Below are 144179 nucleotides of genomic sequence, written 5' to 3' on the forward strand. Positions count from 1 at the left end.
TGACTTGGAAGCACATTAAAGTTTGAGAAGAACTATACTTGTCTGTGCACTGTCATTATCATTGCTTTTTGTGAAACAAAATTCATATTTCATTTTCCTTTAAACTTTTAAAATTATTCACATTACTATTACATTGCTTTTTAGCTAAATTACTGAAATATATACTGTTAATATTGCTGTTTTCTTATAGAATATTCGTTTATTTTTTAAATGACCCTCTTTTGGAAACTAACCATTTTTTGGATTGAGAGAGCAAAATACTAAAAGAATGGACTTTAAAGATAGTCTAGGAATAGCACAGACCCCCAAATAAAAGATTTACTAAAAGGCAAAATTGACATGACCTAGTAAAATTGGATATAGGGGCAAGTAGAAAAGGAATTACTAAGAATAACTCCGGGATATCTGGATTGGAAAGAGGCTGGAACCCATTATTCATCAATGGGACAAGTATGGTTTAGAGAGAGAAAAAAATATGAATTTGATATTGGACATGCTGATGCCTATGGATTTGCCAGCTGGAGATATCTAAAAGACAGCTGGATTCACTGGTTAGGCTCAGGAGAGAAGTTTGGGTTGATAACACCATAACCATAAAATGAAATGATGAATATAATACTTATGCAAGGTTCAGAGAAGACTCTTCCAACATCTGCAGGAAGGCTAGACTGTTCATCTGATCTCTACCCAATCCTAGCCTTTTAACAACATGAGCATGCCAATGTTCACATCTATAATGTCCATGCAATCCTGATGTGTTTTAGTAAGATCTAATGAATCCACCATAAAACCATATTATCTTTACTCCCCAGTGAAAAGGGCCCTCTAGGTCCTGTCTTATCAAGCCCACCTGGGGCAATTTCAGGAAGTCTGCACAGAGTCGACTGGATCCAGGTAGAACAATATAGATCCTTGATGTTATTCTAAGTTTGGCTGAAGATAGGCCTTGTTCCCCAAATCCTCCAGTCTAAAATCAGAGGTAACCATAGTCAATTCACTGACATGTGAAAGATGGTATATTTCTCCTCATAACGTGTGCATCATGGTTTTCTATGAGACGTTTCCTGACAACTTCATTATTCTAAAATAAATATTGACTTTAGACTAAAGTAGAAGTTAGCCCCAAAGGATATAAAGTCTGGAAAGCTGCAAGTGTAAAAAGAAGAAAATATATTAGGTAATGTCTCCCACAAGTATGAAATCATTAAAAAAAATCTTTCAAAGAGAATTAATTTTTTTGCCTTTATTTATATTTTTGGTCTTAAAATCTGGCAGTCCAGCGAGTGAAGATATTCTTAAAATGTAATACATTAGTAAATTCAGATGACCTGTGAGAAACTGTCCATTGTGTATGAGTTTTTGAAAATTTCTTTGAAAAGTTACGTAGTGTACAGTATCAATTTCAGAGCTCCAGTTTATTGGGATAATTTTTCTTTTATAGACAGCACTACCTCTAGATACCACAACTGCTGCAGGTGTGAAAGGAAAACTGCATTCATGCCCATTTCATAATGTTCCTCTAATTAAAGGGATATTTAAATTCTAAAAATAGAGAACCTTATTTAGGCAGGAAGCAAACAGTGCCTCTCTGGTAGTGGCTTGTATTTTAGCTGAGTTTGGTTCTGTGGGGGCCTGACTCCTTTATTCCACTTGTGGGATACTTTCTCTTAGTCAGGGAAGAGGTACTTCAGAGTAAGCATGATTTCAATGTTAAAACAAGGAACTTTTATTTTCACCCTGTCTAGCCTCTAATACACAATACCCTCATCAAAATAAGAAAAAATTAATAAAAAAAGAAGTTGGTCAGTTACCATATGTCTTTTGCATAAATTTAAGAAAAATACTGAGTTTAGTCATTTTGCTAGGTAGCTTTTCAAATAAGTAAATTTCCATTTGCTTTGGTACCCAGAATCAGTAAACATTTGTGGGAAGCACAAATAGGACCCCGATGCTGGGGGGTGGGTGGCAAACATTCACTAGTTGGGAAGAACTCCATCGTAGTAACATCAGCAGCTCCTTCTCATTGCTGCTTTGATAGAGAAGAAAAGTTTTCCGAGATCTCACATGCCTAATATTTCTTTGAGCTTCCTTCTCTGTGACAGGTGCAGCAAAATATGGTTTCAAAAATCAAGTAGGTAAGAATAAATGGTCTTTGCCCATCAGCTTGTTATTTCAAAGATGTTATTTTTTGAGCTATGCAATATTCCAGTTACTTCACATACATCAGGCAGGCTTTATTCTAGATCTTTCACATCTATTATCTAATTTGATCTTCATACTGTTCCTAAGCTAGTGGAGTATCAGCTATGGAGATACCTATTATGATTTCTTTATTCCCACCCTCCTCATCATCACATTCCAGGAAAGGACAGATTCTCCTCTGACAAGAACCTGATGCACCAGGGCACGGTCGACTAGAGCAGAGGTAGACATTTGATACCAGGTAAATATGCCAATTAAATTCATATTTATAGGAATTTATAATTGGATACAGATGAAATATTAGAAGCAATGAATGAAGCCATGCTGGATCTATTGCAAGCCTTTAGAGAGACTGAAGAATGATGCAGGGACAAAGCTCAACTTGGCTCTAAGAAAGACTGACTGACTCAGAATCCCCATTCTATTTCAATTCCTGAATTTACTTGCTTCTGAGGGCTTACAACATTTCCTGTCCTTGGGGGTTCAAAAGAGTATCTTTAAAATTATTCTTCCTTTCTTCTTAAATTACCTTGAGTGAAGGAATGTGAGTAGATTTTATGAACTGAGTAAAGCATGCAAACAACCATCATCTCTGAGAAAAGACCACTCTCCTAATTTTATTGATGAATAAATAGCATTTAAGTAAATTTCCTAAAATAAGATGGAACTGAAATGTATATGACTCCAAAGTCTGTGCTTTTCACCACGAGCTAAGTCTAGATCTAAAAATGAAGATTCAAAACAATTGCTCATTAGACATAGACAAGCAGAGAGCATCCACGTTTCCATTCACATCATTAAGTCGAGGGAAGTGAGACTTCCTGCTCCGTGGCTGAGCTGGCCGTCTTTCAAGGACTCCAATTCTAATTACTTTTGCAGAACACCACATCTGTCTGCAGTCCGTTAGACCCATCTCCTCCCAAGTAAAATTTTCATTTTTTTTTCTTTTGGTCAATTTTCTATGCACAATTTATCATCACTAGACCATCCTTAATGTTTATCTTGTGGACTGTTTCCCAGAAGAAGCTGACATATATGTTTCTCTTCCTAACTAGCCATAAACCCACAGTTACTCATAATTTCTCAACAGCTCAGCTTTAGGGTTTAGCTATCAGCCTTTCTTTATGGAGAGAGCAAGCTCACTTAAGTGATCCTGTTACCATTTCTGAGCTCTCTTGGCTCTTAGCCTGGGATGTGGGACCTCACCACCCTATCACCCTGTGTAACTGCTTGGCTCACACATATCTGGATTTGAGCCACTCTTTGATTCAATGATTCTGTTTATGGCTTAGGGTAAGATGTTTTTATTGTAGTTCAAGCAAAACCCTATTGCTTGCTATAAATCCATCAATTTTGATTACTTCAGATTTGTTACACTCCTGACATTATGACCTCAAATCCTAATATCAAGGATTTGTGAAAATCATCTAGATGTCTTCCACTTTAACAAACACCATCCCTGGTTTTCTATATTCTTTTGTGTTCTGTTTGTATACTTTGTAACAAACTTTTACTCAGAGCAGATGCTACTTTGTATTTCACTTTCTTCCACCTAACCTGTTGGGAGGCACTTTTCCCTACTGCAACTTCTTTTCAATATAATTTGAGTGGCTGTATCCACCATATTAGATGTTAAACTTGTTAGTGTTTCTAGTTACTTCTTTAAACAAAAATGCTTTCACCTCAGAGCTGCCAAGGCTTTCAGGTGACAAGCTTATACTCACCCCCTCTTACCATGAATGTTCACAAGCTTTGGTTCCCTGTAAACAAGAACCACATTGGCAGCAGGAAAGCTGATCCCAGAATATTACCAATTTTTATTTTGCCTGGTAGGGGATCAATATGCACCCATCTCTTTCTTGGAAGTAATCTGACAGAAGATTTTGAGAGCTGGGAATCACCCAAGGGTGACATTTTCTATACTGGTAGTCATATGGGTCAGTAGGGGACGTGCAGTCTAACTTGAAATTAGTGTTTTCTCTGGTCAAAGTTATACATGTCTATACTCTCACATTGTCTTCCCAAATGTCTTATGGAAAAAAAAATCTTGTGTTTAGTTTCTCCTTTTTGACCACAGGTAAGATTCAGAGGGACTTAGGGTCTTTCTGGCACTATTAGGGAATACCTTTCTGTTCTTCTCATTTGGGTCATCAGGCTTATAGAAGATTTATGTGCCTCTTTTGACAGCGATTTAGGTCCAGAGAAATGTAAATCTGGGTAAAAAAAACCTACAACATATTCTTAAAACACCTATGCATATATTTTTTGACACAAATTAATTCATTTCCTTATCAAATACAAATACATTTTCTTATGAAAGTCAAATACAGATACATGGAACCACACAGTTTAAAAAAAAATTAAAAAGAGGTAAGAAAAAAGGGGTAAGTTAGGCTCCCTAATATGCTCAAAATTACTTTTTTTTCAATTTTTTAACCCGCTTGAATCAAAGTGTGAAATATGATATATCAAGAACTATGTAATGTTTTGAACAACCAACAATAAAAAAAAAGATGTTGATGAACCTTTATTTATATATGGTGCTGAGAATTAAACCCAATGCCTCACACATTCTAAGCAAGTGCTCTACCACTGAGCCACAACCCAGCCCCTATTCACTCTTATTTTAAGCGAAAACCCAGTGTTTAAAAAGCTATGCAATTTGCTACTTGTTATTCAGTTTCTAAAAGCAACAATGTATTCAGTTCACCTGGTATGAATATTTCTTGATTCTCAAAAAAATCTGTTTCTGATGAGCGTGATCCTTCTGGGCCATACTCCATTCAGCTCTGAGCCTCTCCCTTCCTGAAAGGTCTCCATTCCATCTTCCTGAAGCAGCCTGAAGAAGCCTCTTCACCTGCCTTTCCTCATGGCCACAGTGAATTGTTTCTTGGCTTTGCAGCTAATATCAAGTGAAAAATGGCCACAATGATGTCAGTCTCACCTGTTTCTATGCTGCTTCCGAGCTCAAGACTAAGTGAATGACTCAGCCAGAATTAATAACTTTACCATGAAAAGATCAGACTATTTAGAACCATAACCAGCATAGATTTAATGCAGTCAACATATTTATCCAACAGACACAAATTAAATATGGACATGCTCAACCTGTGTGCTAGGCAAAGAAGATTTTATGAAGGAGAGAACACTGTTTGCAAAGTTGAGAGTCAAAGATACTAGTGACTCCTCCAAATCTAAACTCACTGGGATTCCTTGGATCTCATTCTCCTCAACCACTCAAGCATTTGATGTGGCTGTCCTATTATCCCTCCATTCCAGCCTGGAATTCCCTGATACCCACAATTCCAAGTTGGTGGTGTTCTCTTTTTTTTCTTACTGTATACTCCCTTCACAGTATCTGCTTCCCCCAAATGCCTCAGAAGTCTTTGCAACACCTACAGTTGTCTCCTACGTGTGACTTCTTGACTGTACTCAGAAGTTGCAAGTAATAGAAACCTAACATGAACTAGAATAAATTTTAAAGGATCCCAGGCAAGAATGAAGCTGAGCCTTAGGAACCCCTGAGATCAAGGACTCAGAACATCTAGAATTCTTAAGTTTTTTTTTTCTTCCCTTGTGTGTCTATTTTATTTTCCTCCATGCAGACCATCTTTAGTTTATATCTATTTTGTTCTAGGAAGCAGGAAGACTGGGCTGAAATGTCTTGGTCTGAATTCCAGATTTCTAAGAGAGGATATCGGTTGGCTCAGCTTAGGCTTAGGTCTTGAATAAATCCATTTTGCCTGGTGGAATAGTCAAGGGAAGGAGGCAGAGTCTTACCTTGGACCAATCAACTACAACTAAGTGATCACAAGACAATGCTATCTGTCATGGTTTTAGAAATTAAATGTCCCCCCAAAGTTCTTGTGTTAAAGCAGGAGGTAGAAATGATCTGTTGTGAGAGCCGTGACCTAATCATTCCATCCTAGTTTGAATGGACTCACTGGGAGATAACTGTAGCTCAGTGGGGCATGGCTAAGGAGATGGGTCCCTGGGACTATGTCCTGGAAGGGTGCATCTTTCCTGTGGCCTCTTTCTCTCTCCCTCTCTGCTTCCTGGCTGCCATGAGCAAAGTAGCACTCCTCTACCATGCCCTTCCATCATGATGTTCTGTCCTACGTTGTGACCACAGCAATAGAGCTAACCATCTATGGACTGAGACCTCAGGATCATGGGCCAAAATGAATTTTTCTTCCTTTAAGTTGTTCTTGTTGGGTATCTTGGTCACAGTGTTGAAAAACTAACTGATAAAGCGTCTCTAACCATCATCTCCAGACTTAACCTCTCATCTGAGCACATAAAGAATCTGCTGGATATGGTCACATGCTGCCACATCAAATTTAACAAGAGAGAAAATGATATTATCATTCCTAACACAAATAAGACATCTGTACCATTTGTGAACTCCTCCACCCTTATTATTTGTGAATAAACATTGCTATCATTCTCTCATCCTTGGCCAAAAATTGAACCATCCCATTTCATCTCTTTCTCTTTCTTTGGTATATAGCTGTCAATTTGTAATAGTTAATATTTAGTGAATATTTACTGTATGCCATTAAATGATATGAATGTTATCTCATTTGATTTTCAAAACAAACCGCTGAGGGAGATACTATTGGTAAAGCCACTTTACAAAGGAAACTAAGCTCAAAAAATTAAGTCATTTACCCCAGCTCACACAAATGCTAAGTAGTGACACTAGAATGCAAATGGAAGTCTGTTCAACTTCAGATCCAAAGCTTTAGCAATCATACCATGCTATCTCATTGCTTCTTGATTATTTACCTAATAGTCTTGATATCTCAGTCAATACAAATCCTTCCCCCATAACCATGTACACCCACTCAAACAGCCCAGGCACTGTCATTCCCTGACAGCCACTGAGAGTTCTGATACTTCAATGATAATCTGCAGTCAAGTGTGAGAAACCCAAATTTTTTCATGAGTTCCAGTGCTATGTTCCTTGATGGTGTTCTACTACAATCTCTAATAGTTTGTTCACTAGTTTAACTGCTTTTAAAATAATTTATTAGCTTCTTCTGTTTTCCAAGTCATTCATTCCTCTGTATCGTCTATATTTTTCACAACTCACCAGATACTTACAAAAATCTCAAAACATAAAATACTTCAAATGAATACAACTACTTATTGAATGCTTATGCTTGGTGTGACTACTTTTCATTGGCCAAGATTTTAGATACACTGAGACTATTCCTAGGAAAAACTTTCCCATAATATGCCTCAATTTTGACTCTAGTGAACACAATTCCTTTGCCAGGGAACATTCGCCCTTGGAATGTTGATCTCCCTTCAGTCACAATCTTCTATTGGCCCTTGTTGAATTTCTACTGGTTATGTTTACAGTGATAGTAGGGGGACTTTAAAATGGCAATCAATGATCCTTGGCTCCTCTATTCACTCCTTTGTAGAATCTCTTTCTTCAAATGTAGTCTGAACCTAGCAACTTGCTTCTACCCAATAGAATACAGCAAAGGTGATATGACATCACGTTCATAATTAGGATTATGATGAAGGATTGTGAAGTCTCTTGCTGGGAGACTATTTTGTTCTTGTCTTGTACACTTTGATGAAGCATGGTGACCTATTGGAGACACCTGTGTGGCAAGGAAATTAGCAAGAAACAAAATCCTCCTAACCACCATGTAAGAGTGGAAACAAATCATCTCCAGTCAAGTCTTGAGACAATCCAAAAGTGTAGAACTCAGCTCTGCCTGGATTTCTGATCACAGAAATTGTGGATAATATGTATTATATTGTGACAAAATTTTGCGATAATCTGCTATTCAGAAATAGTTTAATAAAGTAACAGAATTTTTAAATTTATTTTTTATTAGTTCTGATCAGTTATACATGACAGCAGAAAGCCTTTCAGTTCATTGTACTTTTTATTACTCTGGCTGTACACAATGTGGAGAGATAACACATGTGCAGTCATACATGTACCTAGGGTAATGGGGCTCATATCATTCCACCATCTTTCCTACTCCCATCCTCCAACCCCTCCCTCCCTCCCCTTGGCCCAATCAAAATTCTTCCATTGTCTCCACCTCCCCTCCCCCATTACGGATCAGCATCCACTTATCAGAGAAAACATTCAGCCTTTAGTTTTTTGGGATTGGCTTACTTTGCTGATCTTGATATTCTCCAACTCCATCCATTTACCTGAAAATGTCATAATTTTATTCTCTTTTAATGCTGAATAATATTCCATTCATCTGTTGGAGGGCATTTAGGTTGGTTCCACAGTTTAGCTATTGTGAATTGTGCAGCTATGAACATTGAAGTGGCTGCTTCACTGTAGATGCTATTTTTAAGTCCTTTGGGTATAGAACGAGGAGAGGGATAGCTGTGTCAAATGGTAGTTCCATTCCAAGTTTTCAAAGGAATCTCCATACTGCTTTCCAGATTGGCTGCACCAATTTGCAGTCCCACCAGCAATGTATGAATGTGCCTTTTCCCCCACATCTTCACCAACACTTATTGTTATTTGTATTTTTGATAACAGCCATTCTGACTGGAATGAGTTAAAATCTTAGAGTTGTTTGATTTGCATTTCTCTAATTACTAGAGATATTGAATTTTTTCCATATATTTATTGATTGATTGTGTATCTTCTTCTGAGAAGTGTCTGTTACACTCCTTAGTCCATTTATTGATTGGATTGTTTGAGGCATCACAATACCAGACCTTAAACTATACTACAAAGCCATAGTAACAAAAACATCATGGTATTGGCACTAAAATAGACATGTAGACCAATGGTACAGAATAGAAGACACAGAGACAAACCCACATAAATATTAGACAAAAGCACCAAAAACATACATTGGAGATAAGCTAGCCTTTTCAACAAATGGTTCTGGGAAAACTGGAAATCCATATGCAGAAAAATGAAATTAAACCTCTCTCTCCATGTACAAAACTCAACTCAAGGACCTATGAATTAGTGGATCAAGGACCTATGAATTAGTCCAGAGGAAAAAGTAGGCCCCAATCTTCATCACACTGGATCAGGCCTTGACTTCCTTAACAAGATCCTAAAGTGCAAGAAATAAAATTAAGAATCAATAAATGGGATGGATTCAAACTAAAAAGCTTCTTCTCAGCAGAAACAATCAATGTGGTAAAGAGGGAGCCTACATTTTGGGAGAAATTTTTTGCTACATGCATGTCAGATAGAACACTAATTTCCAGGATATATAAAGTAACAAATTTTAAAAAATCACACAAATATAATCATGTATTTGACTGTTTGGGGGCAAATTATTTTAACAATGGTTTACCTCTTATATGAATCAGTCAATAAGCTATTCTTGTTCATCCTGAGTGTTAGGAAGAGGAGACAAATGCAAACCTGAGGCTATTCTTCCTCAAACACTCCAATGTTTGAGCATAAGCAGCAAGTACACTCCCAACATAATTATGGAACAGTTCAGTTTAAAGGGTCATTTCATCATCATTAACTCATATGAGATTTTCAATGTAACTTCTTGCCAAGGTCACACAACTGACATTCTTAAGACCACTAATTTCTTAATGTATTTTTTTTCTCACCTAAATGCCACAATCTAAAATTTTAAATTCAAAACTTAAAAATACAGCATATTTCTTTAGAGGATTAATGAGAACAGAGTAAGGGGAAATTCTCTTTATGAGCTGAAATGACTGCAGAATTAATCTCAAAGAGAATGCAAATAAGACTGTCAAATAGGGCTGCGGCTGTAGCTCAGTGGCAGAGCACTTGCCTAACATGTGTGAGGCACTGACTTCTATCCTCAGCACCACATAAAAATAAACAAGTAAAATAAAGGCATAATTTCCATCTGTAACTACAAAAAAATTTAAAAGGACTGTCAAATAACCTGTTATCTGTTGTATCAAAGATATTAAAATTATTGACTCCTTCTTACAATGCCGTGACAACTTTGGTTTTAATAACAATGTTCTCTTTGGTGACAAAGAACAAAGGGTCACTCACTACCTGATGATGATGGTAAGTATTATATTCCTATTTTCAAAGAACATAGGAAGATAATTGGATGCATGTTCTTGGGGACAGAATTTTTACACTAATCTTATCATCAAATATTTCTGTTCTATATAAGCAATAGTAAACTTTCTGTTTGTGAAGAAAATAAAGATTCATTGTGATCTCTTTTTTTTCCCCAAGAAGCAGCACTTTAAGCCACACATAAGGGTATACCACAGAAACTGTCAAGTACCAAACTGTTTGGGAGTGAAGTTATCTTTTTTAGGGGAGGGAAAAGAGCGAGAAAACAAATTCCATATGCATATTAAAAGTACTCTCTATCTCCAAGGAGTAAGCAATACTCTAACTTGAAATTACATTTTAAAATTACTTATTTTTTTGTATGAGCATATGTGAAGTATATAGTCAAATTTACTTAATATAGTTAATCAGTAAATAATTCTTTGTCATGGTCACTGCAAGGACCCAACCCAATACCAAATCTCAATACTCCTCCCATAGTATGTTCCTTGTAATGCATTGCAGGAAGCTTTCGTGGAATGGACAAATGGTTAGAGAGAATGAATCTGTGCAACAGAGGATCTGATCAACGTCAATTGCTGGTCCTACATCATCTGTTTTCTCTGGAATTCTGTCTTTCATTCAATGCACAATTAGAAAAGAGCATTAAGAAGTGGAAAAATCACGCCAGGCAGGGTGGCTCATGCCTGTAATCCCAGGGGCTCAGAAGGCTGAGGCAGGAGGATCGTGAGTTCAAAGCCAGCAGCTTCAGCAATTTAGCCAGGCCCTAAGCAACTTAGAGAAAATCTGTCTCTAAATACAATATAAAACAAGGCTGGGGATCTGTCTTAGTGGTTGAGCACCTCTGAGTTCAACCCCACCAAAAAAGTGGCAAATCTAATTTGTTGTAATTTTTGTTTTATAGCATGGGGAAATATACACACAAATACTAGTATAAAGACAATATTTTTATTTACTTCTTTATTGGCAGTACAGGGGATTGAACCCATAATAACTCAACTACTGAGCTACATGTCACCTCCTAACTTTATTTTTTGACATGTCCTGCTAACTTGCCCAGGCTGGCCTCAAACTTATAATCCTCCTGCCTCAGTCTCCTCAGTAACAGGGATTTTAAGTGTGCACCACCATGCCAGGCAAGGATAGTACTTTTAATAGAATGGTTGGTTTATGTTTTTTCATTTGCTAAAAGTACTAACACACCACTAACTTTCAATACTGAAGAACTAAGATTGACATAACTTTCATTTTCTAATTTCAGTATTAAGACAAAGACAAAAAAGATTTGCAGTCATTTCTTCCCAGTTCCTAACATAGGCTCTGGGGAGCTACAGCTGTAAGCATTCCAAAGATGAGCCAAGAACCTACTCTCAGACTCCTACATAAAAATTCAACATAATTTTGCCCCCCCTCCGTTCCTGTGAGTTAATTGCAAGTAATAACTTTTAATTTAAACTGTTAAGCTATATATAATATTCCTGAACTTATATTTGATCTTAATTTATAGTCACATTTGCAAGAAATATTTCCAGGTTGGACAGTGGTAATCAAATTGAAATTTGAGAGCCTACCAAGAAGTTCTTATTACAAAAATAAATTTCCTTATGAAGAATACTATCTTGTACTAACATCAATATTTTAAATAGCTGTCAGTTGGAAATTCACAACAAAAAGTAGTAAAAGATTTATATCTTCATTCTCTTGGCCAGAAAAACATAATTATTCACATTTATTTTTTGAAATGGGATATCATTATGTTGTCCAGGCTGGTCTCCTGGGCTAAAGCAATCCTCCTGCCTCAGGCTCTTGAATAACTGGGACTAAGGTACATTCTACCATGCCTAGCTGTCCTACGATCATTATTACATGCATAAACCACGAAGGGCAATGGTTACTTTCTAATTTAAGGGAGACAAATCACAAGGAAAGTGAGACCAAAGAAAGAAAGAACAACTTGGTATGGTTTGTGTGCCCTATAATCCCAGCTACTTGGGAGATTGAGGCAGGAGGATCACAATGTCCAAGCCAGCAATTTAGCAAGACCCTGTCTCAAAAATAAAATAAAGATCTGGAGGTTTAGCTTCATGGTAGAGCACCCCTGGATTCAATCCTCAGGACCAAAACCCCAAAACAAAAGTAAAAACAAAACAAGTTTGGGTTTAGAAGATCTAGTTTCATGACAATCTTCATCACTGTGTGGCTTTAAGCAATGTGTTAGCCTTTCATTGCTCAGACAAAAACAACTGAAAGGACAAAAGAACTACTTTAGTTTATAGTTTCAGAGGTTCCATGTTGGGCATCTCCATTGTTTTGGACCTGAAATGAGGCAAAAAGTCATGGGGAGAGGGTATGGTGGAAGAAAGCTCCTCTCATGGCAGCCCCTTCCAGAGCTTCCTGTGTTACTTCTTCCAAAGAGCCCCCACCTCCTAACAGTGTCAACAGCTGGGGACGAAGCCTTCAACACTCGACATTCCTGATCCAATACATACTATTCTGCCCGTGGTCCCCAAAGGCTCATGTTCATCTCACGGTGCAAAACATACTCACTCCATCTCCAAGAGTCCCTGAAGTCTTTTTTATTTTTTAATTTTTTTTTTTTTTTAGTTGTAGATGGACACAATACCTTCATTTTATTTATTTAGTTTTATGTGGTGCTGAGGATGAAACCCAGTGCCTAGGCAAGGTGCTAGGCAAGCACCCTACTACTGAGCTACAATTGCACCCCCCCCCCCGTAGTCTTAATAGTTCCAATACTGCTTGGAAGATCAAGTTCAAAGTCTCCTCTGAAATTCAAGGCAAACTCTTAGCTGTGAGCCTCTGTAAAAATCATTTTTAAAAAGCAAGTTACATATGTCCAACATACAATGGTAGGACAGTCATGGTGCAAACATTCCTATTTCAAAACGGAGGAAAGGGGCGTAGAAGAGGGATGGGACCAAAGCATCCCCAGGATGAACCCAGCAGGGCAAACATTAAATCCTATAGCTCTGTAGCTGGCATCTGGGGCACATGGTAACAAGATGTGAGCTCAAAAAGGCTTGGGAAGCCCTGCACCTATGTCTTTGCTGGTTGCAGCTCATGGGGCCTCTCTCTTGGGCTGGCTTTTCTCATTGCCTGCAGCTTTCCTCAGCAGATATACTATGTGTCTAGCATTTCTTTTTCTTTTCTTTTCTTTCTTTTTTTTTTTTTTTGTAGTACACAGTCAAATCTTTAATTCTACTGTGTTTGCTTGGAAATAACATTCTCTAATTGTGAATGTAAAATACATCATCATAATAATTGTTCAAGATTATTAATTGTGTCGTTCAAATAGTTTATCTTACTAATTTTCTGTCTCCTTGGTTTACTAATTACAATGAGTATGGATTTGTCAATATTCTCTTCTAGTTATGGGTAAGCTTTTGCTACCTGAATTTTAAGGTGGTCTTGTTAGGTGTAGGGAAGGTAGGCTATTCCTCCTATCATATGTAGAGACTATTTTTCTCCCTAGTAGGGCTTTTATTCTTTTTAAAAAATTTGTTCTAATTAGTTATACATGACTTTAGAATGCATTTTAACATATCATACATAAATGGAATGTAACTTCTCATTTTTTCTGCTTGTACATGATATAGAATTACACCAGTCATGTAATAATATATTCACATAGGGTAATAATGTCTGATTAATTCCACTATCCTTCCCACCCATATATCCCCTTCTCTCCCTCCACTCCCCTTCTGTCTAATCCAAAGTACCTCTATTCTTCCTTGGTACAACCCACCCTCAATTTATTGTGCATCAGCATCCAAATATTGGAGAAAACATTTGGCCTTTGGTTCTTTGGGACTGGCTTATTTTGCTTAGCATGATATTCTCCAGCTCCATCCATTTATCAGCAAATGCCATAATTTCTTTCTTCTTTAAGACTCAGTAATATTCTATTGTGTATATATACCACATTTTCTTTACCCATTCATCTGTTCCTGGCATTTCTAACTCCTTAGGGTCCCCAACTGCAGCTTTGGCTTCACTCTCACAGGTTTACACATTATCTTCTCAGGGACTGACCACAGGGCACCTGACCCTGTAACACACTACCTGGCCTCTCAGGCTTTCCTTTTAAATCTGGGTGAAAGCCTCTGTGACACCATAACTCCAGCATTCTGCATTTCTGCAAAATCAGCCCCATGTGGACAACGTATAGGTCTGCTGACAGTATGATCAGTAGCCAGACGTGCTTGGTCTATGGCTCCTCTGAGTGCCTGCATGGTTGAACATGAATCCTGGGGAAACAACTTCATAGGCAGCCTTGGGGAAACAGAGCTCCCTAGCAGTAAACCTGGCTAAAAGTCACCAGCAATACCCATACCACTCTCTAAATGCTGTGCGGCCTTAAAATTTCCTCCACTGTTATTAATTAGTCCATCATGTTTAAACCATCCTCACATAAAGTCCCAAGACTTGGACAAAATACACACAAGTTCTTTGCTAGAATGTAACACATGTGGACTAGTCCAGTTCTCAATGGAGTCCTCGTTGCCATCTGAAATGTCATGAGCAGTCTTTATTGTCCACAGCCCCATCAGCATTGTAGGACTCTCACAAGAATTGCTCGGTAAGTTCTGCTTACAGCACTCTAAGGCTTCTGCAGCCCGCATCTCCAAATTTTTCCAAATTCCTCCCACATACCAGTTCCAACTTCTGAACTACATGGTTGGGTATAGTCACAGTAATGACCCATTTCTTGGAACCAATTTTCTGTGTTAGCTTTTCATTGCTGAGGCAAGCAACAGGAGGAAAACAACTTTCAGGAGAAGAGATGTATTCTGGCTCAAGGTTTCACAGGTTCCAGTCCCTGGCACGCCGGCTCCATTGTTGTGGGCCTGTTGTGAGGCAGAAAGTCATTCAGAAGAAAGCTGTTCACCTTGTGGCAGCTGGGGAGCAGAGAGACAGGAAGGAGGAGGAGACAAGGTATCCTCTTCCAGGGCCTGCCCCCAGGGACCTACTTCCTCCCACTCAGTTCTACCTCCTATAGTCTCCAACACCTCCCAATAGGCCACCAGCTAAGGGCCAAGCCTTCAACACATGAGCCTTTAGGGGACATCCTAGATCCAAACCATAGCAGGCAATGACCTTTGTGAGTCTACATTCTGCCTCTTATAAGCAGAAATCTTCAGTCTTAAAAATTCTATATTGCAAATCCTCTTTAGATTTGGAAAAGCAACCTATGGTCTACAGTTAATTGCAGTCGCTGAATTACATAAAATCCATTTAAAGTGGTTAAGTATACTCTAGACATAATATTAAGACTAATGCTACTGACATTTATAGGACCTTGTTTTGAGGGGTCAGAGAGTAGAAGCTGGGGTGCGGATTAGTAAAAATTAAATTCTGGTTTGAAAGTCTACCAAGAGTTTCGCAATCTTCTTGAGTAAATTAGAATTTTTAAATTGTTGTAAGAAAAAACATAACTAAAGAAAGATATCAAGAGGAATGATAAATTTAATATTGTGGGAAGAAAAGGAAGTGCTAATGTTTCTGTAAGAAAAATATTCTGTGAAATGGTTTAGTTTAAATGCAACAGATGCTCTTTTAAATGATTTTTTTTCATAAGAGTTTATCAATTGAACTACTTATATTAGATCCACATGGATTATGGTTTTTCCCCCTTACTACTTATTATTCTTATTTGACTACTTTCTTTGATTATTTAGATCTTCTCTCATGTGCTTCTCATCATCTTTCTGATCTGAAAATCAAAATATGTGACTTCTACTTTCAAGTTCAGGAGGTCATGTTTCAAACATGGAGGTTATTACCAATAATTATATTAAAAACCATGTGAGAGGCCGTTCTGGAACAAGAATCTTGACCTTTGAGCCCTGAGTCTATTTTTATTGTCAAGTATTTCATATATTTATTTTTGTCTCATATTCCCTAAGAAAGCAGCAAGAAAACATGTGATGATCAGCATCCATAAGTCAAGCTTCAGTCCCCGGGGCATTAAAAGAATCTCATATGAGAACTCTCAGAACGCCTTGAATGCTGCTACTGCTAAGATCCCTTCCAGAGAATCTTACTTTCTGGATATTATTTATTCACTTGGAGGAAAAAAAAAAAAACAGAATGGATAACACTAATCATTGTTTCAAAAAACACAATAGAAACACATTGTATTTCCAGGCTGCATTAAAAAAAGGCATATGGAATGCATAAAGAATGAGGTACTGACTTTTGTTTTGATATTAGGCAGATGTTTATTATCTTCATTTGGAGTTTCCATAGCCAAAAAAGAAGAAAGGATTTTAACAAAAATTTCAATGATGAGTGGGATTTTAGGAGGCAGGAATAATGCAACTTGGGGAAAAAAATTTAATGCTTAATTTTAATATATAAGATTGATTAATTTTCTAAATGTAGTGATCTGGTCTATATACATTAAAAACAAACCAAAAAGAAAAAAAATGATTTAAATTAAAGCAACTGGTATTCAGAGTAGACATCTTTCATCTTTTGGAGACTCTTAACATGAATAGATTCTTACCTTATCTCTCTGGGATAGAACAAGAGAAACCTCGTTGAATGCTTTCAGCTTCAGTGACAGGAGAAGTATGGGATGCCCAAGCTTCAGATTCCCAAGAATTCACTTGACCGCCAAACTTAATAAGTAAAATGGAAAGAATATCTGTCTTCCTCACAGGATATGTGAATTGTTGATGTGTAAAACAATAATGCAAAAATATTAATAATAAAATCTCTCCATAAATTTATAATTCAGTAAAGACCCTATGAACAATTCCCATGTAAGCCAAAATACCTGAATACTATGGAAGAATAAACAGCGAAATTCGCCTCTCCCAGGGAAGTAAATGTTAATTTGTTTGAAGGGATTGGGAAGGTTTCACAGAAAAGGCAGCATTTGAGCTGAGATTTCAGGATAAGAACTAGCTCCAGCTGCCTCATGGCCAAGTGGAAAGGGCATTAGGAAGTGTTGGCGCCAAAAGCCAGAAGCACCCAGTCTGCCTGAGTTGCTGTTGGCTAGACAGGAAGTGACAGTGAGTGGACTTGCTGATTTCACAGTGGGCTTATCAGTTTTTGTCTATCTGTGGATAGAAATTTCAAATGGGAAAAACTTCTGCCTTAGGATGGTAATCCCTAATCTTGCAACTTGGAAAAAAATTTTAATGCCTAATTTTAACATACAAGAACTACCAAGTTCTAGTTCAAGACCAAGGATCTGCCATCCACTGTTAGTTGCTTTCACTGGTTAAGACTATTTGACATTCTTTCATGATTTCTTTCACAACCACATGATCTCTTTTATCCTGTTTTAGTTTAGTGTATTATTGAAAGTTATAAAATGTCACTTTCTTTTCATTTTGAGCTTATAACAGAGAACGAAAAGCAACAAAATAATAGGGACAGCTCTGTAACTGATCCTGCCTCAAACAATAAAAATTAGTTTGTTTCATCTTGGCTCCCCCAGTTATCTCACCATAAATATTTTCAGGGCCTGAGTTTAGATATCTGGGTTGAAAGTGGCTAATCTCATTAGACATGGATCCAGTATTCATCACATAAAACTAATAAGGATATTAGAAATTGATTAAAAACTAAGATCCAGTAAATAAGTAGACAAAATACACAATTCATAAAGACAATGTGACTAGTAAGTATATAGGTAAAAATTAAATATATTAGGAATAATTAAACAAATTATCCTATTCTAGGAAATATAGGAAGAAATTAGAAATCCAATATATTGTTAGTGGCAATATAACTTGGAATAATCCTTACAAAATTTATTTGCTTATAAAACTTTTTTCTATGATTGTAGGTGATTATACTAAGAAGATTCTCTAAGAAGGAAATAGTCTTTACAAGTTTATTGGGTTACTGTAGAAACTTTGTAAATGATTTTCTAGTTTTCATCCTAGTGCCACAAGCCCAGCACAAAAAATTTTCACAGTGATCCACTTCTCTGCTCAAGATTCCTAATAGCTTCTCATTTTCCAGGGTAAAAAAGGTCAAGTCCTCAGGAGGACTACAGGCCCATGGGGGCTGCTCTGCCCCACTCCTTCCACTCCATCCACAAAGGCCTCTTGGCTGTTCCTTGAACAAGCTAGATACACTCCTACCCTAGGAACTTTGTTCTTAGTATTTCTACCTCTGGGCTCATCCCCAAGGCCCACTGAGACTCACTCCTGTTTCCCTTCAGCCCTTTGCTCACCTTTCATCTTTCCAATGAGGGCTGCCTTGACCTACTCCATTTAAAAAATTGATTCTCAGGCTGGGGTTGTGGCTCAGTGGTAGAGCACTTGCCTAGCATGTGTGAGGCTATAGGTTTATATTTATTCATATAAATAAATGAATAAATAAATTAAAGGTCCATCCATGTCTAAAAATCTTTTTTAAAAAATTCTCTTCCCCTACCCTGAAACCAGCTTGATTCTTAATCCCTCTGTATCCTAGTCTTCTTCTTTTACATATTATATAAATTTACTATGTTTATGTTCTGTCTTTTTCACACAATGCAAGTTCCACAAAAGCAGAGACTTTCTGTTTCAGGATACAGATGCATCCTGGAAACTTGGAATACTTCTGGCACATTCATAGAGGCAGTCAATAAATAATGGTTGAATAAATTTTAACGAGGAAGCATGTATAAAAACAGAGGGCTGGCTAACTGAAGTCAATGCAGTGGGATTCAATCTTTTGCGACCAGCTATTTTACAAGGGGGGAGAGCCTTATGTACTGGGCATTTTGAACATCAAAGAGGAAGCTGTGGCATCCTCCCTCTCAGGGTGAACCAGGATCCTTTGAGAGTTCTGGCATTCAGGAATGACTGACAGATGCACAAGAGAGCTCAATAAATATTTTGGACTGATACAAAGAACAGCTTATGTCTGGCAACACTGGGCTCCTAGCTTCTTTCACTGAAGGAATAACCTGAAAAGTAGAGTTTGGTCTCAACTGTCTTCTGAACAGAGCAGATGTCAGGTCAGTCACAGAAACCCTGATCTGTGGCTAGTTCCCACATATTTTACAAAGCTCTTCTATCTTCTGTGCCCATCATTGTTCCCTCCAGAACTTGCAGGATAGCTCCACCTTTTCACTGTCACAAGGCTTCCCAGGCTTCCCTCTCTTTGGGGGTTAGGAAGCCCAAGTGTGTGGCAGATGGGGAGTCCAATTACTATGGGCTTAATTAACAGTGTTATCCAGTAGTTTTCTTAGAAATACTTATTCTTTTTTTTTTGAGAGAAAATTTTTTAATATTTATTTTTTAGTTTTCGGTGGACACATCTTTATTTGTATGTGGTGCTGAGGGTCGAATCCAGCGCCCCTCACATGCCAGGCAAGCATGCTACCACTTGAGCCACATCCCCAGATCAGAAATACTTATTCTTACTATGTATAGTAAATTTTTTGTTATACCCAAAACACATATAATGTTGAATACTAAGCTTAATATAATTTTTATTTCCCCCTTTTTTTTTTCTAACAGGAGGTAATAATAACAGTCTATGTATGTGTCCATATGACAGGCAGACATCTGATTTTCCTTATCTCTTCTTAGAGGAAGATAATCAAAATAGAACATTAACATTGAAAAACTTGCAATGTGAGCTATCCTATGAATCTAACTCCAAGGGCTTAGAACTCTAATTCATAACTCATGGGGGTAGGAAAGTGTCTTTGTGACCTACCTCAGAAATTCTCATTTCGTAGCTGTTTAGAGAACACTACAAATCTGTACTTTGAGTATTCTAGGTGGTTCTGATGAAGAATTTCACAGGGCCCACTGGCAACCCTCAAATACACCTCAGACAGAATGTAGAAAGAAGGATGAAAATGAGAGACTAACCAAAACTTAAAGATGTAATGTACTACATGATAATAATAAGGTAGTAACAAATGAGCAGCAACAGATTCTTGGGAATTAGTCATCAAATGTTATTAATGAGTATATAAAATACTAAAAGTGCACACAGTCATTGATGGAGGAATGGATTTTATGAAATTCAATGTGCTCCCTTAAAGAATGATAGAGCGATACTAAATATATCTTGTGTGATTCTATCTATGTGAAAAAAAAACAAAAGCTCATACATTTATTAGATATTTGAAATAATAGCAAGTTCAAGAAAAATCAATCTTGAATAGTTCAGTCCTTTGGCTTTTCACAGACATGGGAACTGGCTGTGGGTGTTACCTGGATGGTGGAACCCATCCAGGGGTCAGTTTTGGTTTTGCAGTCTCTCTTAGGGAGTTCTAGCAATGACTGGCTCTATTATTTCCCAGTGGTTTTCCTTTTTAAGTATTTAATATAAAGCCCATTCAATTTATTGTTCCAAGGGATTCTGCTGGCAAAGATTAGCTAGTCTGAAAAACATTCTGAAACAATCATAAAAGACCCATTCATGAAATGTAAATTGTCACTATTATAATAATGATGACTGGGGGTTCAGCTTAGTGGTAGACTACTTGCCTACCACGTATGAGGCCCTGGGTTAGATCTCCAGCAGTGGGGGGGGGAAACTATATAGTAATGTGGAAAGATGTTTGCAATCATTGAATTCAAAATTCTATATTTATTAAGATTATAATTATGAAAACCCACAAACTTTGAAGTCAATTGTTAATAACTGGGGTACTGCAGAGGGATGGACTCATCTTTTCAGCAAGGCTGATGAACTAGGTAGCATTTTATTATTCACTGCTTGGAAAAGAGGAGGCAAAGATCGAATATGAAGTATGAGTTGCCTCATGTAAGGCCCATAAGACATGATTTCTCTCTTCCACTCTTGGGAGACCAATAAGCCACATGCATAAATCCATCAATCTATCCCTTGATAATTCAGCTCATTTTTTATTACAATGGTAGATGTCCTCTATTTACATAAGTTTTATTTGCACAATTTAAAGTCAGTATGTTAATAAAAAAACTATATATATATATACACACACACACACTCCCATTATAATCTTTCTTGTCCCTCAAAGAGGTTCATGTAATTTCAAAGAAAACATTGCTATTTACTCTTGGGATAGTCATTAAACTCTCGCAGCCTATATCCTCATCTGTACATCAGGTATGAGATGCAGTATACACAGCAGGTTGGAAAAACGGTGAGATTCAGAGCCAGGGAGTCAAGAAGTTCTAATTACATTTCTGAAATTTAGTCATTGTGTGACGTTGGACAAATTATAAAACTTCTCAGAGCCCCAACTTTGAAATGGGCAACATCTACCTTAGAGGATATATGCACATGTGGTATTTAAAATAGTACCTTTTGCACAATAGGTACTCTGCATTAAATGGAAAGTATCATCATAACAGTGCTTTGTGAACCATAAAAATATATTAGTAAATGCAGTATTGATAGTGATAATAGAAAAAGGGACAAGAGTCATGAACAAAATTGGCAAGGGAAGAGCAGAAGTGCTGGGAATATAACGTGTTTACAGAGGGGTGAGTAGCATGGCACAGTTAGAAGATGGGTTTCTGGGGAAAATAATCCGATTTTTATTTTCAAGAATATACGATAACACTGAAAGCATTATAAGAAAAACATAATAAGATGTATGTTTTATGTGGTACATATACACAATGGAATATTACTCAGCATTAAAAGAGACTAAAATGATGGTATTGCAGGTAAATGGATGGAGGTGGAGAATATATCATGCTTAGTGGCAATACCAAAAAATCAAAGGTCAAACATTCTCTTTGACAAATGGATGCTGATCCATGATTGGGGAGCAGGCATGGGAAGAATGGAGGAACTCTGAATTGGGCAAAGGGGAGGGAGAGGAAGAGGTATGGGTCAAAAAGAATGGTGAAAAGGAAAGATGGTGGAATGAGAAGGACATCATTACCCTAGGTACATGTACAATTGCACAAATGGTGCGACTCATGTAAATGGAAAAATGAAAAGTTGTACTCCATTTGTGTATAACGAATTGAAATGCATTCTGCTATCATGTATAACTAATTAGAACAACAACAACAACAAAAAGATGTATGTTTCAGGAAAATCACTGTGTAGTATGTGGAGAATGGAATGGAGGGAATCAAGTTGGAGGCAGGACAACCACTTGGTGAAGATACAAGAGAGCATGAAATTGAACTAGAGCAATTGGGAAAGAGGTGGAAAGGCTGGATCTGAGAGACACAGAGAAGAGATAGGAGGCTGTTACAAGAGTGCAGTGAAATAAAGGGAAAACTCCAGCAGAGTAAGGGTATAAAGGAATAAGAATGGCAAAGAAAGAAACTAATGTGTTTTCATGAGTAAAGAGGGATTCAACAGGATTTCAAGAAGGGAACTAGGAGAATGGTAATTCCATTGTTCGAGACAAGAGAAGATGAGTTAAGTTTTAGACAAGAAGGGTCAAAGGCATTTAGAGCTGTCCAATAGACAAAGCCCAGGAGACAGATCTGGGCTTCCTATGCAGAGTTGGAAGTCATCACTGTAGAGATGAGAACTGAAAGAATGGGAAAGAATAAGAATCAAAAAAAGATCATGATCTCCATAATCATAAATTATAGAAAAGCCTAAAAATGTGACATATTTACACAATCACTAATAAGAGAGGACAGAAGTTGCCTAAACAAAAGCTTTACTAGCAATGAACTTGAAAAGAGTAATACAGTATGAATAGGATCAGTAAAAATTTTATTGACTTATTAAATTTGTGATTTTCACCTTTACCATATAGACAAAAATGCTAATAAAATAATTGTGTTCCTTCATGAATAAAAATTAAAACTGGCCAAAACGCAATGTTTATAAATGTTTGCTATTAAACCAAATCTTTTCCCTTTGTATCAATAAATATGCAAAAAGAGACAAATTCAAAAATTTCAGTGTTTATTTACATATTACGTTATTGAAAACAATTGAAGATTCAACAGAAAGTCAGCAAATGTTCATAGGCCTGCCTGTCTCCAGCACTAAGGGAAAATGAGTCTCGGAGTCCCGTAGAAGTTGAAATCTTGATGGCAGAACTTCAAACGTTGAAATCACTTGCCAAGGAAGTGCCATACTTGGTCTGTGTTTAACATGGGGGGAGAAGGGTGTAAGGAAGAGGTGAAGAGGAGTGGGGGTGGGAAGGGAGGAAGGAAAGCATAAGACATTTAATTCAGACCTTTAGGAGACATTTAAGCAGATGAAAAGAGTCACATTTGTAGTATGTTATGTTTCTCTAATTAAAGCCACTTCCCCCTCTGAACTCTTGTCCTCTGTTCTCTTTCATTTAACTCACGCCTCATATAAAACTACATTAAAAATTCGAGAGCCTTACCAACTTATTTCCTACCCCTTTGAGAGTCATTTTCATTTCTAATGAACAAAATAGAAGTTAGTATCCTAGTTACAACAAGAAGGGTCTAGGAAAACCTTTTACTGTAAAATTCCAATTTTACAGTTCCACCCAATTCCCCAAATGAGATAGTATTGCAAGAAACAATCTGTTAATTTAGCATATAAGGAACACATCTTGCCTTCCCATGCAATCATATCTAGGATTTTACTCCTTTCTAAACATCTTGCAACTCAACACATAGTAAATAGTTCTCATTTTCCCCTCCAAATTTGTAAAGTGAAAGGGACTCTTGTATTTTATATTAAAAGGCCAAAAGCCTTGCAATATTTTGAAAGATTAAATCATTATGTGCACATGCTCCCATGTTGAATTTTTACCATAGAATATCCTTACTTGTTTCTCAAAACAGTTTCAAGTAAAGGTAATAAAAAAAATATGGTATTTATTTTCAATCCTATTATAAGTTTTAAGAGCTTTAGTTAAAATGAGTTATATATTAAAATGATGAGAGATAATAAAGGAATCTTCCAGAATCAGATACCTGGAGTGTCTTATTATAAGAACTAGCTGGAATCTCATTACTTTAACAAAAACAAAACAAAGCAAAAACAGCCACTGCACAATCAAACCATTTTCTATCCTAAAAGTAATGTTTTTCTCATTTTCAGAAATTAGAAAATGATATTTTATTTAAAAACTCAAATGTTCTTTGGAAAATAGTTTTCTTAGTTTATATAATTTTTTAATTAATTTAACTTAATTTTTTGGTTTCTTCTACTGTAAACAAATAAATTCATATATGTTACTCAAGAAACAAAATATACTATACCGTCTATATTACTTTCTTTATTTGACGAAGATGTTAAGACCTGAAAGATAAGAACACAGTCTGTTATAATGAATATTTATGTGTGGAAGACGAATCCAGAACTAAAATATTTTCATGAAATTGTAGAACAAAATTGACATATACAACTGTTTCCTAACCTAAAAAAATTCCCCTCTTTTTTTTTTTTTTGTATTTTATTATCATTGCTCATTATCTCCGACAAACAAACCAGAGATGTAGAGGCAAATATAAAAAGCATGCTGGAAGATATTTTCTATCAATAACCTATGAGAACTATTAAGGGTCTTGTAACTGAAAATATGAAGAGATTTTCTTTCAAAATATCAAACACACATTCAAATATAGGTGCATGTACATAATACAGCTATAATATAATGTGTGTAAATATACATTTTGCTATCTTCTAGAGTTTTTAAATCACCTTTTCTGTTTATTTTGATGGCTGAGCCCAGAGTCTTATAACAGAGATTATGTAATCTGTGGTAGACAAGTTTGAAAAAAGGTTTTTCTAAGAAACAAGATTTTTACCCCCTAATTATGAACAACATTGTTTTGTTTTCATTTTTAACATTCTATTGGGAAGGCAGCACAAAGCTTCTGTATTTAGTTTAATGAATCAATAGAGTGAACATCTATGTAATCTCTGCCCAAGTCAAAAAATTTAATAATTGCAAATAATAATCTACTTCTAATCCTCCAAATTTCTCTACTCTCAACATGAAGGGTCTTGGCAGAGGTAAAAATGGAAGACTATATACCATACATATAAATATTTTCAAGTTACAATAATGAAATGAAATGATGAATAAAATATAAAATATGTCCTATACAACTATTCTGATAAATATCTTTGTTCTAACCTCTCTTTTAGCATTCTGGGGACCTCAGAGGCATGTGCTGGAATGTGGTGGATAAAGAAAGAGGCACATGGCCCTGGTCCTGCCCTACTTCTCTTCCTATACCACACTCTTTTCTGCATTGTTAAGTCCTCACCCAAACATGAGCAAAAACAACAGCCACACATCTATATGCACTTCCTGCCTCCAATGACCACCCAATTCTGGCCCCAGTAGAAGCAAGAGTGGGCACCGTCAGGAGTATGGATCTAGGGAGTTGTGCAACCTGATTTCCATGAGGCCCTGGAAAAAGGCTCCTGGTGAATCTCTAACTTTGACCCTTTGGTCTTCTTGCTCCGAGGAAAGGGATGTGACTGAATTAGTGCCAAAGCAGGACTCTAAAAAAGAAGGAACCAAGGCAGGGCTCTTGTTGCTTATTTGATGGGCAGTACTGAATAGAAACGATTCAGCAAAAAGAAAAATATGAATTTTCAGCAATATTAAAAATGTTCTCTGGAATAGTTAATTTTATGGGTCAACCTGGACTGAGTTATTGGATAATAGCAACATTTAAATCAGTGAACTTTGGGTAAAGTAGATTACCTTCCATAAAGTTGGTGGGCCTCATCCAATCACCTGAAGCCTGAGTAGAACAAAAACACTAACCTCCCCATCAAGAGGGAATTCTCTAGAAGGCTGTTTTAGAACTTCATCTGCACAAATGGTTCCTCTGGGTTCCCAGGCTGCTGGCATTCATGCTAGAACTGCACCATTTACTCTCCTGAGTCCAGCCTACCAGCCCACCTACAGAATTTGAACTTGCCAAGCTTCCATAAACATACAAACTAATTCCTTGCAATAAATCTTGTTATAAATACAGTCATGAATTGTTTAACAATGGGCATACATGCTGAAAAACACTTTAGTAGGTGATTTCAATTGTGTGAACGTACCAAAATTAAATAGTTTCTGTATTAACCTTAGCTTGCTGTAACATTTTCACTTTATAAACTTGATTTTTTGACTTAAAAAAAAAATTGATGTGTGCATGAACTAGGGATTGAAACAAGGGCCTTGTGCATGCTATGCACATATTCTACCACTTAGCTTCATCCCCAACCCTATTTAAAATATTGACTCTTCTGTACAAATTTTTTTTCTTTATATCTTTGTTCTATAAGCTTTCTTATATTTTTAACTTTTCCTTTTAAAACGTCTTCATTAAACACTAAGACTACAAGTGTGCACATTAGCCTAGGCCCCAGGGTCAGGATCAATACCACTGTGTTCATCTCCACACCTTGACCCACTGCAAGGTCTTCGGAGCAATATCTCCTATAACACTGTCACTTTCTAATAGAACTACACCTTCTTCTGGAATCCCTCCAGAAGGACCAGCCTGAGATTCCTCTTGGGGCAGTGCTACTCTTCAGATATATGTTCATTATGGTTTGCTTATCTTTTTACACCATAGATTCACCTGTGAACAGTAATGCTCCATGAACAATTCTATTAATGAAAACTTTTCAGTGTTGGGGCCATGTTTTCAAACTTTGTAAGGAGAGCTTGTTGAGTTCAGTAAAATTTTCTGCTAAACCCTTCACTGTGAATTTACTTGGCGGTCTTCTTTTACTTCTTCTGTAGTTTCCTTTTCTCTTGCCTATTCCACTTCCAACAATTCATCATCATTTATTTAGTGTCATTGTCTCCTTTGTGATGCTGATACTGGGTAATGTATAAAGAAAAGAGGTTTATTTGGCTTATAATTCTGGTGACTGGAAAATCCAATCAGTATAGTTCTGGTATCTGGTAAGGGCACTTGGCTCTGTCACAACATGGCAGAAAAGCAGGTACAGGTGGAGAAAGGTTACATGGCAAGAGAGGAAGCAAGTGACTGAGAAGGGACCAGGTTTGGACTTTTCTAAATCCACCTTGTGAGACTAGCATTATTCCTTTCGTGAGGGTAGTCATGACCCAACCATCTCCCACTAGACCTATCCCTTTCGATACTATTATACTGGGGAATTACGCCTTAACATGAGTTTGGCAAAGACAAACCACACGCAAATCACCACACTCAGGTACCACCTCTAAGAGGTCCTGTCATCTTCACCCCCACACAGGTTAAAGCTGTTTGACATCTCCTAGGTGACATCACCAATACTAAGCAACATTTTGGTGCAGTTATCTTATAACAATCCAGAATTGCATCAGGTCTTCTTCAACTACGGCAGCAGCCTGAGCTAAGGTTTTTCACAGGCAGAAGAGGTTAAAAGCTGATCTATTACTTCTTGATCCTTTGGTTGGATCCAGGAGGTGGAGTTTTAAGACAGAAACACTGCTGTGACATTGGATGATGGCAAGAGAAGATTATGTACCATAAGCAATATCTTAAAAAGCTTTTTATTTTCTTGAAAATAACAGTGCTTCTCCATTTTATTAACCCAGCAATTCAGGGGGCATCTTGGAAGAGGGCCATCTATGACTTCTCACTGCCTGTGTGCTTGTGGTATGCTTGGAGGCCCTGAGGTTCTTACTCTGCCATATCACAAAGGGTCTCAATTTGTAGCTGGCAAAACTGCCCCAAGCAAGACTGTTATCCTGTTCTTCAAATCCTTGAAAACTGGCACTGGCTTGGCCTCTTCATGGATGAAGTCCTTTCAGATATACTATTCCTGAGGGTTACATCCATCCTGAATGTCTGCTCTGGCATAGAATTTTCCTCCACAGTCAGCTTCTCTAGAGTTTCCAAAAGTTCAGCTGTTGAACATCTGCTCCCACAGATTCATTACTCACTTCCACATTATGTAATGAATAAAAATTCTTAAATCATTTAGCTCTCCCGAGCTGGCAGTAAATTCAACATTGTAGTCAGGTCCAGTCCTTTCTCTCACAATTGCAAACAAACTTTTGCTTTGCCTGTGATCATCATGGAGCTGAGAGGGATATGCCTGTCTGATCTTTAATCTATCAACTTTCTCCATGTCTGATGTAGGCCCTTCTCAAATTTTCATTAGTGTTGGTATCTTCAATGAAGCAGATCCTTTAACAGCTTTCGTCATTTTGTTCTTGTCCTTCAGGATTGTAGCTATGGTGGAATGGGACATGCCTGGCTGGCAAATGATAACTACTGATTTTCCACCTTAGTAATCCTTAATCACTTTTAATTTCATTTTCAGGTCAATCACTTGATGTGGTGCTGTACTGGCAATTCTCATAGACTTTATACAATTAGGAACTATGATGAACAAAACAAGAGATCAAATCAAGCATATGATAACTGATATAATCAAGAGACTCAGTTAACTTAAGATGTGTGAGGCTGCTTCTCATGTACAATGGCACAATATTTTACAGTAGCTATTTTTTTAATAAACAGGAGTAAACACTAAAAGTAATGATAAAAAGTATAGTACAGCAAATACACAAATCAAGATAATTGTCATTTATTATCATTATCAAGACTTATGCATGGTACATAACTGTACTTTTAAATGACTGAGAATAGCAGTTTATACCAGTATCACCAGCTACATGGCATGAGGCAATAGGAATGTTTCAGCTCTATCATAAGCTTATGGGACCACAGTCATATGTGGTCCATTTAGACAAACAGTGGCGTAACTGTATAAATATCTATCTGTTCTATTCCCTTGAAGAACTCCAATACATTCCTATAAATCATAAATGGTTTACAGTTAATTTTCTTTCTACTCTTTATTTTAGGATAAGGCTTTGAAAATTTTTTCTTATATTAAAGAATAACATAATCATAAGTAAGACACTTATATAATTTAAGCATTTAAAAAATTTAAAAATGATATCTTTAAATGTTTCCAAGTACTTAATAGAAGAAGAAAAATTCTATCTGCCTTTCTTGTAGAGAAAAAATAATTAACCATTATTGGTTTTGAGGATGGCAGACCATGAATCTGAGTGTGATAGTAACACTGGAACATAAAAACTCCACTCACTGAGACTAGGCATGGGGATTTGATTGCTCCTGCTTTCTAAACAGACTGTATAGTAACCAACTTATTCTTTGAAACTGTTGTGCTCTATTTAAGTTGTATGGGATACTTATTATGCAAAGTTTGTTGGAAAATTATCTGGTTAAATTTCCTTTTGAAAATTAACAGCTGCTTCTTTCTGGAGCTGCCAAATATATCATAAAAAGAAAATGGATGGTGTAAAAAAATAGAATAATTGAGCAACTTCTCATTAACCTAAAAAGCATTACAGAAAAGAAACTGCAAGCTACTCTAAGACATTTATCACTACATATTATTTAAAAAATAATTTTGAAAATGTTTTCATTTATTCATTCTTAAAATATGTGTATTTGTATTTTTGGTACAAATTAAACCCAGAGGTGCTTAACCACTGAGCCACATCCCCAGGCCTTTTTTATATTTTATTTAGAGACAGGGTCTCAATGGGTTGCTTAGGGTTGTGCTAAATTACTGAGGCTGGCTTTGAACTCACAATCCTCCTGCCTCAGCCTCCAGAGCCGCTGGGATTACAAGCATGCACCACTGTGCCTGGCTTAAAATATATTTCTTGATTGGCAGAATATGTTTAGAATATACAAAGCTTTATTTAAAAGAAAACAAACAATGGTGCATGATGGCTTACCCAGCTACTGGGGAGGCTGAGACAGAAGGATCCCAAGGTTCAGGCCAGCTTTGGCAACTTATCCAGACCCTGCTTTGAAATAAAATAAAAGGACTAGGGAGTAGTGAGGCTTTTGTCTCACATGTGCTAGGCACTGTGTTCAATTGCCTGTACTGGGGAAAAAGAAAGAAAGAAAACAATAGAAAAAAAAAAAAAACAACATCATGGCATCAAGGGTAGGTTCAATAGTCAGCTGTTGAGAACATGTGTGTGTGAGATTTGGATTGGAGGTAATTTTTTAAAAACATCTTTTTCATATTGAAAGTGAATGATATTTAAATTTGAAAATAACAATACTAAGAATAGGTTCATGTAAAACATCAGCTACTTCACTCTTCACCTATAGTCAAGGATTTCCTGGTTCTTAAACATAATGAAAAACATAACACTATGAATTTTCTACAGTTTATTTACCTGGTCTCTTATTGTTCGCAATTTTTCCACATCTGATTACATAAGCACATGTAATAATGTCTCTATGAGAGATATACCTACCCAGAAAGGCAACTTCTAAACAGTGAGTTATAAGCACCTTCAATTTCACTAGAAATTATTAATGTTCTTCCAAGTAGTTATACCACATACACCCCTATAAAGCATATCCACCCAGTAAGAGAGGTGTCCTTTCCCATATGCTTGAAAACATCTGGTATCATCAGACATCTAAACTTTCAGCAATCAGATAATTACAACACTGTATTATGTCTTATTTTTTAAAAATATTTTTTTAGTTGTTGATGGACCTTTTTAAAATTAATTTACTTATATGTAGTATTGAGAACCAGAACCCAGTGCCTCACACATGCTAGGCAACTGCTCTGCCATTGAGCCACAACCCCAGCCCTTATTTCTTATTTTGACATACTAATTACTAGTGAGACAAAGCCAATGTTCGTTTGTTTAGTGGCCATTTAATTTACATTTGCTCTCTTGTGAACTGTCCACTCATGTTGTCGACCCACCTTTTTCCTACTAGGTTATCTTTTTCTTGTTGAATTGAATACATCATTTATTATTTTAGATGCTAAAGCATTTGTCATTAAAGTCTCATTACATGAAAATATTTCTCCATACAATGGCTTATTTTTAACTCATTTTATGGTATTGTCAGTTGCTTATATTATTTTCCTCATTACTTAAACTTATAAATCCTTTCTAGGTTATTTTTGTTCATTTACTATTCTGTATACAGAATATACCTGGAACTACCCTGTCAAATTTAGTGAAAACCCTGTTGGGATTCTAATGAAAAAAAAAAAAAAAAATATATATATATATATATATAGACTGATATCATTAATTGCTATGGGAGAAAACTGCCATCTTTGTGAATTTTTGAAAATTTTTTTTTATAAGTCTACTTGGGGATTCTGTTTATTTATGATTTAATATTGGTAAATTGGTAGTTCATCTGTGTCTAGAAAGGTACTTCCAAAAGCATCTCCTAGTATTTTCTTCTGATTGTTTCCTGTTTGCAGTTATGTCTTTAATTCCTGATATCCTTAATTTGTGCCTGCTCTATTTCATAAATTTTTATTATTATTAAACAACAACAAAATTCAGCCTTTGGAAACCAAATTAAAAAGTCAATCCTCTGCCATTCTTTGCTTTCTTTTGAATTAAATATTGGCTCTATTCTTTCTAATTTTCTTTCTTCTAATATAAAGTGAGGAAAAAAGCAGAGTAATTGTTGAGTTGAATGGCTAATTTTCTATCTTCATTTTGCTGTATACATTTAATTTCTTTCAAGTAACAGTCTTGCTGTACTTGCCAAAGTTTTAACACATACTGAGTAGTTGTCATTCAGTTTTAAATATTTTATAGTTTGTTATAATTTTGGGTGCATATTTAAAAGTTTTTTAAAAAATTTTAAATACGTAGATTTGTGTGTTTTGAACCCAGAGGTGCTCTGCCACTGAATTACATCCCTAGCTCTTGTATTTGAAAAAGACTATATATTCTCCAATTTTATGTCTATTAGATTAAGATTATAATTCTATTTTAATCTTCTAACATTTTAAAATAACATGTAAGTAGAACAAAGGATACTAAAAGTAGCATAATCAATCTTACTAATTAACTGAAATATCTTTAAAGAATACCAACTAATGTTATCTGAAAGGCAAATAACATGGGTATGTCTACATGCACACACAAACACATTTCTTTGTTCACTATAAATGCTCTTTACATTGCTCTTTGAAATAAAATTCCAACTGTTAGTCATAACATTCTCAAGTATTGAAAAGGAGCCTCATACCTTTTGATTATAAAATTAGGTAGAGGTTTTAACAAGAAAGAGGGGGGGAGGAAGGAAGGAAGGAAAAAGGAAGGAAGGAAGAAGGAATGAAGGAAGGGAAGGAAGAAGGAAGGAAGGAAGGAAGGAAGGAAGGAAGGAAGGAAGAAAGGAAGGAAAGAAGTTCACATAATATTAAAAAAAAAAAAAAAGTAATTGGGTGGTCCCATGGCTGAACCATTTAGCAGAGCAGTCCTATTGCTAGGGTCACAGGCTGTGACCCAGACACTCTGCTTCTTATGTATTCCCAGAGTGCAGGTATCTAATTAACAGCTTGGTTTTGACAGTCACACCTTTTATGGTTATATGTAATTCAAACATTTACATAATCATAAACAAAACCCAATGATCTATTAGGCCATTTTAATTCTTCTAAATCTACTACCCTTAAGATCTCTAACCTAAGTATGATAAATTCAACAGATATTTTCTATTGTGTTTCTAAAATTGTACAGAATAATCATCATCAATTGTTGGCTTTTATTTTTCTTAGATATAGTGACATTTTCCCTAACTGGTCAGTACATATTATTGGGTGACTACTTAATGATTGTTTTGATTTCAACAGTATATTTAATTGTGTATTTTTTTCTTTTAAAAATTATGTGGAAAGTATTAAAAGAAGACTAAATTTTCATGAATTTACCACTGGCATCAACAATAATTATCTTTCTGCAGTATATCTTTTTTTTTCTATTTCCACATTTTTAATTGGTACATTATAATTGTACATAATGATGGAATTTATTGTTACATATTATACATGCACACAAGATAACAATATAATTTGGCCAATATCACTCCTTTGCACTTCCCCTGTCCCTCTTTTCCTTCCATTCTCTGATCCTTTCCCTCTACTGATCTCCCTTTGATTTTCAATATCTCCATCCAATATATGCTTCTTACAACAGTTCAATTAATGACTCAACTGGTATATGTTAAGTTCCACTTAGTGACATGAGATAAGTTTCTCTAAAATGTGATTTCTATTGTAACATTTTTAGTGCAAAATTAATCAGTACAGTATATCTTCTTTATTAAGCTTTTTTGGTAACAAAGTTACCAAAACATGTAATTAAAGCCAAATGTTAGTGTTTCTGAATTTTAAAGGTATTCTCTTAATCTATCTAGATCATATCTATATCCTCTAATAATTTCTTTTCCAAGAAGACTGTTTTCCCACTAATATGATAAGAAGCAAATAAAAAAATAAGATATAACATAGAAACTTTAATCTTGCAAATAAAATGATTTGGTAATCATTTTATTATTTATTTATTTGGTAATTATTTGGTAATTATTAATTATTTATTTGGTAATCTTGCAAATAAAATGATTTGGTAATAAAAGGTAAGTATCTACATTAATAAATCCCAAAATAAAATAAAGGGCAGAGTTTAATCTGAGATTTGGGAAACAGACAGCTTAAATAAAAACGAAAAGTTTTTGTTTTCCTTTCCTTTTTTCCTTAAAGAGAAATACATTTTGATGAAAACCAAGTTCAGAAAATAACCTACAGAGATACAACACTGATAAGTTGAAAAAATAAATCAGTATTGTGACCTGAATTTCTATGATAGCTTCCTTTCATCTTCCCTTGCCTCCTATTGTCCATTTCCACCAATACAGCCAGAGTGATCTTGTTAAAATCTTAGTCGGATCATGCTACCTCTTGGCTCAAAACACTTTATTGGTTTCCTACCTAATTCAGAATAAGAAACACAACCCTTCAAAACAGTATGCACAGGGGCTTTTCCTAATTTTGCAATCTCATGTCCTCTGTTCTCCACACTCTGCTCCATTAGCCATTGTAGCTCCTTGCATATTTTTTCAGGGTGTCAGGCATCCTCTTTCCTCATGGACCCTGGACCGGAAACACTCTTCCCCAGATGTTCACTCTCTGGCCTTCTACAAACCTGGACTCACACGTCAGTCTTCTCAATGTGGCTGTCTCTGACCACCTCTATAACTACAACTCCGCCACACTCCTGGAACTTTACCCTCTCTGCTCTGTTTTCATGGTATTTACTGCTACTGAAACACTGTATATTTTACTTGCATATTTATTTGTCTTCCATCTCCCCAAATAAAACTTGAGCTTTACAAGGGCAGAGGCTTTTGTATTTTTAATACTGAATTGCCAGCACTGAGATTTTACAATACAGCAGACACTAATTAAATAGCTGGTGAATTAATGGAAAAAACAAAACAAAACAAACAGTAGCAAAAAATTAAAAGCAGCCATAATGAGCAACTAATGTTTAGGAACATTTTAGTTACTCCTAAAGTAAAGAACAATTCACTAGTTTCAAACTAGCTTATAATTAGTTTTTTAAAACCCTTAATTTATAAATGGGATTTTAAGCCTAAGAGCCCTCCTGAATATATATTATATAGTGATATTACTTAATTATCTGAATATTAATTTTCTTATTTAGTGTTCTCCAAATGAAGCATTAATTTACTAATAAATTCAATTGCTTCTATGCAGAATTATCAATAAGACATGTAAGAATCTAGGGAACTCTTTTTAGCTTAGAGAAAGCAAGTTTGTGAGACAGCCAAACCAAATAGAAATAAGAAAAGAAAGTCTATGTATTTCATTTTGTTTAAGCTGATATGCATTTGTACCAAGAGCCAGTTCCACTGGATGACAGACAACTTATAGAAACAGAATAGCATAGAGGACAATAAATATATATAAATACTAACAAACTGATGATGCTAAGAAAAATAGCATCAAATAAAACTAGCTAAATGTTAATGTACTTTTGAAAACAGAATTGAAAAACTCAACTAAAAGGTTTTAAAATTTTTGTTTAAATTCTCTTCATTAAAAAAAAATTCCAAAAAAATTTTTTAAGTTTATGCTTCCCAAAATGATTCAACATATTTCAGTGCTAGACATCAGAATTTCTGCAAGATTTCCCACAAAACTACATGATTAAAGGATGCCTTGGACATTTGCTCCTTACCGATTCAACTAATGATCTTGCTTTCTCTGGAGTGCAATGGAAAGGGCTACCACATACCTGCACGTTTGTGCTGAAGAAGAAAACAGGACATTATTATTAAACACGATAAAAAAGGCAAAATTACCCAAAAAGAAAATGAACTTCAAATATTTCACACTGACTGTATAACTTCAGTCAATAAACAAGGAACTCAATGAATATAAAATAGGACAACTAAAATTATTGTACATTTTTAAGGCAGTTACAAATATAGAATACTCCATAGCACTTTTCAGAACTTAAAAATTACTTCCAAAAATGATATACAAATCTTAATAATTTTCTGGAATGTATACAAAGTTATAATGAAACTCCATTTCAGCTTAAAAGAATAATAAAATTTGACCCACAGAAGGGACTATAAGGAAAAAATCTTCCTCTAAGTGATAATATTATAATTGGATGCAACACCATAAAAATAAATACATTTATAAATGTAATGACACATGAACCACTGTGCTAACCAAAAATAAGCAGACATGACATTAGAACAAAGAATCGGTAATATAAAAAAATGTTGTGTACAACAAACCCAAATTGCATTTTTGAAATAATATAATGAAATAGACAATTACTTGAAAAGAACAAACAGATATATAAAAGATAAAATTTATAGGGCCACCAATCTCAAATCAAAAAGGCTCATAATACTCATGAGAATCCTCAAAGACAATGTGCAAGATATAGATTTGTCAAGGCTTTTCATTCTAAGGCATAATTAATTATGCTAACTGGAGAAAAGGGAAAAAAAATCAAAGTGTAAGAAAGATAATGATTTTGGATCACAACCTCTAGAGTTTGTAGAAAAAGTGAGGTTGGGGTAAATGTATACAAAGCTAAATGAACTGGAGCTTTGGGTATATAAAAAGTAATTCCATAAATTAAATATACCTTCTAGCAAAGCAAAAAGAAACAAATTCAAGACCTAAATAATTTGGAAAATCTGAATATATATTCCTTTACTCAATAAGTATATTTAAACTACCTTCAGTAAGTCCTGTTACTATGTGCTAATAAATAATATAAACAAATAACACAACACTCCCTGTTATACAGAGGCCTGTGGAGCAATGACGTGAGAAGAAATGAGGTGGCATCTGAACTGCTTCTTGAAGAGGAAGTAGATAGATATTCATGGAGGAAAGTCAGAGGGGTAAGAGGGGACAGACCATGAGCCTGGAGAAGCAGACGTGGATACATTATTTAAAAAAAGAAGTGGATCAAATCCTACAATTGAAGGGAGTCACAAAAAGTTATTTTTTTTAGTATCAAAATGACAGGTATGTGTGTACTCTTGAAAGGTAATTCTGGAAGTGATATATAAAATACATTAAATAGGAGAGTGGTTGTTAATAAAAATGTGAATATACAAATTATGTCACTGAATTAAAGCAGTTTTATAACTAGAAGGACATTAAAAAATGAGTAAGGTAGTTCAAGAAATTAAAAGACAATCATGGTTAAAAAACAAAAACATATGAAACAGCCCCAAATGAGTGAAGGTCTAGAGATCAGGAAGGGTGTGGTATGCATAGGAGTGGCAAAGCTATTTTAAGTTTCTGACAAATGAAATAGGAGGCAAGAAGTGGAGGAAAATGAGGACAGACAACTCAGTCAAATTATGTGAGCCTTGGTTGGCTTTTTAGAAGTTTAGATTTCATGCTTCTTAAGCAGAGAGCCTCACTAGAATCATGTGGGAACTTTTAAAATATATACCTGCTTATAGGCCACCCCTTAGACGTCCTAGTATATCAAGTTTAGAGAAGGGACCCTGCAAATAAATTTTTAACAATTTGCTGAGATATTTCTGAGGCATTGTATGTAATACTGATGGAGAGAATGGCTGTGAGAAATAGTGTGGACCTAAACTGAACTGATTGGGAAAAACACTAAAAAAAGAAGAAAAAGGAGGGCTTCTTAGTCAACAATAGAATATTATATGAAATTAAAAGAGAAGCAATTCATTAAACAGAGGCAAAAGAAACAATTCTGAATATATTTTAGGAATTAAGTAATTAAGATTAAGAAAAAATGAGTAAAAATGAATTAAGATTCTGAAGACTTTATCTACATGCTTATGATTTATATGCTAAAAATTCTTAAGCTAAAAAATGACTGTTTTATTGTAAAAAACTGTAAAAGAGGTAACAGAATATAGCTAGTTTGGATATGACTGTCCCCAAGGACCATGCGCTGGAACAGCTTGTCTCCAGGGTGTTGTGGTGGTGGAGCCTTTAAAGGGTGGGGTTTGGTGGGAGGTGACTGGGTCCTGACTGTCCCCTTGAAGGGATTAAGGCTGGTCTCACAGGAGTGGGTCACTTCCCACCAGAGTGGGTTGCTATAAAATATAGAGCTTAGGCCAAGCCTCTTGCTTCTCTTCCCACACATGATGCCATCTGCCACAAGGCCATCATCAGAGCCAAACAGATGCTGGTGCCATGTTCTCAAACCTCAAAAACTGCAAAACTAAGTAAACCTCTTTTCTTTACATGATACCCTGACTATTCAGGCTACATACAACACTGAGGTTCTAAAAAGCATCAATAAAGGCAAATTGCTAGATGTGAAATTAGGTGTGGGTAACACAACTGTAAAAATCTGGAAAAGAAAACACTAAAAATGTGCAAGGATTTTTAAGTTGTAAGGAGCTTAAGGATTAGAGGATCTTTATTTTTCTATTATACATTATGTTAAAATATGTGGAGAAAATCTACATGAGATCTATATAGAAAGAAAAGGTCATAGCCCTACATCCAAAGATTGGTGAATAAACATACTTAAATGTCTTAAGTTAAAATAAAATGTTGGAGTACTGTATGTTACTACTATTTGATTCCTCTTAATAAATCAGCTAATGACCCAGATCATGTTGGATGAGAAAGTTTTTACTATTCTTATCAAGATATGATGAGGTAGTGGTATTTATTACATATAGTAATCATGTGTTTTCATGTGAAGATACTGTTTTTACTTCATCTTTGCACATATCACAATGTACTGCAATTTAATGCTTATTTACTTGTCATTGTCTCCTACTAAAATACAAATCCCTAAGGTAAATGTCAATTCATAGCTTCACAGTGCCCAATTCTCAGTACTGCACACTGAGTAGGTGCTTCCTCAGTATTTTATAAACAAAAAAATAATTGGAACACCTTTTAAAAAAAATCTGATATCTGAGCAGTATTAGATGGCTATTTAGTACCAATTAAAGATAAAATAACATTACATACATAGAAAAGACAAATTCTTACCAATTTATAGCCCCTCTATCACATTTCTTCATAAGCATTGCTTTCCAACATTCATGAGTAGATTTAATAACTTCAAGGGCAAAAGCCTAGTTTCAACAAAATAAGACACAGTGACCACAATGTTACTCTAACACAGAATTAATATCACGACAGTTGTTAAGAGCAGGCAATCTTGAGTATAAATTCCAGCTTCTTTAGTTAGTAGCTGTATGACTTTGGGCGGGTATTTAATCTCATGAAACCTCAACTTCCTCATCTCTAAAATGGGACACAATGGGAATAAACTGTCAGGGGTCTGGGGTCAAATATGCCTGTCACCTCTTCTTGGCCTATGGCTGCTTTAGTGCTACAATGGCAGAGCTGAGCAGTTGTGATGAAACCATAAAGTCTGTAGAGCCAAACATATTTACTATCTGACCTCACCAGATAGAGCCTGCCAATCCCTTATCTAAAGCTAAGAGTTGCTAAAAGAATAAATAAGATGTTGTATGTAAGGGCTTACCTTAGAACCTAATTTGTAAGTAAGCATGCACCCACTTATTTTATCATTACAATAACTGCAAAGTCTAATTGAAAAGTAATTTTCGACTATGCACTGTCTGAAAGTTGTAAACCTCCTTAACATTTTCCCCAATTTTTCTAGTGATAAGTCATAATATGTTTGAAAGTGCATGATCAATAAGAGATACACTTCTCGGGGCTGGGGTTGTGGCTCAGTGGTAGAGCGCTCACCTAACATGGGCGGAGCCCTGGGTTCGATTCTCAGCAACACATAAAAATAAATAAATAAATGTACTGTGTCCAACTACAACAAAAACAAGTTAATATTTTTAAAAGAAGAGAGAGATACACTTGTTAGATATACATGTGATATGTTTATCTAAGGAAAATCTGCTTATTCCAAGGCAGAAAATTCTTCCAATGTTTTTGCTCAAAATGTTGTTTCTTTAAGGATAGTCCTTAATTATTAACTAATTCGTTATCAGCTTTTTTCTCCTTCAGTGACAACTAAACATATTATGATAAGAAAGAATAAAGATTCTTGGGTTCTGAGATATAATGATAATGGGAAATTTAACCTCTCAGGTCTACTATTGGCCAAGATGAAGGAGAATGGCTTAATTCTTAAGGAAGTGGTGCTGGGGAATCCTGCTTAAGACATGGACAAGATATGCAATTTATCATTTGGATAATGCAAGAAAAGATTTTTAGCCTAATTATTCAGATAATTGTGACAATTTAGAACCAATTCCAGTACTTGCTCAAAGGAGCAGTCAGGAAAACCCTAGAATTAAAAAAAGGGAAGCCATCTTTTACAACCATGTCAAAGAGAAACAATTAAGTTTGCCTCCATATCTTAAATAGCAGTGGTAAAAAGCAATGCGTATAATGCTTATTTTCTGGAAAAAATTAAAAATGACCTAATCTTCATTTAGGAAAAACTAATGTTTGTCCGAAGCAAACAAAACACAAAAGACATCTCACTCATTACAAATTCAAGACTTGGTAGATATACCTGAAGGCAATAAAAGGTCATGAAAGTACCACAAAGAATTGAAATCTATTTTATTTCAAACATAAAATGCAACATATATTCTGAGGAAAAAGATAGGAATAATGTTTTAATATTTAACTTTTAAGAGAATCTAGGCTAAAGTAATAGTTTTATGTTTATATTTACTAATCTTAAATAAAGCCCTCAATATATTAAGGGTACTGGGCTCAGCAATCAATTCTGGTATAACAAAATACTTACAGTAAATTTTAGGTTTTCATTAACATACCTTATTTTACTTGCAAGACAAGCTTTACTCATTAAAGTATGTTTCACTTAGAGGTTGGTTTAGAATATGCAATTTACTTAGGGGTAATAACTTTAAAAAAATATCCTACACTTTAACTCCTTGGCCTGTTCTCTGCATTTGTGTCAAATTAGAGATACTTTATGGTAACTCTGTGTTACTCTAATAGAAAAGTCTTATGATAATAGGACAACTCAAATGCAGTTGTTAAGCAGTTTAATATAGTCACCGTAGAATGAACCCTTAAGAGGGAAGACCCTATGCATTTACATTAAGGGTAAGTAATTTTCTCCTTCTCAAAATAGTAAATGGAGGGTTTTTCTTCATATACAATTTGCAAAGATAGTAACTGATTGTGAGAAGATAAATGAGCTATATACATAGATGATGGAAACAGATATTTTTCAGCATTGTTGATTCACTAGAATCTCCTGAAAAACATTTTTTAAATGATAAGATAATGTCCTTAAAGATATGAGTCATTAAAAAGCACTTGTGATCGAGCAATGTATAAAGATTCACATAAGAAATAGTCCAAGTGAAATAAGTACTGTACAAGCACCAGGAGGCACATATTAAAATTCAGATTTTCATTTTCACCTTGTTTTTGAATTCTCCATTAAAAGCAAACTTATTTTCTGGTTTTCCCTCTGGCACCTTATAATATGTCAACCAATTAATAGTAGCTTCCAGATAACCTGGTTTGAACTTCCTAACATCATCAATATCTGTAAGGGAAAAAACACAAAGACATTTTGTTAAAAATACAAAATTCATTTCATTTAGTAGCAGAGCACTGGACTGAGGGGGCCAGGACACAAGGGTCCGAGTCCAACTAGTATCATAATTAATTATGCTAACTGGAGGTGTAATGGTTGACACATATCATATCCCCTCTAGACATCTATTTTCACATGCAAAATAGTAGTCCTTTGATCTACATTTACTGAGTATCTTTACATGATGTGGTAGGCACAGGGAATAAGAAGATGAATACAATAATCGTTTTGTCAAGATGCTCAGAGGTCTAGTTACAAGAAACAGATAACAGCAGCAATAAAGGGAAATGAGGTTTTGATGGAGATATACATAGGAATGGTGACCTCCTAAAGGAGGGAGTGAAAGAGCATCATGGAAGTGGGAGGCACAGCAAAAATCAGACAAAAGGGGGAAAGTGGAAAGAACAGAACCCATCAAAGTGAGGGAACATATTTCAGAAAATTCAAGCACAGCTGGCTCCGTGAGATTAGGATGTGGATGTTAGGAGGAACAGAGAGGAAGGATATACCCAGGAAGGGCCAGGCCACTGAAGAACATAAGTTAAGGGAAAGATTTCATTTTATAGACAATGCAGGATTTAAACTAGGGAAATTACAACATCAGGGTCAGTGTTTAAGAAATGTTAGACTAAAAGAATACTGAACACACAATGAGGAGGGCAGCACCCACAAGAGAACACACTGAAGGTGGATGACGAGGGTTTCACACATTTTTACCCAAATATTTCATAATGTGTCAAACCTGTTTGAAGCAGTAAGACAGATTAATAAACAAAAACATGCCCCTGCTGTCATGACTTATATAATAGGAAGAGAAAGACAACAAATAAACAAATACACAATATGTCCAATGGTGAATAATCTCAGAGAAAAATAAAGTAACCCTGCAATTTTAAAGAGAGTGGTATCTGAATGATACATAGAATTTTAAATTTGAATTTTGTAATGATTTTCAGTAGTCACTTTGAAGTTCTATTATCACACAAACAGCTTAACCTCAACGTGTTTTGATGACATTCACTGGAATATAGCTGGAGATAAAATTACTGTGTTAATACTAAAAAATTCCACCTCCAAAGAAATCCCTAGGGAAGGTATACTTTCCAGTAAATAATAATTCAAAAAGTATAACAAATAAACACTTTGCCTCAGACATGGTATAATGGACACTTAGCATAGTACTTTTATGCAGAATATATTATAGCAATTAACAAATAAATTTGGTAGCACTTGAAAAATTAGAAAGTTAAAACTAAAATCAAGAAGATCATATCAGGGCTGGGGATGTGGCTCAAGTGGTAGCGCGCTAGCCTGGCATGCGTGCGGCCCGGGTTCGATCCTCAGCACCACATACCAACAAAGATGTTGTGTCCTCCAAGAACTAAAAAATAAATATTAAAAAAAAAAGAAGATCATATCATACATTGGGATAATGCAAAGACACTTGGTTTCAGACGTGGCCATTCAATTCTTTCAGGAATTTCCACACTGTAGGCTTGACAAGGAAAAGGCAAGCATTTTGCAGCCACTGGTTAAACAGAAAGAATTAATCTTTTGCTTTTTTACACTGGCCTCCTGCCTGTTATACAAGTTTGATATGCCTAAAAGTATTCAAACTAAAATTTAAAATGATATCAATGGCCACAAATCTATCTAAAACAATTTTTGAACAAAAGGCAGTAATGCTATAGTTATCCAAGGTGTGGGAAAGAAATCATTTGAAATTTAACACAGGCCACATATGCTTTATTAATCAGTCAACACATCTTGATTAATCAGTAAGTGATGGAGATCGTCTTTTTTTTTTTTTTGTACTGGGGATTGAACCCAGGGTACTTTACCACTGAGCCACATCCCCAGCCCTTTTTATTTTTTATTTTAAGACAAGGTCTTGCTAAATTACCAAGGCTGGTCTCAAACTTGTGATCCTCTTGCCTCAGCCTCCCGAGTTGTTTGGTTATAGATGTGCAAGATATTATTTTTTAAAGATTAAGATCACTTCCTCAGTATTATGTATTGTATACTGAATCACATAATTCTTTGTCAAGCCCCAAATAGAACATTCAATAAATATTTCACCTAATCTACTGTTGTTCCCCCTTCAAATTCTGATTTTTTTTCCTGTCAATTGTATTGAATTCTAAGGTGATTTTTCTATTGATCATGTTCTTACTTCCTACTTCTGTTTTTAAAAAACATTTCTGAAAATTGTTTTTTCAACTCACGATTATTTTTTTCAGAGGAAAACATCTTTTATTCCAGTTAAGTTGAAAGAAATGCATATTATATCAGTATCCAAACTAAAATAATTTTCTATTATTTACATCTAGTTATGATTTCATCATTGTACCTTAATATACCATTTTCTGTTACCATTCATCTCATTTGATTATTGCTAGTTAATTTGCTGACTTCAAATAAAAAAACAGAAAGACTACCTATCTCAGTCTAGGGGTCTCTTCCCTCAAAAGTTATGAAGAGAACCAGTTTACACATGAATAATTAAAAAAAAATCAAACATTTAATAATGCCAATAAAAAGTATAATTCTATAAATACAAGATGAACTTTTCGATTCTCGAAATAAACAACTCAAAACAAAGAAAAAAATTAACATTCAACATTTAAAAATCTTCAATAGCAAATACCTGAAGCCAAATTCTTATATCCAATATTAACAAAGTCAATTCCATGAGCTACTCTTCTGAAATTATGTAAAATTGTGCCTGAAGCTTACAGACTGTTGTGACATTATAGATGCATGCATATTAAATATAAAGACTCTACAGCTAAGGTAGCTTAAAAGGTTTACCAAAATTAACTCAACTCATTCATGGCAGAAGCAGTATTATATAAATGTCTTCTAATTCCATAACTTCTACTTTTTCTCATATAGACATAGTAACATTATCCAAAGGTTCTTTAATTGTGGTAAAATACACATAGTATAAAATTTGCCAATTTAATCATGTTTAAGAGTATCACTCAGTGGGATTATGTATTATTTATGATTTTGTGAAAACATGATCAATATCCATTTGCAAAACCTTTCTATTTAATATATTTTTTACAAATATTTTATTTTAATAAAAGTAATAATTCTCTAGCAGTCATTTATTACCACTCTTCGAATTTTACGTGAAAGTTTCTATCATAGATAATCATATCAAGATGAACTAATCTAAGAAAGTTAGAAGAATCTGGAAGGAGCTCTTTTATATAATCTAGCCAAATTTCAGTTTTTGTTCTGTATTACCAATCAAGCTCTAGTTTTGTGTAAACTGTAGTCTAGAAAGAAGCCCACACTTCTGCTTCTATCAGTTAAATTTTAGCTTTACCACACATCAGGTATGTTTATTCCCAAAGTATTTCTGTCAACTCTACTTTTTGTTATAATTATGTATCTATTGTTATAATTGTGAAATTCAACTACATATTATATATGCCAGTATATAATATTATATATCATATTAATTCAAGAAAGAGCTTTCGTTTTTGTGAAATTAATTTGAGTGTTTTGAATTCAATAAAACTGCTAAAAATATCTGTTGTCAAATTAGACCTGGGTAAGAAAATAGTTAAAGCTAGAGGGAAAAAAAATCTATAAGACACATAGACAGCCTGCTTTACAATTGGGGTGGGAAGAGGATTTTAGACAAGAGTGGTTGGGACAGTGTCTGATAAGACATATTTTATCAGTCTTGGACAAAGTGTGGGAGGCAACTCATTCAAGTTTCTGGAAGCAGTGTATTCCAGAGATGAAGATTGTAAAAGCAAATATCCTGAGGTAAAAGTGAGCTTTTAACATTTGAGGAACAGAAGAGGAAAGACTATGGTTAGGGCAGAGTGAGAAAGAGAAGTGTGAAGAGATGAGATTAGAGACACAGACACTAGCCAGTCACGCACATCTTGCTGGGCCACCGGAGGACTCTGGCTTTTACTCCGGGACGGTGTTGGGCAGAGGAGTACATGTTTTAGATAGAACTCTCCAATTGCCATGTGTAGAAAGGACGGCACTGTATAGAGTAAGTAGGTAAGGAGAGCTCTAGTGAGAGCTATCGAGAGCAACTACAACTGCTGAACTCTGATGAGGCATGCCAAGGGATGCAGGGTGGAGCAGGGATAAATTGTCAGATCTCGGGTATTTTTTTAGAAAGCAGAACTGAGAGGAATGACCAATGGAAGAAAAATGGTTTATATCAGTCAAGATCAGACTCTTACATAAGATTCCAAGTATCAAAGAGCTGAAAAGAACAAGTCTGTAATATTGACAATTTAAATTCTAGAAAAAGTAAAGCAGTTAGTCACCAAAACACATATCACCCTAGTTTTTTTTTTTTAAAGGCTCCATAAAAAGTGTCCTAACTTCTGATTAATAATGTGCAGTGGTGACTTACTTTTTAAAACAGAGCTGTTTCCATATTTGAAAGTTTAATTAACAAAGATTATAAGATCAATAAGAATTTTCATATTACAACAATAAAACAATGTTTTATAAATAATCATAGTTCTATATAAACCAATTGGAAAAAAAACCAAAATAAACCCACTGGAAATTTTGGAAATTTCTTTAATTTAAATTCATATTTCTACAAAAATGAATAATTAAAAATACCTTATTCAAAACCCACTATTCTCTCTCTTGTAGATGACAGAAATGCAACACTTTTATTTTTTTAAAAAGCAGCCTCTATGACATCTTTTTCCTTCACTAGGAATTTGGTATATCTTTTATAAAATCAAATTTCCTTTCAGTGTAAATCAATACACTTGTTTCTAAAATCTAATAGACTGTCACAAATTATAATCTACTAATCAAACAAACAAAAATAAAACCCTACAAAAAGTATTTTGTAAATTAGAAAATTCTTTCTATTTTTTCAATCTAAAAATATACTCTCATACCAGAGGGCATTTCTAATCACATTTATTTGCTGAGACTTCAATATTGCCCAAACTTCAGAATTATTGAAGACAACACTGTTTTTCCCAAATAAGCAAATAACAATGATATAAATAACTTGGAAAATCAAATTAATAAGGTATATTTTATCAACACAGCCCATGAATAGTATATATTAGACAAATCTAAAGTATGAGATCTATTTAACCTAGAGATTTATTAAAGTACAATGAACTTTAAAAAAGATTATTTACTAAAAATGAAAAAAAAATCAAGAAAATTTAAACATGAAAAAATAGAACAACACATTCTGTAAGCACAGTAAATATAAAGATCAATAATAAAATAAGTAAGCAAAAAGAAAAAAGTCTTTTTAAATAAAACTTTCTGATCCAAAAGCAAATCAAGACTAAAATATGCAGAAAATAATGACAATGAGTATACTGCAGAAATTTTTAAGAGCTAAGGTAAGCCAGAACAAAAAAGATTGGAATTAGCACTATGTTCAAATTTCAGTTCTGGTACTCACATATTGTGCCATGTTGTAAAGTATATCATTTCTTCAAATCCAAATCAAATGAGAAAAAAAAAATCAAGATCACCATGATTAAATAATAGAGAAAAATCATCTAATAAAAAATAAGAGATTAATTCTTAAAAGATTATCATCTCTCCTATGTCCTAAAACCTTTTTAATGAATAACTCCTTACAAACCAATGATTTAGAAAAATAGTCCACATTTTCACTAAAGGTTACTTTATTTCTAATATGTATAATGGCCCTGAAAAATCACTGTAGCTAGGAATTGATAAAACACTAAAAATAACATACATAAAAGGCATCTGCACATATATACACAGACACACACATGCATACAATTTTCCAACAACAGTTGAAACTGTGGCATACCATACAACAGAATAATTCAGCAACAAAGGGAACAAATCACTCTAATAGATGTGGCTACATGCATGCTCTCCAAAGCATGCAAGAACAAGAATTCATACAACCAAGACCATGTTTCACATGCCAAAGTCCCCACTAATAGATCACTGACACCAAACACCACTGATAGGAAAATCACTGCAGCAGAGAGACCTGTGTTGGCTGCGGACTTAGGGGAGGAGAAAGGGATTGACTACATGGGGTATGTGGGAATTTGCAAGGTACTGAAAATGTTCTGTATTATGACTGATAGCTGTTAGACAAGTATATGTAGTTGTCAAAATTCCTTGAATTATGTACTTAAAATGAAGTGAATCTGTATGTAAATTTAATAAAGCTGAATAAAATAAAAAAGGGTAAATAAGAGATAGTCCCAGCACTGAAAGAGTTCATAATCTAGAGAGATGAGCAGACATAGAAACAAGCAAATCACAAATATGTGAAATCAGACATTTCATAGAATTAAACAAAATGATGTGGGAGGAAAAAAAAAAAAGGAGTTGGTAACTAGCCAACTATCTTCATCTTATAGAGTAAGAAAACACTTCACTGAGACAATGACATTTAGACTGGTTCTTAAAAGATGAGCAGGTGTTTCCAAGTAGACAAAGAGTATTTCTGAGAGGCAGAAATGCAGGCAAATCCACTGAGCTGCAAAGAGCCTGGCATATCTGAGGGGGTAGAGAAGCTTGGTGTGTTTTGAACTTTAGTAAATAGTAAATAAGTGAATGTCTAAAAAAATAGGTGGGAGGAGATCACCATAAGGCTTTTACCAAGTTAGAAAATGTGGATTTTTCTGTACAGAGTGAGGGGTCAGGAGGTTTCCTACTTTCCTTTAAGGTAAGTTTTCTTTAAAATCAGGTAAGTGTAGTAAATAGTGTGGAATATAAATTTTTATGGCAGGAGGCTGCGAGCAGAGCAATGTTAACATTGTTTCAATGAAAAAACAAGATACAATAATTAAAGGCAATGGTAAGGAGAGAATAGATTTGAAAAATATTTCTGAGGTCAAATCAGGAAGTATTGGTGACAGATTGTAAGATGTATTGGACTGTGAGTTAATTAGAAAAATCACTAATAACAGATGATAAGGGTTAGAATGTCACTCATATAAAAAATAATAAGGTATGTAATACAATTCTAAAGAAACAACTGTAATTGTTAAATATTTTTCAGAATTTCAAGTGTGAATAAAGATTATCTCTCTTTAAAATAATTGAAAATGCAACTGTATTTTTATTTTATTTATTTATATATTTATTTATTTTGAGAGAGAGAGAGAGAGAGAGAGAGAATTTTAATATTTATTTTTTAGTTCTTGGTGGACACAACATCTTTGTTTGTATGTGGTGCTGAGGATCGAACCTGGGCTGCATGCATGCCAGGCAAGCATGCTACCACTTGAGCCAAATCTCTAGCCCGCAACTGTATTTTTAAATGGACCTAATTTGAAGATACTTTCAGTCTTGGTTTAAATATCTCTGGTTTATCAGTACACATGTATTCATCAGTTCCAAAAAATTTATTGAGCATCTATATCATACCAGGCAATATATGGAATTACTCAGGGAACATTATCAAATTGTAAAACTCACATCTCTAACCTTACCATACATATCCACAAATAGAGGACAGAGATCAGAAAACAACAAAACAAAACAAAACAAAACAAAACAAAAACATTAAAATGCTACTCTCATCTGAACTGTTTCCATCAAACTAAAATACAAAGTAAGGAAAGTATATAGTCAGGAGGTATTTTAGATAAAAATCAATAACAGAAATTTAACACCACATCTCTGTCCTTGTTATTCAAAAGAAAGCCAGGCAGGGTGGTGCACACACCTGTTAATCCAGCAACCAGTGGGGCTGAGGCAGAAGAATCCCAGTTGGAGGTCAATCTCTGTAATTTAGCAAAATCCCATCTCAAAATTAAAGAAAGAAAGAAAGGAAAGAAAAACAAAAAAGGTCTAATGCTAACATTTTGTCCAAAGAGGATAAAAAAGAAGAAAAAATAATAAATTTGAACAAGGAACTTATAATTCGATGGGATTTTACCAAAGAAAATGATGCCACAATCATTTGCACAAAACCCTTTCAGTACTCTATGTGCTGCTCTCACAGAGCTCAATGTGCATAACTAAACAAAATCCGTGGGAGGCAAGAACATGTGTTTCTAATGTCTTCTTACAAATATTCACAAGAAACAACAGTTTCATTCCACACACTCACTGTATCTTCTACACTACAAGTAGAGCTTCCTGCTCAGAGAACTAATTTTCTTAATGGTTTGTGCTTGCTTAGGATTTCTAAAAACTTTCATGTTTTCCAGACTGTTCTGCATGTCCATGTGTAACATATGTAGACTAGTGAACATTATCCTCATTGTGCTTGCCCTTTCCTTCTCTGTTCTCCTTTTCTGCAAATTCTACTTTCATGAAGTCAAAGATGTACAAAAACATACATTAACCTCATGAAAAAAAATAGTGGAAATTAACACACTTCAAAATAAGTATTATCAAACAAGGTCATACTACCTATAGGTCCATATTTATTGAATTAGTAAACAATTCTTAGGAAAGGCTTGGTAGATTTCCAACAATAAATATTCATATTACCAGTGTATAAGAAATTTCTCATGACCAATGGAATGTGCACAGAAGAAATTAAAACATTTTTCTAACCTAATTTTGATTTAAAGCATATAGTAAAGTGGCTAAAGGCACAGGCTTTGGGTCAGAGAGACCTCCATTGAACTTCCAGCTACCCTAAAGCACTCAAAAAAATGTGCCAATGTCCCCAAGAAATCAATGTTACAATCCTTTAAACAATTATTTTCACAATTTATGCATGCACAGAAATATCACAGTGAATCTTATTAATCTGGACAATTAGTATGTGTTAATAATAAAAAATAAATTGTTTCCTTTAGCATTAACTTTGAAGATAATTTAGGTCTTTCTAATTATAGAGGAAAACAGACTAAAAATAATGGTTTAAAAGTACTTCCTATAACAAAAACTCAGATGGGGAAAACCCTAGGGACCATTTACTAATTAGAGGACCCTCCCTGCAACTTTATCAATAAAGAAACCCAAGCTTAGGAAGGTGATGTAACTTCTCCTAGGTCAGATAATGAACAAACAAAGGGCAGGATCTTAGAATTTAAGCCTCCCCATACTTCCTCACATCACAGGAGCCTGACTAAAACCGAAAAAACCTGTGAAGAGGTTAAGGTTCATTAAAGAATCAAAAAAACTCCCAGTAATTTACCTGTTAATTACAGTGTATTTAACTGGAGCATGTTCTTGTTCTTCAACTGCCTCCTCCCACCCATCCCTAATACTCATGCCTCTTAAGGCACACCTATTAATGAAATCAAAGGGATAAAGATCAGAAGAGCTACATTTTATTTTTTAAACTGGACCTCTAATTATCATTATCTTACTGATGCTTAATTAAGAGAAAATGGTCAGTATTCCCAGAGAACAAAAATATAATTGATCATCCCAGAATTTTTTTAGAAGAGCAATGCAATGTGACAATGAGGAACACGGGGTCTGGATTCAAAGGGTTGATGTTATTTTAGACAAGTTATTAGCATCCACTCCCCTGGTACCTCAGTTTCCTTAACTGAAAAAAAGTGGGACCTGCATATCTTGATTGAAGTGGTAGATGATTAAATGGATAATTTCAAAAGAACCCCTGGCATAGTTCCCAGGCACACACTTAATGCTCCACAAAGCTGGTGCTATTTGGATGACCACAGTGATTTGCTACTCTCTTCCAAACCAGAGAGTATATTTCACTGTCTTCTAATATGTTCAGGAAAGCAATCTGAACCCTCCTCCTTCTGCTATCAAAGGTTAATATGAATATTTCCCCTTAAGATAACTATGCTATTCCTTCTTTTTTTCTCCTTTCTTAGATGACAGTATTAAATTATGTTCTAGGAAGAAGAAAATCAAATACCGTAATTATTTGCTTATTTAAAAAAAATAATTGCAAGGGCACTATAAGTGTTTATTAGTAAATGAAAATTTAAGTTAAGTAGATTCATTTTCTATATGTTTATTCCTACCCTGAAAGTCAATAAAATGAATTAAATAGTTTTATTTAAATTTTAAATTACCTTAAATATACATTGAAATTCAACATATATGAAATGCATAAAAACTGATAACTTCAGGATTAGTTTGATGCTGACCTTTGGAAAATTCCCAAATGCCTAATTTAAAATAATCCCTTTAATAGTCTTATAATTTATTCATCTAGAATATATCTTCATCAATGTAACTTTTTTTTTTAAATTTTAACTTTTGTTTCTTAATTTTCTTTTTTTTAAACTGTAAAATTATTGTACAGGTAACAATTTCTGCAGGACAAAAAACAATGGTTTTCATTGATTTAAAGACCAGATAAAAGAATTCTCTCTTGCTCTACATGTTGAAATGTTTTCTAGACCTAAATTACCTCCTCATGACACTCTCTCTCCTGAAGTTCTGAAGAGGCTCAAACATCTGTCAAGTCAATTTTTGAAGCTCTATATTACAGAAGGTTAATTTAACCAAGAGAAAAATGACACAAGCCCCAGCATTTCAATCTTAAAAAACTCTGAACTTGGTTATTTCATAACCAAGTGCTATTATCTCTAATGGCCAAGGCATTCTCCAGTAACAATTTAGGTGCCCTGGGAGTCTTATTAACTCTTTCAGGCCATTAAGGTACCATTAAGAGCACTAGGGCCTGGAACCTAATTACAGTGTATCAAATGGTCTCTGTGCTCTCTGAGTGTTAAATGAGCCTGCCAAAGTGACCAATTTTCTCAGAGAGTATAAGGAATTTGGTTTCAAATGTTATTTTGACTTTTTTACTAATTGAAATATGCTCTCTGATACAATGGCTAGTTTTCATTCAGTTATGCTCAAGTTAAACACCATATATATTAAAACAGGACAGTTCTACCAAAGTCTGCACATATCACACACGTTCATTAGGATCAAAGAAGTTATTTCATCATACACTCATACACACAAAATGAAAAAATTCTGACACTTTTTTTTAAGAATCACAGCTTAAATGTGTCTATATTAATATTGTTTAAGAAAAACCATACACACACATATAAAAAGGATACATTTATGTATAAACTGGATTTCTTAAATTTCCATAGAAGAAAAATTTATACTAACCATGCCAAATAATAGTTTCTTTTTTTTAGGGTACTATAAATATTTAAAATTTCTAAATAGAAATAAAATATATAGAAAAATTTTTTAAATTACTATTTTATACACATGCTCAGAAAATGATAGAATTTTTTAAAAAAAGCTTCCAGATGGCTACCCTTCCTCCATTTTTTTTTTGAGAGAGAGAGAGAGAGAGAGAGAGAGAGAGAGAGAAATTTTTTAAATATTTATTTTTTAGTTTTCAGTGGACACAACATCTTTATTTTATTTTTATGTGGTGCTGAGGATCGAACCCAGGGCCTCACACATGCTAGGCAAACACTCTATACCACTGAGCCACAACCCCAGCACCCCCTACCTCCATTTTTAATTTTTCCCTTTATTTATCTGTCTACCAAAAATGCCATGAATGACAAGTGTTTTAACTCATAATCTTCTGTACAATTTTTCTGTAAAAACTTTTGGAAAATGTACACCACCAACATGAAAAAGAAAGATTAAAAAAAAAAAAAAAGGATAGAATCTAAGAGGGAGTAGAAGTCACCCAGGAAAGCAATGGAAAGAAACCCCAAGATAATTACCCAGCAGATTCAGAAGAGTCTCTCCAAATTTGATGATTTAACAGATGGTATGATAATCTTTATGACTAATATTTACAGAATGATGCTATAAATGATGTTAGTTTTTAATTTTCATATTCAACCATGAAACACAACATGAAAAGCAGTCATACTTAAAGAACATAACTTGAACATTATAAATTCATTTTTTTTTCTTATTGTACTGGGGATTAAACCTTAGGCCTCATACATGCTAGGCAAGCATTCTACCACTGAGCTAGATCCCCAAACATTATAACTCTTGACACGTAGAACAAGAAGTGCAGCTGAGAGAAGTTGGGTCATAAGGGGCAGAGAAGAAAACTACATCTTTCTAGTCATTTCTGAAGTTCTATATTATAGAAGGTAGTTAATTTAACCATGAGAAAAACATACAAATGAAATCTCAATGTCCTAAGTTCTATACTGCAAAAATCAAGAGTTACTGTTTGTGGTCACTGAACAATAAATACAGCTTGAAGTATAATACTTAGAATTACTAGGATAATAGAGGAAATATGATAACACAATTGAGAAATGTTCAAGAAGTTAAATTCCATGTCTTTTCATAGTAGCAACTAGAGTCAATAAAAAAAAATATATGAAAAAATGGGGGGAAAGGAAAATATATGGATTAAGAAATAGAGGTATAAACACACTGTTTACAAAATAGAAGCAAACACTCAAAAGAACTATGAACATATGGAGAAAAAAGAAGTAAGATGAAGTAGGAGATAGGAAGAAAGAAGAGAAGAAAGAAAAAGAGGGAAGAAGGAAGAGAATGAGAGGGAATAAGAGGCAGAGAGGACCTTTTCTATAAGGGTAATCATAGAATATATTTGCTTAGTGAAAAATATGTGTCTGCCTACATCTTTTGCTCTCTCTTTATGATACTATTCAGAAAAAAAAACCATATTGAATTGCCCTTTACATTCCATGAAAAGAGAATAAAACACCAAATATATAACTCCCAAATACATAAACTGTATTTTATCTGAGTCCTAAGAATTCCAATGACATTAAGTTCTAAGAATATCAATGATATACTCATTTATTTCATTTTCTGACAAGTTTTAGACTTACCATGAAACTTTGAAGCTTCAGGATCATTTGCATTGATAGCAATTAATTTCCAATCTGTTTCACCTTCATCAATAAGAGCCAAAATTCCAAGGATCTTCACATGAATAACCTCTCCAGGAGATAGAACCTTCAAATGGAACATTTACAAAACTTTGGAGAATTTATCCATATCAGAAAAAACATAGGAAATATTAAAAGCACTATAGACTGAAATTTAATAAAAAATTTCAATAACTAAAAATAATGTAAAAACCATCATAAAGAATATCTTGTAAAGTCCTAAAAGTTAGAACTATGTATCTCAAAACTTTCACTTCCACCCATGATGGAATTATGTGTTAAAAACAAAACAAACTTGTCCTCTCAGAAAACTGGACAAAATATACAAAATCACTCTTCTCAGACACTGAGCAACAGGCAGTGCAGGACTGTGACCCCAGAGTGAAGTAAACAAACCAAACAAACCAGGAGAGGCCTGTGGCTGCCCTGGTTTTCTGCTCAACACACTCTTCAGACCGTGTGTGTGTGTGTGTGTGTGTGTGTATATAAATAAACCAAGGAAGATGAGTCTGCTGGAATTTGTGGGGCACAGTACTGGAGATGACAATGACCTTCAGAAATCAGAGGGAATCCTTTGAGACAGCTGTAATACTGACCTGTGTATGAAGGAGTTGAGACTCTATGAGACCAATAACTTCCAGAGAACTATATGAGCAGGAGTTCAATGCCCAAGAAAAATGTGTTCAGCACGACCAACATTCACTAGGGGGTCCAGAGGCAAGCCTTAATGATAGAGCTAAACTAGCTCTCCAGTAAAGGTTACTCTAGACCTGACCTAAGAAAGTTGGGTTTGTTTTTTTCTAAATACCCAGAAACAATCAAAATGGTCCATAAGCAAACCATCTGCCAAAACAAATATTCTTTAAAGACAAACAAAATCTATTCAATAACATAACAGTCAAAACAGCCAAAATTCTGCCTATGATTAGGAAAAAGTAAGCCCTAAACGGGGGGGGGGGGGGGGGGGAAATCACCTGACAGAAATCAATCAAGACATGACAGATGATGGAATTGTCAAACAGAAACTTTAAAACAACTGTTGTAAAAATGCTCATGGAGTCAAAGAAAAATATGAAAATGTGAAGGTGAGGAATGGAAAATATTTAAAAAAAAGGCAAACTCTACCTTAGAGCAGAAAAAAATGCATTATCTGAAATGAGAAGTCCTCTAGATATGTTTAACAACAAAACAAACACTATAAAAGGAGAAAGTTAAAAGGTGTGGGAACAGAAACTTTCCAAGGTGAAGCTCAAGGACAAAAAGGCTAAGAAGAAATTAATTATGTCAATGACCTTCAGGACAACATCAAGCATACTCCCTTATGTATAATTGGAATCCTAGAATAAGAAAGAAGCAGAAAAATATTTGAAGAAAAATGTCCAAAAAGCCCCCCAAATTGGTATAAAGTACAAACGTACAAGAGAGGGAAAGCACTAAAAACAACAATCCCCCCCACAACAAAAAATAACCAAACCAAAACAAAGAAAAGCACTTAATAATCAAATTGCTCAAGACCAGTGACACAGAATAAATATTACAGGATGGGGAAGATCATATATAAGGGTATCAAAAATTCTAAAAAAACGCTACCAATCTAGAATGCCTGGGATCAAAGAGATTTTGCAAAGGGCTAAAAGAAATCTTTCTGAAGTGATGGATTTGTTCTATATTTTGAAGTAGGTTATGTGAATGTTTCATTTGTCCAAAGTCACTTAATTTTATACCTATAGTGGGTACATTTTACCGAATATAAATTATTATTGGTACCAGGGACTGAATTCAGGGGCACCCAACCACTGAGCCACAACCCCAACCCTTTTTATTTTGTTTTTATTTTAAGACAGGGTCTCGCTAAGTTGCTAATGCTGGCTTTGAACTTGTGATTCTCCTGCCTCAGCTTTCTGATCCTCTGGGATTACAGCTGTGGCTACTGTGCTTGGCTACATTATGTATTGATAAAAGTTTAATAATAAAAAATGTAAACAAAAAATATAAGATCTCTTATATTCAAAGAGCCATTAAAAATTACTAAAAAAATCATCACCAAAGACTCAATGAAAAATGTGAAACCATGAAGGCAATTCACAGATAAAAAATGAAAAGCAACCTTTAATGGTATAAAGAGATACTCAAAACTTCCTAAGAACATTTAAGCACTTGGAAATGCCATGGACACATTGGAGCCAGAGAGGTTCATGCCAGAGGAGGGTGGGTCAAAGTCAGTTTGGTTAGGCATAACAACCTGAGTTCTGGGAAGCTTATTTAAAAAAAAAAAAAAGGTTGAGCTAGGCAGGTGAAGAACTGAATACACAGCTCTACAACCTAGTAGAGAGACAGCTGGTGTAGTTACTACCTCCACACCCAGAGACATTCAGAGGTCATTGTAGTCAAAGCTTGAATGTTTACTATATCTGGCAGAGTCCAAAACTGAAAGACCCAGTAAGAAATCTCTCCATCTCAAATATCTTGGCAACAAGTATTTAGACTCTTTACTATTAATTGTTAATTTTTTAAATTTACTTTTAATTAGTTATACATGACAGTAGAATGTACTTTGATACATCATATATAATTGGAGTATAATTTCTCATTCTTCTGCTTGTACATGATGTAGAATCACACCAGTTTTATAGTTATATTATGTAAATAGGGTAGTACTTAAATGTTTTCAGGAGGGTTTGAGGGAATATCTCGATTGTCTATAGCCCCTTGGCTAAAGCTCCCTGGTAAGGAGGGCAAATTGAGTGGTCTGCAGGAATCATTGCTTTTCTTTGGCTAACAATACATACTTTTCCCTGCCCTTCTCTGGTGCTGCTGAGATGGCTCTGAAAGTTCTGTGATGATTTTTGGCACTTGATTTCACTCTATCTAAAGCAGATTAAACTGTGCCAGATTGTGGTAGGTATCTGTAATTCTAGACTTCCATCAGCTTGCTGAAAAAAAAAAAAAAAAGAGATGCTCAAGTTCACTCGTAATACAACCACCTTTAGGTTTGAACCAATATTCCCACTTAAGTGTTCCTGGAGTTCTCACACAATATGAAGCTGCCTGATAGCTGGATCCTCCCATCCATATTTTGCTTTCTCAATTTTGGAGGGACTTTCTCTGTCTGTGTCTGCTACATTATGAAGAATGAGAATTTGAAATAAAACCTGTGATTTCATTCTACCAACAAGCCCAGAAATTGTGAAAATTACATTGCACAGTTGAGTGTGTTCTTGTTCTCTTACCAAGAAAATCTATAGGTAAATGAGAATCAAAGACAAATAAGGAGTAAAGTCAGAGAAAGGAGGAGATGAGAGAAACAAAGCAGCCTGTGTTCACAAAGCAATAACTCTCCTGTTGTTTTGAGAAGAAATGAAGTTCTCTGTACAAGTAAAACTCATTCCCTAATGCTACCCAGAAAGGTTCACATGATAGTCAATATTTAAGTTGAAAAGTTAAATAATGTAATTTTACTAAGCACACAATTAATTTAAAAAATCAAAACAAATCACTTTATATAAGTAAAATCATAATTCATATATTTTGAAAATATGGCATGAAGGAAGTAGACAATTTAAACCTGTTACTCATTTGATGCTGAAATTTAGGTTATTTATACATATTAAAATTTAAGATATCTACTAGGCCCACAAACTCACACTAAATAAAATATAAACTCACATACATACATCATCAAATAATCTGAACATGGCTCCAGCTGCTTGGGAGGGAGAGTGTACTCAAAATCCTTTTAAATTGCTTCATAATACTTTTTTTTTTTTCAAACAACATTAATCAACTACTAGTGAAAAGCAAAACATTAAAATGAATAACAACAAAAATTATTAATGTTAAAGATATAAACAACACTTTTTATGAGATATTTTTAAAATATTTTATATAAAAAAAATCTTAAACAGAGCAAGACGTGGAAGCAGATGTTCCATATGCTTAAGAAAATCATTTTGGCCAGGTGAAGTGGCTCACACCTGTAATCTCAGTGGCTCAGGAGGCTGAGGCAGGAGGATCACGAGTTCAAAGCCAGCCTCAGCAACTATGGAGGCACTAAGCAATGTGGCGAAAACCTGTCTCTAAATAAAATATAAAAAAAAGGGCTGAGAATGTGGCTCAGTGGTAAAGCATCCCTGGAAGAAGAATGTATTTCAGTGACTCCCTAGAGTTGCCAATGCCTGCATTTTTTCTATATCCTTTTTTTTTTTAAGAGAGAGAGAGAGAGAGAGAGAGAGAGAGAGAGAGAGAGAGAGAGAGAGAATTTTTTAATATTTATTTTTTAGTTTTTTGGTGGACACAACATCTTTATTTTTATTTTTATGTGGTGCTGAGGATCAAACCCAAGCCTGCGCATGCCAGGCGAGCACGTTACCACTTGAGCCACATCCCCAGGCCCTATCCTTTTAATTTTAAAGATTTAGTTAGCTATCAAATTTCACTGTAAGGCTGAAATTTGAACACATGCTTCAGAATAAATTTCGTCATGATTCAAAATGCAGCTTTACATTTAGAAAATAAGGTATTCATAAAAAAGTCACTCTGTGTTCTGAAATTATTTGAGAAAAAAATGATTTAAAAATATTAAGTCAAATAAATGCTTTCAGAATATATACAAAATGATCCTAAAATCTTGAACCAAATGTGCATGAAGCTGTAAGTAATTTACAGAACAGATTAATGTGATTATATAAATAAATGGAAATCTCAATTTTAGGAGTAGATATATAGTTATATCAACCAGACTCTCACATGTTTAGCTTCTGTTAAGTACACAGAAATATGCTAGGCACTGTATATAAAAAAGAATGAATTCCTCTTCCTAAAGATTTGCTATTTTATTTTGAGAAACCAGCCTCTACCTCAGAGCAAAGCCTGTCCAAGGAAGGGAGCATGACTCTTGTCCTTGGAAAAACCCACAGAGCACTCCTAGGCACATACCCACCTTGCTGAGTTGTTTATCTATAAATAACAGGAGAGATCTACAGCACAAGGTGTCCCTGACTCAGTCAGGCTAGGTGAGGACCCATAGCAACCCCCAATCAGCATGAGAAAGAAAAAATAACTGGGATGCCAGATGACCCTCCCAGTAGTTTATGGTGGTTGATAACATGTTGGGAAACCATGTGGTTTAGCATGTACTCCCCTCGTGGCTTAAACCAATCAGTTCAAACGAATCCCCCTCTTGTACTAACCAATCACCTTTACCCAACTTGTTCCCGCCAGTCAATGTGCTAATCATGTTTTAGAGTTGTTATTTGATTTTCCCGAGGTGTGTGATGATTTGCTAAGAGATGCTATGATGTATTTCGTGAAGTCCCTGCCTTCCCCAAAGAGTGTATAAAACTGCTGCAAACCCTGGGCTGGGGCCTCTCAGCGTCACCAGTTGCTGTGTGCGCGGAAGACGGAGCTAGCTTGCAATAAACACCTCTTTGCTGCTTACATCGATCTTGGTCTCTGGTGGTCTTTTAGGGGTCCCGAATTCGAGCACAACCATTTGGGAGACTTACATACTCTAGGCCAGGAGAATATCATAAGACAGAATACATGTGAGTTTCAATAAGTGGCGTCAACACTGTGTGCATTGGTTCTCACCTATGTACCCTCCTTTTCCCAGCACTACTGATCTGCCCTTGGAACAGAGTGTCAGAGTAGGTTCTCCAACAGGGCAAGATTGTGGCAAAAGGAAGGAGAGGAGATGGGAAGTCACAGACTATTGGATACTAAGGATACAGAGCTGATTTGGATCTACATTAGGGAGGATCATCCAGATGAGGGTAGTGAAATCCATAAAAGGAAAAGGGAAAAGAGCAAAGGCAGAAAAGGAAGTAATCATTTACCAAACATGGTGATATGGGCACTAAACCATTCCCTCTATGTATATCATTTTATTTTACAGCACAAAACAGTACTGTGCAGGGTAGATTGCCCCACCTTAGAAATGAGGACACTGAAACTTAACAACAGTTGTAATTTTTGCCTGAAATCAGAGCCAGGGAGTGAAAGACCTGCAATTCACATAAAACTGAGCCAAAGCTTCTGCTTTTTCCAGGCTGTGGTAAGAGAATGCAGACCAGTCCTTGCCGGAGGGCAGAGGAGGTTGGAGATGGAGAGATTACAAAGGAATGGAAAACATTTGGGGTGATGAAAATGTTCCTTTTCTTGATTTGGTAATCATTTTACATATACTTATGCGGAGTCATCAATCTGTACACATTAAATATGTAGTCAACATAATTTATTATATGCCAATTATACCTCAATAATTTTATTTATAAATGTAACATTTATTAATAAATATAAATAAATTTACATATTTATGTATAAATAAATTTATACATAGTATACTTATAAATTTATAAATAAAACTTTATAAATAAAACTTTTATAAATAAAACTTTAAAAAATAGATGTATTACTTTCCTGGATAAAATAATTATCCAGGGCTGGGGTTGTGGCTCAGCGGCAGAGCACTTGCTTAGCATATGCGAGGCCCTGGGTTTGATCCTCAGTACCACATAAAAATGAATAAACAAAATAAAGGTATTGTGTACAACTACAACTAAAAATTAAATGTTTAAAATAATAATAATAATAGTAATAATAATTATCCACATTTGCTTCACATAATATAAGACATGTAAACTTGTTTTAAGTAAAAGTTATTTACAATACCATTCATGCCCACTAGAATGACAATCATCAAAAACAAAAAAAAGGAAACAAACAAAAAAAAGTCCCCAGAAAATAAGAAATTTGCTAAGGATGTGGAGAAACTGGATTGCTCTTATGTTGTGGGTGAGGATGGACAATGCTGTGGAAACCTGGTTGGTGACTGCTTAACAAGTTAAACTTACTACCATATGAACTGACAATTCTATTCCTAGGGAGGTAGGTATTCAAACAAAAACTTGTAAGTGAATGTTCATAGGAAGCAGTATTTATAATAGCCAAAAGGTGGAAATAAGCCAAGTGTCCATCAACTCATAAATGGATGAATAAAATGGAAAAATATTCCATGAATATTATTCAGTCATAAAAAGGAGTGACATGCTAACATGTGCTATAATATGAATGACTCTCAAAAGCTCACTAAGTGAAAAAAGCCAGACATAAAAGGTTCCATATTATATGGTTTCATTTATATGAAATATCCAGAATAGGTAAATCAGTAGAGCAGATTAGTAGTTGTGAGGCCATGTGGGAGTGGGAAAAAGGAATGGGCAATGACTGCTACTGGGTTTCCTTCTAGGGTCATGAAAATATTTGGGACTAGATAGAGGTAATTGGTTGTACAACACTGAATTAAATGCCACTTCATTTATTTCACCCTTTCAAATGATTAACTTCCTGTTATGAGTTTTATATCAATTAAAATTTTTAATCCCAAATTAAATTTTAATGGAGGTGGTTCTTAATAGTTGTCATATTTTCATAAATGAGCAACTGACATCCCTTAGGTCTCCCTCCCTACAGGCTGTTAATCATCATTTTATTGTGTATAACTACAAATTTGTTGGCAAAGGTATGTTAAAAAAAAAGCTTGCCCTTCAAGTACACCTAAAAAATGACAAGTAGGGAATCAGATTTCCAAGTGGCATTTCATACGTCATTTCCTGCAGTGATCTAATTCTATAAAAAGGCATGTAACTATTGCTGTTAGGATCATTACAGAAATACCAAACCCCAGATTTCTTAATCTACTTCTCTATGTCTTAACAGAAGAAGCATATCTTCCTTGGATCTGCCTGTTAAGGTGAACTTCATACACTCCAACATTTCTCTTTGAAACTAAGGAAAGCTTCCTGGAGGCTCTGAATGTTCTTGGTTTTGGAGATGGGCAATGGGAAACATGCAGACTTAAATAGGGGATCCTCTGAACTAATCTTGGCAGGAACTCACACAAGCTAATGTTTGATCAGCTCAGCTGCTCTTTTTACAAGCCTCCAGGGGTTAAAGGTTAAAGCCACATTTGTGAAAGAAATACAACAGCATCACTGTTCATAGTAAGTGACATTATTAACAAAGAATTTACCTTTATAGTTTAGGTCTCAATTGTCTGAGATTTGAAAGGCTGCCTCTACCCTTCCCATCCCCCTCCTAGCCCAAGGGCCATGCTTCTCATCAGCTGTAATCACAAAATATTTCAAGTACTTGCCCTCAAGTCTGGACTGTGGTTTCATAAATTCCAGATTTTTAAAGTCCAAAAGGAAGATCTGACAAGTACTTAAGATTCCCAAGTCCAAAAAGAAGATTTGATAAGTTCTTATAAAAATATGGGTGATATTTATAGATCCAAGTGTGCCACGTACTAAAACTGAAGGAAGTACTTCACAGAAAGATTTTATAGCTGCCTAGGAAAGTGTTTAGTGGTGGTGGTTCTCTATTCTAAAGAGGACATATACAGAGAAGATCTGGTGAAAAGGAATCAGGCTGAACCAGCATCCAGCACCCTCTCAGAAGAACCAGAACAAGTAGCCTTGAGGACAAGGCTTCTAGAGGCCACCATACAAAGAACTGTAAGATCCTTAATAAAACAAAAATGTTCAAATTACCAGTGAAAAGCTGGCTACACTGGTTAACTCACTGATGTACCAGATGAATAGCTCTTAACCAGAGATTTTTCCCTCTGGGAGACATCTAGCAATGTCTAGAGACATTTTTTATTTTCACCATTGAGGAAGCATCACCAGCATCTAGTGGGAGGAAGCCAGGGATGTTCCAGGACAGTTCAATATTATATATTGAAGATATATATTATCTATCTAGTGTTGAAGCTGGTGGAGAGGTGTCTTTTAGAATTCCTGGGAATCATATACACTTTTTAAAAGTACAATATTATTTATTTCTCAAATATAATTTGTTTTGAATTTTCAAATAGCATAAGAACAGATCAGATTTTTTATGGGTTATAAGGCAAGCAGGAAGCATGTCCAGGAGAACATCAAGTTTCATTTAATTATAAGACACTTTGATCTCAAAGGTAACAGAAAGGGGTAGTTTTATTTCAAACAAACCACCTCTCTGCTACAATACCTTTAGAAACTGGAAAGGAAAACTCAAATCAAAAATTCTGGAAAAGATGTTAGGAAACCTCTACACTTCAGTTCAATCTAAATCAATTCAACCTAAATCAATTCAACAAATTTATGCTGACTGTATAATGTTTAGTCTTCTGTCAGACACCAAATGAATAATACATAATCCCTCAAAAAACATAATGTTAAAAATCTCTATGTCTGTGGTTCTCAGTCTATTATCAACTTTCAGGAGTTGGCTTTTTTCCTTTGCCTATTAATGTGGTGTTAAAAACAGACTTTCTACAAAATGCTCCTTGCAGCAGATTTAAGCACTCTTCTCATGACTATGCACAAAAGAAAGTGGGGTGCCCCAACCAAGATTTATTCTTTAGATGGTGATTGTGTATTTATGAATTTTTTTGGAACAATTATGACTGAGAATCTTGTTAACTAAAAGAATAAACTGCTCTTGCTATAAGAAGTCTACTTTCCCATTTCTCCCATCAGCCTACCCTTCTGAGGGAATGAACGTATATAATAGATCTTATTACCAATTCTGTGGGAATAATATAGTTCAACATATTTGAAAGTGATTGAGATTCCAAAATAAAAGCATAGGTATCCCTCAAAGGTTTTAGGTATAATCACAGTAAGAATATTACTAACTTTTCTGGCTGTTGTGGAAAAATTTCAAAGGTCAGGATTTTTAAACTCATAAATCTGTGGGGTTGAATTCTCTTTCTCCAAGAAGTGACCTGAGATAAATTATTTTACACAATATTTTGGCTTTAGTTCCTCAACAGTAAAATGAAGATTATATCATTTATTCCCCATAGAGTTGAAGCAAAGAGCCAAGGAAACAACAGATACATAAACAAGAGCGTAAGAGGTTTCAATAGATAGTAATTTTTTCTCTCTGGCTCCACAAGGATTTTGGCACACACTGACCAAGTGCCAACTCTCAGGACCTTTGTATAAGCAGAATACAATGTGCGTCTATAACAAAAGTTCTATGTTGATTCAGAATTCAAATGAGATTAAACTTCACCTGGATCCAATCAACCCCTGAATACAATGGAAAGTAAAACTGCTTAAAGCCTGCTATCCTCTGAATTAGGTTTCTGCTGCCGCATGGTTATAAACTCAAAAGGCTTAAAACAGTATAAAGTTATTATTCCAGTTTCAGTCCAGGCACAGCATAGTTGGATTTTCTTGCTTAGGGCCTCACCAAGTCAAAATCAAACAAGAAACTACTTAAATTTGATTTTTTGTGGTGGCTGAATGTCAAACAGGGACTGCTCTCTGCAACAGGAAGTCCACAGCATTCTTCCTCACTGACCTTCCCTTCAGCCATCTTTTAACAGAAAGGATGTGCTCTACTTACTCAAATCTCTCACTTTCTGGTCTGCCCACTTCCAGAGAACTTTGTTTTTAAGGGTTCATGTAATTACAATAAGCCTACATGGATGATACAGGATAACTACCCTGTTCTAAACTGTTCTGATAAATAACATAATCCAGGGAGTGACATCTCATTACATGCACAGACTCCAGGGATTAGAACAGACATCACTGGGGCATCGTTTTAGAAATTCCACCAGATACCTCTAGTTATCCCCCAAAAAAAATTAAAAGAGAAAAGCTACATTCATAAAAATTTCTGTATATAAATTTTATAACAAAAAATACACTGGAAAAATGTCTAATAAACACAAAATATTTATATGTTTATCCCAGGAGGAAGAAAACGAGGAAAAAAACATAATTCATTATGGTAGCAGGATTGCAAGGGAAGATTTGTCCTTAGTTTTACTTACATTAATATAATTTTTAATATATTGCATATTGAAGGAAAAAGTCCAAAATGTTGAAGAAAACTGGGTGAAATATAAAAACAAAACCAGACAAAACTAAGAAATTTGTTCTTACAGAAGAAGAAAAAAACAAAAACAACAACAAAAACCCCAGTATTTTAGTACTTATTGGGTTTAAGTCGTAGTCAGGTCTATAAAACTATAAACTGTAAAATATACTGGAAATATTTTACTTTCTGGCAACTGTAGTGCCAAGGAATTCATTTCTCTTTTGTAAGACTTCTAATAATGTTATATTCTAGTATACGTCCCCTGCTCTTTTTTTATGATAATTTCCCTTATAAATCACAATATTCTGGTCTACACCGAAGTATACTTCTCTAATCATGTATAATTAATACTGCATCTACACAAAGCATAACAACAATTAGTCAATATATTTTTCAATAATTATGTATTACATACCTACTATCTACCAAAATTTATAAAGTGTAAAAATATGCTTTCAGTGGTAATTATATATACTGCATTAAAAATCACTTATACTTAAAATAATTAGTTTTATCAGCATAGTTAGTGACTTTAACACATTTATGTTAAAAACTTGTATCAAGTTTTCTGAGAGTTATTTCTTTTTTATGTTGGTAACAAATTAGTGTTACTAAGTTGAACCAACTGATCTGATTTAATGTTTTTGTATGATTTCTTCTAGATAACAATCTCATTAATTAGATATACAGTGACACATTTTTACATGGGTGAAAATAAGACACTTTTATTTATTCTTTTCACTCACACTTAGTCCTTGTATAACATTTAGTCTGACTTAACCCATTAAGTCCCAAGTTTTCAACTCAGTGTACACAAAAAGTATTCAAGTATTATTAAAAATTACCATAAGTGGTACATTTGTTGCTTGATTTAAGTTTTTACAGTTGTTCTACATCTGGGATGATGGGACAAAATGGGTTAATAATTTATACTAAGCATAAACTAAACAGTCCCCAGGATTAGATCCTCAGAATAGGTTTTTTAATATATACTCTTTTGATCAGTGCAATGTTATTTAGTTATTATTATCAAATAAGATTCTGGGAATATGATGTGAATCTGGGTCAGAGGTACTCATTAAAATATTTTATCCTCCCTCCTTCTAATCTACTTATTTTATACATACTTTGCTGACCCTCTGGAAAGAAAAATATTTAAAAAATGGAATTCCTAAAACTATAGCTTAAGTTTGGGGAAAAAAGTTTACTACTCAGTCATATTTCTGCTGTACAGTGAGAGGAATTACAGTCATGCACATATGAATTCTAACTTATCTTTATAAAAGACCAGAAATATAAGTTGGAACAGGGACAAGAAAGATGGAAAGAGAAGAGAGAGGAAAAAGAAAAGGAGGCAGAAGTATGGGAAAAGAAAAAAAGAAGAAAAAAACTAAGAGGAGGATGAAGAGGAGGAGGAATATGGAAAATGAAGAAGATGAAAAAGAAAACAGAGAAGAGCAACAAAATAATATTAGTAAACAAAGAACAAGAGGTTTTCCTCATCCAATGTGCTAGTGTGAGTTTCCAAAAACAGTGGATTTAATCTAAACTAAAAGAACACAACAGATAATGGTCCTATTTGGCATTCTTTAAATTAAGTACCTGCTATGTGCCAGGCATGGCGCTCCACACTAGTAACAAACACAATGATGAGTCAAGTACTCCCTAAGCTTGCAGTCAGTCCATAGAGAGGACACCTAGACAACACAGCATGGTTAGCACTTCAGAAGCACGAACAGTGATTACAGCAGTTTATGGAACACCAAGGCAAACCTCCCAGAAGAATGATAATTGAGCAGAGATCTGAAGATGAGCGATTGGAAGAGAAGTGAAAATAATAGGGAAGTAAATAATGTGAAGGGAGGAGAAATGTCCCATTCTTCATAGAGGTAATGAAGACCTGGACCCAAGAGAACAGATGCATAATAGGAACTGAAAGAAGACCAGCACAGCTGAATGGCAGAATGGAAACAAGGAGTGGCAAGAAAGGAAGCCAGAAAAAGAGGTAGGGGACAGGTATTAAAAAGAGTAAAGCAGGATAAGAGTCTGGAATCAGTGATGGCTGTAAAAATAAGACTAAGCAAGGAAACTGGTTAATTTCAGGAATAAATCAAATAAGATACAAAAAATGGACAAGACAAAGCTAGCTGCAATGTGAATGGAAAGAATCAGATTTAAAAGCTCTTTTGGAAACAGAATTGATATTTCATGATTAACTGAACAAAGAAAAGCAAAGAATGATTGAGAAAATATAACCCTTTAGTTTCTACCTCAAGAACCTGGAAATGGAAAAGGAAGGAGAAGAGATGTCATTCTCTGAGACTCAAATATTGAGAGGAGTAAATTGGAGAGAGGAAAATAATGAAAACAGTTTAGAACATGATGAGATGGAGAAGACTGGGAGACATCCAAGTGTACACAGAGGCAGTTAAGCACATAGATCTGAGCTGAAGTTAACAACTTGAGAGCGCAACCATGAATCCAAAGGTCGACACACCAAGAGAGATCCTACATAAGAACAGGAGTCAGACAAGAACATACCCTCAGCCTAGCCAATATTTAAGGCACAGGAAGAAGAAAAGAACACTTCAAAAGGAGCCAGGAAGAAGAAACCAGAATGATTAGATACAGTACCAGTTATTATGGTATAATCAAAGCAGAAGTGACTTTAACTCAAGAAAGACGGTGAAGTTAACAATATAAAATGCTAAAACAAATCAAGTTAAACAGGGCCTATAAAACGAGCCTGTTGAATTTGACTCAAAGAAAGTTCTCAGGTAGCATTAGTGGGAACAGTTTCATTGAAATCATGGAGGGAAGAGGGAGATGGAAACAATTTGAAATGAGTTCAAGATTATAAGGGAAGTAGGAGAAGGAAATGAGTGTTGCAAACTCTTCACAAGTCTTTGTGTAAAGGGGAAATAGCCAATAATAAATACAGAAAAGCAAAAGGATATGAAAATATCAGCATTTAAGATGGAGAATGGCCAGAATTTAGGGCACAAGTGGAAGGAGGGAGCAAAGAACACTTGCAGGCTCAGGTCTGAGGGGGAAGGTAAGGGAGTTATCTGTGGTATCCACAAACTGTACAAGATAAAGGATGAGATGTTCTGCTGGGAATGAGAACAGAGTAAGAAGAGCTAAGTGTCTGCATATACCAAGAAATCTTAGTAGTAAATGCAGTAGAAAATAAAAGAAAGAATTGACCATAGGCATAGAGAAGGACTGATGAGAGCAGCCACCCATGAGACTGTGAGTTTTCCTAAGAGGACTCAGCCACTGGAAAGAGGTACAAAAAAGAAAAGGTACCAGTTAGCTTTCATCAGTATTAAAGTTTCTGTTTGGCTAATAGCCAGGTAGCAAGACAAAGCTTGGCAAACTTGTTCTGTAAAGGGTCAATGGTTAATATTTCAAGCTTTGCAAACCTCTGCTACAATTCCTCAACTCTGTCCCTGTGGTGCAAAAGCAGCCATAGACGATGTGTATGGGAACAAGCCCAGCTGTGTTATTTACCAAATCAGGCAGTGTACTGGATTCTGTGTGCTATAGATTACTCTCTCCTGTTTATGGAGAAGAAAGTAAAGATAGAAAAGACTGAGGATCAGAGGAATCATGAGGCTCAAACTTTGCAGAATGGAAGAACTAGAGGCTAAAATGAAATTTTATGGCATGAATAAAACAAAACACATGTTAGAATTAACACAGTCTATAAAACAAACCTTTGAGCCTATTTCACAAACATCAATAGGATCATTATCTCCACAGCAGTTTGTGCTCTTATCTTTTTGATGGGGATCTTCCCAAGTCTAAAAAAAAAAAAAAAAAAAAAAAAAAAAACCAGAAATGTAGGTTAATACTCACTGTAATGTATCTTAATCTTTCCAAATGATCATGAAGTTTTACAGCCAGTCATAATGCAAAGCAAAAATTCTCAGAAATTACATAGGCTCAAGGCCAACATGCCAGTACGTCCCTAAGCATCATAATAATTAAAACAGATTTATAGTATTTCCTCTCTTCTGTCTTTCATCCATCTGAAAGTGGGTGGTATTTCCAGACACACTTGTCTTCCAAGTTTAGTCAGTGACTAAATTCACATTCACTCTCAGAGTTTCGGTTTGGATGTTCTCACTGTCTAGGCCCTTGTTTCTGTGTTTCCACTGATGCTGCAATCGTGGCTTCTGTCACTCACTGCTTCCTCTGACATGGTAACAGCATAGGGATCTAGCTTTCCGTGTTAAAAAATAAGCTTCCCATTCTTCAAATGACTTCCACCATCAAAAACACACTTTTCCCTTCACAAATGAAAAAAATAAGACATTATCCATCACATAAAAGACAAACCTACTTTTGTCTCACATTATTCCATTAAAAAAGAAATCTTCTATCTTTGCCATTATATCTCAAGATCTTGCTAAAAGTATGCAAAGATGTCAACTCTCCAGTTTACTGGCAAAATTTTATTATGTTGGCTACAAAACTCATGTTGCATTTAATAAACAAATAGCATAACAGAACTTGGCTATCAAGTTTAGATATCCCCTAGGCACTACTGCTTCCCCAAATTTTCATAATTACTTGATTATGAATGGAATCATATGAGTTTGCTAAACTTGTCTTCAATTTACATTGTAAGAGATGAAGAGATTTATGTCATTTCAAGGTTGTTATCAATATTATCTTGGATTTCAGAACACCTAAGTTTAATTTCTCTAATTTTATGTAGATAACTAAAACTGGACACTGACTTACAACCCTAGAAAAACTCCAATATTTTACTTGTAGTACTTAGTATAGTACATCTAGGAATAAACTGACCCAATCTTATTTTAAAGAGAATCATGTTCAACAAGATTTCATTGCCTCAGCTGTGCTAATCTTACAGACTGGATATAGGTGACAGACACTTTCTAAGTGACACACACACACACACACACACACACACACACACACTTGTGAGGAATGTACCATTAACCCTATTTTTCAGATAAACAAACTGAAACACAGCATTCCAGCTTGCCCAAGCTCACACAGCTTCTAAATGGTAGATTAGAATGGAATTAGAATTCATACTCTCACTCATTATCTGTGATATCCAAATTTTGATAACAATAACAATTCTATTTTGTGGTTCTCATCTTTCAAATCTCCTTTCTTATTTTCAGAATCTCCTAAGTATATTTTTGTGGAGCTTCTCTTTTCCCCTACTCTTCCCATTACTGCTATTATTTTCCTATTTCTAGGCATCTAATCAAATAGAACCCACTCTAAACCAGAAATAGAAATGAATAGGACACAGTCAATAGGACATCCTACCCTGGATAGTGTCATGGTATAGTATTTGTGTTGGGGAAAGCAATATGAAATTGCTTAACTGAAATTCAACATACTTATATTAAAAAAATCAGAAAATATCTGAGACATTCCTTTTCTCTAATTGGGAACCTCTTTGGACCCCCTTTTGACCTCACTCCTCCTCACAGAATGAACACCACCATATGCTAGGACGACTAGATCTTAATCCTACCTCAGCCACAAAGTGCCTTGACTAAGACATCTAGATCTCAGTTTTTTCAGCTAAAAAAAGAATGACTCAAATAAGAAAATCTTAAGGTATATCCTAGCCTTAAAACTCTGTGATTGTTAGTAGTCGTGCATAATCTATATTAACACAACCAGTGAATAGGGTGTTTACAAATTCATGAGCTAATTTAGCCCATTTTGATCAGTGTTAATTTTAAGAAAGCCCATCTTTATATAGAGACAAAAATTGTCTTCCTATAACTTGTATAGGATCTGGTTTGGGTCAGGGCGTCCTGATTGTTGGTCTGCATTCCCCTGAGAACTCCACTTTCAATATTGTCTACCAATTTATTTCCTGCTATTGAGAAAATAAGTATACAAGTATACAATTCTTAACTTATACAATGTTGTTGACTTTAGGGCCACTTCTTCACAATTTTCCATACCAGCAAACATATCCAGACTGATTCTTCCTATTTCCATTTCTGCCTTTAATAATTTATTATTAACAGTTTTAGGGTTTTTGTTGTTGTTGTTGTTGTTGTTGGTTTTTTTTGTGTGTGTGTGTGTGATGCTGGGGTTGAACACATGCAGGGCCTCGTGTGTGCGAGGCAAGCACTCTACCAACTGAGCTATATCCCCAGCCCAAGGTTTTAGATTTATTGCCAAAGATACACATTAAATGGCCTCAATTTTACTTGAAAATATAATTTCATCAGAAGAAATCTTGACCAAACTTTGAGCATGCCCTCTTGTGGAGTTTTAGGTGCATAACTAGGCAGAGAAACAACTGGACAAGCACAGTTAAGCTTGAGAAGAAATGTCAAGAGAAAGTTCAAAATCTCAATATTTATTAATAAAACTGATAACATTTAGTATGCAGAATTTAAAAAATGACTTGAAAATCTAAATAAGAAGGGTAACCCAACCAAAATGGTCCAAAGACATGAACAGGTAATTCAGAGAAAAAGAAATATAAACGACTTGTAAATTTACTAAAAGACAATGACCAAAGAAATATAAATCAAAATCACAATGCAACATGATTTCAAACATATAATAAAATCTGATAATACTAAATACTAGTTAGGATATAGGGCACATGAAACTGGTAACAACTGGTACCTTTTCTTTTTTGTTCCTCCTTCCAATGGCTGAGTCCTCCTAGGGAAACTCACAGTCTCATGGGTGGCTGCTCTCATCAGTCCTTCTCTATGCCTGTGGTCAACTCTTTCTTTTATTTTCCACTGCATTCCTACTAAGATTTCTGTATTGCAGGTAGGAGTGTAAACTGCTACTTTTTTATTTTAATGTTTCTATTAGTTCACTATAGTTATACATAATAATGGGATTCATTCTGACATATTCATACATGCATAATTTGCTCCATTCTAACCCCCAGAAGGTTCCTTTTCCACCCCTCCTCTGTCCTCCTGATCCTTTTTCTCTACTGCTCCTTCTTCTGTTTACTCATTTTTTAAATTTTAAATTTTTTGTGCATTATATACACAAAAGTGGAGTTCACTGTGATGCACATTGCATAATTTGCTACTTCTTTTTTTTAAATATGTATATACTTTTAGTTTTTGATGGCCACAATACCTTTATTTTATTTTTATGTGGTGCTGAGAATAAAACCCAGTGCCTCAAGTATGCCAGGCAAGTGCTCTACCACTGAGCCACAGCCACAGCCCCTACAACTTCTTTTGTAAACAATTTGGTAAGTAAGCGAGGTATATAACTCACAATTCGATTCATAAGTATATGCCTAGAAATACATTCTATGGATACAGAAAAATATTAAAAAGGGCTCAAGAAAGGCATAACAAAAAGCTATAAACAACCTATTGATGGGAAAATAAAGTGATACACAAAGCATGACCATATGAAAATGAATAAATTGGAATAAATGTTATTGATCTAGCTTAAAACAAACCTTATTTATCCTCATGCAAGTGCCTTGAGACCCTTATCTTATAATCTATAAATATTATCTGGTATGTTTTAATCACTGTGCTTGGGTCCTTAGATCTCTTTGAAAAATCACTGAACTACACAAAGCTGTATATTTAGGTGGGTCTTGAGAATTCCTTCCTTATTAATCAGGCTTCCTATCATGAAGTTAAAGGAAATAAAAGCTACTCAACCACTTACGTGCTCTTTTCCAGCTTCAAACTAAAGCAAGAGTCTTTAACAGTCCCTTTACCATTAGCAGCAACAATGGCATCATTGAGCTAATATTGAGAACTCACTATGGAGCTGAAATTCTCTTTGATCTACTGGTTTGTTACAGTATCCTTGTGGTGTAGTGGCATGATCATACAGACAAACAGGCCTAAAGAGATTTAGTCACTTGTCTCAGGCTCTAAAACTGATAAATTATGCTGTATAATATTGAGAGGGGGTCAATAAACCAAATTTATAATAATAAACCTATAAGAATTATATTGACTGAAGAAATCTTGACTTTAAAGTAAGTTTAATCCTTTAATAATATTATCTAGACAAATATTCTAAATATTCACCCAGAGAGATATAACACTGGAATAATTATAACTGGGTACTATAAATAAATTGGGGGAAGGAAAAAAAAAAGAAAACTCAAACTCTGAGGAAGGCACTATGTGGGAGAATTACAAAGGTTAAGAATCTAGATGGCTGAAGTTCTGAAATGACAGTGTACTGATAAATCACAAGCTAAACAGATACTTCTGCTTAAACAGTATTTTGTTGTTTAAATTCTTCCAAGCAGTTGGCTTGGTAACTGCTCTTGACAAATTTCCTGCTGTTACAAGGCAAATCAGAAAGAAAGAACAAAATCCAATAGTTATATATGCCTATGAAACTAAACACATACAATGCATTAATTATTATCACAAATATTCATTTCACATATATTTATTGATCATCAACTCAGTACCAGGCATTAAGCAGGGCAGTTGGAATATAGCCATCAACATATCTGACAGAATCCCTGTTCTTGTGAAATCTTCATTCTGGCTAGAAGGAATTGACAATAAACATAAGAAATAATGAAATTATATAGTAGGTTACATTTTGGTAGATGTTATGAAAAGGAGGAAAAAATATAGAAGCAAGAATGAGTTCAGGTGGCCGAGTTATGAAGAAGGTGACTTGTGCAAACATTTCAGGAGGTACATGCATATGCATATCTGAGAAAATGTTCCAAAGAGAGGACACAGTAGCTGGGAAGGCCTGAGGAGGGAGTGCGCCTACACAACAGAGTGTCAGCAGGGAGTGAGGGAAAGGGAGGAAGAGGAGAGAGAGGAGGACAGACACAGATAACATCAAAAAGGTAAACGGGACTAGGGGCTGGCTTTTATCTTATATTATCCCTTCACTTAACCAATATGCATGACTTCGACTGTGGAAAAACATTGAATTTAGTCATTTTTTGCTTGGTAGATAATGAACACATGCCGTCTACAGTGTTCATGCACGTGCAGGAGCGTGTGCATGTGCATGCTCACACACGCACACACATTGCAAGATCAATTTGATCTCTGGTTAAAAATGGCAGAGAGAATGCAGGTCTACTTCCTCTCCTTCACTTCCATTCTAGCCACACTGTCCTCCTCCTACCTCAGCCCTTACAACTGCTGTTTCTTGTTGGACTGCTTTTGCTCTTGATGTTCAGTGTCCTTACTTTCCTTAGATCTGAGAAGAACTACTGCATTTAACAGTCTAATATCACAACAGAAAAGAGCATCTTGAAAATTCAAACGTAGAGGAACACAAAAATTTAACATGACTTTAAACAGAAAAGTATGTAAGCTTCTTTTGTTTTTGCCTTCATGCCTCACTCCTTCCCTGCTGTCAGTAGATCTGCTTTATTATTTTTTCCATCATAAAATAATAAAATTAGTGTTAGTCGCACCTATTATGCTACATTGTAACTATTGACTTAGCTGGGAATCATCCTATTCATACTGTAAATAGGTTCAGAAAAAGGACCAGATGATAATAGAAGTACTGGTCATAATAATAATAATAGTAATTATAACTGATTAGCATCCATTACACAGTATTCTAATATAACAAACTTATTTCACCTCAACACAACTATGGGCAATAAGCATTTTACTTTCTCTAGTTTACAGAAGAAAGTGAGACACAGAACACAAAGCATCCTACCCAAAGTTGTGTCACTAATGATTCCCACTTTCACAGTTAGCCAATTACTACGCTGCCTTGATTGCATATCTGCATCTCATCTGTCTGAATACCCAACATCTGATATACTGCGGAGCATGTAAATCCTTAACACATGTTTAAAGACATGAACAAATACATAAATTTTAGTTTTCCCTCAACTACTCTACTTTACATGCCTGTTTATGCTATCTCTGATTCAGTGGCTTCTTTGGCCATCCCCTCATCCATACGCTCTCTCTCTCTCTCAGTACCAGATAGGCTTTACAGATTTGTTTAACCTTGAACTGTTGGGTTAAACAAAATGTCTGTTTATGCACCTGGCAAGTCAAAAAACCTGCTTTCAAGGTTTCCATACACTTTCTCATTCTTAGCACATCATTTCAGGAGCTCCTCTTCAGCGAAAAATTTAACCAAGTGGGTGGTCCGACTGCATCAGAGGCCGGGGCTCTTAAAGAGAACAATTCTTTTTTCTTTCCCTGTGAATGTTTATTCTACACTGGCAGCTGTTTTCCAGGATAGATTAAGCCTGAACCCCCATCCCCTTCTCATATATTTCCCCAGTATCATCTTTGGATTTAATGTATCATATTAAAATTAATAAATAAAAACATAAAAATTAAATCTCCATACAGATGATCAAAAGGGTTCTATAAACATAAAAGCAAATGCTTCTTTATTTCTTCACAATCTAGACTTTGGACCCAGCACATTGAGTTCTACTCACTAAATAATCTGGAAGAGTTGCTGCTTAATAAGAATGAGGACACAGGGGCAAGAAAGGATTAAAAACAATAAGAAAAATTCTCTATCAATATTAGTCCCCATTTTCATTGTTTTCACAAGGAAATTGTAAATGCAAAACAGTGACTAATACAAGTCATCTGTTTATAATGAGTTCTGAAAAAAGTTTATAACCTAAAAGATTTGTATTTAAAAATATAAAATTCACCATATCAGATATGAATGTGTACAAAAGCACAATTAAAGGAAGGACTACAGATAAAGCCTTGCTTAAAATTTTTTCACTGACAATAGCCAAGCCCAGAAAAAGAAGTGTGCTCAAAATATCAAATTTGAGCATTCTACATCCCTCGTACTCTAAAAACTTGAATATAGACATATATATGATTCGAAACAAAATTTACTGATACAATAAAACTCTACATTAAAAACTTTTAAATTTACAAATCTCTCAAACTGACATGTCCTCAGAACCAATTTAAATTCAAGTAATTCACAGGATTTACAGGGCAATTTTTCAGAAGACAGAAAAGTTTTACCATTATAACAAAAATGTTACCTGAGGGAGGGCTCCATAATTCCATATATAACCTTTGTAAGGGAAGATATTCGCCGTGAAGCGTGGCTTGCCATCCTTTACATCTTGCTTAATGGGATTCAATGGCTCCTGGGTGGCTATCTAAGCAGATCACAGGGGAAAAGAAGGTGGAGGGGGATGTGAAATGATTATTCCTATACCCAAACAGTATTTCTTAAATCTGCCATTTTTCAAACTAAATTTTCATATTCCAACTTAATAATCAAAGGTGACTTAAAATAAAGCCAGTTCTTATTACTAATTTACAGCACTGTGTAAGAGAAAGCTGTCAGGAAAGGAAACAACTAATTATATATTTAGGAATTAAACTATTCATAAATTCCATTATTTCTAACACAAATAATAAAATCTTTAAAATGGCAAGAAAATAAAGATTAATCAACTTGCTTTTTTGTTACTCATCTTGGGCCTCTTATTACCAACAATCTTGAGTTATTGAAAAGATTTTCACTATATTCTCAGACTGAAAGCCTCTGCTGTATGATCTGAAATAAGTCAACAATACTCACTCTTGCCACTTTTATTGAACAAAACATCAGAAGTCCTTCCAATAGCAATTAGGCAAGAGAAATAAATAAAAGGCATCCAAATAGGAAGGGAAGAAGTGAAATTATTTCGGTTTCCTGGTAATACAATCATATATGTATAAAAGACTAAAGATTCCACCAAAAATCTGGTAGAATAATAAAGTAATGTAATAAGGTTACAAGATACAAAACCAGCACAAAAAATCAATAGCACTTCTATACGCTATCAACATTTTACACTTTCTAGCATACAGGTCTATTGCTTCCTTGATGAAGTTTATTCCTAAGTAATTTAGGTTTTTTTGTTTTGTTGTTGTTATTATTGTAAATGGGATTGTTCTCTTGATTTCTCTTTTGGAAAAAAATCAAAGGGGACACAAGTAAATGGAAAGGCATCCCATGTTCATGAATTGAAAAAAAAAATGCTGCTAAAATATCCACACTATTCAAAGAATTGTAAACTGGATTCAATTCAATCTTTATCAAAATTTCAAAGTCATTGCTTTAAAGAGAAATATAAAAAAAAAATCCTAAAGTTCATAAGTAACCATAAAAATACCCCTGAGTAGCCAAGGCAAATCACATACACACACACACACACACACACACACACACACACACACACCCCCCCCAAAAGTGAATGCTACCTAATTTCAAGCTATACCACAAAGTCAAAGTAATAGTGCAGCATGATACTAACAAAAAAATTCTGAAACAATGATCAGTAAAATAAATTAGAAAGCCCAGAAATGAACCCACATGTATATGGTAAACTGATTTTCAACAAAGATGCCAATAAAACACAAGGTTACAAAGACAGTCTCTTCAATAAATTTTAGTAGAGAAAACTGTATATCCAATTTGCAAGAATGAAACTGAACCCTGATACCTCATAGTTACACAAAAGCAACATAAAAAGGGTAAATATTTAAATGTTAGACCAGATACTATTAAAAAGAAAAAAAGGGGGAGGGGAAACTACACACTATTCTAGGCAATGTTTTTGGACTTGACTCTCAAAACATAGGCAATAAAAGCAAAAATAGGCAAATGCAATTACATCCAACTAAGAAGCTGTTGGTCAGCAAAGAGATAATAAAAAGAGTGAAAAGACAAACTACACAATGGGAGAAAATATTAGCAAACAACACATCTGCAAAGGGGTTGCTATCCAGAACATATAACAGGAAATTAATTAATTAATTAAAAAAGTAATCTAGCTAAAAAATGGACAAAAGACCTAAATATTTCTCAAAAGATATCCAGATGGCCAATAGGTATATGAAAAAATGCTCAACAATGCTAATCATCAGGGAAATCCAAATCAAAACCCCAAAAAGAGATCACCTCATCTCAGCAAGAATGGCTATTATCAAAAACACTACAGATGGACTAGGGATATGGCTCATGTAGTAGCTTGCTTGCCTGGTATGCGTGAGGCACTGGGTTCGATCCTCAGCACCACATAAAAATAAAATAAAAATATTGTGTCCACCTAAAGCTAAAAAATAAATATTTTTAAAAAACACTAGAGATAATAGGTGTTAGTGAGGATATTGAAAAAAGGAACCCAAGTGTGCGGTTGGTGGAAATGTAATTTAGTACAATACAGAAAAAAGTAGAGAATTTACTCAAAAAACTAAAAATAGAACTAGCATAAGATCCCGCAATAAACTCCTGAATATATAGCCAAAGGAAACTAAACTGGTACATGGAAGAGACATCTGCATGCCCATATTCATTGCAGTATTATTCACAAAAGCCAAGAGATGTAAACAACCTAAGTTTCCATCAACTGATGAATGGATAAAGAAAATGTTGTATATATACACAACAGAATAGTATTCGACTATAAAAAAAATGAAATCTTGCCATCTGTAACACATGGATAGAACTGGAGACCATTATGTTAAGTGAAATAAGCCAGGCACTGAAAGACAAGTACCACATGATTTCACTCATATGGGAAATCTAAAAAAGTTCATCTCCTAGAATTTGAGACTCAAACAGTGCTTGCCAGAGGCTGGGGAAAGTACAGGGGGTGGAGAGAGAGGAGTCATTGGTACTAAGTTACAGTTAGATAGAAGAAATGCTACTGTGCTATTGCACAGTAGGGCAACAACAGAAAACAATAATGGACTGTAAATTTCCAAAAGCTAGAACAAAGGATATTGAAAATTTTCACTATAAAGAAATGATTCATGTTTGCAGAGATAGAAATATTTAATCTGATTTAAACATTACACAATGTACAGATGTATGAAAACATCACATGGTACCCTACTAATATGTGTAATTTTCATGTTTTTATGTATCAATTAAAAATAAATGCAATATAACATTTTTAAAAAGCAGACAGTGGAATGGTGGTTACAGTCACTTGGCTGTGAGGGTTCTGGGTAGATGATGGTCAAAAGGTACGAAATCTCAGAAATGAGGAGTAAGATTTTGTTTTGTTCTTGACCTATTACAAAGCATAGTGAATATAGTTAATAATGTGTTGTATATTTCAAAATTGCCAAGTAAATTTAAATGCCTTCAGCACAAAAAATGATAGTTATTTAAGGTAGTACATATGCTAATTGGTTTGATTTAGTTTCTCCATATTGTATTCATCAATCACAATATCACTTTGTATTCCATAAATATATAAAATATAAATTGTTTACTTGCTATACAACTTTATAAAATGGTTAAAAGAACCCAATCTAACCAAATGATTTCATTTCTAAGTTACTTTTCTACCAAACACATTCATGTTGTCATTTAAAAACAAAACAAAAACCCATATAAAAAGAAGAATCAAACACCTTTCCCTTCTATTAAAATGTTAACAAAAATTACTAATAATTTTCTGAATACAGATTCAGAAAATTATACTTGCCATCACATCCCTAGTTATTGAAGACTTAAACTAAACAATGTAAGAGTCACAAATTAAATTTTGCTCAGAAACATAAGGGATCTTATCTAACTGAAGAAAGAACATAAAACACTGAAAAAAACTATTCTTGATAGAGTCATGTCTCATGGAAAAGATTAAAATTAATTTTTTTTTTTGGTAGTATCAGGATTGGTTCCAGGGAGGTGTTTTATCACTGAACAGTATCTCCAACCCTTTTTATTTTTTTGAGACAGGGCCTCACTCAGTTGCTGAGGGCCTCACTAAATTGCTGAAGCTGGTTTTGAACCTGTGATCCTCCTGATTCAGCCTCCTGGAGTCATTGGAAATTTAAAATAATTTTTTTAAAAACTCACTGTGTAAACAACAAAGGCTATTAGATAGTGTTAATAACTTAAGTTAGTCAGGAAAACACATTAATTACAGGCATGGTAAAAATCTAAAAGAGAATTAAGTCCCCGGAAATTAAAACTATCATTAACCTTAAATAAATGTTTCACTTGTGTCTATGAACTGAATACATCTCAAAATCTATTTAAGGAAACCTTGAAAATGTAGGAAGGATCAGCCATCTTGTCAAAGAAAAGGCGATGAAAAGTATACATATAACAAAGTACACAGACAAAATTAAAAAATTTTAAATACATTCTTAGTATCTAAAGTGTATTCTCAGCTTTGAATACTTTTCCTTCTTTAAATTTAAGTCTAAATGCATAACAATACTTTTAATTGTGTTCATTATAGTCTGTCAATCATCTAATTCAAAGTATTATGCCAAGCAGTTAAAAACAATGTAGATCACCGTTAAGTTAGCATTTCAATTTTCCTTAACAGAATATATCCATACCTCCATTTTAGCGTTTGTCCACCGAGGTATTTCTACAACCATATTAAACAAATTCTGTGGTTAAAAAAAAGAGAGAGAGAAAGATAAGCAGAACATAAAAAGTTTTACAGATCTCTTCTTTTTTCACTTGGAGAAACTTTTGCTAAATGAAAATCAGTAGAGACTTTAAAAACATGCTTTAGGTTTTGATCTCACAAAAAATGCTCAGTGTCTGCATCATTTGTCTACTCATGCCTTAATTTTTTTCTAAAAATGGGAGAAGTTGTCTAACACGAATGGCAGAATGAAAGCCTTTATATGTCATCTGACCCCTACTGCAGTGTTAGAGGTTACTACACAAAAGTACCTTTGCAATGTAGTGGCAGAACTAGAATGAAGTCAAGAAATGTGCTCTGATTTTCATTCTCCAGCTAAAATGGAATGAGAGACTGGGTCCTCATACACACATTCAGTCTCACACACCTCTCATCTCTGTCCCAGTCAGCATGAGGCTGGAAAGAAGATCAATTACATCACTTAAAAGAAAGTCCACAGAAAATTATTAAGTTAAATATTTGAATATTATAAAAGAATATTTATGCCAAGTTACAATCATAATATAAAATTAAGGATGTCAGCATAGGTAGTTAACAAAGTTCACAAAGAGTTAGATATGCCTTCCTAACCTTAGCAGGTTTAGCTAACAATATCAGACTCGCTAAAATTACAAAAGAACTATGTCTTCTTTTCTTACAACTGAACTTTGTAGAATTCTTAAACCAAGGAGAATGGGGAATAAAAACAATTTCCCACAACTTGCCTTACAAAGAGAAAGTCATAAGGTTCAAGGTGATTTGCCTGCCTTTTTATATCTGTAACCAATGAGTGATCAGGAAGGAGCAATGGTTTAAAACAGCATTGCTCCAAGTGTGGTCCAGCATCAGGGCCAGTCTGCAAACAGGCTGGTATTTGGCTCATTTAAAAATATTGTAGCAAATTGACAGTAATTTTTATGTCTGTTGAATCTAATCATCCAAAATTAGAACTTGATGACAATAAATGTTGGCGAGGATGTGGGGGAAAACGTTCATTCATACATTGCTGGTTGGTACTGCAAATTGGTGCAACCACTCTGGAAAGCTATATGGAGATTTCTCAGAAAACTTGGAATGGAACCACCATTTGCCTCAGTTAACCCACTGCTCAACATATACCCAAAGGACTTAAAATCAGCATATGCAGTCACATTAATGTTTATAGCAACTTACTTCACAAATAGCTAAGCTACAGAACCAACCTAGGTACGCTTCAACAGGTGAATGGATAAAAAAAAATGTCACACATGCACACTGGAATATTACTCAGTCATAAAAAAGAATGAAATTATGGCATTTGCCGATAAATGGATGGAACTGAAGACTATCATGCTAAATGAAATACGCCAACCCCTAAGAACCAAAGTCCAAATGTTCTCTCTGAAATGTGGATGCTAACCCACAACAAGGAAGGGTAGGGAAAAGAAGAACAGAAGTACTTTGGATTAGAGAAAGGGGAATGAAGGGAAGAGGATGGGAATAGGAAAGACAATAGAACGAATCAGATATAACTTTCCTATGTTCATATATGTGAAGTTCCACATCATGTTCAACCACAAGAATAGAATCCTAATTAGAATAAGTTATATTCCAGGTATGCATAATATGTCAAACCATACTCTACTGTCATGTGTATCTAAAAAGAACAAATAAAAAAAATTACAACTTGAATTACATTGTTCTAATTACTTATTTGGATTGTACTTTTTAAAAAAAATCATTAGCTCACAACAGATAGAAATAAACCAAAAAACCAGTGAACATTTGAGTAATTTAATATACTTAATCATGCCACACATCAAAATTACCTGGTGAGCTTGAAAGAATTAGGAAAAAATAAAAAGAATGCCTAGAGCCCCACCACCCACCTATTTGAATTCCGTTGAGCTGGGGTGGAGCCAGGACACTGCTTATTTTTAAAATCTTTCCAAGCTATTTTAATATACAGCCAGAGTTGGCTTAAAGCACTGCTAAACAAGTTCCTGAGGGTTTCTTAGTGAAACACAAAAGCTATTAATTCAAAGAATGCCATTTTTTACAATTAAATATAAAAATACATTAAGGCACAAAAGTAATGTTGGTTTTATCAAGTTTTTCTAGAGAAGACTAAATATTACAAATGGCAAAACTGCAAACCCATTAAGGAAGTAAACAAAGCTGAAAATGAATTCTCAACAGTGCTCCTCAGAAGTAAGGCTCATACCTATCCTAGCAACGGTACACACAGTCCTGCTGTTATGTTTCATTTTCTATGCTCTTTCATGAGGTACCCCTGCACCTGTTTAAATATGTCTGAAGAAGCTGTTAAAAAGAAGAACCAAAGTAAATGGCAGATGTTCACATAATTTATTCATCCTTGAAAGCCTAGCTATAAGAGGACAAATGCATGTGGATGAGTACTCAGAGATGACAGAGGAGACCATGCTAGTGACAATCGTTTCATACAATGACACCTACCAAACCACTCACAGACTTGAATTAGGCCAAAAGAACAATAGATGAAGAATAGGTTTGAATTTTAACCCCAAAAGCCACACTCTCCTTCATCATTTGCTCCTGATCACTTCGGGCTTATTCCTAGCCTGCCTTTCTTCTCTACAGCTAAAATGCATTTGGCCTGTAATTTTTTAAAGTCAATGTTAGTCTGGTTTTCCTAAGATTAGTGTTAATTATAAACTGACAATGGCCTGCCAGAATTTATTAGAAAACCAAAAAGATAAAAGGAACTCAAATCAAATCAGAAAGCTGTGCATATGGCAGGGCCATTGAACTTCTTCTTCAGCCAGCCCTTTTCTTTTCCTCCATTTTTTTCCATGTATTTTTGTTGCAGAAATAAAAAAGAAAAACTAATAATATGAAAAGAGAGTCACTACATTTTCTGTATTTTGGGAAAAGCCAGGAGGGGCAAGAGAAAATCAGCCTTCCTTCTTCTCTCTTTCAAATAAACATGTATTGGATGGTCTCCAACATAGAAACTACAGTGTAAGAATTTTTAATTTGATTGTCTGAACACAAAATATATATTTCTTGTCACTGAAATAACTGTTTCAGGTTAATATACAAGTTGCTAGGAACTATAAGGTCTCAAGTCCCTGAGGGTCTGTTTGCCCAACATCTGGGGTAGTAGTTCTCGAACTTCATGTTCAGGATATACATTAAATACTTGCTAAGCATGTAGTTCATCCAGGGCCCACGAAGTAGTGATTCTGATTTAGCAGCTATGGGATGGGGCCTGCAATGTGAATTTCTAATAAGTGCTCTAAGTGGTTCCAGGGTAGAAACACTAGAGTCAAAAGTTTCAGTAAGGATAGAGAATAGAAGGAGATAAGGCCATAAAAGTAAAGAGTGATAAGAAAAGCTGACTGGCATCAGCACAATAAAAGGGCACCCAGAGTAGGAGATGGGAAAAGATGTCAATCAAATGATCTGGTCCTATGTGAATAACTATAAAAGTTTTGACAGTCACACAGTTGAAAGATATATTTGGAATATATTTATTTTGGCATTTAGTTGATGTAACTTTTTCTTCTCCTGTATTCCAAAAAGACAGGTTTCTCAATTCTGATAGTTGCTCTCCAACTATCTTCTCTATTATAATTTTTAACAGATTAACAGACCAATTTTCATGACATACATTTACTTAAGGTTATCTACTGTGATAATTTGCTACTAAAATCTGGGTTCATGCTTTGATTCTCTAGTTTTTTTCACTTAAAAAATGAAATGGTGATCTGGGGCTGTAGCTCAGAGGCAGAGCACTTGCCTACCATGTGTGAGGCACTGGGTTCAATCCACAATACCACATAAAAATAAACAAAATAAAAGCATTCTGTTCATCTACAACTATAAAAAAATTAAAAATAAGTAAAAATAAAAAATGAAATTAGTAATAAAGTATCTAGAAAAGTCAAATTCAGAGACAGGAGTAGCTACAAGGGGCTGGGGGAGAAGAAGTTGGAACCCACTGCTTGATGGGTCTAGAGTTACACTTTGGGATAAATACATGGTAGTGATGATTGCACAACATTGTGGAAGTATTTCATGCCAATCAACTATACACTTTTAAAAGGCTAAAATGGCAAATTTTGTATTATAAATATTTAATCACAATAAACAGTATTAAATGGTGCTTTCTGTCCTAGCTGCCTTAAAGAAAGATTACAAAAAAAAAAAAAAAACCCATGCATATGAAAGTCTTGCAGGGAAAACATTTAGACGTACTTTCACAAATCTAAACGATCATCAAGGCCTTTAAGAGACAGTAAAAAAGTGATTCTCAGAAATAAAAACTTTTAGATATACCTCAGATTCATCATTTCGTGCTTTCTTTGTAGGAATGCCATTTTCCTATAAAAGAAAAGATAGCATTTATGATTGTAATATTTCACAAAATACAGATGCACTGCACAGCAATAGAAGTATGCTTACTGTATATCCATTCTAATACAGAGGCTGTCCAGAAATCTGACTCAACAGAGAACCTACCAAATGCCCACATAGTCTTTCCTTCAGTATTAGCATCTCCAGTGAACACAGCATAGATGTGTTTTATAAAATAAATTATCAGAAAAGCTGAATCTATTTCAAGTATATTTTCCAAGGTTTTATAAAATAAGCAAAGGCTCTGTTCAGTCTTAAAGGAAAGACTGGCAATTTCCAGTGATTACGCTTAAAACAGTCATTTCATTATTGAAATGAAACTCCAGGGAGCATGACTAACAAGCCATGAAAGTACTCGCTGCACCTCCTGCCTGTGAATTCTACCAAGGTGTGATTATTACGCCTCCACTAAGCATTTTTAAATTAAACCAGACTACGTGGTGTGTTGGGAAGGAAAATCATGCGACTCACAGACGCTCATCCAGTATACGTAACATTTACACACCAAAACGACTACTAATGAGGAAAACAAACAGAAAAATAATTACTCCAGGTCAGCCCTGAAACATTATTTCTATTACTAAAACTCTACATCCCAAAGTATAAGGTACAAAAATTCCAATCCCACTGGCTGAAATTTAGGGAAACCTATTCAATTTTGTCCAATCCTGAATCTCACATTCACCCAAATCCATCCTCTTTGGAATATTATGCCCACCAAGATGTTTCCATATCACTTTCTTCTAATTCTATCCCTGCCTACTACATGACTTCCTATTATTGTGGTGTTATTATAAGGTACACAGATTTGCCATGGTATACCCCAACAATATCACTCACTAGTCAACTCTTTGTCCTACACTTCCCTTTTAGAACTTACCATTATCTGATTGATTTTGTGCTTGTCTGTCTCCTCCAACTGAGTGTGAATGACACTTAAACACTTCCACTGCACAAGCAGTCCCTGAAATAATGTCTGCCTCATAATAAACATGCGATGATTATTCATTGGATGAATAAATGAATGAATGAATGCTTTAGCCAAAGCAAAGAGAGGTGTGGGGAAGAGAGGAAAAATTCAGGTTTAATAGTTCCCTGGCTAAAACAAAACAAAATACATGGACACACATACACACACAGAAACACTGAGTTATTTCTGCCATCTCTGGTTTCTTTATCTCTACAGATTATGTGACCCCTTGTCCTGTAAAAACACTTACAGTAACAAACAAGACATTGCATGAGAGAAGGGAGGTAGTTCTTGGAATTAAAGCACCTAAATTCAACTCCACCTCCACAATTGTCTATATATGTAACCATGTAAGGTGTTTAACATCATTAACAAAATAAAGGGAATCACAGTAGTTCCAAAAGGATTGAGATAATGCTGTGCACAGTGCCTGGCCAAGTACCACAAGCACTCAACAAATCCTACCACTGACCCTACTGCCACTATTAATGACAATTTGGTACTCTTTGCTAATGCCACTTCAGTGTTCCACAAACTCAGTATCATGTGTGATGTTCAGCCTCTAAGGTGACTAATACCCCAAAGTTATTAGTATCAAAATGCCCCAGTGCATATTTTTGAGGCCTTCTCAGTTCTCCCTACAATAGGTTCCTCCTATTCCTCCTCAACAAATATCCTTTATACCCATACAATTGTCAACTGACTAGGTTCTATTCAAACATTACCATGGCCACCTCCTTCAGCCCCTGGCTTACTTTTCTAGTTCTTGATTCAGAACCGTCAAGGAGCTCTGTGGTCAGAAATGCCACTTTAAAACTTGGCTCCGGCACTTATCTGCTATGAGATATTAAGTCAATAAAATGCCTGCAGCCTTAATGTCTTGGAGAAAATAAGAGCAACCCACAAGGATTAAATAAAATAGCATATGTTCATATAGTGGTTAGCAAACTGAAATAATCCAAAAATTTAACAATATCATTATTACTAAAATTATAAGCCTCTTGTTAATTTCCTAAGTTATTACCTTTAATCCTTATTTCCTACCAGATTGCCTAAGTTTATGAACCACTCACATCATTTCCTCCCAATCCTTTCTGGAAGAATACTATTTTCATGCAAATTTTAATTCGTGAAGGAGACTTGCAATCCTGTTATGACTCCTCAGTTTCTCCTCCTGATTAACAACCACATTCTTTTTTTTCAAGGGGCTTTCAAAAAAAAACATCTTATGGCAATACTAGCACTACCTATTTTCACCCCCAAGACAAGTTAAAATAATACCTCTTTCTTAGAGTCCACCTTCAGAGGAATATCATGAAAGGGGGAAATGTAGTGACCAGCTACATTCTCTGTAGAGAATAAAAACACAGAATTAAATCAATGGACACACTGTTCTTTATAACAATAATATCCTCATCCTCTTTTAAGTTTACCCAACTTTTTCAAATTAGCATTAACTCCTGATTTAAAGTTTAATTCAACTTTTAAAATTTGTTCCTATTTGAGGACCAAAGAAAAATATATACCAACTAAACAGTACTAGGTTGCTGAAATCATTTACTTATTCCTGTGACCTAACACACCCCAAACAGAAAATACCTACAACAAATTAAAATCCAAACTATGAAAAAAATTCACTTTTGAAGAGACTCATTACTAAGTGAACTAGACTAAAACTGACAACAATTTCCCTAGGAGACCTAGTAACAGAATTCCCAATTTTCACCTATAATGCATAAGAAGAAAAGTCCATTTATTGATTGGGGTATTTATTTTTATTGGTGTCAAGCTTTTTTAATTCTTTTTCTTTTTTTTTAAAGAGAGAGAGAGAGAGAATTTTTAAATATTTATTTTTTAGCTTTTTGGCAGACACACTATGTTTGTTTGTATGTGGTGCTGAGGATCGAACCCGGGCCACATGCATGCCAGGCGAGCACACTACCACTTGAGCCATATTCCCAGCCCTTGAATTCTTTATATATCCTGGAGATTAGTGCTCTAGTTGATGTATGTATAATAAAGATGTTCTCCTACCCTGTGGGCTCTTTCTTCATGTTTGTTTCCTTTGCTGAGAAGAAGTTTTTTAGTTTGAGTCCATCCCATTTATTAATTCTTGATTTTACATCTTGTGGTTTGAGTCTGGATAAGGAAGTCAGGACCTAATGCGACATGATGAAGATTTGGGCCTACTTTTTCTTCTATTAGGTGTAGGGTCTCTGGTCTAATTCCTAGGTCCTTGATCCACTTTGAGTGGTTTAATTTTATTTTGTTGCATACGGATTTCAAGTTTTTCCAGCACCACTTGTTGAAGAGGCCATATTTTTGCTAATATATATTTTCGGCGCCTTCAATAAATGGGCTAAGGAACTGAACAGACACTTCTCAGAAGAAGATATACAATCAATCAAAAAATATATGAAAAAATGTTCAACTTCTCTAGTAATCAAAGAAATGCAAATCAAAACTACTCTAAGATTTCATCTCACTTGAGTCAGAACGGTAATTATCAAGAATACAAGCAATAATAAGTATTGGTGAGGATGTGGAGAAAAAGGTACATTCATATATTGCTGGTGGCCCTGCAAATTGGTGCAACCAATCTAGAAAGCGGTATGGAGATTCCTTAGAAAACTTGGAATGGAACCACCATCTGACACAGCTATCCTACTCCTCGGTCTATACCCAAAGGACTTAAAATCATCATACTATAGTGACACAGCTACATCAATGTCCACAGCAGCTCAATTCACAATAGCTAAACTGTGGAACCAACCTAGACGCCCTTCAACAGATGAATGAATAAAGAAACTGTGGTACACATACACAATGCAATACCACTCAGCATTAAAAGAGAATAAAATTATGGCATTTGCAGGTAAATGGATGGGGATGGAGAATATCATGCTAAGCAAAGTAAGCCAATCCCCAAAAACCAAAGGTCGAATGTTCTTTCTAATAAGTGGGTGCTGATCCATGTCAGGGGAGGAGGGGTTGTGGGGAGAATGGAGGAACTTTGTTTGGGCAAAGAGGAGGAGGGAGGGAAGGGGAAGGTGTTTGGGGGCAGGAAAGATGATGGAATGAGATGGACATCATTACTCTAGGTATGTGTATGACTGCACATATGGTGGGACTTGACCTATACAACCAGAGAAATGAAAGTTGTGTTCCATTTGTGTACAATGAATCAAAATGCATTCTGCTTTCATGTAAAACTATTTAGAATAAATAATCATATTTTTTAAAAAGATGAAGAAAGATTCAATGGTCTCACCATGGAAAGAAACAAATCATTTATTTCCACTCAAAGTGGTTAAGAATATTAAGCTTAAAACAAAACAAATTGAACACCAGAAACTACCTTATCTTAAAAGTTATATACCGAAATATGTATTTAAAATACTTTTAAAAGTATATATTATTTAAACAAGTGCAATGACCCAATATACAGTTGCATTGAACAATATCTGTTTCTAAAAGCTAGGCTTAATACAACCATACAAAATTTTCATTTAGTAATTTCTTAAGTCATGTAGATTTTAATTCTGTACTGCTCTCTCTTTAGCAGCTCTGTCTTGTTCTACTTTCTTTTGGATCCCTGGTATCTAGAAAACTAGCTGGCATGTAAATTGACATTCAATAAATATCTGCCCAGAGAGGATTCGTTGAATAAATATCTCCATTACTATTTCATTTTTTCCCTTCCAAACTGTTAATTTTTCTTTTTCCACCCTGACAGCAAGGCAACTTCTAAAGAACATGCGTATAAGGAAGAGATAAAATTGAAGCAAAGCATACAAAGAGCAAAGTCTATAAAACTTTGGCTATGACCTATAAGCCTTTTTCACAAATTAAAAGGATAAACCTTAAAAACAAAAATTTCCCTAATGCATTCCATATCCAATTTCAAATCATTTACTTGATTTTCAAAGTTATCTACAATCAACAAAAGAACAAAATAAATAACATTACTAATTTTTGAATGATCATTATTAGTCAGTGATTAATTATCAAATAAGTGAATAAATTGTCAGTGTATAGACTTAGATAACCATATAGATTAGAAGTGACTTGGATCATAAAATAGCATTCATAAATAATAATGAATTAAAAATAATAAAACAATTGTTACTGGAAAAAAATAAATATATCTTTAGATCTCAGGTAAGGATAATGCTTTAATGGGTAATATTCTTGTAAATCACTTTAATTTTTCGAAAGCTTAATTTTCTCAGTAGTTTCTTCCATTAAGTAATGCACACTCACAGAGGTGTTTAAATACGCTTAAACATAAAGGAGTCCTCCCAGCACACTTAGTCATTTCCCCTGGTACACAAAGGAAGGATGAGAACCAGGCAAGTTTGAGAAGCACTGTTTCATGTGTTGATTTTTGACAAATAGGATGTTATAATTTAAGCTTCCTTTCTTGTTCAACTTCTATTTTTCCTTATGCTTCTAATTACCTTTCTTGAATTATCTGTCACAATCATATCTACAAATTATTCCAATACCTCACAGATACCATCAAAACCGGAATCCTCTCTGGAGCCCTCTGTTTTTTTGCTGTCATCTGGATTTGATGTTTTATTGGCATTCTAAGACCTTTGGTTTTCTGGGTCCCATGCAGTTATCTCTTTTAGTTCACTTCTTTGTTTGGGGGGACCATTCCCTAACATGTGTTCTCTAAAAACAACTGCACATGAGTGTGTGAAAGATCTTTATTTGGTCCTTACCCAGACTGATGGCTGGCTGGGTAGAGAATTCTAGGAGGGAAATTATGTTCTCTCAGAGTTTTGAAGGCATTACTCCCACAGTCTTTAAGCATTCTCTGGTGCTGTAAGTCAGATAACAGTTTGATTCTCATCCCTTTGCAAGTGGCCTGCTATCCCCCTACTGCCCAGCCCTCCAGTCACTTTCTGGATCTTCTTCACAGTCTCCATTTTTCTGAGATTGCACAACAAAGTGAGTGGGGGTCTGATACTTGGGTCATTTGATTGTTAACTCTCTCCTATTATCCCTTTGATAATATCCTCTCCATTGTTGTATCTGTTCTTTCCTTTTAAAACTCACATTAGTCACATGTGAGACATCCTAGAATTTCCATGTCTCTTCCTTTTATCTCCTTTTTCTATTCTGATATTTTGTTCTATTTTCTGATAAAAAATATATACACATAGATTTACTTTCTCTTCTGATTCATCTATATTAGTTTCTTAGTCTGCTCTGACAAATTATCGAAAATTTTGTAGTTTGAAACAACACAATTCAGCTCACTGTACTTTCTGCTGAGGTTGTATTTTTTTAAAAAAAATATCATATTTTAGTTTTCAAGGGCTCAATTTGGCTATTTCTTCATCTCCTCTTTTTCCTTTTGCATGGGTGCCTTGGCCTTTAAAAAATATTAGAGAACACCCAATAACTTCGAATTCAAGTTTTCTTCTTTCTGCTTTCTATTTTTCTTATTTACCTTGTAAGTTTTCCTTAAATTAATTCACTTGGTAAATATTTACTGAACACATATTCTATGCCAAGCACTACTCTATGTACCAGGAATACAAATTCCAATGCCCTGTTCTTATAGAACTTGCATTCTAGTAGGAGAACAGAAGTAATGAATATGTATATACTATAGCAGTATGATAAGCATTCTAAAGGAAAACAAACCAGGGTGTGTAAAGAGTGACTAAAGGAAGGGGTGATATTTCATACTGAATGATCAAGAAAGATCTCCCCGATAGGTAACATGTCAGCACAGACCTGATGGAGTGAGGGGGTAGGTCAAGCAGACATTCAGGGAAGAGCACTGAAGGCACAGAAAGCACAGGTGTTGAGGAGAGCACTTCTCAGGTTATCTGAGAAACAGCAAGGAGGCCAGGATGATAGGAAGCTGACAAAGGGAAATGTGGCAGGCAGTTAAACCAGAGGTGTAGACCAGTATTTGATCTTGTGTACCAGTAAAGATTTCAAATTTATTTATTTTAGCATGAAATAGAAAGTCACTAGGATTTTGAGCAGAGTCTGAACATTTAAAAAGATCAGTGTGTTCACTGTAATTGTTTTATTTTCTGGTAAGATCCAGAAATTTAAAGAAGTTTATAGATCACAAGATTTATATTTCAGAGCGCTTCATTTAGGAAACTAAGCTGTTTTTAAGAGGATTAAAAAAAAGGAAATCAAATTTCTTTATATTCACACTATAGCCATTATCTTTTAATGTGTCAATTTGAGTTCTATATGGGCAAACTTAAAAATTAAAAGGTCATGAAAACTTATTCATAGGAAGGTTTACTAGGTTCAAATATATAGCACATTCAATGTCATATTCTACCTATTACTCAAATTATGCACTTAGAGAAAACTTACCATAATTTCAACACAAGCCTATGCTTACCATAAATGATAAAGCAAACTGATGAAGAACTACATGATTCATTCTCAGTCTACGTAAAAGTATCTTCAACTATGCACAGCACTGTTTCTCTAAATAAACCAGTTATCTACCCCATAGTTACAAAAATTCAAATTATGGAAAACACAGCTTTTCCCTATCCTGTAGGAAAAGTTTAAAATCTAAAATGTTTATTATCACAAAAAAACAAACAAAAACATCCAAAATATCAAGGAACATTAACATGCAGTGGTAGGTGTTTGATCTCATATACACAAATTTAATTTCATTATTGTTTTACAGTTAAAGATTACACAAAAAGACTGTAGGGCAGTACCCACTAAAATTCTGAAACCTAGAAATAAAGTGGAACATTTTCAAAATATTGACTTTTACACATATTCTATTACCTTTCACCCTTCTTGGAATCTAGTGATAAGATTTGTCTAATGTCTTAACACTGAAAAAGAAATAGCATATATTTAATATCTACTGTGTGTAAGATACTGATCTTTACACACAGTCTGATTTAACTGCCACAGCAATTCTATAGAACTATTAGTGCTAGACCCACTTTACAGATGGAGAAATTGAGCTAAGGGACACCATCTGAGCTATGAGATGCCATGTAGTGGTTAGTTGAGCCAAGACTTGTCCAAGATGGTGAAGTCAGGACTACAATCTAATGGACCATAGTTGCTTCTAGAAGTTGTAGAAATTGTCCTACACAGTACTTCCCAAAATAAGTTCCATGAAACTCTAATATCACTAAGATGTTAGCAATGTTCTGTGAAATAAGTATTCTGTGGTTCAAAAGTGTGGGACAATTTATGTCAGAATTTACTAGTACTTTAACATGTATAATATTATTCTACAAGAAGGCAATAAAGTTTTATTCATAAAGCAATGAGTGTTTTAATTTGTTAAACCATGAAATATTTTGTTTAAAAGAAATCCTAATAATGAGATGCTTGTGTTAAAGTTATGGAACAGAATGGAAAATGATGTAGTCTAAACTTTTCATTCTATGATTTAATAAAATGAGGTACAGAATGGTGAAGTGATACAAGGCTGTGCAGCAGGTTACTAACAGGGCCAGAGCTGTCACCAAGGAGGCCTGATGATCCAGGATGCTCCTTCCCCTGAATCATCCTGTCTTACTTTGATACTATTTTCACAAAGTTATACCAATTTTTTTTTAAAAAAAGAATTATATCTATCAATATTCTCCTAATGGCACAAAAGAGCAACCATTTACAGAGAGGAATCTCAAAAATGTTGTATCACTCACTACACTGGTATTTCAGAGATTTGAGATATATCTGGGATTGTGGAAAAACTTCCATTTTAATAATGTGGAACAGAGCCAGTAGTGTTATACCATGTTTTATTTTGTTTTTGTTGTTGTTTTTTCCTCTTTAAAGTGAGACAGAATTACTTGGGAAGGTATGTACGGATGCTGGTACTATGTTTCCAATTTGAAACCAAAATTTTTTAAAATTGACATATACTATTTGTACTTATTTATGAGGTAGAGTGTTATAATTCAATTCATGTATACAATTCATGTATTAATCCTATCAGGGTAGTTAGCATTTCCATCTCCTCAAACATTATCACTTCTATGTGTTGGGATCCTTCAAACCCATCCACCTAGTTATTGTGACCCTCTTTACAAAAAAGAAATTTGTCCATTGTTTTCCCATGAACCCACTTACCCCCAAGCATCTTCCTATCATTTTGTCCTACTCTTTCCAGTCAGTAGTAAACAGTCCTTTGCCAAGGCTGCCATCTGGTGGTTAGCTCAGGAATTATTTAATCCAACATACCTTCTCCAATTAGAATCTCACCATTTGGACTCTCCCCAAAACCATACTCCCCTTTATTCCAATTGCTGCTCATATACCTCAGTAAGACTTCTTTTTTCTTACCTGCCATTTTCTCAACTGAGTGAAAAGACATATATATATATATACTTAAGTAATTCTTACTTATGTAAGTCACAGAAAAATCAAGGATTTAAAGTACATTTGCAGCTAAAGAAACCACAAAAACAGGCCAACAGACTCCAAAATAAGGGGTTAGAGGTCTTGCAACAACTGAGACCATTAGGATCTCTATCATTCATCCAGTGCCTTCGAGGAATACCAGTGCCAAGAAGGCCTTGGGTGACGATCACTTCAAGGCAAATTACTTCCTTATACAGTTGAGGAAACTGTCCCTATGAAAAAGGAATGTAGCAAACACTAGCCTAACAGTACACAGCAAGTTAAAGGCAGAACGAGAATTAAAGCTTAGAACTCTCCAGTCCAAATCCAGTGCTTGTTCAACTACACTGTGAGCTCCAGACTTCTCTGCACTTTTTTCTCTGCCTCTCTTCAATCAAGATTCAAGTAAAACATATTTAGTGTTTTTATATTCTCATTTATGAGTTACATTAATATTATGAATCTCTTGAGGGCAGGGACCACGATGAAACCTCCTCTGTGCCATGCCTACCAAATCTAGTACACTTCATAGATATTAACTACTTTGCCTGTTAATTACTACACTTATTGCAGATCTAGGTTACTTCCATGTATTATGCAGTAGGGGACAAGCTTTTATCTGCTTAAAAAGCTAAATGCCATTTATAGCATTGTTTCTATAGAAAACTTGTTCCAGTAAAAATTACATTGTAAATTTTTTTTAGGGTGGAGGAGTACCAGGTATTGAACCCAGGGGTATTTAACCACTGAGCCACATCCCTAGCCCATTTTACTTTTTGAGAGAGGGATTCCTAAATTGTTGAGGGCCTTGCTAATTTGCTGCAGCTGGCTTTGAACTTTGAATGCTCCTGCCTCGGTCTCTCAAATCGCTGGGATTACAGGTGCGCACAACATTGGTTCAGCATTTTTTTAACACGACCTGATCAATGTTGACCAAAGGAGGATGGAGAAAAAAGCTTGTAGCATAAAGGAAAAGAACCAATGTTGAAGAAAACAAATTTTAGTACCAGCTGCCTCACAAGAGTTTAGGCAAGCTCTGTTATCTCTTCCATAAAATAACCCTAGACGGTAATCTCAGGCAGGAAAACTATAAACCTTTTAAAAATAGAGGATATCAAAAATGCTTACAGATATTATTATTGTTAAATAATTCACATTAGGCCCTGCAACTAATCACTTTACATACACAATATGTCATATGATGTTTGGAGCCCTGTTTTCCAGAAGAGGAGGCGGGGGAAAAATATCATGGTTTGGCAAAGTAAGAAATTCGCCCGGAATCAGGGTTATAGAGCTAAACAGTGAAGAAGCCCTTCACGGTTTACTCCAGGACCTCGATTACTAATATGTGAGTGACGGTACCAGGTGGACTTTACAGCTCCCCTCGGGGCTCTGAAGTCAATGGAGTGTGAAAACCAATCAATCGACGTTGCTACTTTCCGGGTGCTGCTAACGTACAAAGGGGAGCCTGGGGTGCATAGAAAAATAAATGATAGTCCCGGAGACCTGGGTCCTTTTCCGAAAGTCTTAGTTGGCCAGCTCAGTGCCCGACATGTCGCTTGACCTTCTAGCTAGTGCAATTTGCAGAGGAAGTAGGGCCATCTCCCTACCAGAAGGCCCGGGCGGCTCTTGCTTGTGGATAGCACTCAGGGTGCAAACTTGTGAGCACAAACGTGTGTTTTTGAGAGAAGATCCCTGTATCTCCAGAGTTCAGCCTGCCTCTCCACTGCGCGAAAGGAGGGGCTTTCTTACGCCATCGGAAGGGAGGGCGCTGGCGGACTCGGCCTCCTTCCTCAACTAAGCGGTGTGAACCCAGACTGCCGCCCGGGTTCCGGGAAAGGCTGCGGGCCGCAGGGGTGGCCGCGCGCTCGGACGCGCTCCGAGAGGGCGGTTGGCTGGGCCGAGGGCGACTCGGCGCCGGGGATGCCTGTCGTCCTAAATCTCCACAATCCGCGTTGGAGGTCTTGGTCAGAGGCCCTCGCTGGAAGCTCCCATGGCTCAGCGCGGGCTCCCGCGTGCAAGAAGATGGCCTGGACTGCGCGGCGACCGCGGAAGGCCTGAAAGAGAGAGGCAGGCCGCGCGGGCAGCGCAGGTCCCCCTGGTTCCACTACTCAGCCACATTCCTCCGCTCCGGCGCGCCCCGCCGCGGACCTCTTCGAGCTACTTACTGAAGAAGATGCGGTAATCCTGCGAGTGGAGCTGGCCGCGTTCCTCCGTGCGGTACAGGGCCATGGCGCGGCGCGGCCCGCTCCCCGCGCTCGCTGCTTGAGGCAGGCGGGCGGCGGCAGGGGCCCCCACGCGCCACCCGCTACCGGTGCGCAGCAGCGGCAGCAGCGCGCGCATGGCGTAGACGACTGTGCGGTTCTGTGCAGGGCTGTGGTAGCCACCCGGCCCGACCCGGCCGCACGACGGCGCCCCCTACCGCTCGGGAGTCGTCACTCCCACCCTGGGCCTTGGACCAGGATTCCCACCCTTACTAGTGGAATACCAGCGCCCCGCCAGCGGTGCACAGGGTATATATAGCCAAGCCAAGACTGAAAGAGGAACCAGACAAGGTCCACCACCCCAGAGGAGCGCTCATTCGTCCACTCAATCCTTCACTTACCCCCATTAACCTTTACTATCATATTGTATTTTTGCTGCGGTAATGCACTACTGTATGATTACTCTGTGCCAAAGGCTGCTCTGGACCCTGTCCAACATAGGAGACGAGTGTACTTACACAAAGACGTCCCAGTAAGACATAATGATCATGCCTCCATATGAAAATTTGGCCTTGACGCTGACTTACATAAAAGTCATAAGTAATTTCCTTACCTCCTCCATGAAGCCTTTTGCTGTTTAGTCCAAGTAGAGGCAACTTTCCAGAATTAGCCTGCACTACCTGTAGCTACTTATACCCCACAGGACAGCACTTAATATAGTGGCCACAAATAACTATAACCCAGTAGATTTTACTCTGAGTGGTCACGGGCTCAGGTAAAAAAAAAAAAAAAAAAAAAAAAACGAGAGCCATACCACTGCAGAAGAATGGAAGAACAGATGTTGCAAGCAAGCAGAAGTCTGCCACAAATATCAGTTTTCCCTCCTTTAGACCACCTATTTAGGGAACCATTAGGCCACTAGGAAGACCTCTGAAACTCCACAAGTTTCTACCCTAGATGACAACAGGATTCACATTAGGCATTCAGGTTCTGCCACTTATCTCCAGTTATATTGTGACAGTTAAAATTAGAAACCTGCTCTACCAAGTTTCCAGAAAGGATATCTAGGTGAAGTTCACTGACCACTTAGACTAAACTGCAGATTCTAAAATATTTTTGTCAGCACTGGTGGCTTTCTTATGTGTCAACTTGACTAGACTGAACTATGAGGTAGACTCTTCCATAAAAAGGAGAGAACATTTCTTTTGTGCATATATCATGGTGGTTGTATAATTTTATGGTTTCTTTATATGAAAAAAGTTAATTGTTCAATTAACCTTGACGATCAGATGTTTCAGTAAGACAAATTCCTGCTGAAACAAGGTAGCTAAAAATCTAGGTTGTTTTAAAAATCTACAGAGTTTTAAACTTTGAAAAATGTCTGATTTTTAGTCATATTGTTTTGTGACATTACAAACAATGACTTCCTATAGGAAACAGTGAAGAGAAAAATTTTCTCAGAATTATTTCTCAAATTAACACCATTCTCTGTATCCTAATGCTTGTAGTTATCCTTTGGGAGAATCTAGAATGTAGTTCTGAGGCCTCTCTTGTCAATAGCTTTCCTTAATTCTGGGAGCATTTTTTAGTAACCCTCAAGTTATGTGCATCCTGATTTGTAAAAACTAATGAAGAAAATATTAAGCATTTCAAAATGTAATATTTACTTAAAATGAAATCTTGACACTAACTTGTTATTTTGTAAATTACATTTTAAATGTTGCAGAGTTGTACATCCAAAAAGGAAACTTTTATTAAATAAGTTTATAATTACTTAGAATCCCATTTTCCATTCTCTACAATTTACTAAAATATTTGAATATCAAATGTCAGAGTATGTAATATGATTGATATAAAATAGTAATAGATGAATCAGATTAACTTCTTTAATAATTTTAAAATATGAGTTTGAGGATCAATTCTAGGAATTTATAAGGTAGAGCATAAAGACAATGACACATAAAACTGTTAAATAATGTGTCCAGGGTTTACAAAATACAAAACCACTAGAGATTCTTGAAAAGAATTGAGTTTATAAATTTTATGATTTGGAGAAACTGACTTATAATTTATATGTAGAAAGGGCCAGAATAGGAAATAGGAGATACGCTGTCTACGTACTGACAGTATCTCAAATATCAAGTGACGAGGACATAGTAGTTCTAGGAGTAGAAACAGAAAGGAACACTGCATTTGAAAAAGGAACCAATTTTTGATGCCTATTGAAAGCGGTGAAACGGTGATGGAAGAGTTAAAAAAATACACAGTTTTTTATACAGACCAACCAAAATAGATGTTGTGTTGTTCCCAGATATAAAGAAATAAAAATGGATTAAAACCTTTGGAGATTAGATGATAAACTTGGCTTGGAATATGTTGAGTTTAACACAATGCCGTTTTCATTAAAGATAAAACTACTTTCACCAGTAGGGGTCTCTGAGTAGCAGAATGTGAGACTGGACTTACCATGGACAGAGTAAATTTTTGTAGGTTGTACACATGGCCTCAATATAGGACTGAAATCCAAAGTAGCAATGGACCAACAATGTGTGAGAGTTCCAGTTGCTCCTCATTCTCACTGGCATTTATTGAATCATGGGATACAAAGAAACTGTAGGGCAGTAAGACTACTATGAATGGATCCTAGAATGGTAAATACATGTCATACATTCGTCTAAGCCTACAAAATATGCAAAGCCAAAAGTGAAGCCTTTTGGATGCTAATGAGATGTTGATATAGATTCCTTTGTAAACAAATATAGGACTCTGATGTTCAATAATTGGTAGTAAGTGGGTTGTGTGTATTTGTATAGGGCAGAGAAATCCCTCTATCTTCTGCTCAATTTTGCTGTGAATCCCAAACTGGTCTAAAAATATAAAGTATTTAAAACATGAAGAAACAAACTTAATCTCAACAAAACAATTGATGGAAAGAGACATCTCAAAAACTAGAGAACCAATATCTAGCATGGTAATTTAAATTTTGAATTTTTTTTTCCTTTTTTATGATTATCTACTACTCTTTATCATCTAATGAAAAACAGGGTTTTTTTTTTAGTTTTCTAATGTTGCTTGTTAGAATATAATTAGTACCTTTAAATGTTCTCTTTCTAACATTCATTTACTCTTAAGTTGAATTTCCCTTGCTAAGCATCTTCATGTTTTGCTACTTTTGCAGCTTAGCCTGCAAAATTGTTAGTCTTTATATTATTAAGTGTAACTAGGTTTCCTTGTGGCCATCCCTAGATGATTTCACTCAGATATTCCTTATTGAGAATATTTTGTCTGCCTTTACTTTCAAGTAAATGTCTTTGCTAATTTTCATTTCATAGAATTTTATTCACCTTTCCCTCCCACACCTCTACCAGCTTAATGAATAAAAGCTTAAATTCTTAGAGGCCCTTTTTTGAAAAGTTTCTGAACCCTAATTAGAAATACAAAAATTCTTTTTAAAATAGATACAGCTATTGAAAAGCAACTAATTTTAGCTCCCACTTTCAGGGATTTTTAATATGAATAGGATGAGTTTCTGAATGAGGCCATATTTCACTGGTAATCATTTTCTCTTTGTATTATGTAGATCTCATATGTCTAGTAGTTCCACACCTGTATGATAATTCAGCAGGGTATTTTTTCGTGAGAATTTGTGATAAGATTGTTCAACTCAAATATTAGGACATAGCTCTGGGTACTTTGAATTAAGAAAATAGATATTTGGTCCAAGTAAAAAGAATTTCAGTAGGGCTGATGCTTCTAACCACGTGACAAAGAATAAATGAGAGTATCTAAATCCTCAATGTTGGTGGCTCAGCCTTTAAGACATCTAAAAGCCAACTGTGAATTCTGTAGAAGTAAAACTACTCATTTCATTTTGGAAGAGTTTTTTAAAAAGCTGTTATAAAAAATTCAGGATGTTGTACATCCTGTCTGAAGTGACCCTTTTAAAGTTATTTTCCTAATTTTTTTACCATCAGACAAATCTCTGAAAATTGATTAGTTTAAAGCAATTTTAAGTTTAAAGCCACTGTAGAGTGGCAACACTATGATTCCATGAGCAATCAGTCCCAATGATTTGCAGAATATATTTGGTATTAAGCTTTCAGTCTTCCTGGCTATTTACTAAATTGGACATAATAAAATTTATCTATCATACAAGAATCACATAATTTAACCACACATTGCTAAATAGCATGAGAAAAATAAAAAGTTCTGCTTGATTAATTATTATTATTGCTTCTAGGCTAAAATAATCATGAGGAATTTCAGCTCCAAATGACACATTATAAATCCCTTGTAATATTATAAATAAATATAGTAATCATGGTAATATTCTAATCCAATTCAAGGGTTGAGCTACTAGGAGGCAAGGCTGCAAAGCACATATCTGAGGGCCACAGTGTTCCCCTAAGTCTTTTCCGAAAACTTAAACACTAGATCCCAGGTGTCTAATCACCTTATTTGACCATTTCCCTCACTATAAAGTGACAAAAGGACAATACAAAAATCATTCATTCTCCAAGAAGTCTGTGTCCATCTGGATGTAGGGACCAGAAAACCTGTCATGAGATTTTATTTTGACTTGAAGTTAGTTTGGCTGCAAAATCTAAACAATAGATTGAGGAAAGAATAGAGGATTTTGGTCTCTTTTTGGTACTGGAGATTGAACCTAGGGGTTGCTTAACCACTGAGTCACACCTCCAGCCCTTTTTATTTTTATGCTTTTAAAAATTTGAGACTGAGTCTCAATAAGTTGCTTAGGGCCTAAGTTGCCGAGGCTGGCTGTGAACTTGTGATCCTCCCTCCTCAGCCTCCAAAGCTACTGGGATTACAGGCATGCACCACTATACCTGGTTTTTGAATGGATTTTAAGGAAGTTTTACTGTGTGTGATGAAGTATAAACTTTTCCTTAGCTTATAGGGCCATCAGTATTACTCATTAATGCTGTTGGAGGCAGGCCTTGTTTTTAAGAACAATGTATCTTCCTCCATGCAGTTTAGATACATGAGAATTATGTATAGATTTAAACAATCACCCTTATGTGATATCATAGAATACAGAACTTGCATTTAATTTTAAGAGTAAAATATGAATCTTTAGAGAGATTTTAAGAATTAGAAAGTAGACTTTGCATCAAAGGTTCCAAAGGGTAAGTACTGCCCCCAAGGAGGCATTTTTGAAATTGTTAGGGTATTTTCTAGTGTCACAATGATTGAGGAGCTTTACTGTCATTTAGTGTGTAGGGGCCAGGGATGCTGCACATCCTATAATTCATAGGATAGCCCCCACAAAAGAGACTCATCATGTGTATTGTGTCATTTGTTGTCAAATGTCTCACTGGACATTTATGTAGGTGAAAAAATATTTTTAAAAAATTATCTCAGCAGAAAAACTAATGTCATTTTGGATATAAACACAAAGTTATTTTTGCCTTGTTTTAATATGCTTATGGTATTTAAGTCACTAATAATACACACTGTATCATTCTTCATTTAGAGCTTTCAATTCACCAGTGATTATGCATATAGTTGCAAACATATGACTACTACATTTGTCCAGAGTACTGAGGCCTGAGTATTTGAATGTCAAAATACATATAATTTTATTACAAATTACTTTTACTTCTTTTTATATAATATTCATTAAATTGATTTTCTGAAAATTGTGAACATGACAGGTTTTATTATGTATGAATTCCCTTTTGGAAGAAATTAAAAAGCTGTTAGAAAATATTTCCTATTAAAAGGTAGGTTGTGTTTATCCATTCATCATTGAACATTCAAATTGTTTCTCCCTTTTGGCTATTATCACAATTCTGGTATAAACATTCATATAAAACTTTCTATGTAGATATACATTTTCATTTCCTTGATACACACACACACACACACACACACACACACACACCTAGGAGTTGAATTGCTTAATCATTTGGCAATTCTATGTTTAGCTTTTTGAGGAATCACCAATTTTTCCATATTAGTTGTATTGTTTTATATCCCTGCCAGCAATATGCAAATGTTCTTATTTCTCTACATCCTTGTTGAATCTTGTTGTTTTTTATTTATTTTTGAAATTATTATAACCATTCTGATGAGATACTTCAAAATAAGAATGATTTGTAGTTCCTTAAATGACCAATAAAGTTGAACACCTTATTCATGTGGTTTTTGGTCTTTCTGTATCTTCTTTGGAGAAACTTCTATTTAAGTTCACTGTTCATTTTTAAGTTTGTTGTTGAGTTGGATATACAAATTGCGAGACAATGTATATTACTTCACCATAAAGGGAATGCAGGATGATACATGCTATGACTTGGATGGACATCAAAAACATTACACTAGGTGAAAGAAGCCAGACCCAAAAGTCACATGTTGTATTTTTTTCTTTGATAATGAAACATCAAAGACATTCAAACCGATAGAGATCAGATTAGTGGTTGTGAAGGAAGTGGAGAGGAAAACGTTACTTAAAGGATATGGGTATTTGGGTGACTAAAATCATTCAAAATCAGAGAAAAGTAATTGTTACACAATATCACAACTATAAATGCCACTGTAAATGCCACTAAATTCTGCACTTCAGAATAGTGTGTTACATGAATTTCACCTCAATTTTTTAGAAAGAGGGAAATTAGGTCTAATAAGTTTAAAAATAACTGCTTTAGAGTTCCTGACTATTTTTGTTCTATGCACCCTATTGGCAGCCTTATTAGGACTATGAAATTCTTCTCAAAATAATGTTTGTAAATGCATAAAATAAAATACATAAAGAAGAAACCAATTATATTGAAACATATCTACAAAGTATTTTAGGAAAAAATCTTTTGTGATCTAATGACATACTTGCCTCTTCTTTTAGGACTTAAATGATCAGACCTAGCAGCAAATTTAGTAAATACCACAATATTGAAATAGCAATGGGTGTAGATCATATTTACAGACATTTGCAACATCTAGAAAGCAATATAATAATTACATGCCATTTTACTACAGATAAAAATCAGAGGTACTACTAACACTACAATAGGCTTTATTGCTGTGCTTCAGCTGGAAGTTAACAAAAATAAAAATTAAATCTTAAAAAAAAACAGTTCACTAACTTCCTATTTCTACCTTAGTTACAAACACCTAATTTTTCCTTCACCCTTAGAAGTAGTTAAGTGTAAGTGGTTAAGAAGAGCTGAATAAGAGAATATGTTAGACAAATAAAACAAAATAAAATAAAAGCAACTACATTGGTACATTGGGTTTCTTTTTTAAGACTGTCATGATTAAAGAGCAAATAAAAGATCTATTCTTTAATTTCATTTTAGATTTTTTTTTTTTACTTTAAAAGAGATTTTGATAGAACTTTCAATGAAACAAGTGATCCAAGAAGCAGATTCTGTAACATCTACAGCAAATAGAGACATAATTGGTTGAGAGATGAGAAATTAGTTTAATTTTCCTGTGACTGGAAAAAAGAGAGAGAAAGAAAATGTTCGCATATAGAAATCCTTTTCAAACTGATTTTATCTAAGTGAAAATAAGCCCATGTCCTGAGGCCCATATTCCTCTTAAAAATAGAAAAGAGAACAATCAGGTTGTTTTTAACCAAGTCCCAATGATTCACAGAATATATTTGGTATTAAGCTTTCAGTCTTCCTGGCTATTTACTAAATTGGACGTAATAAAATTTATCTATCATACAAGAATCATGTAATTTAACTACACATTGCTAAGTAGCATGAGAAAAACAGAAAGTTTTGCTTGATTAAGTATTATTATTGCTTCTAGGCTAAAATAATCATGAGGAATTTCAGCTCCAAATGACACATTATAAATCCCTTGTAATATTATAAATATAGTAATCATGGTAATACTCTAATCCAATTCAAGGGTTGAGCTACTAAATTGGTAATAATAGGTCATGAACAAAATCTAATGAGACAACCCATTTTCTCTGCCCACTTTCTAGACTTTCTTTTTAGGCCTTGAGCAATGGGAATTAATTTTGTTTTTAAATGATTTAACTATAGAACTATTTTTTCCTCTTTATACATATTCTAATTACATGGAGTAATGGATTTCAGATTGGATTCAAAAGAACCCTGGATTCCAAAGGCAATTCCTTGAAATAAATCTGATATAATTCAATGCTAGAAAATGTGAATAGGATTAATTTATAGCAGACCTCATGTCCACACCAAAGAGGAATCCCAGACCTCCCCCAAAATAATACAGAATAGTATTGTAATTTCGGTTAATGATATTTGTGATAAGAAGCATTTAGAATCTTAGCAGCTGGAGAGTTTTTCTTGTTTAAAAATTATATTTTTTAGGAGCATTCATTTTTTATTCTGTCATTTATTCAACCCTTCATTTATTGGACTAAAATATACTAAATATATAATTAGTCTTGTTAAAGTTTCAGGCATGAAAAATAATCAAGTAAACCTATAGATGAGATTAAAGCAAAATAAGTTCCATGAAAGAAAATATACGAAGCTATTACAGAATCATATGGATATCTGATTTAGTCTGAGATTCAAAGGCAGGCATTGTAAAGGTGTAGCATTTCAGTAGGCAGCTTTAAAAAAAAATGGAGATAATGGCAAAGGGGAGTATGGTATACAGAAAAGAATGGGCACAGATCCTGAGGCAACATTTGTCTGAGAAATACATCCTGACAAAATCTTTGCCAAAATACATAAAATTTATATTTGCCAAGTTTTGGGTTCTCCAGGGAGAAGCAGGCTCTGATAAAGGGTATTTATCAGGGAGGTTCCTTGTCAATAACAGTTGTAGAAGACAAAAGATTCAGGATTTAGCAGAAAGTGAACTATATTTGTAAGACAGACCCAAACAACAGCTTTGGCTGAACTTACAGGGAGCACTAGAGGTAAAATGGCTGGTGAGCATTAGCCTTGATGGATCTTTATAACCCTCATATCAGTTGGTGGGTATAACCCACTTTGGGAAGGTAATTCTGCAGTGGAGACCGTGCCTGAGGGGACTGACAGTTTTGAAAGTTCTCTGCTAATAGTATTCCCTACAACTGAGAAAGTAAGTCCTTGAATGGGAAACTGCACATCTCCATGTCCATCTGTTATGAGCCAGGCTATATGGACAATGACCAAACAGACTCCATATCATGTAAGAAATGGGAAAGCCCCATCTCTGTACCGATTACCTAGCATAACATACTTAGCAATACAAAATAGCAATTCTTATACAATGTAAAACTGTTTTCTTTGGTTTCCATTTTTCTTGGGCAATGTACCTTGTCAGAGATTGATTGTCTAGATATTAGTAACCATTCTCTTACTTGTACTGGACTAAGGTCATTTTGACCCACTTTCTGCTTGCTTGCTCCTTTGCCAACCTGGAAAGTCCAGTGGAAAATACCAATGTACCCATTGCATTGTCTCACTAACTGCCCAATTCAGGGTCTGTACCTACTTGCTTACAGCTACATCAACCCAGATGCAGCTTTTGCCTTAAAATATCCAAAATGCTCAGGCTCAGGGCTGTTCCTTGCAGAGACAGTTATGGGTCCTCTGGGGGGAGCAGTCACTGGCCAACCTGCTAAATAAAGACTCTTCAATTTGAATAAAACTGAGACTTGGTTTGTTTTCTGAGCAACCTGCCCCACAATATTTGGAGGCTCCAGTGAGATCTACTTTCCTTGCATTCTGGAGATCTCTCAGGACCACTAAGGGAGGTGTGGTGGCAGAGAGATTACCCAGGGGAAGGCCTCTAAGAAGATGTTCCTCAGTCCCAGGCCATCCTTCCACTGAACCCTGCCCACCTAAAACTGCTAAGAGTCATCTATGTTTCCCTGGGGAAGGTAAGTCTGGTCTGTGCAGATCCGCGTCTGGAGAGGCTCCAGGGAAAGCTAGACACAGCATTATTTCCCCAAGTCCAGGGCTGTAGCAAGAAGCCTCTTGGTTCTCTGCTCTGGTTTTTCCTTGGTCTTTTGGTCCAAGTCTGGGTTTTACTCATTCCTCTGGTCTAAGTCTGGTTTTCTGTCAGTTAAATTTGTCCTTGGTGCCTACTTGTTGTGTGTCTTATTGTTCGTCTTGTGATTTTGTCTTTTCTTGTTTGTTGTTTGTTATTGCTTGTCCCCATTTTGTTTTGTGTTAATTTCTATGTCAGTTTGTTTCTAATGTTTAAAAAAAATGGTTAAAGAGGTTTTAACTGTGCTCACTAATGCTTGCATTAAAATGTAAACTGCTGCCAAGAGGACTAAAAAAAAATGTCAAGAGTAAAAGCTAAAGGTAAAAAAAGTATTCTAGAGATTGCCTTCATTTAGGAACTGGGCTAGGTGACCAACAGGGTAGACAGTGTCAGTTCCTAAAGAGGGCAGATTAAAACTAAAGAGTTTTATAAGATTATTATTCTAAATTCTGTGTTGAAAAGCATAATTTTGTCTAGGAAATTTGGCTTTTGTCTCTCAGTATTTGCAAGCATGAATAACTACCAACTATTAAAAACTGTCCAAAGATTTTTCAATGTCAGGCTAAAATTTGGTGGCTGCTATCCAAGAAACCAGAAAAAAACAGTTTAGAATAGGACTCCAATGGGGCGGTGGACTCCTCCAAGGTCACCAATATAGCTGCCTCTTTGGGAAGTTCCCTCAGGGAAGAATAAATCCCCATGGTTTGTCTGTGTCCCCTTAACTCTTTTCACCTTTGATGAGCAGTTCCAGCTCCAGACAAAGGCCAAGAAGGCTTTTCAAATTCTATATCTGTTAAATTCATGATTTTGATTCGACATGCCTAGGTTAATGTTTTCTGACTACAGTATGCTTTGTTCTAAGGCCAATTTACAAGGATTAACTCTCAATCTAGTAGGTTTTTAAAAAATAACCTACAAGGCTTTTGTTTATTTGTTTTGTGTAGGTGCACCCATGTACTGTACGTTTACATGTATTGCCATGTCTGCATCTATTTGGTACCAAAATGGACGAATGAGCTCATAAATTAAAATTTTAAAAAATGGATCCAAATACTTTTGGTCCATATGATTTGAAAGGTTCAATTTAAATTAGGTAAATAAGTAAAAGCAAAAATGTCTTTAAAGTTACTAATGCACAGTTTTGCTTCTAGGTGATCAAACGGTTGTTAATGAATGTTAATGTCTATAAAGTGTCTAATATCCATTGTCTCTAGGAATTTTCTTCAACAGAAAAAAAAATGACTAATGCTATTCAATGCACTTGTCTGATAATTTGTTTTTTTTTTTTTAATACGTGAATTAGATCTGACATGTATGGAATTAATCAAGGATATTTTGCTAGAGACCTCTGATTGGTTTACAAAGTTAAAATGCTAACTATTAAATATAACATCAAGTACTCTTAACTCCTTAAATTCCATAAGGTAAAACACTTAAAAAATATTGGTGTTTTCATAAATTGATAAATTAAAAAGGAGTTTAAAATTACTGTGTGTCATCACTAAAACAAGGTTACTAAAAGTTAAAAGTCCCAAAAGGTATAATTCTATATACAAGGGGTCCAAAGCTTTCAACTGTACTTTAATTAGAACTGTAAATAACATAGTATTTCATCTTATTAAAATGGAATAATTTATCTAAATTCTAAAATTTATAAGGGTTATTTCAAAGTATAAACAGAAAGAGGAACCAATGAATTAAAATTATTAAAAGTTTCTAAATATAAAGATTTATTTAGTAAAAGGAAAAAAAATGTTTCCAGGTAAGAAAGTCTTTATGTGGTTAAAGTATAATTGTAATACATCTAAATAAACAATAAGAGGGTCTAATTAAGTAATATAAAAATCTATATATAAAGGATAAATATTCAAAGGTTTACATATGACTAAGTTGGTTTTATATATATGTAACACAAATAGTTGAAACTATTCAAGGTTGTACCCTAAGAAAAAATATTAATGTGTTGATATAAACCGAAGTTTGACTTATATGTTAAAATGACAAAAACTTCTTAAAATATTTATTACATTGTGTCTGTTAAGTTTCATCCCCTAGAGCAACTAATGTTGGAGAAATTAAGGTTTGTACATCTGTGGTTAAACAGCAAATGTTATTTTAGAGTATTGTATTACATTATAGAGTCTACATTTTTTTCTTTAAAAGATAAACTTGGTTAATATAAAAACATCAATGTAACTGTGGTACCATTACTCCTCTATACACATTAAATGTGTTCATATCTTTCAGGTATACAAGCCTTTAATATAAAAGGTTTAAAGGAGCATTTCATCAAGCTGGTGTTCTCCAAACTAAAATTGTCTGTAATAGTTATTTTAAACTTATAAGGATAACAGATTTTATTGGGGATTTATTTATATCATATGTTACCTTTTACACTGGAATATAAAAATTTAAAGGTATTTTAAAAGATAATGAGAGACTGATCTATTTAAAGGTTAATATTTTAAAACATTTTGCCAATTTTCCACACAAAAGAAAAGTTAAGAGTTCTCAGCCTTTCCTTGATTCATGTTTTAGATGTAATGTCATATTCACTTTGCTAAAATTCATACAGACTCAGGACACAATATATGTAGACTTTATAAAATGGTATCTAAAAAAGAGAGACAAAGATCAGCTGCAGAACTAGAACACTTTTCCTAAGATTTGTAAAGAGCCCGGCTTACCTGAGATAAGGCTTTACCTTCCACTTGACTACGTGTCAAAATGACCCCCAAACGGGCCAGACTTTCGTTCATTTAAAGTTGTATTCAAAGATTGATTTTATTGTAAATGTTACTGTGATCTCAAATAGGAGATATAATGTTTAACTCAGCCAAGGTTCAAGATTATATATACAAGCTAAATATATTTTTACTCTTGTTAATGTCACTTTGTATATTCCTTATAATTATTGCCTTTTAATGTTTTGCAGAGGTAATACTTTAAGAACACACTACCTAATCTGAGATATTAAGCCATCATCTATAGAAAGATAATAATTAAAAGGGATAAAATTAACTGTAGAATTATAAACATTATAGTTCGAAACTGGTAAGACTGACTTGCTGGATGTTTAAAGCTAAGGCTTAAAGATTAAAGTTAAAATAAAGGGGCCAAGAAAACCAATATTTGGCTCTTGCCCTCTGACTCAGCCTGAATCCAGGGAAAAGGAGAAGAGCTTTGCAAGTCTGGACCACATAACCTCCCAATGAGGGAGATTAATGAGACCTCTGGAGGATGAACAGCCAATCAGTGTGCATGCTGCAAAAGATGAGGTTCATATAAAAGGGGAGACATAGGCCTGAAGCTTCCAAGGAAAGCCATATGGTCAGCAAGACCTGGACCTATTCTAACGTGAATGGCACTAGTGGAGCTAAAAGGCTGCTCATGAGTTCCCCACGAGTGTCCTCCAAGGGAACTCAGCTGACTCTTAACAATAGGTAGGACCAAGTTCAGTTTGATCAGCTTGATCTTAAACATAGAAAAAAAAAAAAACAGTTAAAACCAAAGCACAGCCATTCCTGGGCACTTAAAAAGAAACAATAGTTATTTTAATGTAATTTAAGATGTACACTTGCATTAACCTCCCCAAGAATAAGCAAGACTGGAGATTAAAGTTTAAAGATTAAAGTTAAAATAAAGGGGCCAGGAAAACCAAGAGAGATTCTTAGGCAAGAATGCCTGATAATTATCAATAGATACTGCCAGAGCCAGAACTTTTTAGTCAGTTTAAGGCTGACAGATCTTCCTAACCTCCTATAGAGGTAGACTTGATCAATATTTGCTAGTATAATTATCTAGTCCTAAGTAACAAAGATAAAGGGATCTCTACTGAACACAGAGTTCATTCCAATAAAAAAAGATATTTTACAAAAATCAGATGACATTAAATAACTTAACTAAATGTTGTCTCTACATTCCTGATGACTCTGACAATGTTAAAGATGTATGTTCCCCAAAGGGGGACCTTATTAGGCTTTGTTAGGCCTTGTTATGGGGAAATTTTCTCATTTCTTCCACCTCCTGGTAAACAATTATTGATTTCTATCATCTTCATGATATTCATTGACAGGTTCCAAATGCTACAACTGCTATTATGTATTAATCTTAGTTCAGTTCTCATGTGTTTTTGTTTCTCTCATAAAAGTGCCCACTCCCAGGTAAATTTACAACCTGTTCTTCCTGAACCAGATTTTTACCATGCCCATCCCCACCCCGACCAATCCAGTTTCTAAAAAGGGACTCCAAACCGTTTGCCACACTGCACACCAAACCCCTCTCAGCTCAAAAAAGCAAGAGTAGTCATCGTCCTTTTTCCTTACAGCAGTAGGAGGTCCCTACTGCTGTAAGGAGAAAATTACAGTCAGTATAGATAAATAATTGGGTTAAATCACAAAGTGAAGACCAGCTGGGCACAGAAAATGTTAACATGTTTTTCTCTTGCTCAGACTATGATCTTAGATCTCATGATATTTGTTTATTTTTCAAATCATAACAAGGGCCACTTATGATTAATGTGGTAGGCTACAATAGGTGGACTTAAATATTAGGAGACTTACAAGAATAAGGCTTATGCTTTCCAAATGTCTTTCCACTCAGGTGTCAAATACACCCCACGAGTCTTCTAATTTCCAGAGGTATTTGGTTTGCCTGCCTATCAGAAATAACTCCTTGCTTGTCCTTACAGCTTTTTAGCATATCAGGATGGAAAAAAATTTGTGTAACTGTTCACATTATTCCCCAAGTGTATTACTACAGTCGAGAAGCTAAATGAGAACATCTGGGCCTCATACACTATGCTCAGAGAACAGCCCCATCCTAGTTCCCCTACTAATGGGCCTAAGGGTTGTGGGATCTTCAGCCCTTGAGTACCTCACCCCTTTTAACTGGAAATGAAAGTTTCAAAGCCCTGAGCAAACAGATAGATGTGAATTTCGGGGAACTAGAACAATCTGTGAGCAGACATGAGACCTCTCTTGATTCCCTGGCAGAAGTGGTATTATAAAACAGAAGAAGTTTAGATCTCTTGCTCTTAAAACAAGGAGGCCTATGTATGGCATAATGGGAAATATGTTGCTTCTATACTGATCACTCAGTAATGGTAAGAGACAATCTATCTCTGATCAAAAAGTGATTAAAGGAAAGGGAAAATGCAAGACAACATGAGGGAAATTGGTATCAAAATTTGTTCTCCTGGTCTCCTTGGCTGACTACTCTTATATCAGCTGTAGCCAGTCCATTGCTGTTAGTCCTCTTAGGGTTTTTAATTGGATTCTACATTTTCATAATCAACCATATACCAATGATGATTAATTAATAAATGATTTCATTAGTTCAATAAAACCAGTGGGGGATGTTATGGGCTGGGCTATTTGGGCAAGGACCAAACAGACTCATTTTACCTTGAGACTCTATATCATATAAGAAATGCTTCTCCCATGGGAAAACCTCACCTCTGTACCTATTAATAGTTACCTAGCATAACATACTTGGCAACACAAAATAGCAATGTTTATTTTACATTGTAGCAATTTTTATACAATGTAAAACTGTTCTCTTTGGTCTCCATTTTTCTTGGACAATTTACCTTGTCAGAGATCGATTGTCTAGACATTAGCTACCTTTCTCTAACATGTACTGGGCTAGGGTCATTTTAACCCACTTCCCTTCTGCTTGCTTGCTGCTATGCCAGCCTGCAAAGTCCTATGGGAAATACCAATATACCCATTGCATTGTCTCACTAACTGCCCAATTCAGCTTCTGTACCTGCTTGCTTGCAGCTATGTCAACCCAGATGTGGGTTTTGCCTTAAAATATCCTAAAATCCTCAGGCTTGGGGCTACTCCTTGCTGAGACAGTTATTGGTCCTGCGGAGGGGCCAGCCAATAGCCAGCCAGCTAAATAAAGACTCTTTAATTTGGACAAATCTGGGACTTGGTGAGCTATCTGCCCCTCAACACATCATGATACTCAATTTAATGAAAATTATGATAAATAAATAGAAAAATTAAATAAAAACAACCCCATAACAAACTGAGTAGAAAATAATAGTAAATCATGAAATAGTAAATTCATGAATAGTAAATTCATGAAAAATACAAAATTATCAATGAATTAGCCATAAAATATCTTCAAATATTAGGCTGTAAGGAAAATGAAAATTAGAACAAGAAGACTTTTTGTATTTTATGTTTTTTTGTGCATTGCATAGGCAAAAATTTAATGATAATAATACTATGGTGGATAAATGTTTAATAACATCATGTTTAATAACTGTTACTAATTCTGGGATCCTGGAAAATGTCCCTTTCAGTGTGGCACAGCTTTGTCAGAAAAGGAACATCCCTGTAAGACAGTGTATCAGAGTTTAGCAAAACCCAGGGAATTTTCACACTAGAGAAAATAGCAACTACTATTAATTGGAATGATTCATGTTACTGTCTCACAGTTCAAAGGAAAAATTTTAAAAAAATATATCTTTATATGGGTTTTGTCATAAACACATCTCAAATTCTAGCTTTCTCCTATTCTGAGGTTCAGCCATTTCCAGGAGTTAAAATATACTTGTTTGTCTCCAAATGAATTTATGTGAGTTTACGTGTAGGTCTTCCAGGAAGTGATGCCTTCAAATACAGCCAGCATTTTCTGAGCCCTGTACTGGCTAACCATTTGCAGAATTTCATCCAAACCCCACGTGGACAACATATGTTTTAATCAGCCTAAGACACTCATGAAGGAGCAATACCACAATCACCCCACCTCTCCACCAATAAAATTAAACAGGAAGAAAGCAGAGAAAGGAGAGAGAACAAAAAGAGGTCCTCACTGGAAATAACGAAAGAAAGCAGTAGACAAATTTTGTAGAGCATTATGGGCCTTTAAAAATGGATTTTGGGATTTATTCTATATTAGTAGGAAACCAGCTAGGGAGTTCAAGCAGGTAGTGGTATTATAATTCAATTTCTGTTTCATAGCTATCACACTTGGGGTGTGGCCAATCAACTGCACAGGTGCAACTGTGAGAACTTTGTACTCTGCTTAGGAGGCCATTAGGGTAATCCAAGCAATATACACTGGAGGGGCATGGAGGGTGGAAGAAACAGCTCTCTTGCAGCACTTGGATTAATGGAAAAAAATAGAGAAGCTGAAAGAGAAAAATATTCCTAGGGCAGAGAAGAAAGAATAAATTCAGCACACAGGAAAACAGGAGATTCTAAAGGAAGAAGGAGGATAAAGGTCTCTGGATAGGGAGGTGAGGGAGAATAAATTAAGAAGAACTTTGAAGTTGAGAATGAATGAGCTTAAGGGAAAAAATGCAGATAAAGTTGTTAAGATGGGCAGGGCTGTAATTTGGAGGCCTTAAAGCAGTAGTAGTCTATAGTAAGCACCAATTAAAGAGAGATTAAAATGTTTGTGTGCATTAAAAAAAAACTGAGAATTATATCTGCTTTAAAAACTGCATTAGAAAAAATCAGCATCTGCCACTGTGTTTAGAAAGGTTATTTCCCTCTTACTCTTAATGTCTCTTTTTGTCCTAAATTTTCAAAATTGCCACATTCATCTGCTTAGTGGTGCCCATGTGACACAGCACATAGGAACAGACTTTCCAGTTCAGGAAGAGACACTTCTGAAGCTAGTTTATTGCATCTTTCTTGATTTACATTCTAAATTACTTAATTACAAAATATAATTTTTCCCATAGAAACATTTAATATTATATTCTTTAAGAGGATTTCTAGTTCCAAATGAAACAAATACTGATACTTCTAACACAAAGTATGCCTTAATTAACAGACTTTGAATTAAAGGACATTCATGGCAGTTGCCATAACTAGAGTCTAAAATTTTATACAAAAGTGACTCTCCTCTGTCCCATTCCTTGTTTCAGGTTGAAATTGCCTCAGGAAAAAGTCTCCCAGAGTTTGGGATCTGCACGTTTTAGGATCTGGAGCAAGGAGACAGTGTCTCCATATCTTACTCATGCTGTAGGAAAAAACTTCTTTTATGGAGCGAGACCCATGGCTTCCATGTTCAGCCTTTCTCATATAAGACATATCTGGGCTCATCAGTGCCTGTGATGTTTGGCTGATGCCAACAACAGGTAATCCTTATTACCAGTTGAGACAGGAAATCTATCAGCAGTTAGTTACAGGCTGTCTGTGCCATCTAGGACCAAGCTGGGCCTCATCTGAAGAAGGACATGGGGGGAGTAGGTAACTGGAATTAGGTGAAGGCCTTGATTACAGTCAAGCAGACCATAAGCCATTCAAGGATAGCTGTCCACGGCCCTTCAGGTTTAATATTGGTCTTTAGTGGTGATTTTAGGAGTATAAAATCAGTTATTATATTAATAAAATGAATAATTCAAGTATATATACTTTTAAAAGTTTTGACCTATTTCTACTATGTCTACTTATAAAATATGTCTACCTTATTACATATAATGTTTAAAAAATATTATTCATTGGATATTATTTTACTTATATCTGTTTTTAAATCTTTCACTTTGTCTTCCAACATTTTTGTTGTAAGCTTTTCTTGAAATGCAAATCCCATCAAATTTTTCTAATTGGTCTCTTTGACCTTTCTTGCCTGGCCTTAGTGTCACAGTGCCATCTACTTGATCAACAGATAAATGGGGTTTCCCTTGTGAGGACAAACTACTGCATGTGCTTTCACAAAGAACATAATGGCAACTGATGAGCCCCATTTGTTGAAATCACTTCCCTTTTTTTAAACTTCAGCAACTAAGAATATTTTTGTAAGTAAAACTTCAGAATTAATGCTTAAAATAACCTCCCATTCACCATCTCCAAGATTATAAATAGAAAAAAAAATTAGGCTTTAGAAGATGAACATACAGACCACTGAACTAAAGTACATTCCTTATAACTTCTGGAAATCCATAGCTGGTCCTTAGCTATAATTATTTATAATTCCTGTTAGCTTCTCTAATTACCACCGTTAACCAATCATTAAAAAAGTTCAAATTTCCTCATTCTAGAAATGAAGCTTCATTCATCTCTCAGACACTGGACAAAAAAAAGAGATGATGATAAGCATTCAGTCCTGTTTTTCACAAACATTATAATGAGCATCTATGCCTTCATTTATAGTAATCATAGTTATTTGAATTATTTTGCCTTGCTCAAAACATGTAAGATACTCTTTTCTTGGAAATGTCTTCCAGAGGAGGTTATCAGCTACTTTAAAAATATGAGTCACGTCACATCGTAATGATATCTCATTTTAAACCCCTAAATGTTATTACCTAGTAAATGTATTTTCCCTGTTCATATCTCTGACTGATCTTTAGTTCTTTTCAAAGTCCAAGTTCTTCAGAAGACAAATATTTGAGAACATTATTGAGAATATTTCAAAAGTAACACCTTAGTTTCTGAAAAAAAAAAGGATAAGAATGTCTGTAGATGGTTGTCCTGTCCTCTCAAGTTTTCAAAATATCTTTAATTTTTTCATTTATTCGTATGATCTTCCTGAGGTATGGTAAGTCCTGTGCTGGAGAATATACTGGGGCTTGAAGTCATTCATTCATAAAGAAATGTTTGTGTGATGCCTAGTAGGGGCTAACACTACCAGATCAAATCATATTTCCAATGTTATGTGGCTAGTAGCTTGGAAACCAATTTCTGCTCTATCATATTGCTTGTGAGAGATTAAATATTCCCAAACATAAAAATACCACCAGTTTTTCTCATCCTACATGCTGTGGAAGCTTGGCATTTCCCATAAAGAAATGAAGTGTAACTCCCTTCTCTTTGAATTTAGGCAGGCTGTGACTTACTTGTAAGTAATGGGAAGCTGTGGCAGAAGTATATAATTTCTGATACTCGTTTTTGCCTTGAGAACTAGAACACTTGCTCTTATAACCTTAAAGCCATACTCTTAATGTAAGTGGTCCCTGTGCTCCAAGTCCACCATGCTGTGAAGAAGCTCATGCTAACCCATGTAGAAACACCACATGATAAATCATGAGAACAAGATACCCAGCCAATCCCTGTCTACCTCTGCATCCTTTCTGTTTAAACCTTGGCCATCATCTGACTGAGCTATATGAGTAACCCTGAGATTGAACCATATAGCCAGGATTTTCCATGTTCCAAATCCACAGCAACAGAACACTGTCAAAGAACATTCCAAAGTATTTTTGATAACTGTCTGAATCCTTCTTGGATTCCTTTCCTTTCCCTTGCAGTTCCCAAGGCAGTATATATGGTTGCTTCTCGGTTGTGGGTTCAGCTATGTGACTTTATTTTTCTTTTTTAGTCAAAATGATATTAGTAGATGTACCACAATCAGCTGTGGTGTGAAATGAGCTTGTATGTCTGAGCTTACTCTGTTTCTGCCATCTCCATGGGGAAAATACGCCTTGGCTATGATCAGTCCACTGGTCCAAGGAGAATGAGTGATGTGTGGACTGGAGTAACTTCAGTTGAGCCTAGATGAGCTGACTCTAAGTCAAACTGCAATGTTTGAAAAATGATAAATTGTTGTTTTGAGTGAATTTTGGCGTGATTTGTTCTTCAGCAATAGTCACTAATATACTAAGCTTCTTAAAAATATATGTATATATCATATGTATCCACTCAAGATAAGCAAAAATAAAATATTTATTTTTATTAGAGCTTTACAGTTATTTGTAATAATTGGATTTATCCTAACAAACTCAGAAATTCATGAAATTCAATTTCAGATCATAATCCCCCCTTTTTCCTCTTGTCCTCCCTCCTGTTTCCTCCTTCCTCTTTTATACTAGATTTCCTTTGCTTGTCTATTTATTTATATTTGATTGGTTCTTTTTATTTATACATAAAGGTGAAACTCCCTGTGGTATACTTACATGTGCACATAACACTATTTTTAAGAATTCATTCACAAAAATAATTATTAATATATGTAAATTTTAATTTGTTCTTTGAAATAATCAGTCTTCATGTAGTCTTAATTCACTGGTCTCCTGTTTTGAAAGGTGTGGCTGGATTTAGCTGGGATGTAACTCTTGTCTTTCCTATTCACAAGCTGTATCACCTGGTCAAGATTGGACTCTCTTCAATCTTACTTTCCTCAGCTATAAAAAGGAAATAATGCTATTTGCCAAAAAGGATTGTTGAGAGAAATAAATATGGTAGTCCATGCTGTTAGTAAGGATGCTTTTTCTATAAGTAACAAGAATACAAGGGGCTGGGGAAGCTAATCTAAGCAAAAATAAAAATCAATTGAAAAGATGATTTCATATAATTGAAGGAAACATTGAACAATCTAGCCATGAGAATACAGCAGGTTTTTAAAAACAATTGGAACCCAGGTATTTAAATAATCTTGTGACTCTTTTTCTCTTGTTTTCTCCATTTCCAAGTCTTTTAAAAAATATCAATTTCTCTTGGAATGCCAGCTTTATTCTTCTTTATTAACTTCCTCAATAAAGCAAATGCTAACTGCTCCTGATATTTGACATTTTGTGCTTCCCATTACCATATTCTCTCTGGTTGTAAACTCACTTCTCAGCAATGGGCTCTAATTGATTGTTTGGGGGGCAGGCAAGCTGCCTTAAACCCAGAAACTCTGTCCCTGGGGTCACAAGCCATAGGACAGCAGCTCCTCTACAGAGTATATGGTAGAGAGAGAGAGGATAATGTAGATTCCATTGAAAAGGGCAATATAACCCCAAAAGTAAGGGGAATAGTATGGATGTTCACTCCATTTGTACATCATTTAGCAGAGAGGCTAATTTATGGTAAATGTGCAGCATATACTAGCATCTATTGACAGATTCAAATTTGTCAATAATCATTGCGAAGCACATTATCTAATATCCATATGACTAATTTATAACCCGTGACTGCAGAGCAGTCTAATATTAGTTTATACTGACATTAGCCTTAAGCTCAAGTGTTAAGTGACATATTAACAGATCTTTCTCAGTGATGTAAGAACTGGATTCTTTCTTGCTTTAAAAGGGTAAAAAAAAATCCTATTTATACTTCTGAATATAGCTTCATATTATTTTCATATTATTATGAAAACAAATGAAATTAGCAAATATTGTCTTCTGTCTGTTTTACTTAAGTATATCACACTCAGATCACTGTGGACCTGCTTCAGAAGGTGAATGATATATTTTTCAATAAAATGAGCCATAGAATATAAAATGTATCTTTCTACATACACATACTTAAAAAATAAAATACATTTGCCTTTTCTTTTGTTTAAAAAATGTGGAGGAAATTCTCAAGTGGTTAACTCATATAATTCCCAACCATCGAAGTAGCAAGGAAACACAGGCCCTCAATTTATCAAACCTCAATGCCCTCTTTATTCCCCTCTTAGGAAAGCAGTAGATGTTATAAATAACAAGCAACTTTTAAATATCACTGTCTTCTGAGAAAATATTTGTCTCTTTTGCCTTCAAAAAGCAGGGCAGAGGCTAGTGACTCAGGATCCAACTTTCCATACTTCCCTTTCACTTCGAGTTGGATGGGATGTTCATGCAAACTCATTATAAGATAGTCATGGATTCAGTTCTGTCTACCTAGAACCCTGAAAGAATTTTCTGTCTTTCTTTTTGAGTATTTGAAGTACCTCAGAATGGTGAGCAGTATTTTTATTTATAAGTCACCCAGTTTATGATATTTTGTTATAGCAGCTATGTTATTTAGGTTTATGTCTTTTTAACCAAACACCTGGCCAAAACAACCTGGCTGAGGAAAAGTTTATTTTGAGTTCCTGGATTCAGAGATTCAGGTTGTCTGATTCCATAGCTTTGAGCCACAGGTGAGGTGGAGCATCATGGTGGAAGGATATGGTGAAAGAAAGCTGCTCACCTCATGTTAGCAGAGAAGCAGAGAGAAAAGGAGGAGCCAGAGACAAAATATATACTCCCCAAGACAGACCCTAGCAACCCCACCTCCTCCAGTCATGCCCCACCTGCCCATAATTACCAGCAGCATAACTAATTCTTTCAAATTATTAATATATCAAATGGATTAATCCACGGATAGGTTACAGTTCTCATAATCTAGTTATGAGCTTCCAGGGGATACCTCATGTTCAAGCCATAACAACAACTCTAAAGGACTAAAACACTAGGCCAATCTGAGTCCTTGAGTAGGATTGTTAAAATAGGAGTGAAAGTAAAATAGGAGTGAAAATAGGAGTGAGTCAGACGTATGAGCTACCATGCCTCACTCTCTACAGTATGAAGAAAACTATGGCAGTATTGAGAGAAAGAAACAGGAAGAGGAATGAAGTCCATCCTGATGGCGTTCAAGTCCTTGGTTTGAGTTATTGAAACTCCTGGAGCTGCCCTAATCCACCTTTCCAAGAGGGGATTGTTTCATCTTGCCTTGGCTCTGAGAGCTCTGCCAGTAACCTCCCGCACACATAGCTTTATTGCTCAGCTTTAGTTGGTTTTCTGTCACTTACAACAAAGTGTCCTAACTTCCTAGGAGTCAAAAAGCTGCCTTTGATTCAAACAAGCAACATGAGGTTTCAGAGTGGTCAGAGCCCTAGTGCCTTTGTCCCTTGTCACATTGAGTGCCAGGAATCACCCTTATATCTGACTGTCCTGCACAGTGGAAACCAACATGAATCCTAAGGCCCCTCTCTGAAATCAGCCCCTTATTTCACCTTTATTTCAGAAGAGGAACTGATTTGTCACTGAGACTGTTTATTTATTTTTTATTTCCCTCCCCCAGGAGCACAAAATCATCCCATAGCTTTTTCCTCTTTTCTTTGTTCTTATTTTGTTATTGATTGACATTTTAGGTTTTCAGAGGAGTTCTCTTTATGGCATGAACTCTTCCACAAGTTAGCAATCATTATACATACCTAGACTATGGATAAGCATTTTCTCTTTAGAGACCTGAGCAAATATTTTGACTTTTTTTTTCTTTTTGTTAAGCATACTCATGAGAAGAAAATGACTGGTTATATTTTATGTTGGAAGAAACAATAAGTTCTAATCTCTATCATAATCAATGATAATACAGATCCTGTGACATTGGTTTAAAAAAAAATCAGAATTTTCTTTTCCAAGAAAGATGATGATGCCTGGAAATATTATTTAAACATACTATTAAAACTTTAGAAAGATATAAAATTAAATAAAATAAAGATATTATACAATAATAAATATGGAAGATATTAATCAAACTCAATAATACTAATATTTAAAAATAGATTTAAAGGTATATGTAATAATAGGTTTTATAGTCCTTTTATTGTATGAATTTTATCTGTTGTTTAAGGTGTTTGAAGTAAATTTCGGGGTCCAACTTTACCACTGATAACAGTGTATAACTTTAGAAAGTTAAAAATATGAACTTAATAAGCTAAAAATTACAAATGCTTTTGATTGTTCCTCTCCATACACAAAAACACTTTTGTGCATTAAAAACATGTAATCAACCACACACAAGTAGACCTAACCAACACATAAAGCTCAAGGTTACACCCTAGCTCCTAGCACTGACCTGTAGTAGGGATTTGATAAATACTCATTAAGTGAATACTATAAGGTAAACTGTAGCGGGAGAAAGGAGTTTTGGGCATAGAAGCAATGACATGATTTACAAATATGTATTATCTAATGGCAACACAGAAGCATGATGGATAACAGAGGGAAGCCAAGCTAGAACAGTCTTTTGAGAAAATAAAAAAGTAAATAAAGCACAATGGGACTAGCTCACATTCAGCAAATTACAAGTTAATCATAATACAAAATTCAGAGACAGTAATTTTTCTTGGGAAGAATAGATGTAGGATTCCTGATATCAAATCTAGCCCTTGGTAGACTACATTAGAATATACATTTATCACTTCATTGAAAAAGCCAGTCACCATGACCCTACTCAAATATATATTTCAATGAAAATATGAACTGGCTACATTTTTCACACACTTATACATTTGGTTTTTATTTTAGAAATTGTGAATAACAGTGGATTACAATGTATTTAAAGGTAGAGACTCTTTTTTTTATATATGTTTACATCCAGAGCAATGTTCTGGACCAAACTAACTATGTTGTGAATATGTACAAGTATATCATATGTAAAACTTACATAGCTTTCAGATGAACTTCCTTGTATTTCAAGGAATATGAAATCTTAATTTAAAACATAAGATCTTTAAAATGCCGTACATTAACTAAAACTTGAGAGACTAAATTAACTTTTTTTTCCCCCCCTTAATGTTTAGCTCATCAAGGAAGCTTATTTCCCACAGGTTCAGACCGGAAGACTTAAGGAGTGGTTAATGTTCATCAATAACAATGAACTTTGCCTCTTTGGAGCTAGTGAGCTTTGCTGATAGGGATGTGTGTGACGATCATAATTCAACAACCATTATTATATTGGCCATTCCATTCTCTGATGCTTATTTAGTTCAATGGAAAATCCAGTTTTGTCATTTCAGGTGGCTCCAGAATGACGACAGGTCCAGAGGCGCTGAGGAGAGTTTAATGAAGGGACACTTTACAAGGGTGTGGGTAGGGTTATGGCAAGTTAAACAAAACTAGACACTTCCCATTAGTTCATCACTTACATTAAGAGAGAGAGAGAGAGAGAGAGAGAGAGAGAGAGAGAGAGAGAGAGAGAGAGAAAGAAGAGAGCAGCTACTGAACCTGAGTTTGCTGATAGAAGTCCCCCCCCCCTTAGAAGCATAGCCTTCCAGCAGATAACTCCCTCAGGAAGGTGCTCAGGATAACAATCACTCTGGCCTCACTTGCCACCTGCTGTCTGCTCCCCCACCCCATTTCCTGCCTACCATGAGCTGAGCAGCTTTCTTTTGCCACACCCTTCTGCCATGTTGTTTCTGTTTTGGAGCCAGCCAACCATGTGCTGAATCTTCTAAAACTGTGTGCCAAAATAAATCATTCCTCCTCTAAGTTATTCTTGTCAGGCATTTTGGTCACAATAACAGGTAGGTTGTTTAAATAGTACATAAAAGTCAGGCTTCAGGGGTATAAGGCGTAGTAGAGAAGGATAGAGAGTGGGGGTGAGGTATAAATGGAAAATGTTCAATATAATTAGCTAATTACCTTCCTGCTTCAAGTCCCCCACTCCTCCCACCCCAAATCTACCTCACAGTCCATCCTTAACTTCTTAAAGAAAACAATATTATCCTCTCCTTCCTTAGCTCAAAGTTCTTCAGTATATCCTAATTACCAATCAAATCAAAGCTAAACGCATTATCTGAGCACACAAAGCCATCACCGTCTTGCTCCAGTCTGCTTTCCCAAACTTATTTATCTACAATTCCCTGCATGTGTTGGATGTCACAACCAAACTACAGGAATCACCACTCCACATATAACCCATGCTTTCCTATTTCCTTCACCTTCATCCTTACTGTTTCTCTCCTTTGAAAATCTCACCCATACTTTAAGGAATAATTAAAAAGCCATTTGCTTATTTGGAACATTTCCTGAACTCTGAGGCAAATAAGGTCACTCCTTCCTTCTTTTGAGTGTTAGCACTTGACATCTACTCCTCAAATGAATGGACCTCTACCAGTTTCCTCCTCCTCTCCCCATGGGATGCTCTTTCTCAGTAAATGGCCATTTCATTCTGGTGGTTGCCCAAGCCAAACTTTAGTCATCCTTGGCTCCTTTTTCCATACCACTCATCATATTCAATCCTCCAACACATCCAAAGCCACCTGTTTCTTCAACATAGATCCAGAATTCAGTCCCATCACTACCTATGCTGATCTAGCTGCTAACCACTTCTTGCTATATATAAGTAATAGTCTCCTTTACTACCATGCTGTTATCAATGTAAAAGCCAGGGTAATCTTTAAAAATCTAACTAAGAGCATGTCACTCCCCTGTTCAACATCCTCCATTGGCTTCTCATCTCATTCAGGGTTAAAGTCTTGCCAATAGTCTAAAAAGCCCTACATAATATGATCCTCTTCCCCCACCCTGCTCCACACATTTCTTCTTTTATATGCTTCTCTTTCTTCATGACTCTTGCCTTACTTGTTCCATTCCAGTGATGTCTGTCCCAGAGCTGTGGCTAAAACCACCATGTTTATGTCCTTTGTATTTGCTCTTGATTTAAATACCCCTCCCCCAGGTCTCCACATAGCTTATTCTCTGAATTCTTAAGTTCTCTGTTCAATTACCACCTTAACAGTGAATCCATCCCTGATTGTTTTACAGAGACTAGAAACTAATCCTCTCATCTAGAACATTCACTGCTCTTGACACTACTTAATTTTTGCCCCAAAACACCAAAATCTCACTTATTTTGTATATACTTATTAATGTACATATACTCTAACTCTTCTCACTTCAATGTAAGCTCCATAACACGAACATTATCCCCTGTCCCATGATTAATGCCTGGCAGATTTCATGAAATAAGTAACCACATAAGTTTTATCCATCACTTTATAATAAAAATATAATATGAGCTACATAAGTGAATTTTCCTAATAGCGCTCTCGCTCGCTCTCTCTCTCTCTCTCTCTCTCTCTCTCTCTCTCTCTCTTTATATTGGGCTTAATCATGAAGCCACATCCCTAGTCTTTTCTTTAATTGTTTTCCTTTAAATTTTCAGACAGGGTCTCACTAACTTGCTGAGGCTGGCTTTGAACTTGAAATTCTCTTGCCTCAACCTCCTTAGTTGCTGGGACCACAGGTGTACACCACTAAACCTGGCAAATAGCTCCATTTTTTTAAAACTAAAAAGGAATGTGAAATTGGGCTGGGGATACGGCTCAAGCGGTAACGCACTCGCCTGGCATGCGTGGGGCGTTGGGTTCGATCCTCAGCACCACATAAAATAAAATAAAGATGTTGTGTCCACTGAAAACTGAAAAATAAATATTAAAAAATTCTCTCTCTCTCTCTCCTCTCTCTCTCTTTCTCTCTCTCTTAAAAAAAGAAATGTGAAATTAATTCTAGTATACTTGGTTTGATCCAATATATCCAATTCATTATCATTTTAACATGTAATATGTATAAGAATTATTGATACTTGAACATTTTTTATATTTTTACATAACTTTTTCATCTTAGTTATGCAAAACATTGGTATTTTTATATATAGCAAATCTCAGTTCCTATGAGTCACACTTCAGGTGCTTAATGCTACAGGTAGCAATTAGCCACTGAATTAGTACACAGAAAAAATAAGATAGTAAACACTGCAAGGAAAGAAAAGAGAAATGCTTAATTCTCCAGCAAATTCTGGGGCATAAAGCAAGTGGAGGAATGAAGAGCTTTCAATGTTGAAAAGCAATAATGAGGATGGAAGCTGTCAAAAATTTGCCAACATTAGTTAAGGCAAGTGGGTAGAGAGATTGCTTCTTTAAACAAATAGAATTTTAAGAGGGTGTATTTGCATGGAGATGGAAGTTCCAGAGTCACCATGCAGAGTTCAGTTGGCAAAGACAAGAAGATGGAATCAATCCAATTCTTCTTTCAGATAGTGGCAGAAATGAGGTGAGAAACATTGTGGGGCTTCCTGGTCTAAGGTACCAAATGGAACTCTAATGAAGAGTTGTTGGCTTTTGACTTGTTTTTATTCTTGCATGAGTAGAAGCCAATCAATGCTATAACTGTGGTTATTTAGCAATCATACAACTTTTTTTTTTAAAGGAGTGTTGCATTAGAGCTCTGGATGTGAGGGATCAGATGGTCAACTTTATCTATAATATTAAACTTTTAATATTTTATAGGTGACTTTTTACTCATACTTTAAGGAAAGCATCATTGTCCATGGCAGAGAGATGCAGGGTAGCTTTCTCATCCATTCCTTCAGAAGTCTTGGCAAAAAATTAAATGTGTACATGAAGAAAGAAGCAGATTTAAGTTTGAAGGGAAATATTTTTGCCATATCCTCTTCTACTCAGTATGCTACCTATAGCTTTTCTAGAAATGGTGCAGTGAGAAGGAAAATACATCGAAGGCAGAAATGTTATTTAGGTTGAATAGTTATTGCCATTTGTCTATGAAAAAGATGTTTTTTCTTATCGGATGATTTTGTGAATTCTTAAGAGACTCTCTGTTGGGGTCATTTCACCTTTTTGGGAAATCATCTTGGGAGGGTCCCTTTCAAGACAGCTCAAGAAGTCCACACCTGACTCATATAATATAGATAGAGCTTTAGGACCTACTAATAAGTTGGATGAAGTTATATGTATGTAAGTTATAAAGAGGAATCAAGGAGGACTTTTGAGCTTGGAACCTGAGCAGCTAGATGGATGGAATGATGTCATAACTAAAGTATGGGATCAGGCAGAGAAATCAAAAGCCTTAATTTGTTTAGTCCAGTTTAAGATGTATGTCAGACTTCAAAAGGTTATATCAAGAAGAAGTGAGGTAAATGCAGTAAGAATTGTCAGCTGAGTTATTCAACACTTTAAGTTTCAATCCCATTCCTACTACTTAGAAGTTAGATATCTTTGGATGATTTGCTAACTTCCTGAGCTTTGTGACTGTTAATTCCTTCACCTTTAAAATAATCGGCATAAAAATAATGAAGAAAGCAATATTTAATTGTGAATCTCCTGATTCCTAATCCAAAACTCTTTCACTCCCCTATCACCCTTTATTCTCTAGCTACCCGTCTGATGCCATTATTTGAGTATCTTAAAATTGCATAACTAGCTTACAAATATAAGCTTACATAACTTTAGTTTTCTATCAATCCCACAATCTCCATTTTTTTTAACTCACTAATTTCTGGTTATCAAGTATATTAGACAGTTTTCTGTTTCTTATTAATTACCTAAAATAAATTATCTTTTTTTTTTAAAGTTTGGTTATATATATTCCCAATTAATCTTTTTTTTTTATTTTATTGGTCGTTCATAACATTACATAGTTCTTAATACATCATATTACACGGTTGATTCACGTGGTATCTTTTAAAAAAGAAATGTTTTGGAGGTGTCAGTCCATGACCAATTGGCCCCATCACTTTGGTCTGAGAAGCCACAGTACATCATGCCTGGATCATGATTCCATATTCACCTCATGACGGGGAATCACAAGAAAGAGGAGACCAGAAAACCATGATCCCCTTTGAGGTTATGCCCCCAAGGACCTAAAACCTCCCATTTAGCCCTACCTCTTCAAGGTGTCCACCACGTTCTAAAAGTGCCAAGCTGAAGACCAGTCCTTCAACATATAGGCCTTTGGGGGACACTCCACATCCAAACTGTAGCATCCACGAATGCCATACATTTGATTAGTCTACACCTATGCCGTTCGTGCTGATTCTTCTTACCAACATATGATGTCACCGTTTGAAGATCCTGTCAATCTGACATATACTGGAAGAATACCTTTCTTGGGCCAGTTTTGTAACCAGGCCCCATAGGTCAATGATGGGCACTGAAGTTACCACTCTATTTTATATGCAGGCCCACTAACTATGTCAGAATAGCACATGTAATATTCCCTAGAAGTTTACAGCATCGGTTACATGCTGTGGCCTAGTTCTGTACCTTGGCCACCTGTGTACTTGCCACTCCTGGTTATTCTCCATGCTACTCTGGCAGTTGGTCTTCCTGATTGTTATAATACGTACAAAATCATTTTGGGGGCCCTCCAGGAAAAGCCACAAATCCTAGTTTCTCAGAGTTTATTAAACCAAACTTGTATAACCAAGAGGCGAGCACATTTAGGTACTCTGTCATATAATAAAAATCAGCCTAAAAGTGTCAGGTAATCTCCACCAATAAATATAGGGGCCAGGCATAATGGAACACACCTGTAATTCCAATGTCTTGGAGGCTGAGGCAGGAGGATCTTGAGTTCAAAGTCATACTAAGCAACAGTAAAGTGCTAAGCAACTCAGTGAGTTGCTTAGCACTTTACTGTACTAACTAGGGCCAGGGATGTGGCTCAGTGGTTGAGTGCCCCTGAGTTCAATCCCTGGTACCAAAATAATTAATTAATTAATTAATTAATTAATTAATGGGAGACAATCTTTATTTCTAAGCACTATAAATGGATACAATCTTATTTAAATTCAGACATATCTGTAACATTATTTCAATATAGTATAGCCTACTTAGTTTATTTTTATCTAAATAAAAAATTGGTCAAAGAGGAAAATCATAAGAAAGATTTTTTTTTAAATCTAGGTAGCTTTCGATTTCTGCTAAATCTATCATTAGGTAGGGTATTTCTTTTTATTTTATATATGAAATATGAGTTACTGTTATTGATCAGAGAGAATTATAGAAGCTTATTGATGCTCTCTTCTCATACATTTTGAAAATCATAGAAATTATTATTGAACCCATAAAGTGTGGAATATTGAGCAATGATGTTATATATACCCAGAATGTCATACTCTCTACCCATTTACCTTCCCCAAATAATTATAATTCTTCAATATGCTATTTTCAGTGCTTATAACCCTTCAATTAGAAGTTTCTACCATTGTCTACTAATACTTCACATATTGTTTGTTAACACTGGATAATAATGCAAAATGAACTTGTAAGCAGTTTTGAGTTATTGTGTTTGCTGTCACTGGAGTGTCAGGAAGCCTCAGGTTAAGCTATTGATGAGAATTATCCAATATATTAGTAAAATTATATTTTCCTGGTTTGATCTTAAGGTGAGAAATTTTTTTGAGAAAAAAATAAACCTTCATTGTGCTAGACCACTGAGATACAGAGGTTATTTTACATAGAAACTCATGTTATTCTTATTAATATGTGTTCTCTTGTTCAGGGGTGCTCTCTTGAGACTTTGAAAGCATCCATTCTTTTCATTTTTTCTGAAATTATTTATTTGCTTTCCTTATTCTTTGGGTTAATTTTATTAAGCAATATGATTTTACTGGTATTTTATTGACTAACATTTTTTAGGTTGGTCTACTATTTATTAATTTATGTTTGTATCTTTATAAAATAATTTCCTTCTAAATTCTTTTCACTGTTATTTTACAGCTTCTTCATTAGAATGTATAACTAATTTTGAGTATTTCTCATTTTTCAGAAAAATAATACTTAAGGTTATAAATTTTATCCCTAGTAAAAGTTTAGTTACTCTCCATAATACTTGACTTCTATTTGGGATATCAGTTCTATTTTTTGCTTTTAATTGTTTTTTTTCTATCTTTAACCTATACATATTTGTGTAGATTATTTTGCATTTTGTCATTTTTCAGTTCCCAAAATTTGGGGAGAATTTTTTAAAAAATTAAAATATTTCATTTTTCCTCTCTAGCTTCTTCATGAGAGAAAACATGTGACTCTTGACTTTCCAAGTTTCATTTGTTTCGCTTAACATAAAGTTCTCAACTTCTATCCATTTTCCTACAAATGAGATAATTTCATTCTTCTTTATGGATGAATAAAACTCCATTGTGTGTATGTGTGTGTGTGTGTGTGTGTGTGTGTGTGTGTGTGTGTATGTGACATTTCCTTTATCTATTCATCCATTGATAAGCACCTAGGATGGTTCCATAGTTAGGCTATTGTGAATTGTGCTGCTATAAATGTGGGTATGCATGTATAGTTGTAGTATGATGACTTTAATTCTTCCAGATAAATATCAAGGAGTAGTATAGTTGGGTCCGATGGTGATTCATTGCCTAGTCTTTTGAGGAAACTCCATGCTGATTTCCATATTGGTTATACTAATTTATAATCCAAACAACAGTGTGAAAGTGTTCGTTTTTCTGCAGTTCTCTTCAACATTTATTATTATTTGTATTCTTTTTTTAATATTTATTTTTTTAGTTGTAAGTGGACTCAGTATCTCTATTTTATTGTGGTGCTGAGAATCAAACCCAGTGCCTAGTGCATGCTAGGTGAGCACTCTACCACGGAGCCACAATCCCAGCAATTATTATTATTTATATTCTTGATGGCTGATATTCTGATTGGTGTGAGATGAAATTTTAGTGCAGTTCTGATTTCCATTTCCCAAATTGCTAATAATGTTGAACATTTTTTCATGTATTTCTTGGCCATTTGTGTTTCTTCTTTTTGAGAAGTACCTGTTTAGTTTATTTGCCCATTTATTAATTGGGTTATTTATTTTATTTTTTTGGTGTAAATATTTTGAGTTCTTTATGTTATGGATATTAATTTTAAGGGGAATTGAAATTGAGAATCACGATATATAAATATTGAGTCAGAGATAGGATGTAAGTACTATGGGATTGTGTATAAAGAGAAGAAAGAATCAAAAGACTGAATGAACCTTGGAGCACTCTAATGCTAAGACATTGGATGTAAAGAGACTAACTAGCAAAGGAGACTTGGCAATAGCCAGAGATATAAGAGAGGAGACAAGAGACAGTGGAATCCTAACAGCAAACAAATTCTGTTTTCAGGAAATGGAAATCACCAGTTGTGTCAAATGTTACTGTTAGGCAAAGTAAAATGAAGAGCAAAACTGACCTTTGGATTTGGGCACAGAGGATATGGTTAGGATGGTTAGGTATGGTTAGGTTGTAGCAAAAGCTTGACATCATGAAGGGAATTGGAGTTAGTGAATACAGGTTACTTTTTCTAGGTGTTTAATTGCTAGAGTTCAGAAAAATGGGTTAGTAGGAAAGATTGATGATGTAACAGAAGGAAGGGAGAGTTGCTAAAGCAATTTCTTCAAATAATTAGGACAAGATCGTGTCCAGTGCCCAAGTCTAAAGGTTAAACCACGAACATTTTCCACAGTTAAGAATAAAGACTGGGGCTGGGGATGTGGCTCAAGCAGTAGCACGCTCTCGCAGCCCGGGTTCGATCCTCAGCACCACATACAAACAAAGATGTTGTGTCCGCCGAAAACTAAAAAATAAATATTAAAAATTCTCTCTCTCTCTCTCTCTCTAAAAAAAAAAAAAAGAAGAATAAAGATTGATAATCTGACTATTGTGAGTAGATACGGTGGTGAAAGTTTGTGCACATCTTTCTGATGCCATAATCCTCTCATAAGAGAAGCAAGGTTATCATCTGAAGGGATGAAAGGGAAGGTCTTTAGTTAGACCTTCCGGAGACAGAAGGCATAGAATACTGGTGGAGAAGAATGGACAAGGGAAAAGACTAGGTATGTAGTATGATGGGACAAAGAAGCCAGTTGAAGTTCAAGGTCACGAACTTGAAGAGGAACCAGGGTTTCAGTATTTTTCTCAGCAATGTTCAGCTGCAGCATGCAAATGTGAAAAATATAGGTAGATTTAAACAGGGTAGCAGTTCTTCCCACCAAATACCATAAAGGCAGAAAGAGGCAAGAGAATCAATGGATCTACCTAATTGCAATGTCTGACCATGGAATTTAGGCTGGGTCAGGACAGGGGTGAAGTAATCTAGATGCAGGATAGTGAGAAGATGATAGAATCAATGAATTAGAACTCTTGGTGGGATTGAGGATTGTTGGATTAGGGATTTAAAAGAGAGTTGAACTGGAAAAGCCAGTATAAAGACTGTGTGTTCATCTTAAATAGGGCACTATTTGTGATAACCTTGCAGAAAGTGCTGAAATAAATGAAATCCAGGGCGGTTCAATATTTCCTCCTGTTTGGTGATCCAAGGGTTTTGCCACCTGGATATACTTCTTATGTTGATGTTTTAGTTTGTTCCAATTTGCATGAGGGTCAGACTACCATTTCTCAAAAGAGATGTTGGAAAAATCCAATTTGGAGTACTAGCATCATGTCTTTTATTTATAAATATGTTTGTATGTATGTCTAATAGGTAAGGACCATTTTTTTAGCACAACCACAATAATAGCACAGCAAAACAAATTAATTTCTTAAGATGACAAAATATCAAATCAGTGTTCAAGCTTTTAGTTACCTCAGACATATCATAATTTTACCAATTCTTTTGAATCAGGATGCAAATAAATTTATAAAGTAACATTTGTATAACTTCCAAGATTTTAAAATCTTCCAGTTTCCTCTCCAATTCATGTTTTCTTATCTTCTTTTACTAAGTAAATCAGCCTGATTGCTGATATAATTTAACATGTTTCTCTGTCATCTATATCTGAACCATATTTATGTTAAAATTGTTTTTGTGTGGCGAAATGTGTTCTTCCATTAAGAAGACAATTCCTGTTTATCTCTCTTTTTTTGTGTTGGTAGTCATTGATACTCAATGTCAAAGTTTACTATGCTTTATTATTAGCAAATTTTAACATAAAGGGACATATTATGGACCATTTTATCATATTTACTTTAAGCATTTATAAGTTATTCTATTAGCCTTAACAAAACAAAAATTGCTGCAGATATTTCTATTTTCTGGCCCTTGACCTTCCAAACAGGTTGGCTATGTTGACTCCTGAATCACACTTAAACAGATCTTCAAGATGTGTACCAATATACTCCTGCTGTCATGACATCATGGTGGGCGTATTGGTAACATCCCAGCTCAGTTACCTCAAAAACTCCCAGATCTACATGAAATCAGTTAAGACATGCACTGAAGGCTGAAGTCAAAGCAAATGTTGAGAAAGCTTCTGGCAGCAGTGCAAAAATGGTAAATGTAAAAAGGGAATCATGCACCCTAACTAAAACTTAAAATGTATTTTCAAGGTTGGAGATAAACAAGCACATATTATGGCAGAGTGAAAATGATCTCACTTTATAGAAAAAGGTCTTGCTTAAAGTGTGAATTTTTAAAAAAGTAGACAGTGTATTTCTTACACTGAGGGAAATGAAGGAAACCAAGGTAGGACAACAGCTTCCTCAATCATATATTTATTGGAACAAAGAATCTGGCAATTGACCTTTTAGTTGCAAAGAACAACACAGAGTGTGAAGACCAAGATAGGCTGAAAGTAGAAGATTCTGAAGAGGAAGTGAGAGAGGAAGAAAAGGAAGAAAATAAAAGAAAAATGAGATAAGTAATAAGCCTAAAGAAAGAACAAAAGCAACCTGAGAAATGATTCAATCTCCCTGGAAAGTAGCTTTGCAATATTTAGCAAGTAATTAAAATATTAATACTTTTGACCCAGTTGTTCTACTTTGAAGACGGTATCCTAAGGAAAAACTTTGAATTTGGAAAAAAAATCTGTGTTTGGGCTATTCATCATGAGGTTTATAAGTACAAAAATCAGAAATGACTGTCCCAATGCATAATCTGGGAAGTGATTCAGTAATAGCATATGGTATGAAGCAGTTGTTCAAAATTTCTTGTATAAAATATTTGATGATATAGGATATGGATAGTATTGGTTATTTTAGATACATGTACAGAGAAAATATGTATATGATTTAGTACCTATATCTATATGTCTGTATATATATTAATACACATATATTTTTTATTACATATATACATGTAAGTATATATACATATATACACACATATAATCAAAATAGATACACAGTAGTAAACCATGGTGGAAAATATGATGCTAAAATTAGAAACTATCTTCTGAGAAAACATCAAATCAGTTAACTCTTGGTAAAACATGTTCTAAAGATAAAGCTGAGGGGGTGACTGGAAAGTTCTCAGAAAACTATTATTTTAAGACTAACATTAAACAGAGACATGAGGTGGGAGGGAAAGAGAGAGAAAAGGGAAATTGCATGGAAATGGAAGGAGACCCTCATTGTTACACAAAATTACATATAAGAGGTTGTGAGGGGAATGGGAAAAAAACAAGGAGAGAAATGAATTACAGTAGATGGGGTAGAGAGAGAAGATGGGAGGGGAGGGGGGGATAATAGAGGATAGGAAAGGTAGCAGAATACAACAGTCACTAATATGGGATCATGTAAAAATGTGGATGTGTACCCCATGTGATTCTGCAATCTGTAATTGGGGTAAAAATGGGAGTTCATAACCCACTTGAATCTAATGTATGAAATATGATATGTCAAGAGCTTTGTAATGTTTTAAACAACCAATAAAAAAATAAATATAGAGTATTTTTCTTACACAGTCTCAGCAGAAACCTAAGGCAGAAAATGATTTATCTTAAAGAGATTTTTACATATATGACTTTTGTATAAAGAGGCAAACCCAATAAGACTCACTGAAGGTGGAAAAAAAAGTAAGAAAGAAAAAAAAGAAAAAAATCAAGAGAATTTGACTGCAGAAACACTAGCAGTTTGAACTGAAAGGGATAAACATAACACTGAATAGAAGGAGGTCTTACATTCTCTCAAATATATGTAGAGAGATACGATATCTTGTCATATAAAAAACCAAATGTATCCCATTAGAGGTACTGGAAGAATTCTAAGCTATCAGTTGTGTTTCTGGGTAATGAGATCTCGGGGTGATGACATTTCTTTTTTTCTGTTTCCTTATACTTATCTATACTTGTTAAATGTTCCATGAACTTGGAGGTCATTATATTAAGAGAAATAAACCAGGCACAAAGAGACAAGTACCACACAGTCTGACTCTTGTAGAATCTAAAAAAGTTGATTTCCTAAAGTTGAGAGGAGGATGATGGTTTCCAGAGGCTGGGGACAGTGAGGAGCAGGGGTAAATGTGGAAAGGTTGATTAATGGGCTGCAAATTACAGTTAAATAGGAGCAAGAAGTTCTGGAGTACTCTTACACAGTGGGTGACTATAATGATAACGTACTAAATATTCCCAAGAAAGTTAGAAGAAAGGGTTTTGAATGTTTTCACCCCAAAGAAATAATAAATATTTAAAGAGATAGAGGAGCTTCCCCTGACTTAAATATTATACAATGTCTACCTGTATCCAAACCCGATCAATATGTACAATTTTTATGTATCAGTTAAAAATTTTTGAATTAATTTTTTCCATGACTGTGAATTACATCAATGATGCACCAAAAAAAGATAAATACAAACAAATAAAAAAGTAAGAAAACAAAACAGGATAGTTGCTGATGTGTTAAGACTCCTGGATAGGTTAATATCCAAATTCTCCTCTAACTATTGTCATGTTTCACTCCCTTTCCTTGACAAGCTTTTTGAATGTGTGGTCTATGCTCTATCCTTCATTTATTTTCCTCAATTGTCTCTATAATATCCAGAAATCTGGCTTATGTCATTTACTTTTCTAAAAATGACTTTCCATTGCCACGAGTTATACCCTGTCCAGTGTTTTCCTCAGATGCTTTTAATTAATTAATTAATTAATTAATTAATTTATTTATTTATTTATTCTAATCTGTTATACATGATGTCAGAATGCAATTCATTTCATATTACACATATTGAGCACAATTTTTCAAGACACTGATTGTACACAAAGTATTTTCCCACAATTCATGTCTTTTTTTTTAAAAGAGAGAGAGAGAGAAAAAGAGAGAGAGAGAGAGAGAGAGAGAGAGAGAGAGAGAGAGAGAGGAGAGAGAGAATTTTAATATTTATTTTTCAGATTTTGGCGGACACAACATCGTTGTTTGTATGTATGCTGAGGATCAAACCCGGGCCACACGCATGCCAGGCGAGCGCACTACTGCTTGAGCCACATCCCCAACCCCCATTCATGTCTTAATACATGTGCTTAGGGTAATGATGTCTAACTCATTCCACCATCTTTCACCATGTGATATTAACTTTCTTCTTCTTAATCTTCCAAGAAAATAAAAGCAAAGATAGATGTGTTTTTGCAGGGAAGTAAATGTTATTCTATTAAGAAGAAAATACCCAGCATATTGGTAGCAAAAAGACTATTTGCATTTCCTTTCCTGTGAAATGTTTGTTCATGATCTTTGCCCATATTTTATTACTGAGGTGTTGGTGTCTTTCTTTCAATTTCCTTGAACTCTTTCCATCAAGATATTACTAAAGATATTAATTCTGTTTCATACTTGTGAAGAATTGTTTCAGTTTATTATTTGTCCTATAACTTCATTTTTATATCTTTGAGTCTTTTGTATGTATGTTCTTATTATGAATGTAATACAGATGGCTTGTAAATATTCAAACAATATAGACCCTCATAAAGCACAGAGCAAAGGGTAGAATAACTTGGTATAAAAAAATTGTACTGAAAAAAATCGCACAGAAACACAAGTGCCACATGATCTTGCTCATATATTTAGATGTGGAATCTAAAAATGTTGATCTCTCAGAAGTTGGAACTAGAATGGTGGCTTCCAGAGGTTGGGGAGAGCAGTGGGAAGGGGAGGATGTGGGAGGTAGATCAGGGGTTACTAAGTTGCAGTTAGATAGGATCAAGAGGTTATGGTGTGCTCTTGCACAGTAGAGTGAACGTAGAGACAACTTACTGTAAATTTCACAAAGCTACAAGAAAAACTTTTGAATGTTTTCACCATAAAGAAATGATAAATGTTTGAGGAAATAGGTGTATTCAATCTGACTTGACCATTCTATTATACACACCTTTGTCAAAATATCACATGGTATCCTATTAATATCTATGAGTTTTATTTTAAATCTCAGTTGAAAGTAGATTTAATTTAAATTTCAAAAAATCATTCTGTATATAAATTAGTCTCTTTTTTCATTCTTTCTTAGTTTCATTCCTTCTTTAACTTTGTTTAGATTGTGCATATGTCTATGTTTTAATAGAGATTTTCATCTCTCTAGGATGGTGTGGTCTATTGCATTTAAAAGAGAAGAGAAAGTAGGGCATGTTGCCTTGGCTGAATCCCCAATGTCCCTTCTGCCCAATTAGTTTGCAAGAGAATTTTACTGATCATAAGTCACATTTGTTTTTACCACTTTCAATGCAAGTGGAACAAAACATTTTATTGACTAAAAGAACATCAGGAACTGACCATTTGATTCAGATATGATCCTTCGGGTCACCTAAAAAAACAACTAACAAAATAGTAAGAAAATGGTAGGGATGGTTTATTAGCATAATTTTATTAATACATTTCCTTTGCAAACACAAGCCCACCAAACATTTGTTTCCCCAAGAAAGCATCAATGGGCTCCTGATTCATTCTACTAACCCACCTCCTCCCTTTGCTTCCCTCTGCCTAAAGTACCCAAAGTACCTCTATTTTTCCCTACCCTCCCTTATTATGATTAGCATGAGAATGTCAGAGAAAACATTCTGCCTTTGGTTCTTTAGGATTGGCCTTATTTTGCCTAGCATGATATTCTCCAGTTCCATCCATTTACCTGCAAATTCCATAATTTCATTCTTCTGTAAGCCTGAGTAATCCATTGTTATATATATCACATCTTCTTTATCCATTCATCTGTTGAAGGGCATCCAGTTGAACTTTGACAGTAGGTTCTCTCTGTCTCTGTCTTCTCTTCCCAATTATGTTCTTTCAAGCAAAAAAGTCTAGAAATCCAGGCAATAAATTCTAAATTTCCTTCCTTTCCCCTAACTATCAAAACTAATTATAGCCTCTTTTTGAAATGGTGGACTTTATCATCACTTATTCATTCTTTCTGTAAATATTGATAGAGAAATTTATAGATATAATCTCCCTTTTAGTCACTAGGGATATAAAGCTTGCCCGCAAAGACTTCTACACATTGCTATATCTCTGGTGACTAACGGAGAGAGTGTTCATATAAAATAACTCCAGAGGGAAAGTCAGAGCTACAAAATATCATTATAGTGATGCCATGTGCATGTGGATTAAAATATACATTAGAGACAGAACTATGATTTGTAAATAGGAATCGAGAGTGCAAATAGAGAACCACCTCATACTCATGGGGAGATGACAGAAAGCTTCCTAGGAAGGTGATGTTACAACTGAGTGTAAATTCAAGAGGCTGCATAAAGGTTCTGAGGACGAGTTCTAGAACAAAGGAATAGCAATAGGAAGAAAATGAGGCTCAAGAGTTTTTTCCTCTTTTTCTTCCTCTCCTCTCAGTCAAACCCTTTTTTGCCACTCTATTTCATTTCTGCTATTAAACAACCTGTTCATTAAACAATAGGAAGTAATTTTTAAGTTATGAAAAACTGCTCAAAATATTCAGAGGGAGATGAGAATAGTTTAGTGATAAATCACCTGCGTAGCCTGAGGCCCAGGGTTCAATCCCCAGTACTACAAAAAGAAAAAAAAAATGCTCAAAGGAAGAATGTCCTCTAATATAAAAATGAGTGATTTATAAACTATCACTTGGTTAATAAATTGGTATTTCTGGAATCATATTTTAGTTTTTAGAAAGACATTATTCTGGTCTATGTTAAGGTGAAGGAAGAGTATGCATACAAAGATTTATGTGCAAGATTATTCAATGTCACATTTATAATAAAAAATGAGAATCACCAAATTCTAACTTGAGACAACTAATCATATAATTTATACCTTTTCAATATATGTGATGTAAGGATATGTTCATTACATATACTTAATTAACTCATTAAATCTCAGGTTTTCAATTCTGCAAATATTTCAACAAAAGTGACACAGGTGCATTAAAATAGGTTGCAAATAATAACAAGGAGTTTACATATACTACTATATAAATTAATATTATAATTTTATCATCATATGATATAATTATATACTATATTTTAATTTTTACAGGTGTTTCACCTCTGGGATGATGGGACAAAATATTTTGGAAAAAGTTACCAAAGTATGATCTTATGTGTGTATAGAAAGTATATATAAAGACACATAGAGAAAAAAAAAACTATCTTTTTGGGTTTTGAAATTACCAATAATTTTAGTTATTCATTGACATATTTTCAATATATTGAAATATTTATTTCCTAATAAATTTCAGTGGCAATAGCTGGGGAATAAGCATATGCATTAAAAGTTTAATCAACTTATGTTACATCACCTCTAGCTTTTGATTTTTAAATTATAGGTCAAAGCAAAGGAATGATGCTTGCTCATCTCATAAAGGAAAACCACACTTTCCATGTTAATCAATTGGACAAATATTTGAAAAAAAACATAAGTGAAAATGTTTTACAGATTTGCATACTAATGCTTGCACTAAAAATTTTAAATATTTTTCTATCCTTAAGTTTGAATAAACAAATTTTTTTAAAGCACATATTGTGAATTTAAAATGTTCACTTTTGGATGAACTTTAAGAGATGTCTATAATGTTTTATTGGATTGAATTATTATTGATTTAAGGACTATTTTTGAACCATTATTGCAGCCACCTATAGATTAGTATTTGCCAATAATATTGCTTAGAAGTAGGCTCAAAATTTGTCTGTGTTTAAGTACATGATCTGATTTTTAAGTTATTCCCTTCTTTCTCAATGAGAAAAATGGAATCAGTAAGGATGTGATTTATTTGTTAAAAATCATATTAATAATAAATATATTTACTGTTGTTACTATGTGCTAGTCCTACTTGGGTAGTGAGGGAAGTCCCTAATTGTGAATAATTAATTAGGTCAAATTACTTAATTTAACTAACATTATGTTTCAAGACATAATGTAAGACAAGAGTTGCTGTACCTACATCCTGAAATTCCATAAGAGTAAGCACCATCATCCATGAGCAACAATTAGAGGGCTCTGAACATAGTCAGTGTTTCCTAAATATTGGCTATTAATACATTTCTACTGCATCTTTGCCATCTAGTAGAAAGGAGCACTGGAAAGCCATCTATGTTTTGATTCTCTTTTACTCAATAATCTGTTTATGGGATAAGTTTTCTTATTCTTTGGAAGGCAATGCACTAAATTGAAAAGATAAGCAGTAACTTTATCTGGCAAGTGCTAAAACTGTTGTGATTTTTCTCAAGCAGGTGTGTTTGTAAGTCTGGCTAAAGAATTTAATAATATCTTCAGAGCATCCAAATTGAACTTAGTGTGTGTGACAGTTCTGAGCAAGATTAATGGATATTCTGAGAATGTGCTTCTAGAACTCTGCAAATGATGAACTTTTCTCCACCAATTAAAAAAATAATAAAAGTTCCTTTTGCTTCAGAGACACATTTGATTCCTACATGTCTGTTGTATGTTTTGGTTAACACAGGCATTTTTATCTGGAAAAAAAATAAACCCACACACAACTTGAGGAATTGCATATGTTGGTGCCAACTTGAAGCTTCTGTGTTCTAATGGGTCCTGAAGCCCCGGTAGAGATGTCTTCCTGTTTCTTTAATTTGTAATGTTTACACTCACAAAAAGAAGGAGAGCTTTCAAAACTGGTTATCAACAGGAGTCAAAAATAAAATCTTCACAATGCTTTAATAAAATAGTTGAGCCACCAATTTTTATGGATGCAAAATTTTCATCTCTACTCTTTTTTACCTTGAACTTTCACAATTGTCCTAATAACCATGATGATTTTTACCCAGAATACAAATCAGATGGAATATCAAATAAAATTTAATTAATATTTAATTTAAGATTTAACCTTATTTATTCATCCTTCTCATGGAAAACCATGAGGAGTCTATGTCTTCAAAGTACACACTGAGGGGAGGAAATAAATTACCAGGCTGATGATTATTTTTTTCTTTATTCTGTTTACAGTTAAAATATTGTTTTTCTCTACATCATTAATGGGATAAAACAGATTCCCCAGTGTGTACTCTGGGGAATAACTTCTAAAGAAGGGAATTTCTAAAAGCAGGAACTGTATTTCAATAATGAAATTGAATTCAGTAACTGAGCATTTATATTTAAGAGAAGCTTCTCATAAACTAAAATAAAGGTATTAATTTGGATTTAATATAATCAATGTGCTCCTGAGAATGGCATCAATTTTCTAAGGTTTATATAAATTCACTGGTAGAGTTGGATGTGCCAAATTTTGTCTGTTTATTCTATCATTTTAAATAACTGAAGTTGTACCTTAAAGACAATTAATGTCATCTGAAACTCTTGGGCACTTTCTAGTGGTTGTCTATTGTTATCAATTACTAGATACAGGTCTAATTTATAATGCAAACTAGTCTTACAACAAATTCTATCTCTTGCATGTGTGTTGGAGTGCGTGCACACACACACATACACATAAACATAAACACACACACACATTTTATTAAAGACCATTTACTAGGAAGCAGGCAAAAATAGTCCCACTTAATATGACTAGTCATGTAAAATTGAGTATGTTCACCTATCTGTAAGTGCTTCAAACAATTGTTGTATGATAGATAAAGCAGAGGCAGATGTACATATTCTAGGATAGAGATCCAGTTAACTTTTTCATCTGTATCAAACAATAGAAGGCCAAGAATGAATGACTGGACAGGATGCCTTATAGATGTCAGAGACCATCACTAAAGGTACTAACTACAAGATTTACTAGACTCCACTTGTTGAAGAGGGTGGACAATTTATTCCATGAAATGCCCAACCTCTAAAATTTTGTCTTAAATTTTCTTTCTGATATCATTTACTGCAGTGTCTATAGTCTTGAATTCAAATCTTGGTTAAAAGCCATCATTGATCATATTATGTTTACTTCTTGCATCAGGAGACACCTAATTCTGCTAAGACAGAGTGCAAGTGGTGGCAGCCTTACCCAAGAGTAACAGTACTAACAAGGTAGATCCTTGCTTCATAATCTAATGGGGTAGAGGTATGATAAGTAAATAAATAAATGCAATAATTTCAAATAGCAACAGTGTTTTATTTTATTTTTTAAAATAGCTTTAAAAAATAATAGGTGTATTACAGGAAACAAACAAAAAACACACAAGAAAAGAACAAAGTCATCCAGGCACAAGCAGCTTATTTGAACAGGTTCTTCCAGATCCCATGGATACACATACTACAGCCCCCTTTTTGTGACTGAGACTGTGGTGTGCATAATGCTTTTCTACACACATGGATATTAACCAGTTTGAAATCCCAAAACTACATGCATATTTTTGACAACCAAGAATACACCACTCAATTTGTTAGAAAAAATTGTAATCCTGCCTTTCTTTAGGATAGAAATTTTACTAAAGACAGAAACAGCAATAAACCTCCATATAGACATTCTGGATGAGTTACAACTAAAATAGTGCATTCTCTTATGCTCAATTTAAAATATGAAATAAAGAAACACAACACATCAAGAATAATGTTTCTAAGAGAGTTCATTATCAGATTTCTACTAATAAAATATTAGTAAGAAAGCATGCTCCCAGTGAATTAGAGTGTTCCTATTGTACAGTCAGAAACTGGACACACATCAGTAGCTCACATCAAAATATAAATCCTTGAACACTTGTGCCCATCTTTCCCTGTGTACTTCCTTCTGCCCCTCTGCTACCAGCTTAATGAACACATCCTGGTACACACTGCCCAGAGGTATAGCAATTTCATGTCCAAGATGCAGCTTTTCTATAAATCATAACAAAAATATATTTACAAGCTGGTTAATTCACTAGCTCTACTTTTAATGATACACTGTCACCTCAGGACATCCCCAAAGCTTAGATGTTGTGAAATAAAGTCTGAACTTTGTGCACAATAAACACAAGTCTTTACCAAAAATGTGCATATAAATCTATGGTTACTGTCTTCCAGATATTGAGATTCTGGCAAAGAGCCCTTCCCCTCATCAAATAGCAATAATATAAGTAAAATAAAATGAGGAAATTAATGACTAAGGTACTGTGCTTAAGGTGGTCTGGGAGAGTTTCTATGATGAGACATTTGAGTACTGCCTGAAAGAGGGGGAAAAAAAAAAACCTCAAAGTGAAGACCTAGGAAGGGGGATTCCAAAGAGAGTGGAGGTAAGTTTCCATTTGTGGCATAAGTAATTTGATGTGTTTGAGGAAAAGAAAGGAGACTTTTGTCTGGAGCATTAGTAATTTGAGGACTTCTATATTTTGCACTATGTTCGATTGCATACCACTCTCTAACACCAAATACACAGAAATGATGAATAAAATATTACATATTCACTTTTTTTTATTGTTGGTAGTTCAAAACATTACACAGTTCTTAATATATCATATTTCACAGTTTGATTCAAGTGGGTTATGAACTCCCAATTTTACCCCATATACAGATTGCTGTATCACATCAGTTACGCTTCCATTGATTTACATATTGCCATTCTAGTGTCTGATGTATTCTGCTGTCTATCCTATTCTCTATTATCCCCCCTCCCCTCCCCTCCCCTCCCCTCCCCTCTTCTCTCTCTACCCCCTCTACTGTAAATCATTTCTTCCACTTGTATTATTCTTCTCTTACTCCTCCTCTCCTCTTATATGTAATTTTGTATAACCCTGAGGATTAACTTCTATTTTCATGCAATTGCCCTTCTCTCTCCCTTTCCCTCCCACCTCTCATCCCTGTTTAATGTTAATCTTCTTCTCTAGCTCTTCGTCCCTACCCTGTCCTTAGTTACTCCCCTTATATCAATGAAGTCATTTGGCATTTGTTTTTTAAGGATTGGCTAGCTTCACTTAGCATAATCTGCTCTAATGCCATCCATTTCCCTCCAAATTCTATGATTTTGTCGTTTCTTAATGCAGAGTAATACTCCATTGTGTATAAATGCCACATTTTTTTATCCATTCATCTATTGAAGGGCATCTAGGTTGGTTCCACAATCTTGAATTGTGCTGCTATGAACATCAATGTAGCAGTGTCCCTGTGGCATGCTCTTTTTAGGTCTTTAGGGAGTAGACCGAGAAGGGGAATAGCTGGGTCAAATGGTGGTTCCATTCCCAACTTTTCAAGAAATCTCCATACTGCTTTCCAAATTGGCTGCATCAATTTGCAGTCCCACCAACAATGTACAAGTGTACCCTTTTCCCCACATCCTCGCCAGCACTTGTTGTTGTTTGACTTCATAGTTGCTGCCAATCTTACTGGAGTGAGATGGTATCTTAGGGTGGTTTTGATTTGCATTTCTCTGACTGCTAGAGATGGTGAGCATTTTTTCATGTACTTATTGATTGATTGTATGTCCTCCTCTGAGAAATGTCTGTTCAGGTCCTTGGCCCATTTGTTGATTGGGTTATTTGTTATCTTATTGTCTAATTTTTTGAGTTCTTTGTATACTCTGGATATTAGGGCTCTATCTGAAGTGTGAGGAGTAAAGATTTGTTCCCAGGATGTGGGCTCCCTGTTTACCTCTCTTATTGTTTCTTTTGCTGAGAAAAAACTTTTTAGTTTTAGTAAGTCCCATTTGTTGATTCTAGTTGTTAACTCTTGCGCTATGGGTGTCCTATTGAGGAATTTGGAGCCCGACCCCACAGTATGTAGATCATAGCCAACTTTTTCTTCTATCAGATGCCGCGTCTCTGATTTAATATCAAGCTCCTTGATCCATTTTGAGTTAACTTTTGTGCATGCTGAGAGAAAGGGATTCAATTTCATTTTGTTGCATATGGATTTCCAGTTTTCCCAGCACCATTTGTTGAAGATGCTATCCTTCCTCCAATGCATGCTTTTAGCCCCTTTATCAAATATAAGATAGTTGTAATTTTGTGGATTGGTTTCTGTGTCCTCTATTCTGTACCATTGGTCCACCCGCCTGTTTTGGTACCAGTACCATGCTGTTTTTGTTACTATTGCTCTATAGTATAGTTTGAAGTCTGGTATTGCTATACCGCCTGATTCACACTTCCTGCTTAGCATTGTTTTTGCTATTCTGGGTCTTTTATTTTTCCATATGAATTTCATGATTATTTTATCTATTTCTACAAGAAATGCTGTTGGGATTTTGATTGGCATTGCATTGAACTCATAGAGAACTTTTGGTAATATCGCCATTTTGATGATGTTAGTTCTGCCTATCCATGAACAGGGTATATTTTTCCATCTTCTAAGGTCTTCTTCTATATCTCTCTTTAGGGTTCTGTAGTTTTCATTGAATAAGTCTTTCACCTCTTTTGTTAGGTTGATTCCCAAGTATTTTATTATTTTTGAGGATATTGTGAATGGAGTGGTTGTCCTCGTTTCCATTTCAGAGGATTTGTCACTGATATACAGGAATGCCTTTGATTTATGCATGTTGATTTTGTATCCTGCCACTTTGCTGAATTCATTTATTAGCTCTAATAGTTTCTTTGTAGACCCTTTTGGGTCTGCTAGATATAGAATCATGTCATCTGCAAATAGTGATAATTTAAGTTCTTCTTTTCCTATTTTTATGCCTTTAATTTCTTTCATCTGTCTAATTGCTCTGGCCAGTGTTTTGAGAACTATGTTGAACAGAAGTGGTGAGAGTGGGCATCCCTGTCTTGTTCCAGATTTTAGAGGGAATGCCTTCAATTTTTTTCCATTCAGAATGATGCTAGCCTGAGGCTTAGCATAGATTGCTTTACATATTCACTTTTAAATGTAAAGCTGTTATAAGGTTACAATAAAGTAAGTCAAATCTCCATTTGCCAAAAACGAAGAGGACACAGGAAATTGGTAACTGACAGGTGGTGAAGGGGAGCGTATTGCTGATCTTGGGTTG

At 35.0% G+C, this 144179-nt stretch overlaps 1 protein-coding gene across 2 annotated transcripts; it reads right to left on the reverse strand.

Moving 5' to 3' along the window:
• Positions 1–23048: 23048 nt before the first annotated feature.
• On the reverse strand, positions 23049–96195 carry Ppa2 (inorganic pyrophosphatase 2). 2 transcript variants are annotated; one of them, XM_026404661.2, is made up of 12 exons: positions 95988–96194; positions 86728–86795; positions 84399–84443; positions 80023–80076; positions 75708–75827; positions 68428–68514; positions 53771–53897; positions 40873–41000; positions 38471–38556; positions 35178–35247; positions 24376–24415; positions 23050–23273 (listed from the first exon to the last, which is right to left on the reverse strand). In XM_026404661.2, the coding sequence occupies exons 1-12, from the start codon at positions 96160–96162 to the stop codon at positions 23245–23247; spliced, it is 1029 nt and encodes a 342-aa protein (XP_026260446.1). In that variant the 5' UTR covers positions 96163–96194; the 3' UTR covers positions 23050–23244. The 2 variants fall into 2 exon arrangements, with proteins under 2 accessions (XP_026260447.1, XP_026260446.1); XM_026404662.2 differs by lacking the exon at positions 68428–68514 and having other exon boundaries at positions 23049–23273; positions 95988–96195.
• Positions 96196–144179: the final 47984 nt, after the last annotated feature.

Source organism: Urocitellus parryii, chromosome 10 (assembly GCF_045843805.1).
Source record: "Urocitellus parryii isolate mUroPar1 chromosome 10, mUroPar1.hap1, whole genome shotgun sequence".
Lineage (NCBI taxonomy): Eukaryota > Metazoa > Chordata > Mammalia > Rodentia > Sciuridae > Urocitellus > Urocitellus parryii.

Excerpts from the sequence above, each read along its gene's own strand:
- Ppa2 (XM_026404661.2), bottom strand. The coding sequence starts at position 96,162 with ATGCGCGCGCTGCTGCCGCTGCTGCGCACCGGTAGCGGGTGGCGCGTG. Across the intron at positions 53,898-68,427 it reads TTTGTGAAATAGGCTCAAAG|GTTCTATCTCCTGGAGAGGT; the intron begins GTTTGTTTTATA and ends TTCCATTTGAAG. Across the intron at positions 24,416-35,177 it reads CAAGATCATTAGTTGAATCG|GTCTTAACATCTTCGTCAAA; the intron begins GTAAGGAGCAAA and ends CTTATCTTTCAG.